The sequence below is a fragment of the Oncorhynchus mykiss genome, chromosome 15, assembly GCF_013265735.2.
Source record: "Oncorhynchus mykiss isolate Arlee chromosome 15, USDA_OmykA_1.1, whole genome shotgun sequence".
NCBI lineage: Eukaryota > Metazoa > Chordata > Actinopteri > Salmoniformes > Salmonidae > Oncorhynchus > Oncorhynchus mykiss.
This window is the reverse complement of record NC_048579.1, coordinates 36,144,278-36,272,573: the sequence shown is the minus strand read 5'-3', so window position 1 is coordinate 36,272,573 and position 128,296 is coordinate 36,144,278. Positions and strand designations below refer to the sequence as shown.

Here is a 128,296-nt window from a genome sequence, read left to right as displayed (position 1 = left end):
GAGTTTGAAGGTAAGCCTTGAAATACATCCACAGGTACACCTCCAATTGACTCAAATTATGTCTATTAGCCTATCAGAAGCTTCTAAAGCTACGACATCATTTTCTGGAATTTTCCAAGCTGTTTAAAGGCACAGTTAGTGTATGTAAACTTCTGACCCACTGAAATTGTGATACAGTGAGTTATAAGTTAAATAATCTGTTTGTAAAAAATTAGTTGTGCACAAAGTAGATGTCCTAACCGACTTGCCAAAACTATAGTTTGTTAACAAAAAATGGAGTGGTTGAAAAATGAGTTTTAATGACTCCAACCTAAGCAAACTTCCAACTTCAACTGTAGTTATGAGGCAAGGTTGATCTAGTTTGGACAACTAAATTCACAGTTCATCTTTACAAAAACATTATCTTTGATCGGGTAATACACATATTTATTTTACTAGGCAAGTCAGTTAAGAACAAATTCTTATTTTCAATGATGGCCTGTGGGTTAACTGCCCCTGAGGGCAGAACGACAGATTTGTCAGCTCGGGGGTTTGAACTTGCAACCTTCCAGTTACTAGTCCAACGCTCTAACCACTAGGCTACCCTGCCGCCCCAATGAAATATGAAAATTCTTCAAGTTACAATGTTTTTGTTAACTTTTAATAACATAACAAAAACAACATTCATTTTCATATTCCATATATCATTGTTACCACCGTTTTGGCTGATGAAATATATTGTCCCAAAGTTAATTTATGCCCTGTTACCATCCTGAGGTAGTTTCTCCATAGACCCACCATACATTCCAATCCTCCACACTGAGAGGACAAATTATTTGTTTGCTGCCTTAAGATTTACAATGGGCGTGAGGTGTCATAGAGATGTTTCTGTAGGACTGTGATCCACGGTAACATGACCCGAACAGGCCAGTCATGACACACCACATCAAGGCAGACTGCAAATAGGAACATCAATGTGAAATTAACCGTAGCATAAAACTGCTGACTGCGAATGCAAACTATGCCAGATAAATTCTACACATGCATTGAAATAAAAGGCATACATCAAAGCAATGCCTTAAGTATACAATTGACAAGGAAGCGTAAAGACAAACAAACTCAACTAAGGAATGAAGAAAAATCTGCACATTAACACCACGATTGCACCGACAGCATCATTGCATTATGGTACACCAGAAGTACATTCATTTCCAATGGGACGCTGCTTTTGCCTTGAAGCATTGCGTTGCAGAGTTAGTTGCAATGCGTTCTGTGTGGTGCAAACGTTGGATTTATCGGATGTATAAGTCAAACTGTATGCGTAGATGGCTTGACGGAAATGGAGGCAGAAGTTGAATGTTGAACTTTTGTTGTGCACATATCCAGATGACGCTGCGTAGCAAAAAAACTATTGGTGTGATCGAGGCATAAGGCCGCGCCCGTGATTCAGCACCGCTGAATGGACAGCGCCTCGGTACAGGCAGGTATAGTTGGAGCTCTGTGGGGTGTGGCTGAATGGACAGCGCCTCTGTCTGAAACGCAGCTCGAATTCGGCTTTGTTGTTGGTGCACAGTTAGACATTTTCTGAGCACACTTGAGTAGCTAGCCTACAATGCTTATATAAAAATCTTAACTAGCATGCAGATCTTTAGAAATTGTAAGATCAATTATAAATTGTCACTCATATGAAAAAGATTGCAGACCCCCTGCTATAGGCTATATGAACTCACACAGTGTACTATGACAGTGCAATTGTCTCGTGCGCCTCCCACCAAAGATTTTGCTATGTATTCAGAGAAATGTTCTTTACAATGTGTGCGCTCAGCTAATTGTTGTATTTGCCTGTGCATTATTTGCCAGGGAAGGGAAACATTCTGAGAATATTGAGGCTTTGCATCAACAAGGTATTTCTGAGAATATTGAAACACTGTATCGAGGAACGAGGCGGCTCTATTTAGCTAGAGGGCACTTGAAGCTCTCTGTCTCTTCTTCTCTCTATCCCTCTCTCGCTTTCTCGCTTTCTCCCTTTCTCTCCTCCCATCCTGCCTCAGGGAATACATGGATTGTGTAGTAGACCAATGCAATGTTATTGTTATGACTTTGTATTTGTTAGGTATGTGGTGCTCCCAGAAATCTGATCACCTTCACGGTTCAATAAAGCCGTCTGTAGCTCACCAAAAAAAATAAATCCAGCTCCATGTAAATCTTGTAAACCACCTTGTTGTAATTTTATAGCCAGGGGTTAATCTAAATGGTAATTGGGAGCTGGGTAGCCCTCCATTTTGGTGACCATTCGAAACCAAAAGCTGTTTTACTACTATTAAAATATACATTGTGATAGCTGTAAACCTAATTATTATTATTTTTGCGCCTTTTTGGTTTCATGTAGGCCTATTGGTATTCAAATTAACACCTGGAAAAAACGTGATTTTTGAGAGCATTTCCCCCAAAGTACGTGTCTTGTTTTTGGCTTAAAACAATTGTAGGCTATAACAAATGTGCATTGTCATGCAGTGGCAGAATGATAATTGAGATAATGCAAATAATGAATGATTACCTAGTTGGCCTAACTTTTTTAAAGTACTTTCTGTAGGCCTACATCATCATCCTCTGCCTGCATCCCTACCTGTAGCCTACCTGCCTCTGGTATAATGCATTTCCACCTCTCACTCTATCAGTCATGCTTGTCCATCTTTCTTAATTAAAATTAGATTCTATTAATCTTACTGTCCGAACGTCGTTAAATATTCCTAAATTATTTAGCTATAGTGTGGCTGTAGGGGTCTTTTTTATATCATGAGCATCAAGATGCTGAGTAGACAACCCAATAATATCAGACAGAGACAACTTGGCCCGGAAAAACATTTTTGCAGGGAAGTGGGGCTACACACAAAATAACTAAACCATTTTAAGTGAAATACATGCATTTAATTCTGTAATTGGTTACATTTTTACAATACATGCCTTTTCTTTTGTCAGCCTTCACAAAAACTTGGAAAATGTACAATTCTATGACCCCAACACTGAACAATTTGGGTTGCTCGAGTAAAATAGCCTCCTGTGTTGGCTAACATGTTGCAATATTACTTTTCTCAGAGCAGTTTTGTTGATACAGAATATTTCAATATGCTAAATTCAGCACAATGACAATCCAATCACTGCCATCTACACATTTAGGACTTCCACATTGACCAATGCAACGAATTGACATTGGAGGTGGAGGGTCTTTTTCTAATGTTATGACGGCTATGACGAGACAACTTCTTATGTTTATGGTTCTATAGTATATATGTAAATGTTCATGAACATCTCCAGCAGGTATAATTCAATCGTCATCCCCAAAGTCAACATTTACTTCGGCCACCTTTCCTTCCAGTTCTCTGCTGCCAATGACTGGAATGAATTGCAAAAATCACCGAAGCTGGAGTTTATATCTCCCTCTCTAACTTTAAGCATCAGCTGTCAGAGCAGCTTAACGATCACTGTACCTGTACACAGCCAATCTGTAAATAGCCCACCCCACTACCTCATCCCCATATTATTACTTACCCTCTTGCACCCCAGTATCAATGCTAAATTGTAATTATCCAGCCTCAATGGCCTGTTTATTGCTTTACCTCCCTACTCTTCTATATTTGCACACACTGTACATAGATCTTTCTATTGTGTTATTGACTGTATGTTTGTGTGTAACTCTTCTTTTTTACCTTTATTTAACTAGGCAAGTCAGTGAAGAACAAATTCTTATTCTCAATGACAGCCTAGGAACAGTGGGTTAACTGCCTTATTCAGGGGCAGAATGACAGGTTTTTACCTTGTCAGCTCAGGGATTCGATCTTGCAACCTTTCGGTTACTAGTCCAACGCTCTAACCACTAGACCACCTGCAGCCTGTGTTGGTATTTTTGTCGCACTGCTTTGCTCTATCTTGGCCAGGTCACAGTTGTAAATGAGAACTTGTTCTCAACTGGCCTCCCTGGTTAAATAAAGGTGATTTAAATTGTTTTATTATGTATGTGTTTCTTATTATGGTAGAGAAGTAATGGAGGATGTGGGAGGAATTACAGCAGTAGGGTAATAGTCTGAGTCAATGTGCTGATTGAAATATATATTTTTTTTATACAATACATTGTGGTCTCTGCCGAAAAGGCAGTAGCACTTACTGTGATGAAAGGGCTCTAGATTGATATTCAAGCAATGGTCACTTTTTGGATATGTATATCAAACCTGACCACATGCTGTCGGCCAAAGAAGGACAGTTTGTTCCAAATAAATATTCTGAATAAAAACACTTATTAAACATTTATTGCACAAACACATACTCATACATATTTACATTGACATTTTAGTCATGTAGCAGACACTATTATCCAGAGCAACATACTGTAGTGAGAGCATACATTTTCATCCTTCTTTTTTTTCCATTCTGGTCCACCATGAGAATTAAACCCACAACCCTGGCGTTGCAAGCGCCACGCTCTACCAACCGGGACTCACGGGACTCACGCACACACAGACACACACACACACACACACACTGTATACCATACAATCCGGTATTTAGTGGTTGAGTAAATGGCCATGATATTTTAGTGAGTGCTATTTCCTGAGCACCATTTTTTTCTCTCTTATTGGCTTTTCTCTAAATTTCCCCTGGGACACTGTCCCCTGGGTTTGGTTCCATGTCAGAGACACAGCAGCCATGATAGTTCATCAGGCTTCTGCTCCATTATTGGCACTGGTGCATCATATCCTCTTAGCAGTTATCCTCTTAGCCTGTGTACCAAATGACACCCTTTCCCTATACAGTGCACTAACCAGGGCTCATAGGCCCTGAAAATCTTTATGCTATTGGTCTGGAACAACCTGTTTTGACACCTTGTGATTTTACTGACTTACATTTAAAAAAAAAATGTTTTTGCTATTGACATCAAAATCATAAAACTGATTTTAAAAAATGTCGTAATTAGTGAAGGCAGTTTGACATGACAATGTTACAGAAGATAATGTCATTATCATAATGTTACGGTAGCACTGAATTATTTTACCTTACCCCTCCTCCCCCACCTACTCAGCAGACACAATCACCAGCTCACTAAGTGCCAAGTGACAGATTACTCTCTCACACACACTTTGGGAACATTCGAGCAAAGCACTTTTGTCAAGTCGTTGGGCATCTTTGGTCACCGCCTTCCAAAGTGTGTTGCATTATGGGATATAAATTGTCCAACATGATTTTTGTGAAGTTCAGGCAATCAAAGGTCATGAAGTTTTGACTGCTGTTCATTACAAGTTTCTGCAGTTGCTCTTCACTGACTTCATCCTACAGAAATCACCTGCATTGTGGGATGATCTTTTGTCAACCAATCAATATTTTTTGGGGGTTTGACTTGTTTGGTTATACAAATGAATGTGATGTTTGAGGCTCTCTCTCTCTCACTGATTGATTGTACAATGTACACACACATATATTTCAGTTTGTGAGTGCGTGATATGGGTTTGGAGAAGAAAACCCACCATTCTCTTTTCCACATTCATCATACCCACTCTCCACATAGACAAGGGAGGCGCTGCAATTGTTGAACCCCCCTCCCACACAAACACACCCACACCCGCTCTCAATTTCTTTTAACCATAGAAACTGATGTATTTTATACTGTCTCAGACCTACAGACATGGACCAAATCCCTCCTGAAAGTATCCCTTTTCCAGTCCTAAGGTTGAGAAGAGTAACAGTAACAGACATGTGAGAGTATTGTATCATTTTCAGCTCCTCATCAGACTATAGATTTTGGGTCCATTCTATTACTAATTCATGTTAAGGGTCGACCCTCCTTCTCCTTGCAGGAAACCTGATCTAGATCAATAGGAATGACCTTAGGCTGGTCTGGGCAATGTTCAGCAGCATGAACACAATCAAATCAAATACTTTTATTTGTTACATGTGCCGAATAAAACAGGTGTATACCTTACTTACTAACGGACTTGTATTTTTTTATACAATAAAAGGTAACTCAATAACAAGGCTATATAAACGGGGTACCGGTACCGAGTCAATGTGTGGGGGTATAGGTTAGTCAAGGTAATTTGTACATGTAGGTATGGGTAAACTATGACTATGTCTATGCATAGATCACAAACAGCGATTAGCAGCAGTGTCAGAATAAGCGGGGGGGAATGTCAACAGTCCAAGTGGCCATTTGATTAATTGTTCATCATGGCTTGGGGGTAGAAACTGTTAAGGAGCCTTTTGAAACTAGACTTGGCGCTCCGGTACCGCTTGACGTGCGGTAGCAGAGAGAACAGTCTATGACTTGGGTGACTGGAGTCTTAGACAATGTTTTGGGCCTTCCTCTGACACTGCCTAGTATATAGGTCCTGGATGGCAGGAAGCTTGGCCCCAGTGATGTACTAGGCCATACGCACTACCCTCTGTAGCGCCTTACGGACAGATGCCGAGCAGTTGCCATACAAGGCGGTGATGCAACCGGCCAGGATGCTCTCAATGGTGCAGGTGTAGAACTTTTTGAAGATCTGGGGACCATTGCCAAATATGTTCAGTCTCCTGAGCGGGAAAAGGTGTTGTCGTTCCCTCTTCACGACTGTCTCGATGTGTTTGGACCATGATAGTTTGTTGATGATGTGGACATGAAGGAACTTGAAACTCTCAACCTGCTCCACCACAGCCCTGACGATGTGAATGGGGGTGTGTTCAGCCTTCCTTTTCCTGTAGTCCACAATCATCTCCTTTGTCTTGCTCATGTTGAAAGAGCGGTTGTTGTCTCTGACCTCCCTACAGGCTGTTTCATCATTGTCGGTGATCAGGCCCACCACTGTTGTGTTGTCAGCAAACTCAATGATAGTGTTTGTGTCGTGCTTAGCCACACAATTGTGGGTGAACAGAGAGTACAGAAGGGTACTAAACTCGCACCCCTGGGGGGGCCCTGTGTTGAGGATCAATGTGGCAGATGTGTTGTTGCCCACCCTTTCCACCTGGGGGTGGCCCGTCAAGAAGTCCAGGTTCCAGTTGCAGAGGGAGGTGTTTAGTCCCAGAGTCCTTAGCTTAGTGATGAGCTTCGTGGAAGCTGTTGAACGCTGAGCTGTAGTCAATGAACAGCATTCTCATATAGATGTTTCTTTTGTCCAGGTGGGAAAGGGCAGTGTGGAGTGCGATTGCATCATTTGTGGATCTGTTGGGGCGGTATGCAAATTGGAGTGGGTCTAGGGTTTCTGGGATGATGGTGTTGATGTGAGCCATGACCAGCCTTTCAAAACACTTAATGGCCACCAATATGAGTGGTACGGGGTGTTAGTCATTTAGACAGGCTCCCCTCGCTTTCTTGGGCACAGGTACTATGGTGGTCTGCTTGAAACATGTAGTCTTTAGAGACTCGTCAGGGAGAAATCAAAAATGTCAGTGAAGACTCTTGCCAGTTGGTCTGCGCATGCTCTGAGTACATGTCCTGGTAATTAATTTGGCCCCGCGGCCTTGTGAATGTTGACCCATTTAAAGGTCTTGCTCACATCGGCTACGGAGAGCGTGATCACAAAGTCGTCCTGAACAGCTTGTGCTCTCATGCATACTTCAATGTTGCTTGCCTCAATGCGAGCATAAAAGGTATTTAGGTCGTCTGGTAGGCTCACGTCGCTGAGCAGCTTGCGACTGGGTTTCGCTTTGCAGTCTGTAATAGTTTGCAAGCCCTGCCACATCCGATGAGCATCAGAGCCGGTGTAGTAGGACTCAGTCTTAGTCCTGTATCGACGCTTTGCCTGTTTGATGGTTTGTCTGCGGCATAGCAGGATTTCTTATAAGCTTCCGGATTAGTGTCCTGCTCCTTGAAAGCAGCATCTCTAGCCGTTAGCTTGGTGCGGATGTTGCCTGTAATCCATGGCTTCTGGTTGGGATATGTACGTACAGGTCACTGTGGGGACGATGTCGTCAATGCACTTTTTGATGAAGCTGGTGAATGAGGTGGTATACTCCTCAATGCCATTTGATGAAACCCGGAACATATTCCAGTCTGTGCTAGCAAAACAGTCCTGTAGCTTAGAATCCACATCATCTGAGCACTTACGTATTCACGGGTACTTTCTGCTTTAATGTTTGCTTGTAAGCAGGAATCAAGGGGGTAGAATTATGGTCGCGACGTGAGCGGTGTGGTCAGCATGTTAGTGCCAGCATCAGTTTGTGGTGGTAAATAGATGGCTATAGCATGCTTGACATTGAAAGGTCATTTTCAATTGAGCCTACATCTGCAGCGTTTACCTTGATTACAATCTCTGCAAACTTTAAAGATGGAATCGGCAGTGTGGGAATCAGCGCCACTGTCTGCCTGACGGCCGTTGTTTTTGTTTGGTTGACAGAGCAGAGCTGGGGAATGTCTCGCTTCGTGGTAAAAACAATTGCAGTACACGTGCTGCTGTTCTATCGCACATGCAATAATGACAGAGGGCAAAAAGCCTAAAGCTTTATTTCGCAAGCTAATATAAGAAATAGATCAACAAACAAGGGGTATGTAATTGATGTATTTTATTGTGAGATGGGGAGTCATAAAAAAAACAAAAGCACAAACTATCACTATAAAAATGAATGTGGATTAAAACAGGGACATATAAAAAGAGGTTGTGGCCTTGACGTAGCAGACATACAAAATAACAAATTGGCACAAATAAAACAAAAAAGGTCAATATTATTTTGGCTTGGCAAAAGGACAGATTCATGGTTAAGGATCATCTGTCAATACAACAGCACACTCATGCTATTAGACATACAGTTAGTTCTCAAAGAGTTTCAGTAGCTTCATATTAAAGTGGGCAAAAGGTAAAAACTAACATGAGAATTAATGGATGCAGGAAGGTGACATGTTCCAATTTCCTGCTTGTGGGGTGTGTTGACAACTTGAGATAGCAGTACATTTTTATTTTTGTTCTAAAACATACTTCAAAATGCCAGACTTTTTTTATGTTCCAGCTTTGTTGTAGTCATTTTACCTTTCAAATGATTTTCATACTAAAATATATTATTGTATTAATACAAACTACAGTATTGTACACTACACTGTAATAAATAACCATAAAGAAATATAAAAAATAAGACACATAAATACAAAAGTTTTCTAGAACTAAACAAATAACCCATATCATTGGGAATGGTAATAATACCGACATTGCTGAAAACATACAGTACACACATTTAACATATACAAAAAAACATCAACAACAAAATAATACTGACAGGTAAAAAATATTGTCTGAATAACCATTCTGGTATCATATTTGCCTACTTTTGTTACCTGAAGAGAGAGAGAGAGTTTCACAAGTGTTAAACAAGTGCACTGGGACTGGACTGGGGAAAAGGATACATTTCAAGGCAGGAAATACTTCAAAATCATGTTTCATCATCCCGTTACAAGTCCTTTTTGCCATTGATTGCTCTGATTATAAAAGAGGCAGATTTTTTTCTCAAATATAGAATTCCGGTCTAAATTATAAGTCATGGTAATGCTATCTTCTACAACATCAGGACTAGTGGTAGTGAGCCAAAAACAGTAGATCAGCTGAAAGAGTTGACATGTTTGAGCTACTATCAAATCTGGGCCTTGAAACAACCTGACAACAGCTGCTAAGGAGAAATAGCAGTATGCAATGGCACTTTTGATATGCATGGTGTATTTAAAAAAAAAATAATTGTTTTGCATAAGGCTGGGAGTGGGAATAGGGTCCAGGGCTTAAGGGTCAAATGATCTCTACTTACTAGGCCTAGATCATGAATGTTCTTCTTTATTCTTCTGCTTGATCTGATTCAGTAATGATTTATTAAATGAACAAACAAACTAACAAAACAATTAGAACAATGTGTCATTGCAGACTTATGTACCTCCTTCCATACTCCCCTTGACGTCTTCTTCATCTATAAGGTAATAATCAACTACTGGAACATCATGGCTGAACTTCATCACCGTACAACAGTTTATCTTTAAGGCTCACAATCCATGTAAAACAAACAAAAGGTATGCTAACATTATCAGCTAACGTGCTGATGCTGTATGCTGTAGGTCTAGTGCGATAATACTGAAAGGTAGACAACACATAACTGTTAGAGCCATAAGTAAACCAAGCCACTTGTAGTGCACAGGATCTTTTTTCTCCCCTCCAACTTAATAAAATACAGATTTTTTTTGTTCATTGGCAATAAAAAGGTATAGAAATCTCTCCCAACTGTACAGCGTTTTAAAGGTTAAAATATGAATGATAACACTGATAAAAAGAAATGACCCAAGGTTGTTTTAGTAATAAAACATTATCCAAAACGTGTCGGTTCTAGCTTACAAAGTCCGTATGATGCATTTTTTGTCTTTAAACTTTGTTTTTGATTTTTACAAATACATTTTCTAACACTGAAAATGGTTTCTCCTTCTGTGGAATAAGTCACTAGTATTTTTTTCAGGCACACCTGGATTCATACACAGTAGTGAACTGAAATGCAGCATCCGTCAGAGCAACCCAAACGTTATCCCTTTCCTTTCCCCCAACGTCATGGGGAGAAAACAGATCCTTCCATTTCATAGAGGAAGAAACACAGGTCTGCTTCCTCCCTGTTTTATTTTGTTTATCTCCTTTTGCTCTGGTCGGTGTTTGGTTCTAGTCTTCTGAAACAGTGTTCCCGTTTGTTTCACCTTCATTCTCTTTCATGACCTCCCCTGATTCTTCCTTCTCCTCTGAGGTCACCGCTTCCTCTGTGTCCATTGTCTCCTCCTTCACCTCCTCCTGAGCCTGCTCTGACTGCTCCTCCTCCACTTCCTTCTCTCCTCCATGTTCCTCCTCTTTCTCACGGTTCTCCTTCACCTCCTCTTGCCTTGTATGTGCCTTTTCCCCTGTAACCTCCTTTTCTTCCTGCTCTTCCTTTACTTCAACCCCCACTAACCCCTCCTCTTCTTCTTCTTCTCCTTCCTCCTCTTCACCCCCTACCACTATTCTCTTCACTCCTTGCTCTTCCTCTTCTGCATTCTCTCCCCCCTCATGACCAGTGTCTTCCCCCTCCTCCTCTCTCTCCTCCTCCTCCTCCTCCTCTTCCCCTCCCTCATCTCCTATCCGTACCACTTGTATATCATCCATATCCAGAACGCTGTCCGGATCTCCCTCCACCGCCTCCCCTGCCACTGTCTCCATGTCCTCCTCATCACTCTCCTCCTCCTCCTCTCTGGTGCTGCTCCCTCGCTCGTCCGAGTCCAGGTGGGAGGGAGGGGAGGAGGTGGGCCTGCTGTCTGACTGCTCCGGCTGCTCCCCTCCCAGGCCCAACCCCACGGGGCTCTGAATCTCCAGCACTTCCTCCCCTACACCTCCCTGACCTCCCTGCGCCTCCTTCTTGCAATAGGAGTAGCGGTGGTTCATGTGCTGGGAGTAAGAGCCTGAGTGAGAGAAGCGCTTGCCACACTTGTCGCACTGGTAGGGTTTCTCTCCGGAGTGGAGACGCATGTGTTCTATCAAGTGGTGCTTGTGTTTGAAGGCCTTCCTGCAGATGCCACACTCGTGGGGTCTCTTGCCTGTAGCACGGGAGAAAATAAATATACAGTAAATAAAAAGATATCTCAGACAGAAATAGATAAATCATTCAGGGCAGGATTATTGTTGAGTGAAATCTTCTCCTGTCAAATTGTTTTAATTCCCCAGACAGTTGTGCTTGTGAAACGGTTTATACTATAGCGCCAAAGGTCGGTGAAATCTATATTATTTATCATCACGTATCCATGGGAAATATCTTAAAACAACACACAACAAAAGAGCAATCCGACCAGAAATGCTTCAGGGTTGAAGGCTGAACATTACACCAACGAGAGGAACGGGTAGTTCCAGGCTAAGTGAAGTCACTTGGATGTAAAACTGTGGTTCTACGCCAGGTATCAAAGTCATAAAGACAGAACGCCTCAGAGTGGGTTGACCTGTGCTTGGCCACAACACTACCCATGTTCTCATGTAAAATTACTAACAGAGCTCTTTTGCAACATCCCTCCAACATTTCATATGGGAAGGTAATGTCGTTGGCAGGGGGAACTTGGCGGCAAGCAATTCCCAGGCTTTACAGCGTGTGTGTGTTTGAAGGAGTCTGTGTATGTGTTTGTGTGTGTATTGGATAATAGCTACCCAATATTGTGTGTATGTGTATTGGAGGTGTCCTCCACCCTTCTGCAATACACAATAGTAGTCAGTCAGTGTGTGATTTCTGAAATTACCCCCTTCAGTTTCACTTTGCCTCATATTTCCCTGAGGTTTCCCTGGGGAGGTGCAGTAAGGATGATAATCAGTAGGTATGAAATGGAAGAAAACAGTCTGAAACAGGGAGGTACTATCTAAACTTTAACCAATAACAAACACTCGCGTTCACTTTCAGTTGCAAAGTGATTCACTACGTTGCACCCTAAAGAACATGACCCAGATTTGATTGCTCTAGTCCCCGACGTACCTGTGTGTTCGTATTTATGTCGGAGCAGAGAGCTGCTCTTCTGGAAGATCTTGTCACACAGGTCGCAGGCGTACAACCCACTCTCCGTCTTCCTCATCTTATTCCTGGAAGGGGTGGTGTCTGAGTCATTCTGCTCCTCCATGGTATACACGCCCTCTGAGCTTGTGTCCTGACGCTCCTCCTGAACAACAAATAGAAATACATGTGAATATACACTCGGCCATTTTATTAGGTACAACACCCCATTCATAAAAATGGTTCGCTCCTACAGACAGTGAGTCATGTGGCTGTGGCTTGCTATATAAAAGCAGGCTGACAGGGACTGCATTTCAAACTCAAAGTAGACAGCCCTCTGCACCTGTAATGATGTTTAATATCGTCACATTCCGAGTGTACCTTAAATGTCCCTTGCCAAGCGAGGGAGAATGATGATCGGAGCGGTAACGTCCTTGGTGTAAATCTGGAAGTTAAGCTTTAAAAACAACCAACCTAAAGCTATTAATGTACCTCCTAGTAAGCTAACATATTTTGCTAGCACTCCTGTCAGGTAGCTAGCTACAGTTACCCACAGCTGGCTAGCTAGTTTTATATTTTGGTAATTTATTCCAATACATTTCAGAATTCCCCAAAATATGTTTATGAATCTAGCTACGTTTTATAAGCCAATTTGCCAATGGTAAACTCCATGTCTATATATATTTTTTAGCAAGCTAGCTTCATACATTTTTTTGACATGCCGAAAATGCAGCATTGTTGATTAATTTGACACTTTGCGGCCACCAGAGTTTGACATGTGACTACAGTTTGCTACTTTTAATTGTGGGTTTGCTACATTGAATTGTGGGTCATATCAACCCCACAAGTGACCAAAGTTGTTCACTCGCTCCCTCGAGCTAAATCGAGGGGGCAAGGTAAGTGAATTGGACCTAAACTGAAGATGGCAATCAAACTGCATCCGGTTTCGATGGGGATTCCCTGGCGCAATAGCTGAGGGGGTAAAAATATTTTTGGGGGACTCCAGCCAGGCATTCAGTTACTGTTTGATTGAACATTTGAATGAGTAGAACGAGTGACCTAAGGAACTTTGAGCATGGTATGATCGTCGGTGCCAGCCGCAGGTTCCAGTATGTCACAACCGGCCAGCCTCCTGGGCATATCACGCACGACAGTGTCTAGGGTTAGCGAGAATGATGCGACAAACAAAAATCATCCAGTCAGCGGCAGTTATGTGGGAAAAAACAGCTTAATTATGAGAGGTCGAAGGAGAATGCCAAGAATCATGCAAGCTAACAGGCGGATAGCGGCACAGTAAAACAGCGGTGTGCAGAACGGCATCTCGGAACACAGAACTCGCCGGTTCTTGTCATGGATGGGCTATTGCAGCAGACGACCACACCGGATTCCACTCCTATCAGCTAAAAACAAGAAGAAGAGGCTCCAGTGGGCATGCGATCACCAACACTGGACTCCCAGTTTCTGATGCGTCATGATAAAAGCAGAAAAAGGATTTGGTGTAAGCAGCATGGCCCCATCCTGCCTATTGTCAACGTTACAGGCTGGTGACAGTTTTGTAATGGTGTGGGAAATGTTTTCCTGGTACACATTTGGTCCTTTGATTCTAACTGAGAATCCATGTCCCGAAGAATTCAGGCTGTTCTGAAGGCAAAGGGGGGTTCGACCTGGTACTAGATTGGTGTACCTAAGAAACTGAGTATATGTTATATAATGTATTGGAAAGACGTGATTATTATAACAGTCTGAGCTGATGTTCTGCCTCTCCTCCTTGGGATAGAAGGGAATAACATCAAATCAAATTTTATTGGTCACATACAATTGATTAGCAGATGTTGCGGGTGTAGCGAAATGCTTGTGCTTCTAGCGCCGACAGGGCAGTAATATCTAACAAATTGCACAACATATACCCAATACACAAAAAGCTAAGTAGGAATGAATTAAGACTATATACATACGGACGAGCGATGTCAGAGCGGAACAGACTAATATACCATAGAATAGTATAGAATACAGTATATACATATGAGATGAGTAATGCCAGATATGTAAACATTATTAAAGTGACTAGTGATCCATTCCTTAAAAAGCACTTCATGATGACAGAGGTGAGTGCTTCTGGGCATAGTCATTAAGTTCAGTTACCTTTGCCTTCTTGGGTACAGGAACATTGGTGGCCATCTTGAAACATGTGGGGACAGCAGACTGGGATAGGGAGAGATTAAATATGCCCGTATACACACCAGCCAGCTGGTCTGCGCATGCTCTGTGGACGCGGCTAGGGATGCCGTCTGGGCCGGCAGCCTTGCGAGGGTAAACACGGTTAAATGTTTTACTCACGTTGGCCACGGAGAAGGAGAGCCCACAGTCCATGGTAGCAGGTCGCGTCGGTGGCACTGTGTTATCCTCAAAGCGGGCGAAGAATGTGTTTAGCCTGTCCGGAAGCAAGACGTCGGTCTCGGCAACGTGGCTGGTTTTCCTAGATGTAGTCCGTGATAGTCTGTCATCCCTGCCACATACGTCTCGTGTCTGAGCCTTTGAATTGCAACTCCACTTCTTCTCTAAACTGCCGTTTAGCTTGTTTGATTGCCTTGCAGAGTGAATAAATACACTTCATATTCTGCCATATTACCAGTCACCTTGCTATGGTTAAATGCGGTGGTTCGCGCTTTCAGTTTCGTACGAACGCTACCATTTATGCACGGTTTCTGGTTAGGGTAAGTTTTAATAGTCTCCTCTACACTTCCTTATAAAATCAGTGTATGCGTCTAGATTATTTTCACAAGCTACCTGGAACATATCCCAGTCCAAGTGATCAAAACAATCCAGAAGCGTGGATTCTGATTAGTCAGACCAACGTCGAATAGTTCAAAGCACGAGTACTTCCTGTTTGAGTTTCTGCCAAAAGGACGGGAGGAGCAGGATGGAGTCGTGGTCAAATTTGCCAAAAGGAGGGCGGAGGAGGGCCTTGTAAGCATTATGTAAGTTTGAATAGGAATGGTTGAGTCTTAGCAGCGCGAGTAGTACAGTCGATATGTTGATAGAACTTCAGCAGCCTTGTCCTCAGATTTGCTTTGTTAAATCCCTAGTTACAATAAAGGCAGCCTCAGGATATGTGGTTTCCAGTTTGCATAAAGTCCAGTGAAGTTCTTTGAGGGCCGTCGAGGTAACGGCTTGAGGTGGGATATAAAGGGCCGTGGCGATGACGGAGGAGAATTCTGTTGGGAGATAATATGGTCGGCATTTAATTGTGAGGTATTCTAGGTCGGGTGAAGAAAAGGACTTAAACAGTTGCATCTCTAGGGGCGCTATTTCATTTTTGGATAAAAAACGTTCCCGTTTTAAGTGCGATATTTTGTCACGAAAAGATGCTCGACTATGCATATGCATATACAGTTTTGGAAAGAAAACACTCTGAAGTTTCAGAATCTGCAAAGATTTTGTCTGTAAGTGCCCCAGAACTCATTCTACAGGCGAAACCAAGATGATACGTCAAACAGGAAATGAGCAGAATTTCTGAAGCTCTGTTTTCTAATGTCTCCTTATATGGCTGTGAATGCGACAGGAATAAGCTTAGACCTTCTGCCGTTTCCCCAAGATGTCAGCAGCATTGTGACGTATTTGTAGGCATATCATTGGAAGATTGACCATAAGAGACCACATTTTCCAAGTGTCCGCCTGGTGTCCTGCGTCGAAACTGGTGCGCAAAGCCATGTGCAATTATTTTTCCATTTGATTGAGAGGGGGAACCATGCTTCCACGAACGATATATCATCGAAGAGATATGTGAAAAACACCTTGAGGATTGATTCTAAACAACGTTTGCCATGTTTTCAGTCGATATTATGGAGTTAATTTGGAAAAAAGTTCGCGTTTTGAGGACTGAATTTTCGTTTTTTTTTGGTAGCCAAATGTCATGTACAAAACGGAGCTATTTCTAATACACAAAGAATCTTTTTGGAAAAACTGAGCATCTGCTATCTAACTGAGAGTCTCCTCATTGAAAACATCTGAAGTTCTTCAAAGGTAAATGATTTTATTTGAAGGCTTTTATGTTTTTGTTGAAATGTTGCATGCTGGATGCTAACGCTAATGCTAACGCTAAATGCTAATGCTAAATGCTACGCTAGCTAGCTACTTTTACACAAATGATTGTTTTCCTATGGTTGAGAAGCATATTTTGAAAATCTGAGATGACAGTGTTGTTTACAAAAGGCTAAGCTTGAGAGATGGCATATTTATTTCATTTCATTTGCGATTTTCATGAATAGTTAACGTTGTGTTATGCTAATGAGCTTGCTGATAGATTTACACAATCCTGGATACAGGGTTTTTTTCATAGCTAAACGTGACGCAGAAAACGGAGCGATTTGTCCTAAACAAATAATCTTTCAGGAAAAACTGAACATTTGCTATCTGAGAGTATCCTCATTGAAAACATCTGAAGTTCTTCAAAGGTAAATGATTTTTTTGAATGCTTTTCTGTTTTTTTGTGTAAATGTTGCCAGCTGAATAGTAATGCTAAATGCTACGCTAAATGCTACGTTAGCCATCAATACTGTTACACAAATGCTTGTTTTGCAATGGTTGAGAAGCATATTTAGAAAATCTGAGATGACAGTGTTGTTAACAAAAGGCTAAGCTTGAGAGCTAGCATATTTATTTCATTTCATTTGCGATTTTCATGAATAGTTAACGTTGCATTATGGTAATGAGCTTGAGTCTGTATTCACGATCCCGGATCCGGGATGGGGAGATCAGAAAGGTTTAAGTTCCTGTATGTTTCTAGAATTACACCGTGAGTCATTAATCATGACACACCCCTCCGCCCTTCTGATATTTATTCCTGTATGAGCAATGTACTGAGAATCCTGCTGGCTTTACCGACTCCGACAGACTATCCAGAGAGAGCCATGTTTCCGTGAAACAAAGGATGTTACAGGCCCCAATGTCTCTCCGGAAAGAAATCCTTGCTCCATGCTCATCAACTTTGTTATCCAAAAACTGAACATTAGCGAGTAATATACTCAGAAGTGGTGGGTGATGTGCGCACCTCCTAAATCGAACCAGCAGGCTGCCTCGATTGCCTCTCCTCCGCCGGCGATGTTTTGGCTTGGCCTCTGGAATAAGTTCAATTGAACAAGTTCAACGCAGGTAGCCTAGTGTTTAGAGCATTGGGCCAGTAACCGAAAGGTTGCTGGATCGAATCCCCGAGCTGACAAGGCAACATATCTGTCATTCTGCCCCTGAACAAGGCAGTTAACCCACTGTTCCCTGGTAAGCTGTCATTGTAAATAAGAATTTGTTCTTAACCGACTTGCCTAGCTATATAAAAGGTTAAATAAAATTAAAAATTGCTCTGAGGAGAGTGAATAAAGGATTTGATACAGGGAAGTTGTAATGCCGGTAGTTCTGATGAGTTACCGCTGCTCTGATATCCAATAGTTATTCCCGGCTGTATGTAATAAAACTAAACATTTCCTGAGCTAAAAATGCAAAAAAATTGTAAGTAAAAAAAACTAAGTTTCCTAAGAGCTAGTCGCGATCCTGCCATCTCTGTTGGCGCCATCTTACTTATAGATATGTAATTTACGTGAATATACAGTACCAGTCAAAAGTTTGGACACACCTACTCATTCAAGGGTTTTGCTTTAATTTGACTATTTTCTACATTGTAGAATAATAGTGAAGACATCAAAACTATGAAATAACACATATGGAATCATGTAGTAACCAAAAAAAGAGTTAAACAAATAAAAATAGATATCTTTGAGATTCTTCAAAGTAGCCACCCTTTGCCTTGTTGACAGATTTTCACAGTGTTTGCATTCTCTCAACCAGCTTTAAAAAAACAACAACCTTTATTTAACTAGGCAAGTCAGTTAAGAACAAATTCTTGTTTAAAAACCTAAAGTTGCATTGCAAAAGTAGTTTGAAATGTTTTGGCAAAGTTTACAGGTAACTTTTGAGATATTTTGTAGTCACGTTGCACAAGTTGGAACTGGTGTTTTTCTGGATCAAACGCTCCAAATAAATGAACATTTTGGATATATATCGACGGAATTAATCGAACGAAAGGCCCATTTGTGATGTTAAGTGCCAACAAAAGAAGCTCAAAGGTAAGGCATGAATTATATTTTTATTTCTGCGTTTTGTGTCATGCCTGCAGGGTTGAAATATGCTTTTCTCTCTTTGTTTACGGAGGTGCTATCCTCAGATAATAGCATTGTTTGCTTTCGCCGAAAAGCCTTTTTGAAATCTGACATGTTGGCTGGATTCACAACAAGTGTAGCTTTAATTTGCTATCTTGCATGTGTGATTTAATGAAAGTTTGATTTTTATAGTAATTTATTTGAATTTGGCGCTCTGCAATTTCCCTTGCTTTTGGCCAGGTGGGATGCTAGCGTCCTACATATCCCAGTGAGGTTAAAACATGAAGGTCAGTCAATATGGAAAATGTTAAAGAACTTTTCAAGTTTCTTCAAGTGCAGTCGCAAAAACCATCAAGCGCTATGATGAAACTGGCTCTCATGAGGACCACCAAAGGAAAGGAAGACCCAGAGTTACCTCTGCTGTGGAGGATAAGTTCATTAGAGTTACCAGCCTCTGAAATTGCAGCCTAAATAAACGCTTCACAGAGTTCAAGTAACAGACACATCTCAACATCAAAAGTGTTCACAGGAGACTGCGTGAATCAGGCCTTCATGGTCAAATTTCTGCAAAGAAATCACTACTAAAGGACACCAATAAGAAAAATATATTTTCTTAGGCCAAGAAACACAAGCAATGGACATTAGACCAGTGGTGTCATGTATTGTCATGTTGTGTCTTTCTGTCCTTTCCTTTCACCCTGTCTCCCTCTGCTGGTCGTACTAGGTTACCGTTTCTGTCCCTCTTTCCCCCAGCTGTTCCTTGTCTTCTCTGACTACCTCATTCACCCCTTTTCCCACCTGTTCCCTTTTTCCCTCTGATTAGGTCCCTATATCTCTCTCTGTTTCTGCTCCTGTCTTTGTCGGATTCTTGTTTGTGTGTCTCATGCCTGAACCAGACTATCATCGTGTTTGCTGCAACCTTGTCCTGTCCTGTCGGAATCTACCTGTCCATCTGAGCCCACGTGTGTTCATCATTAAAGAAACTCTGTTTGTTAATTCGCTTTTGGGTCCTCACTCACGCACCTGACAGAAGAATCCGACCAAGAATGGACCCAGCGACTTCGGATCCTCTCCACTCAGCCGTCGAGATCCAGGGAGCGATGCTAGGCAGACACGAGCAGGAATTGTCTGCTGCTCGACATGCCGTTGAGACCCTGGCCACCCAAGTCTCCAACCTCACAGAACAGGTTCACCATCTCCGCCTCGATCCACCGGCCACTTCCAGGGCTTTCGAATCTCCGGAGCCCAGAATCAATAACCCGCCGTGTTACTCTGGGGAGCCCACTGAATGCCGCTCGTTCCTCACCCAGTGTGATATTGTGTTTTCTCTCCAGCCCAACACTTACGCCAGGAGCACTGCTCGTGTCGCCTACGTCATATCTCTCCTTACTGGACGGGCTCGTGAGTGGGGCACGGCAATCTGGGAGGCAAGGGCTGAGTGTACTAACCAGTATCAGGACTTTAAGGAGGAGATGATACGGGTTTTTGATCGATCTGTTTTTGGGGAGGAGGCTTCCAGGGCCCTGTCTTCCCTATGTCAAGGCAATCGATCCATAACAGACTACTCTATTGAGTTTCGCACTCTTGCTGCCTCCAGTGGCTGGAACGAGCCGGCTTTGCTCGCTCGTCTTCTGGAGGGTCTCCGCGCAGAGGTAAAGGATGAGATTCTCTCCCGGGAGGTTCCTTCCAGCGTGGATTCCTTGATTGAACTCGCTATTCGCATTGAGCGACGGGTTGATCTTCGTCACCGAGCTCGTGGAAAGGAGCTCGCGTTCTCCGTTGCCCCCCTCTCCGCATCACTACCATCTTCCTCTGCCGGCTCGGGAGCTGAGCCTATGCAGCTGGGAGGTATCCGCATCTCGACTAAGGAGAGGGAACGGAGAATCACCAACCGCCTCTGTCTCTATTGCGGTTCCGCTGGTCATTTTGTCACTTCATGTCCAGTAAAAGCCAGAGCTCATCAGTAAGCGGAGGGCTACTAGACCAATTAATAGAAGGATTATGACAAACTAGCCAGGGAGTTCCTGCAGTGCCTTGATAGACTCTGGGCGGAGGGCTGTTTTATGGACGAGACCTGGGCTCGGGAACATGACATTCCTCTCAGACAGTTAAGGGAGCCCACGGCCTTGTTCGCCTTGGATGGTAGTCCTCTCCCCAGGATTCAGCGTGAGACGCTACCTTTAACCCTCACTGTCTCTGGTAATCATAGCGAAACCATTTCTTTTTTAATTTTTCGTTCACCTTTTACACCTGTTGTTTTGGGCCATCCCTGGCTAGTTTGTCATAATCCTTCTATTAATTGGTCTAGTAATTCTATCCTCTCCTGGAACGTCTCTTGTCATGTGAAATGTTTAATGTCTGCTATCCCTCCTGTTTCCTCTGTCTCTTCTTCACAGGAGGAGCCTGGTGATTTGACAGGGGTGCCGGAGGAATATCACGATCTGCGCACGGTGTTCAGTCGGTCCAGGGCCACCTCTCTTCCTCCACACCGGTCGTATGATTGTAGTATTGATCTCCTTCCGGGAACCACTCCCCCCCGGGGTAGACTATACTCTCTGTCGGCTCCCGAACGTAAGGCTCTCGAGGATTATTTGTCTGTAGCTCTTGACGCCGGTACCATAGTCCCCTCCTCCTCTCCCGCCGGAGCGGGGTTTTTTTTTGTCAAGAAGAAGGACGGGTCTCTGCGCCCCTGCATAGATTATCGAGGGCTGAATGACATAACAGTGAAGAATCGTTATCCGCTTCCTCTTATGTCTTCAGCCTTCGAGATCCTGCAGGGAGCCAGGTTTTTCACTAAGTTGGACCTTCGTAACGCTTACCATCTCGTGCGCATCAGGGAGGGGGACGAGTGGAAGACGGCGTTTAACACTCCGTTAGGGCACTTTGAATACCGGGTTCTTCCTTTCGGCCTCGCTAACGCTCCAGCTGTCTTTCAGGCATTAGTCAATGATGTCCTGAGAGACATGCTGAACATCTTTGTTTTCGTTTACCTTGACGATATCCTGATTTTTTCACCGTCACTCCAGATTCATGTTCAGCACGTTCGACGTGTCCTCCAGCGCCTTTTAGAGAATTGTCTTTTTGTGAAGGCTGAGAAGTGCACTTTTCATGCCTCCTCCGTCACATTTCTCGGTTCTGTTATTTCCGCTGAAGGCATTAAGATGGATCCCGCTAAGGTCCAAGCTGTCATTGATTGGCCCGCCCCTAAGTCACGCGTCGAGCTGCAGCGCTTTCTCGGCTTCGCGAACTTCTATCGTCGTTTCATCCGTAATTTCGGTCAGGTGGCAGCTCCTCTCACAGCCCTTACTTCTGTCAAGACGTGCTTTAAGTGGTCCGTTTCCGCCCAGGGAGCTTTTGATCTCCTCAAGAATCGTTTTACATCCGCTCCTATCCTTGTTACACCTGACGTCTCTAGACAGTTCGTTGTCGAGGTTGACGCGTCAGAGGTGGGCGTGGGAGCCATTCTTTCTCAGCGCTCCCTCTCTGACGACAAGGTCCACCCATGCGCGTATTTTTCTCATCGCCTGTCGCCGTCGGAACGTAACTATGATGTGGGAAACCGCGAACTGCTCGCCATCCGGTTAGCCCTTAGCCCTAGGCTCCATCCGGTGGTTGGAGGGGGCGACCGTTCCTTTTGTCGTTTGGACTGACCATAGAAACCTTGAGTACATCCGTTCTGCCAAACGACTTAATGCGCGTCAGGCGCGTTGGGCGCTGTTTTTCGCTCGTTTCGAGTTCGTGATTTCTTATCGTCCGGGCTCTAAGAACACCAAGCCTGATGCTTTATCTCGTCTCTTCAGTTCTTCAGTAGCCTCCACTGACCCCGAGGGGATTCTCCCTGAGGGGCGTGTTGTCGGGTTGACTGTCTGGGGAATTGAGAGGCAGGTAAAGCAAGCGCTCACTCACACTCCGTCGCCGCGCGCTTGTCCTAGGAACCTTCTTTTCGTTCCCGTTCCTACTCGTCTGGCCGTTCTTCAGTGGGCTCACTCTGCCAAGTTAGCCGGCCACCCTGGCGTTCGGGGTACGCTTGCTTCCATTCGCCAGGGTTTTTGGTGGCCAACCCGGGAGCATGACACGCGTCGTTTCGTGGCTGCTTGTTCGGTCTGCGCGCAGACTAAGTCCGGTAACTCTCCTCCTGCCGGCCGTCTCAGGCCGCTTCCCATTCCCTCTCGACCGTGGTCTCACATCGCCTTAGATTTTGTCACCGGACTGCCTTCGTCAGCGGGGAAGACTGTTATTCTTACGGTTGTCGATAGGTTCTCTAAGGCGGCTCATTTCATTCCCCTTGCTAAGCTTCCTTCTGCTAAAGAGACGGCACAAATCATCATCGAGAATGTTTTCAGAATTCATGGCCTTCCGTCAGACGTCGTTTCGGACAGAGGTCCGCAATTCACGTCTCAATTTTGGAGGGAGTTTTGCCGTTTGATTGGGGCTTCCGTCAGTCTCTCTTCCGGCTTTCACCCCCAGTCTAACGGTCAAGCAGAACGGGCCAATCAGACTATTGGTCGCATCTTACGCAGTCTTTCTTTTCGCAACCCTGCGTCTTGGTCAGAACAGCTCCCCTGGGCAGAATACGCCTACAACTCGCTTCCTTCGTCTGCGACCGGGCTATCTCCTTTTCAGAGTAGCCTCGGGTACCAGCCTCCGCTGTTCTCATCTCAGTTCGCCGAGTCCAGCGTCCCCTCCGCTCAGGCTTTTGTCCAACGTTGCGAGCGCACCTGGAAGAGGGTCAGGTCTGCACTTTGCCGTTATAGGACGCAGACTGTGAGGGCTGCTAATAAGCGTAGAACTAAGAGTCCTAGATATTGTCGCGGTCAGAGAGTTTGGCTCTCCACTCAGAACCTTCCCCTTAAGACGGCTTCTCGCAAGTTGACCCCGCGGTTCATTGGTCCGTTCCGTATTTCTCGGGTCATTAATCCTGTCGCAGTTCGACTTCTTCTTCCGCGATACCTTCGTCGCGTCCACCCGGTCTTCCATGTCTCCTGTATCAAGCCCGTTCTTCGCGCCCCCGCTCGTCTCCCCCCCCCCCCCCCCCCATCCTTGTCGAGGGCGCACCCATCTACAGGGTCCGTAGGATTTTGGACATGCGTCCTCGGGGCCGTGGTCACCAGTACCTCGTAGATTGGGAGGGGTACGGTCCTGAGGAGAGGAGTTGGGTTCCCTCTCGGGACGTGCTGGACCGTGCGCTGATCGAGGATTTCCTCCGTTGCCGCCAGGTTTCCTCCTCGAGTGCGCCAGGAGGCGCTCGGTGAGTGGGGGGGTACTGTCATGTATTGTCATGTTGTGTCTTTCTGTCCTTTCCTTTCACCCTGTCTCCCTCTGCTGGTCGTACTAGGTTACCGTTTCTGTCCCTCTTTCCCCCAGCTGTTCCTTGTCTTCTCTGACTACCTCATTCACCCCTTTTCCCACCTGTTCCCTTTTTCCCTCTGATTAGGTCCCTATATCTCTCTCTGTTTCTGCTCCTGTCTTTGTCGGATTCTTGTTTGTGTGTCTCATGCCTGAACCAGACTGTCATCGTGTTTGCTGCAACCTTGTCCTGTCCTGTCGGAATCTACCTGTCCATCTGAGCCCACGTGTGTTCATCATTAAAGAAACTCTGTTTGTTAATTCGCTTTTGGGTCCTCACTCACGCACCTGACAAGTGGAAATCGGTTTCAACCGTAATGTCTCTGTGAGATGCAGAGTAGGTGTACGGATGATCTCTGCATGTGCAGTCCCCACTGTGAAGCATGGAGAAGGAGGTGTGATGGTGCTATGCTGGTGACACTGTCTGGGATTTATTTAGAATTAAAGGCACACTTAACCATCATGGCTACCATAGCATTCTGCAGCAATACGCCATCCCATCTGGTTTGCGTTTAGTGGGACTATCATTTGTTTTTCAACAGGACAATGACCCAACAAACCTCCCGGCTGTGTAAGGGCTATTTGACCAGGAAGGAGAGTGATGGAGTGCTCCATCAGATGACCCGGCCTCCACAATCACCCGACCTCAAACAAATTGAGATGGTTTGGGATGAGTTGGACCGCAGAGTGAAAGAAAAGCAGCCAATGCTCAGCATATGTGGGAACTCCTTCAAGACAGTTGGAAAAGCATTCCAGGTGAAGCAGGTTGAGAGAATGCAAAGAGTGAGCAAAGCTGTCATCAAGGCAAAGGGTGGCTACTTTGAATAATTTGTTTAACACTTTTTTGGTTACTACATGATTCCATATGTGTTATTTCACAGTTTTGATGTTTTCTCTATTATTCTACAATGTAGAAAATAGTAAGATAAAGAAAAACCCATGAATGAGTAGGTGTGTCCAAACCTTTAACTGGTACTGTATGTAATATAGTGTTTACTGTTTTTAAGTATCAATTCTAACAGTAATACAGCAATGTCTGATTAAAACAGCAAACAAAATGTGCAGGACAATAATAAAAAATAAGTGATATGGAGCTAAAATGAATTTATAACTGATTTAGTTTTAAGTAGTTCATTGGTGTGTCATTCTGTTTCCCAGGAAAAAGAGAGTATCAGGAAGGGATGGTGTAGGTAGGCTGACTAATACCACTTCCTGTTTATGGCTCTCAGGGAATCATAACCTCGCCATAACAATTTCACAGTTAATCTTTTACTGGCTGAGTGAAAAATACCATCATGATGACATCATCCCAACTTGGTGTGTTGGCCCTGAAAACCAGTCCTTACCCTCATCATGACTCATCAATGGTGAGTAAAAACTTTTCATGAGCATAGGCTACGGCTGAGTTGCAAATGGCACGGCATCCTATTCCCTTTTGACAAGGACCCATACAGCTCTGATCAAAATAGTGCACTATATAGGGAATAGGGTGCCATTTGGGACACAGTCAACAACTTTTGAGTATTCAGCAATGAGACACAGAGAGAAAGAGGAAGTGTGGCAGGCAGCAGCATCATTAAGGAACTGGTATATAATAGCTTTATGTACAGTTATGGGTTTTAACAAGGCATGCTCTATGCCAATCGACTTAATAGTTAAGCATAATGCAACAACAAGTCAATGGTGAGACAGGAGGCTGGGCGTTTAAACAGATTCCTACAGATCAATAGGTCTCTACAGTAAGTGCTGCCTCATGTCTTCTGGCTGCGTGACAGCAGCAGCAGCTCAGGTCTGTGCTCGGGGAGTGATGTCTCCCACACATCTATCCATCATTATGGATTCATTACATGTCCTGGCTCTGACTTTACCACTGTATTAGAGTTTGCTGGCAGAATTCAGCACTTTCTGTATAATGTAGAGTAATTTATTAGGCCATTTTCCTCTGTTGTATAGCATTGTCAAAACATTTTGACACTAACACTTTTAGTCATTTCACATTTTGAAATGTTTGGCAGTATACTCTAGCATGAATACCCACTTAATATCATTCTACTATTTCTCCCTACATCCCTGAGAAAGAAGGGAAGAGAGAGAGAGCACGAGAGAGAGAGTGAACAAGAAGAGAGGAGAGCTAGGTCTTCTCACTAGAGTCCTGTCCACCTTTCCCCCTCTCCTCCTCCTCCCAGCGCTGAAACAAAACAGTTCATCACAGGAGACAGACAGTGGTGCCAAAACACCACCGCCTCCACCCAGAGCTACAGGAGAGAAATTCATTCAGCTGGGAGAGTTCCCAGCTCGATAGGTGGAGCTTAACCTTCTCAGTATGGCTGAGCTGCAGTGGAACAGAGCCAAAATAATTGAAGCACTAAAGGGGCAATAGACTGAGTGTTGAGGCCTTGTTGTTTCACTCAAAACAAATAAGACACGGGTAGAATGAAAAATAGGAGGAATGATTACATCTCAGAACTTCCCATTCTTCCAGCACCTCCTCCCTCACTAAACCTGAGCCAAGTCAGGGGAGAGACTTAAGCAAGAGAACATGATTCTCAGTCATGCACCTGCAATACCGATCATGCTAGACTGTTTCCATATAACAGGGTCATTTTCTCGAACCGGCAAACACATTCAAATACATGTAGTTAAGGCCATACACACACAGCAGAGGATTTCCAATGCATCTGCAATGTATATGACCAAAATGTAATGTAAATGTAAACTGCTGCTTTCTCTTTAGGGGTCTAAGCTGGGTTACTGTAAAGAACTTTGTGACTGTTGCTGTGAAAAGAGCTAAACAAATATATTTAAATTACGGATTGATTGACGGATTGATTGATCCACTGATTTACAAACCTTGATGCCGTTGATCTGCAGTGTGGTCTTCTCCTGTGTCTCTGTCCCTGCAGGGCTGCTGGCTGTAGCTGTAGTGGTATAGGTGTAGGCCAACTGTGGGATGAGGATAGTCTGGTTGTTATTGGTGGTGAGCGCCCGGAGGCAGGGCACACCCGTGCTGCCCTGATCAGTGATGGCATAGATGGTCCCGCTGGGCAGCTGAGTGGTCATGATGCTGATGGGGTTGGCACTTTGTGGGCCGGCGGTGTAAAAGGACAAGGTTTGGCTAGTCATGTGGTGGCCTGCGGCGCCGGCAGAGAGCGGAAGTTCTTTCTTGGTTGTGCAAGTCTTCGTCAAGTTCAGGGGTTCGTCCTGATGGGAGTAAACAGTGGCTTGGTAAGAGGCCGCGGTGGCAGCGGTCTCCTCTCGGAGGGGCTTTGGTAGCGACAGGTCCAGGGGGACCTCCGTGCTGTCTGAGGAGGAGGGTTTGGCTGGGACGGCCCCCCCGGTGGTCAGGTTTAGTGGTGTAGGGGAGGCCGGGCAGGGCCCAGAGCCGTTAACCTCAGCCGGAGTGGCCTCAGCTGGGCTGGACTGCATCAGGGTGGGGCTCTCTGTGTTCTGCTCTGATCTTACTTTAGGGGACACAACAATGGCCCCATGACACTCAGACAAGGGCCCTTCTTCCTCAGACGGAGGGGTCGGGGCCCCTAGTGAGACCTGACCACTCTGCATCTTATCAAACCACTTCTTGACTACGTCGGCAGGCAGGCTGACCGAGTCGGAGATCTTGCTGAGCTCCTCCTTGGTGGGCTCAACATTTAAGGAGAAGTAGGCCTTGAGGAGGGACAGAAGGTTCTTGGGCTGATCCCCGAACCCCTCAGACAATAATGAATCGATGGCAGACTTTGATTTGTCCCCATTGATCCTGAGGCCCGAGGCTTTCTTACAGTGCTTGAGTGTGTGGAGAGCGTCCAGACCATTGGGGCACTCATTACAAAGCAGGCAGGTCTTAGTAGTCTCCTCTTCCATCTTCTCCTCTTTGCTCCTGGGGGGCCTGCTAACTGTCAGGTCCTCTGGGAGTTTCTGCTGGGTCTTGCTGGAGGGCTCTGTGGCAGCCTGGCCTGGTGTTGTAGCCAGGGTCGGGGGCTCCTTTTTCAGGTTCTGGGCAGTGAGCTGGGTCTGTGTCTGGCTGGGGTCCAGGCTGTAGTTGATGATGATCTTGGTGGCGTTGCCGTCCTGACCCATAATGGGCAGACTGATGGCTGAGATGAGCTGCTGGTGAGGAACACCTGTCGCCCCCATGCCAGTCCCCGCCGACTTAGCATTGTTCTCCAACATCTGTCTGATCATGTTACTGTCCACCGCCACCTTCCAAGATTAAGATGAAAATGGTTTGCGCATTGTTTAATAAGTCATTGTACAAATAGCAACAACAAGCACATTACAAGTATTTCATGAATTCAAAGTTGTATTTTGGTATTTTATTATGATAACCATTAACTGTTGCAAAAGCAGCAGCTACTCTTCCTGGGGTCCACACAAAACATGACATAATACAATACATTAATAGACATAGCTCAAGGACAAAACTACATCAATTTAAAAAAAGGCACACGTATCCTACATATCAATACATACACACAAACTATCTAGGTCAAATAGGGGAGAGGCGTTGTGCGGTGTTGCTTTATCTGTTTTTTTTTTTAAACCAGGTATGCTGCTCATTTGAGCAATATGAGATGGAACGGAGTTCAATGCAATGATTGGTCTATATAATACTGTACGCTTTCTTGAATTTGTTCTGCATTTGGGGACTGTGAAAAGACCCCTGGTGGCATGTCTGGTGGGATAAGTGTGTGTGTCAGGGCTGTGTGTAAGTTGACTATGCAAACCATTTGGGATTTTCAACACATTAATGTTTCCTATAAAAAGAAGAAGTGATGCAGTCTGTCTCTCATACAGTCAGTCTCTCCTGTACTTGAATTACAAATACATCACTAAATACAGAGTACTATTTTTAATCCGATATACAAATTCACAAATCACCTTCAAGACGTTCTGTAGGTCTGCCAGGTTGATGCTGATCGGAGAGACCAGGCCCATGGTGGGGAGCATCATCGCCTGCACCGCGCTCTGCAGTGGGGCAGCCGCACCCCCGTTGAACACCCCTCCTCCGTGACCGTTCACTCCTGTTGCCCCCGCTGCTGGAGACACTACCATGGGCTTGTACTCGTAGTCCATTGGCTCGCTCTTGATCTGGTTGAGGGGTAGCTGTTCCTGCAAGGGTTTGTCTCGGGTCTGGGTGCGTGTGGTGGAGGAGGGCGAGGCGGGCATGGCTGGGGATGGGCATTGGGAGGCCTTGGCGGGCAGGGGTCGGCCGTTGACTGCTGAGATCACGCCGATGCACTTCTTACTGCTGATGTGGGAGCTGTAGGAACCGGAGTGGGAGAAACGCTTCTTACAGTTGGAGCACTCGTATGGCTTCTCTCCTGTAGGGACAGACACATACACATACACGCACACACGCACACACACACACACACGACCTCCATTAGGAGCAGAAGTAAATGAATAAACCTCCCAGGGAAAAAGGGTCTAATGCATTTCAAAAATGCTTAAACGCTGAGGTAATGGCACCATTGGGAAATACTCTTTAATTGTTGGCCGGTGCGCCAACACAAACACAATTATATCACATCAGGACAGAGCACAATGCTCTGAAACTCAATCAAGGACACATAAATACACAGTTACTAAACATAAATATTTGTTTGACGGAAACAGAAACATCTGGGCGGATGGCGTGGCCAATAGTAACTAACTTCTACAATTACCCCGACGCTTTTCCACATTAAAGAATACACACGCACATACACAAACAAACACACACACACACACAGGGCTGCCATGGTGACTGAGGGGTCCACTCACCGCTGTGGATGCGTAGGTGCTCCTTCAGGTGATGCTTGTACTTAAATGCTTTTTCACATTCAGTGCACTTGAATTTTCGGTTGCCCCCCGACTGTGTCATGTGCCTCTGTCAGACAAAGGAAGAAAGGGGAGAGGGGATGGTCAGTCACACAAAAATTCACTTTGTACTAGTAAAAATGTATGCAAGAGTAACATTGGACAATGGCCAATCCAATCCTGGGAAATGAAAGGGTCAAAATTTCAACAAAAAAAAAAATGAAGTTATGAGGGAATACTGATCAACACCTACTTTCCCACTTCCTGGGTTTTGGACACAAATTTCACATCACATTACATTTTATCTACATAATCTTTATGCACGTAGTAGTTGACAAACAGCAGATATCTAGTGTTATGTTACCAGGTACCTGGTCTCTGCCAGCTTTGTGGGCACTCATGTGTCTCTCCAGCTGAGTGCGGTAGGCGAAGGTGTAGCTGCACTGGGAGCAGCTGAAGTTGTCCTCGCTCTTCTCGTGGCGCAGCTTGATGTGCTCCTTCAGGGACGTGTAGCGCTTGTAGCCGCGGGAGCAGTAGGGACAGGTGAGGAGCTGTGAGAACGCATCTGGAGTGCCTGGTGGGGGAGGAGAGCGAGAGGAAGGGAGCATGTAAGCGAGTGAGTGAGTGTGTGTGTGTGTGTGTGTGTGTGTGTGTGTGTGTGTAAGAGAAGGGGGAGTGTGTGTGAGTGAGTGAAAGAGAAGGGTGTGTGTGTGTAGTATGGAAAGGGGGCTAGTCTGTAGAGTAATCAGAGGGTCAATAGATAGTACGGGTCATTTGATTATGATGATTGATAGACACAGGAGCTCTGGACTGTTTTCTCTTTTAACCTATTTCACCAGGTACTAAGCGATCCTCTATTAAGACTCACAGTTTCCACACTAACTACGTGACTGATGCAACATACTCTCACTTGCATTCAAGCGAGCTGGATACTGTTGGTAATTCACTAATAACATAGTAGGTGTTGTAAATGTGCAATCAACGGCACTAGTATACACGAGTAATGTCTTTGAAATATTGGAAATCTAAGCCTATATCTTTCTCTAAAAAAACACCCACTGGTTTCAAATGAATGCCCAGACATCCAATAAAAGCCTGCTGGAGACACGGTAGAACACGGTGAGAAGACATAATGGACACCGGGCTCCAGTTCCCCAAGGTTGTTTCCTGCTCCAGTGTGTCCCACACAGGTAAAGTATTACCTGTTAACAGGTGATGTATTAAGCCTCCCTACTGGCCACACATAATGTCTCTCACACACACATTATCGCCCAGGTACCAGTGAATCATCACTGACACAGGTGTGAGACATTTGCTCAGGTGTTGCTGTTTTCAAACTCTCTGGGGATGACAGGTAACAGCCAAAAGCTCTTAGGCCATAAAAGCCCAGTCTGTGTCCATTCACAGCTGTGTGTGTGTGTGCGTGTGTGTGTGTGTTAATGTGGGGGGAGTTAACACCTTTAGAGGGAGATACAGAGGCCCGAACAACAAATCAAGGTGTTGCCTGGAGGCAAACCTGTAGGGGATGGGGGGGGGGGGGGGGGGGGGGGGGGTCAAGGTACAAAGTATTTTTTGTGGGATGTGTGCTACCCCTGCTCTGTGCTGAGCTTGACTCAGAGTGGAATCTATGGCTAATCAGTGACACTATTTAATGAAAACTGGTACTTTGAACCAGTACAAAGCAGAGGAGTGATGAAGTGAGGTATGTATGTTGTGTGTGTGTGAGAAAGGTGTGCAGGTGAGGTGTGTGTGTGTGTCTTTACCATTCTCGTCATGTCCGCTGGCCTCGGGCGTCCCCTGGCGGGGCTCGTCCTCAGGGGCTTCTGGGTAGATGATGGTCGTGTCTCCCTGCTGCAGTATCTCCTCCACCAGAGCATCTGTACTGCCGTCATCCTCCCCATCAGAACCACACTCCTCCCTCACTGAAACACAGGGACAGGCAACTATTTGGACAAGAACATGAGGAAAGGGACATCAAAGATCCTCTCCGTTGTTATAAAACATCACAATTGTAATACATTATAACTGTGACCTACAACTAGGTGAGTTAGTACATCTGATGTATCCCTAGAATCAACCAATCCCAATGCAATAGACTTCAAACATAAACGCCTCACTGCCTCCTCAAACTCCAGGCCGAGATCAACCTCCTCTCTGGATAAGAAAGAACAATCTGGCCACTGTGGGAACTAATATCCTAATACACCAGTAAATGAGATTCGTTATTAGGGAGCATATTCTCTCCTCCGCATCACATTTGCTGCCGTTGCGCCACTAATGAGGGCTAATTAAGGAGCTAAATAAGGCTGTAGGAAACAGCATAACTCGAGGACACATTTAGGAAGTGGAACGCTTCTGTCTCTCTGCTCGGCTTCGCTTCCTGAAGCACGTACACAACAGGGCGTGTCAGTAGTTAAAACAATAAAGAAATACACCTAGTTATTATCATTATTACTAACCCTTATTTTACCAGGTAGGTTGACAGAGTAGGAACACATTCTCTTTGACAGGAAGTGAGAGAGTATGATTATAAAACACCTAACGGCATTGTTTACCTCCCTAAAGAGGGAACTTTTATTTACTGAGCAGATGTATCAGTCTAGGGGAATTTAATTCTCCTGTTAGTTTCTTAAGTGTCAAAGTTTTTCCGAGCGTGTAAAGGGCTGTGATAGTGAGACCCAGCTGTGTTGCTGTGTCAGAGGGGAGCTTGTACGCTCCGTGACTCAGCCAGGCAGGCCCAGTAAATTCCAACAACCCTCTACTTAACAGGGCCCATCCCTTGGCTTGCTCTCTCCTAGCTCTCTCCTGTGCACTATAACAGCGATGAGACAAGGTGAGAAATGGTCGGTTCCACTACACGGAACACACATCCCAACGACACGGTACACACACACACAGTTACTGGTTACCATGGTTATTAAACACATTCAGCCGAACCTCCTCCATCCCGCCGCCTCACAGCAAAAAAGGAGAGGAAGGAGAGCAAGTGAAAGTGAGTGTGAAAAAAATCCAGTGGCCAACACAGTGTATGTAAGAAAGAGAACCAGAGAAAGAAAGCAAGAGATACAGAAGGAGAGAAAAAGAGAGATGTAATCACCAGGTGCTGAGAAAGACTGACTGCAGGATTATATCCATCCTCAATATAGGATGGAGGGGGAGAAACAGATGAGTGCCTCCCAACCCTCACATTAAGCCACAGCGTTACTTCCCATGGCCTCAATGGATCCCTCACTCTCTCTCTCAACCATTCAGAAATGTCTTCAGTTTTTCACCGTTGAGCTAGATTTGTAAGATTAAATGTTTCTTGCAGTTCAATGTTCTTTTAATAACATTAAGCAGCTAAATAAAAACCTATTTCAACAGTCACACATGTTGCTGTTTTCTGTATCTTCAGTCCACTACCCTGGCCTGAAGTTACCTGATCCCTGCCTCACTCAGGGTCTCAGAATGATGTAACAGCCTACATCTCCAACACACACACCAACCCGGGAGACTGAATGTAGAGTGTGTGTGTGAGATAGGGTTGCTCTGGCGGTCGGCACTGAGGTGTTACAGGTCTCTGGTTGTTACGGTTATGGCCCCATTCACCGTCTCAGACCTCTGCTACAGTAAATAAGAGCTGAAGGCCACAAGGGTCAAAGCCAGTCAGGCAGTCTATGAAAAGTCAGTTTATCAGCATGTTTCGACATGGCCAAACATGACACATGGACGTGAACTCACTGAAGCATGAGTGGAAAACTTGGACAGGTTCTGGAGTTATCTGACTAGACTCTAAAGAAGATTTATAAAAAATGTATTTTGTGATTGTCTGTGGCAGGGCTTGCAAACTATTACAGACTACAATGGAAACCCAGCCGCGAGCTTCCCAATGACGCGAGCCTACCAGACGAGCTAAAAGGCTTTTATGCTCACTTTGAGGCAAGCAACACTGAAGCATGCATGAGAGCACCAGCTGTTACGGATGACTGTGTGATCACGCTCTCCATAGTTGATGTGAGCAAGACCTTTAAACAGGTCAACATTCACAAGGCCCCGGGGCCAGACAGATTACCAGGACGTGTACTCAGAGCATGCGGGGACCAACTGGCAAGTGTCTTCACTGACATTTTCAACCTCTCCCTGACCGAGTCTTTATTACCTACATGTTTCAAAAAATAAATATATATTTTATATAAATAAAAAAATTATTTTATATAAATAAATATTTTCTTAACTCTATTTCTTGAACTGCATTGTTGGTTAAGGGCTTGTAAGTAAGCATTTCACGGTAAGGTCACCTGTTGTATTCGGCACATGTGACAAAACATTTGATTTGAGTCAGTATTAAAACATCCCCACCGCGGGGGAATTCTCATGTATGAATCTTCTGCCTACTCCTGCTTAATATAATGTTTGTGTCATCGTTGCCAATCAACTGCATTATACTTTAGAAACACTTCGACCAGTATAAATGCCCTTTGGCTAACTAACTAGCATACTAGCTAACCACTACTGCATCCAAAATAGGTATTTTGCAAAAATACAAAAAAAATATGATCTTAGCGACTGTTCAAGCAATAATCAAATCAACATTGTAAGCATATGAGAACCCCAAAAAGCGTATGAGAACCCTAAGCGTATGTTTATAAGTAATAACTATGTACATCTATGCCATGCTGTATGAGTGCAGATCGGGAACGGCAGCTGTTTTCCCCCATGGTGGCCGTTGTTCAGGGACTACTTGTTTATTACGTGAATAGCAACCTTGATCCTTGATATAAAACTCCTCTTTCCTTTTTGTGCTTAAATAAAGAGTTCAATTCTAGCTTACGCTAGAAGGCCAGAATCATCAGAACACCCACACACTATCTCTGTAACCTGATACCGAGGGGTCCCATGAGCCTAACTATACAAGACGACCACATCAGCATTTCCTGTCCTGGGTGAGCTGGACTCACCTTTGACCCCTACTTCCTGTGGCCGTGCATCCTGCCCCTACTAGGTGTCTTCTATCGGGGGAGGAGAGAGCCAGCATGTCTCTGAGATAAGCAGTGAGTGATAGACCCAGTCTGTTAAAATAATCTTGAAACAACAGGATGCAAGCCAGTGGGATCTGGGATGAATGTGAGGTTTATCTTATCTATGCTCGGGATGATTTACTTAACTTGAGTTCAGTATTATCAGAGAGTCAGTCCCTGAGTATCCACCACACAACTTTCCCAGTGTTCTCTCTCTCTCAATGTCGGTTTCCCTTTCCTTTCCTTCCATGGTGTCTTAACTTACTGACTGAGAGTATCATGACTTAAGCCCTACAGGAATTTATTATGTGCTCCCCTATGCCCATGACTCCTGCTGTAGCTATTATCCTGAGTTAGGGCATTCAAATGTTTTATTGAGACTCATCTTCAGGGGAAACGCATGGCCCATTGTAGACGAGCTATTAGGTGAACAGCAGTGACCAGACAGAAGGAATTTACTCAAACGAAATCATCATACCGTGTATCGACCGTATGACGTGAGCACATGCCATGCCTAATAACACGCTAATCTTACAGCGTGGAAAGAACTCTGTATATTTCCATAAGGCAGGTCAGTTAAACCTGGGTTTCATGAGATCATTGTATTAGTTCCCTCCACTGACTATATATTAGTGGCTACTTCCAAGTATTAAACCACACATTCTCCTTTCCTCTCCTCCCTACCCGTTCACTCTGAACTGAACAAGAGAAGAGAGAATACTGTCATTAATGAATCAGTAATGGAACAAATCCCACCTCAATACATTTTTTTCACCTCTCCTTGGTACATAGAATCATCCGGCCTCTTCATTGAGGTGGTGGGTAAAGGCAATGCTTTACTCCAAGGGCTGTGGCAGTACTACAGTGGATATTAGAACTAAATGAGTAATGACAGTGAGCAGGGGGCCAGTGATACCATATGATCAGGGGGAATGATTCAGGAAGAGAGGGGGAAAACGGAGGGAGGGAGCGAGGGGACTGCAGCAGAGTGAAAACCACGTCAAGGCTTTAATTTGAGCGAGCGCCACAAGCAGCCAGGGTAAGGGAAAAAGATGAGTGGGTGGCTGCAACTTTCAATGGTTACGCCGACCTGGAGTACCGACAACTGTTTTCCAGAGAGAAAAGCAATGGGGACAGAGAGAGAGAGAGAGAGGGAGGATGAGTGTGGAGGTGTGTTTGTTTTAAAAGGAAAAGGGCTGAGACTTGCGTTATGTTTCATCGGTTTATTCCCACAGAGCTGGCGTTTATTAGAGAGAGAGAGAGAGAAAAAGAGAAAGCGAGAGGGACGAGGAGAGAGAGTGGAGGACGAGCAGGGAAAGAGAGAGAGAGAGAATTAGGAGGGAGAAAGGAGGAAGGGAGAAGGAATGTGCCTGATCGGGCATGGATCTGGCCAGCAGCCAGCTTTCTAAAGCCTCGGCAATTTAAGTAGAACTCATGCTTTTGAAGTGTTTAATGTTCTCAGAGACCAATGGTATTCCTCCCCAACTTCCCCTTTAAGAGGGACGATGCAGATAGACAGGGGTGGATATGGCACAATAGTGATGTCAATGACAGCAGGATCTGTCTGCAGAGTAGGCTACAGTATGTCAGTCAGGTGTGAGACAGCTGTTGAGTGCTTGAAACTGTCTGCATCACAGGCAGTCCACAAAAATAAATGCTCAACTCTGTTCTGTATTGGCAGCTATGCTGATTACCAAACTCATCTATCTAGCCATGAAGAACATTCTGTCCTATAAGTCTGTTTACATACATAGTCACCATGATCTAAACACAACTCTGTCAGATCACACTGTGTCAAATAACCTGTCCCTTCCATGTCATCCACTAGCTAACATACTTAGTAAATGTCACCCACTGCACAATGCCATAGCTAAGACACTGGGTAAACTGAACCAGGTCCATACAATATAATTAACGATCCAAATCAAACAGCCCTGCAAATGACCTGTTACATTGCACGTACAATGCATTCAGAAAGTATTAATTTCGTTACAGCCTTACTCTAAAATTGCTTAAATAAAAAAAATGTCCTCAATCTACACACAATATCCCATTATGAACAATGCGAAAACGGGTTTTTAGAAATTGTATTAAAACATTTTTAGAAATGTATTGAAAAAAAATAGATCAAAAAATACCTTATTTACATAAGTATTCAGACCTTTTGCTATGAGACTCAAAATTGAGCTCAGGTGCATCCTGTTTCCATTGATCACCATTGAGATGTATCCACAGCTTGATTGGAGTCCATCTGTGGTAAATTCAATTGATTGGACATGATTTGGAAAGGCACACACCTGTCTATATAAGGTCCCACAGTTGACAGTGCATGTGAGAGCAAAAACCAAGCCATGAGGTCGATTTGTCCGTAGAGCTCCGAGACAGGATTGTGGCGAGGCACAGATCTGGGGAAGGGTACCAAAACATTTCTGCAGCATTGAAGGTCCCCAAGAACACAGTGGCCTCCATCATTCTTAAATGGAACAAGTTTGGAACAACCAAGACTCTTCCTAGAGGTGGCTACCTGGCCAAACTGAACAATAGGGGGAGAAGGGCCCTGGTCAGGGAGGTGACCAACTACCCAATGGTTACTTTGACAGAGCTCCAGAGTTCCTCTGTGGAGATGGTTGTCCTTCTGGAAGGTTCTCCCATCTCTGCAGCACTCCGGAAGCCACTCCTCAGTAAAAGGCACATGACAGCCCGCTTGGAGTTTGCCAAAAGGCACCTAAAGGACTCTCAGACCATGAGAAACAAGATTCTCTGGTCTGATGAAACCAAGATTAAACTCTTTGTGCTGAATGCCAAGTGTCACGTCTTTGGAAACATGGCACCAACCCTACGATGAAGCATCGTGGTGGCAGCATCATGCCTTGGGGATGTTTTTCAGTGGCAGGGACTGGGAGACTAGTCAGGATCGAGGGAAAGATGAACAAGCAAAGTACAGAGAGATCCTTGATGAAAACCTGCTTCAGAGCACTCAGGACCTCAGACTGGGGCAAAAGGTTCACCTTCCAACAGGACAACAACCCTAAGCACACAGCCAAGTCAATGCAGCAATGGCTTCGGGACAAGTCTCTGAAAGTCCTTGAGGGGCCCGGACTTGAACCCGAAAACTGAAAATAGCTGTGCAGCAACGATCCCCATCCAACATGACAGAGCTTGAGAGGATCTGCAGAGAAGAATGGAAGAAACTCCCAAAATACAGGTGTGCGAAGCTTGTGGTGTCATACCCCAAAATACTTGAGGCTGTAATCACTGCCAAAGGTTCTTCAACAAAGTATTGAGTAAAGGGGTTAAATACTTATGTAAATGTCATATTTCAGTTTTGTTTTCTTTATACATTTGCAAAAATGTTTTTGCTTTGGCATTATGAGGTATTGTGTGTAGATTGATGAGGGGAAAAAACGATTTCATCCATTTTAGAATAAGGCTGTCATTTTTTGGGGGAAATTGTCTAGGGGTCTGAATACTTTCTTGGGGACCAAACAATTCATTCCCATTCAAAATCCTATTTTCCCAAACCTAACCTTTAAGCGAACCTTAACCTTAACCCGAACCACAAATCCTAACACTAATTGTAACCCTAACCCTAAACCTACTGTAACCCCTAAGCCTAAAATAGCCTTTCTCCTTGTGGGGACAGGCGAAATGTCCCTACTTCTGAACTTCTGGTCCCCGTAAGGACAGTAAAAACAAAAACACACACACATACAGTGCCTTGCGAAAGTATTCGGCCCCCTTGAACTTTGCGACCTTTTGCCACATTTCAGGCTTCAAACATAAAGATATAAAACTGTATTTTTTTGTGAAGAATCAACAACAAGTGGGACACAATCATGAAGTGGAACGACATTTATTGGATATTTCAAACTTTTTTAACAAATCAAAAACTGAAAAATTGGGCGTGCAAAATTATTCAGCCCCCTTAAGTTAATACTTTGTAGCGCCACCTTTTGCTGCGATTACAGCTGTAAGTCGCTTGGGGTATGTCTCTATCAGTTTTGCACATCGAGAGACTGAAATTTTTCCCCATTCCTCCTTGCAAAACAGCTCGAGCTCAGTGAGGTTGGATGGAGAGCATTTGTGAACAGCAGTTTTCAGTTCTTTCCACAGATTCTCGATTGGATTCAGGTCTGGACTTTGACTTGGCCATTCTAACACCTGGATATGTTTATTTTTGAACCATTCCATTCTAGATTTTGCTTTATGTTTTGGATCATTGTCTTGTTGGAAGACAAATCTCCGTCCCAGTCTCAGGTCTTTTGCAGAATGGTCCTGTATTTGGCTCCATCCATCTTCCCATCAATTTTAACCATCTTCCCTGTCCCTGCTGAAGAAAAGCAGGCCCAAACCATGATGCTGCCACCACCATGTTTGACAGTGGGGATGGTGTGTTCAGGGTCATGAGCTGTGTTGCTTTTACGCCAAACATAACGTTTTGCATTGTTGCCAAAAAGTTCAATTTTGGTTTCATCTGACCAGAGCACCTTCTTCCACATGTTTGGTGTGTCTCCCAGGTGGCTTGTGGCAAACTTTAAACGACACTTTTATTGGATATCTTTAAGAAATGGCTTTCTTCTTGCCACTCTTCCATAAAGGCCAGATTTGTGCAATATACGACTGATTGTTGTCCTATGGACAGAGTCTCCCACCTCAGCTGTAGATCTCTGCAGTTCATCCAGAGTGATCATGGGCCTCTTGGCTGCATCTGTGATCAGTCTTCTCCTTGTATGAGCTGAAAGTTTAGAGGGACGGCCAGGTCTTGGTAGATTTGCAGTGGTCTGATACTCCTTCCATTTCAATATTATCGCTTGCACAGTGCTCCTTGGGATGTTTAAAGCTTGGGAAATCTTTTTGTATCCAAATCCGGCTTTAAACTTCTTCACAACAGTATCTCGGACCTGCCTGGTATGTTCCTTGTTCTTCATGATGCTCTCTGTGCTTTTAACGGACCTCTGAGACTATCACAGTGCAGGTGCATTTATACGGAGACTTGATTACACACAGGTGGATTGTATTTATCATCATTAGTCATTTAGGTCAACATTGGATCATTCAGAGATCCTCACTGAACTTCTGGAGAGAGTTTGCTGCACTGAAAGTAAAGGGGCTGAATAATTTTGCACGCCCAATTTTTCAGTTTTTGATTTGTTAAAAAAGTTTGAAATATCCAATAAATGTTGTTCCACTTCATGATTGTGTCCCACTTGTTGTTGATTCTTCACAAAAAAATACAGTTTTATATCTTTATGTTTGAAGCCTGAAATGTGGCAAAAGGTCGCAAAGTTCAAGGGGGTCGAATACTTTCGCAAGGCACTGTATATACACACCACGAGCTAATTCTCTATGCGAGATTGCCTTGGTACAGCTGTTGAAATGTTAACATCCTTTAATAACACCTCACATTGTTGTGTTTTGGGACGTGACGTCAGACTCGTCCCGTGGTGATGTCAATTTCACGTGTGTGTGTGTGTGTGTGTGTGTGTGTGTGTGTGTGTGTGTGTGTGTGTATATGTAGGTTTGTGCGTGTGTATATACTGTTTGTGTGAGTATGTGTGTAAGGTAAGCTTAGTTCAGTCACAGCGCGGTACAGCACTCCAATGCCCACTGGCAACATAAAGCTCTCACCATGGCAGGTCTATTTTGGAAAGCTGAAGGTCTCTACCCTTGTGGCATTGTCCTGTTTAAATACGAGGATTCCTGCAGCCTGTAGTACCCGTTTCATTTCACTGTATCACAGTTACACGGTAGGTAGAGCCCGGTCAAGGTACTAGGTATTCTTTACTGACATCACCTTTACTGAGTTCAGTACAAGGAAAAATCAGTAAATCGGTACATCAGTAAACGCTCAGCAAAAAGCACACAGAGAAACAGACACGGAGAGAGAGAGACGGAGATCTGTGTGCGTGCATGTCCCACTCTCTGTGTGTGTGTGTGTGTGTGTGTGTGAGACCATCACCTTCATCCCAGCGGTCTCCGTTGTGATCTTCACTGGGTACGTTGCTGTCACAGTCAGCCCCGTCTGCCAGACTCCCGTCCTCCTCCACGATGTGCAGCTTGTCCTCATCATCTGAATCTGAGCCTGGGGCCTTCACTACATTACTGTAGTTGGTTACTGCGGGCAGAGAGAGAGGAGAGGGCTTGGTCATTTCACTGTCTATCAACCGTTAATATGATAGAAATGAGACGTGATTTAAGACAATGAAGATGGAAGGTGCTGTATTGGATGAGAGAATGGTCCCCAGTAGGGATGCAAATTTTGGTCAATTTTGCTGCCAACTAACTGACCATCATTAACCGGTTACATTTTTTCCAAACAGTATAATGACGTGGCCAACAGAAAATACTATCAGAGATCTTCATTTAATGATGAGATGCTTATGTTTCTGCCTTAACACTGGGAGTCGTCTGAAGGCAGGAAACAAGCTTAGGCCCAAAATAAGCCCATAGAAACGCATTGGACATATTTTGGCGAGAGTGAAACCTCTCACTTCGCCTCTTCCTCTCTGATACATACAGTACATGCATACACGGACCGAACATTTTTCATGAAGAGCTTAATGGAAACATGCAACAATGGCAAGCCTACCGTCTTACAGGCAAAAGGCTATAGCCTATTATTGAACATGCAACTCCTGTAATGAAGCAGCTAATGAAGCGTTATTTTTTTCAAACATTTGCCAAAATGCAGTTTGCGGGGAAACACAGTTCTAAACAGAGCGCCTAATGCCGGCAGTTCCAAATGTGACAGAGATGAAAATCTATAAACCATAAGCATGACCGGTGGTCAAATGTATTTTCAGGTTGCTAACCGATTAACGGTTAACCATTAACATCCTTAGTCTCCAGTCTTGGAATATAGTCAATTATGCCTGCAGATTAGCCAAATCTAGACCGAAAATATGCAAACAAATCAAATGCAGGCTAAAGCCAAAGCACGTCATTACTAACAACCAAGGAAACAGAGCACTCCTGAATGGTATCTTCTCGACACAGGACGGCTTTTCTCAAACCACCTCTCTAAATTCCGTATTTTTCTCCTGGAGGTGCCCATAGCCAGCGACCTCCATTCCATTTCAGTGTTAGTTTACACAGTAGAAATGGAGATAAGGGAAGTGGCCTAAAGTCTAATTATCTGTGGCATGCTAAGGTATGTGCTAGCCTAGCCTAGCATCGCACACTGACATACTATTATACAGCAAGAGAACAGTGCACTCTGTGAAATGGTTATGTACGGCTTATGAATATGATATGTATGGGTTATAAATATGTAATGACGTGTTCAGACCCATAAGCGGATGTACAGTAAAGGGAAATATTCATATATTGAGACTCATGTGATTACTAATAGCCAATGGCCTATATAAATAGCCTATAGTCAACATAACCTAATCCAAGGCTGACTCCATATTAAACCTTGAACTCTCCCCTCCCCCATCCACGTGTACATCTTTACCTCTACATTATTACTGGCAGAGTGAGATGTGTAAGAGTCTATTTCTCTCTGTGTGTGTGTGTGTGTGTTTGTGTGTGTGTGTGTGTGTGTGCTACAGTTAGAGCGCTAAGAGAGCCTCAGTCTACAGAAGTGATTATTAGAGACATACATAACACTGATGCTCTACAGCAGGTGGGTGTGGTTGCTTGCGAGTGCGCTAGTTGTGCGCGGGTCAGCTGTTTGTTCACCCGCACCCGCCCACAATTGCTAATAATCTATCAGCAACTACCTGACTATATGTGATAAAGTGAAAATCTGAGGCCCGCACCTAACCCGCTAATATAGAAAATGCTCTATAAGCTACAGTCAATTTATATTTTTTTTACAGGAAAGGCAGTTTTTTTTGTTGTTGCCTGATTTAGATATGTTTCTGCTTATAATTTCTAACATTTAGATAGGCTATTTGTTAGTCAACTTGTCTATAATTAGATACATGCAGTTTCTCATCTTTCATAAAATGTTGCCCTAGAAGACTAAATAAACCCTTGCTCACCAGAATGTAATAAATCGATAGAATTGAATGCTTCAAAGTTGACAGCGGTAAAGGTATCTCTGTCATCTCTGCTTCTTACACAGAGCAAAGGTGTTAAGGGACCGGGAATAAAATGCAATAACAAAACAAACATGTGTTACGTGCAACATTTTCAAATGATGGATGTAAGGAAATAGAAAGTTGTGAAAACAAACCAACATGTTTCTGATTTCAGTTCGGCTTGGATGCATATTTTAAGTGGTTAAAATAATATCAGCTTTAATGATGCTGATATTGATGATGAAACCATGGATGGATGGCGGCATTTGCGCAAAACTGAAAGTGCGAACCACCGCATTTAACCATGAATAGAAGTCTGGAAATATGGCTGAATATAAACAGTGCAGTTATTCCCTCCTCAAGGCAATCAAACAAGCAAAATGCCGGTACAGGGACAAAGTAGAGTTGCAATTTAACGGCTCAGACGTGAGACTTATGTCTACAGGAAATCACAGACTACAAAAAGAAAACCAGCCACGTCATGGACACCGACGTCACACTTCCAGACAAACTAAACACCTTCTTTGCCCGCTTTGAGGATAATACAGTGCCACCGTCGCGGCCCACTACAAGGACAGTGCCCCCCCCCCCTTCTCTTCCGTGGCTGACGTGAGTAAAACATGTTAACCCTCGCAAGGCTGCTGGCCCAGACGACATCCCTAGCTGCGTCCTCAGAGCATGCACAGACCAGCTGGCTGGTGTGTTTACAGACATATTCAATCGCTCCCTATCCCAGTCTGTTGTCCCCACATACTTCAAGATGGCCACCTTTGTTCCTGTACCCAAGAAGGCAAAGATAATTTAAATAAATGACTACCGCCACGTAGCACTCACTTATGTCAACATGAAGTGCTTTGAGAGACTAGTCAAGGATCATATCACGGCCACCCTAAACCCACTTCAGTTTGCATACCGCCCCAACAGGTCCACAGACGATGAAATGCAATCGTCATCACACTGCACACTGCCCTATCCCTTCTGGACAAGAGGAATACCTATGTAAGAATGCTGTTTATTGACTACAGCTACTGGTCTCAACCCCGCCCTGTGCAATTGGGTCCTGGACTTTCTGAAGGGCCGCCCCCAGGTGGTGAAGGTAGCAAGCAACATCTCTACTTCGCTGACCCTAAACACTGGGGAGAGCTCATACTCCCTGTTCACCCACGACTGCGTGTCCATGCACGCCTCCAACTCAATCATCAAGTTTGCAGACGACACAACAGTAGTGGGCTTGATTACCAACAACGACGAGAAAGCCTACAGGGAGGAGGTGAGGGCACTCGGAGTGGAGAAGGTGATAAGTTTTATATTCCTCGGCGTACACATCAGAGAAACTGAAATGGTCCACCCACACAGACAGTGTTGTGAAAAAGGCAGAATAGCGCCTCTTCAACCTCAGGAGGCTGAAGAAATTTGGCTTGTCACCCAAAACCCTGACAAACTTTTACAGATGCACAATCGAGAGCATCCTGTCGGGCTGTATCACAGCCTGGTACGGCAACTGCACCGCCCTCAACCACAAGGCTCTCCAGAGGGTGGTGCGGTCTGCACAACGCATCACCGGGGGCAAACTACCTGCCCTCCATGACCCCTACAGCACCCGATGTAACAGGAAGGCCAAAAAGATCATCAAGGACAACAACCACCCGAGCCACTGTCTGCTCACACTGCAACCCTCCAGAAAGCGAGGTCTGTACAGGTGCATCAAAGCTGGGACTGAGACACTGACAAACAGCTTCTCTCTCAAGGCCATCAGGCTGCTAAACAGCGATCACTAACTCAGAGAGGCTGCTGCCTACATTGAGGCCCAATTACTGGCCACTTTAATAATAAATGGATCACTAGTCACTTTCAACAATGCCACTTTAATAATGTTTACATATCATACATTACTCATATCATATGTATATACTATATTTTATACGATCTATTGCACCTTGCCTATGCCACTCGGCCATCGCTCATCCATATATTTATATGTACATATTCTCATTCACCCCTTTAGATTTGTATGTACTAGGAAGTTGTTAGATTACTTGTTAGATATTACTGCACTGTTTCAAGGAGTAAATATTAAAGGTATGTGAGAGGTTATGTCCAGATTTCAGTTTCCATTAAACCGATCTGAACAGTAGGCTACAGTCCCCTTGACGTGCCATAGGCCTATTTGAAATCCCGGTCTTGTGACTGTTGAATTTGTATAGCACCTCACAATCATCACACATAACATTCTCTTTTACCACTTCACCAAAACATTCCCAAACATTACTTTTCTGTCCCTCCTTTGGTCAAAAATCTATTTCGCTGCTTTTCTCTGATTTAATTAAACTCCGACATTATCCCTTTTGCCTCCGTGGAAGAACTAACTTTTCTGCCTATTCCAAAAAGCTTTTGGTGCGCGTACGGTTAGGCCCTAAAGTTTAGGCTTATGCACTAATGCCAGATAGCCTAAAATAATAACAATAAAAAAAAGAATGATACATTTAGATTTATTAAGGTATTGTTTGTTCTTTATTCAACCGCCACACACCTGCCCTTCTTCCACACAATAGCTAATGACCCTTAATCCACCCGCACCTCAGATACAACCGCGGGGACTGCGGGTTATACGTCTACATGTGCATCACTAGTGTGCGTGCTATTGAGCTTCACAGTCATGGGAGTAATCATACTTCACACTGCCTCTCGTCTCTTTTCATTTCAACCTGTTTCTTCATCTCTCTCTCTCTCTCTCTCTCTCTCTCTCTCTCTCTCTCTCTCTCTCTCTCTCTCTCTCTCTCTCTCTCTCTCTCTCTCTCTCTCTCTCTCTCTCTCTCTCTCTCTCTCTCTCTCTCTCTCTCTCTCTCTCTCTCTCTCTCTCTATATATATATATATATATATATATATATATATATATATATATATATATATATATATATTCCACCTCTCTCTCTCTCTATTCCACCTGTGGTCACCCCCTCTCTCTCCCTCACTATCTCTCACTTTCTCTTTCCATCTCTTTTTCCCCAGCTCTCAGCACTGTGCCTCTCTCAGGCCAAATCAATTCTCCTCTGAGAGGCGCCCAGTCAGCAGTGGGCTCACGCTGCAGCGCCAAAACACAGATCACACACATCACACACACTACACAACCACCCCCACACACTCTCTCCCCAGCCCACACTCTCTGGCTTTATCGCCCACATTTACATTAAGCTGATTTGGTGGTTCTCTCTTTCCTAACCCCATTCCATCTCTCTCTGTCTCTCTCTCTCTCTCTCTTACTTCCCTTCTGGAGCATAGTGGTGGATGATGATAATGTGGAGATGCGGCAGCCTGTGGCTGGGGAATGATCTTCTGTAAGAATAGTTATGTAGAGCTGAGAATCAAGGGGGGGGGGGGGGGGGGGGGGGGGGTTCGTTTTCTGCATAGAGTACACATGGTTGATATTCACAGAGACTCCCCATAGGCACACACACAGCTCAGGAAGAGAGGGATGGAGGGAGGCCATTATATGGAGTGTGTTCCCAGGGTCAACACGGCTCTGCATCTGCAGAATTCCACAGCTACAGTATCATCAGGAGACTCATCTCTCTGTCTATCATCTCTCTGTTCTCCCTCTCTTTATCTCCCCAACCCCCACCCCCACACTCCTGTCAGGCTGAGTCAGGTGATGTATAGACCCTCTGGCTGGAGTAGTAGCCGCAGTGCTGAGTGACTCTTCAATCTGAAACAAGAGCCATACAGTCAGAGATATAGGTGCTAAAGTCAGCAATAAAAACACGTACAGGAGCATCACTGAGAGTGGATTTAGATGTGTCAGAGAAATGACAAATGGCAAGCCAGAGCCACCACAAAGTCGTTTGATGGATAGATAAAAGTGAAAGGGGTTGCTGGTAGTGAGGGGGAAAAAAATCCTCCGAAATGATAAATCCTCACTAGACACAGCCATGTTTGTTCGCGTCACCTCAGAACTGACAGAGTAAAAGGGTGGCGCTTAGCACTGACCATTAGCTGGATAGGGAGTGAATTCCTCTGGGCCACAATAGTGTGTTTCTAACAGCGGTAGGTAAGCAACACCTAGGGAAAACAAAGCAAGAACAGAGGTCCCTGTTCCTCCTCTCCTCTCCTCTCCTCTCTCCGTCAGCCTGACCTGTTTAGACAGCTGTGTTCATTAGCACTAGCACGCTAACAGACACCAACACACAACAGGACTCTATTGCAACTCATCTGAGGAGAGGAGAAACCTCTACCACCCTTTAACTTAGAACACCAAAGAAAATGTTTACATTCATCTTGGCACCCAGAACCAAATCGCCAAATACAGAACTAGTAGGAAATACGTTCCACTGAGAATAACTAGTTAGGCTATACAGATGATGTAAACCTAAGCCAAAAGTCAACCACATTTTCACAGCTTATCTGGGAAGACATCCAGTTCTCTGGTCCCAATGCATACATTGGTGTTTCTCACAAACTACCTAGTGCAGGAGGTGAAGAGGCCACCTAACATGGGTGTGTGAATGAAAGCCTGTTCTTTAAGAACAGAACAGAGCAGTCAGTAAAACTCTTGACTAGTCTCTAGACTGGTCTACCATTACACAACAGTCACATCCGCTCCTCTCTGGTTTAGTAGCCACCAGTCAGGTATCAGGCCAACCCTTTTAAATTGTGTGTCCCGAATAATGGCACACTATTCCCGGTGTGGTGCACAATACACCATACAGGGAATATGGACAGAGCTATATGGGCCCTGGCTAAAAGTAGTACACTGTAAAGGGGCTAGGGCAAGTCTGATCAAGCCTTTCTTCCCCGAATATCCTCGGCCTGCTCTGCTTTGTTTTGTGAAGTGCATATTTAAAACCTAGCCGATGGCAGCTCTGCCCAGCCAATGCCCACACCTACTGTCACCCACTGTACCATGCGCCTTTGGGACTCAGAAACCCTGTTTTGACACATGCCAAGCTGAGTCAATAAAAGCCTGTGAAACAGGAGCGGGGCGGGACAATCCTTTTGTGACCTAACCACCTCATTGGCCCCCTCACAAGCCCCTGTAACCTCCGTATACTAGGATCATTTCAACAGACTTAAAAATTCTGATCTGATGTTATGTCACAGATCTACCTTCTTAGCTCAGTGACGGACGTTCAATCGGAGTACCTACTGTACCTAGGACATTCTCTAGAGTGGATGTTGGGTGGGCACTGAATGGGGGTGAAACAGTGGTGGAACAACAGTTCTTATTGGAAAATACTGTGCAAGAAATGGAAACCAAGAGTAAAGGAAGTCTTTAGATGAATGCAACCTACAGCACAACACATACTGCACTATGGTGTCTGAACTATGCCTGGAATGTCCAACCAAAACACCTCCACAGTGTTTGGGCCTTAAAGAGACAGATCTGCGTGTGTGTGTGTGCGCTTTCTCCCTCTCGCTCTCTACAAAACGAATCACTTCCACTCGTTCAGGATCCTTTGCTGCAGTGTTTAGTTTGTGTGATTGGACAGGCTACATCCTGCTGGAGCAGCTTTCACACCACTTCTATATTTAACCCACTAGGCTACACTCTCCTCTCGCTGAAGTATACCATTTATACACACACACATACACACACTGAGGTACACCACTTATTTTAGAAAGGCCACGCAGCACAGCAACTCACAGAACAGCGCTGCCAGGCAGTCAACGGACGGTGAAAACACCACAGGCATCCCCCTCTGAAGAGAACAAACCAGCGCCGTCACAGTCTGCTGCAGAGCAAGGTACTTTGCTTTCCTCACGGAACCCACAAAAATGAAACAAACCAAACTAAAACAAAGCCGTGCCATTCAAAACCCAGTATGCAGACTCAAGGTGAGACGCCCTGTATTTGACTGAGGCAACGGTGCTGTTATTTAAAACAAAACCATGCACTCCAGATAGGACTAGACAGGAAGGTCACCTAAACGGTTAGTGACAAAACATTTTTTTATTAGTAAAAGGCACCTTCTCACCTCACTACAAAAAGACACATAGGTTTAACCAATATGAACCTTGATTTCCGACTTTCTCACGTTTGCTACAATAGCTGGGACGGCAGGTGGCCTAGTTGTTAGAGCGTTGGACTAGTAACCCGGAAGGTTGCAAATCCCCGAGCTGACAAGGTACAAATCTGTCGTTCTGCCCCTGAACAAGGCAGTTAACCCGCTGTTCCTAGGCTGTCATTGAAAATAAGAATTTGTTCTTAACTGACTTGTCTAGTTCAATAAAGGTAAAATAAATCAAACATTTGCTGAAGGAATGAGACTTGGAAGAGTGGCAATGCGAGACTAAACCAATGCAAATGCTTAGCTAGGTTCCAGGAATTGTGAATATGGCCATTAGAGGCTGGTGGGAGGAGTTATAGGAGGACTGGACTCATTGTCTTGGCTGGAAGGGAATCAATGGAACAGAGTCAAACACGTTGTTTTGATGTGTTTGATACCATTTCAGTCTAGACATTAAAATGAGCCCGTTGTCCTATAGCTCCTCTTACCAGCCTCCTCTGATGGCCATGTGTGATCAGTCACTTTATTGTGTGTGTATGTTTATTTATACAGCAATTATTATTCAACATGTCCTCACCTGGGATTTGAACTCAAAACCTTTTGGTTCACGGTATTCTGATCTTCCTGCTACGACGCCATATCAATAACACATTTTACCTGGATTCCTACACTTTGGACTTCAAAGTAAATCTCAGATTTGTGAAGAAAAAAAAAGTATATTTATCATATTGATTCAGGAGTAACATTGAAACAGAATCATATCCCCCACCAACATTAGACAACTATACACACACAAAAACTCAAATTGCTGAAATAAGTCAATGAAATCAATGATGAAAGAATAGTCAGATTAACTGATTAACTAAAATAGAAGTGCAGATGGCACTCTTTGCTAAGTGCAGAGATGTATTATAGGTAGTGAATCTGTAGGGGACTTATGAGCACAGGAGGTTGGTGGCACCTTAATTGGGGAGGACGGGTTTGTGGTAATGGCTGGAGCGGAATTAGTGGAATGGTATCAAATACATCAAACACATGGTTGACATGTGTTTGATGCCATTCCATTTGCACCGTCCTCCCCTCAGCAGCCTCCGCCGCTTCTAAACATTTTACAGACTTTGTGGCACAACAGAAAGTTCAGTCTAACACAAATTCAGAGATGTTGAGTTCAAATCCTAGGTGGGGTCATTTTAAAATATCAGGTCTATGTGATCACGTCAAATGTAATCATATTGATTAAAGATGTTTACAATATTTTATCTTGAACAGTGTATCACTTGCTTTTCAACGCCATGCCACTTTATTACATACCTAAACAAACAAAAAACATGTGAAATAGCTGTTTTCACATGTTGAGCTGAAATGTTCACGTCAAAAAACAGTTGTTCACTATGTTCACGTGTATTACATTTACAGTTCACATGTTAACATCACCTTTTTTCATTAGGAGAATAACATGTTCACCTCACATGTTACAAACTTTCACATGTGAAAATCTAACTCTGGAATTGCATTTTCACATGTGAAAAACATTCATATGTAAAAGTCGAATTTGCAGTTTTAAATGTGAAAAACATTCATATGTAAAAGTCGAATTTGCAGTTTTAAATGTGAAAAACATTCATATGTAAAAGTCGAATTTGCAGTTTTAAATGTGAAAAACATTCAAATGTTGTCAAGCATCGTTTCATATATTTCACAAAAAAAAAAAAAAAAAATATTTTGTCTCTCTGTGTTTTCATCATTTTGAATGTACATGGACGTACTGTATCCCACCGAAGAAAGCATCCGAGCGAGCAAAACAGCACCCCTCTGTCTCTATAAGTGTAGGACATCTATCTGATGCGGTCTGGTCATAAAGAGTATGACAGTGTTCCTGCCCGTAGCATTGAATGCATGGGAAGCCAGCATGCATTTGGCCTCCCTTGATAAAAAAGTATAAAATAATAGCCAATCGCCTCCCGGTATCGAACCAGGATCTGTATTGATGCAACTAGCCCTTAGACCACTGTGTCACTATAGATCCTGGTTCGATACTGGGCTGTGTCGCAGCCGGCTGCGTCCGGGAGACCCATGAGGCGGTGCACAATTGGCCCAGAATCCTCCGGGTTAGGGGAGGGTTTGGGCGGCCAGGATGTCCTTATCCTTAGCCTCTCCTGAGTATGTACGGGAGTTGCAGCGATGGGACAAGACTGTAACTACCAATTGGATATCACAAAATTGGGGAGAAAAAGGGGGTAAAATATATATATATATATATATATATATATATAAATATTATTATTTTTTTTTAAAGACCAATCAGCGTTGAGCTAAACTGAGTGAGCTCAACTGTCCTGGCACACCAAAAGAAAAGTGTCAAGGGAAGCAGATTTGGATTTGTGTTCACTCCTATCACAAAAAAATATGTCATCGAACAACTTGAATTGTTGCATTCCGTTGTGTTGTTGTCTTCCGGTGGCTAGCTAGCAGCGTTGGAAAAAGTACCCAATTGTCATACTTGAGTAAAAGTACAGATACCTTAATACCTTAAAGTAGGCCAGTAAAATAATACTTGAGTAAAAGTCAAAGTATTTGGTTTTAAATATACTTACGTATCAAGTAAAAGTATAAATCATTTAAGATTCCTGTTATTTAGCAAAGCAGACGGCACTATTGTATTGTTTAAAAATAAATGGATAGCCAGGGGTACACTCCAACACTCAGACATTATTTGCTAAATATGTTTTTTTGATGAAATGAAGGTGTGGTTGAATTTATTCTGCCACTGTGTCTTCTTATTGTCTCGGCCATAGGCATATTAAGGTAGGCCGTCATTGTAAAACAAGAACGTGTTCTTAACTGACTTGCCTAGTTGAATAAAGGTTATATAATACAAATGAAAAAATATCACGGTCGCAAGGCATATGAACTAACAGGTTGAAGAGCAAAACAATGCAATTATAGTTTTTTTTCTGGCTTGGCTTCCCCAGTGATTTTACCCACGCATTACTACTGCTATTGAGCCCAGAGGTTCTTAAACTTTTTGGGGCAGGAGACCCTTACTGTGTCATCAGGGACCCCCTCATAATGAGAACACAACTCGAGTGAGATAGAAATAGCATACAAGGAGTTTTACTATAACTTTGGCAGTGCATGACCGGACAAACCGGGCCAAAGTCTCGGGCCCTCTGAAGGAAATCTGTAATTCTAAACATTTTGTCATGGGGCAGAGAGATGTTCTGTTGTTGCAGATCATATCCTGCACTTCTAAAAAAAAAAATCATGAGGGAGAGAGAAAACGTATCCGTTTTAGAGCTTAAATTACAGTGCATTTATGTAAAAAATAAAAACATTTTGGGGGAATACACAAAGTAGTTGAAAAATGTATAATTGGTGGAGTACTGTGGATAGAAATGTCCCTGTGAGCCTCCCAAGCGCATGTTGTCCAGGGTTAAGAACATATATTGTAGATTAATAATATTATATTGAATAACACGCTCTAAACATGTTCCATGGATCCCTTGGCTAAAATGTGTTCAATCTGTTTTTTTACTTTTTTATCTGGCCGCGGACCACTGCAGTACCTCCGCGACCCCAGTTTGAGAACCCCTGACTTAGCATATTTTCAGCCTAACATTCACCCATTAACCCACTTCACCACAGAGAGGCTATCCCAGCCATATCAGAGCCCTCAACTCAGCAGAGATAGCCTGAGAGCAGTCATATCCAGCATCAGTTATCTTTCCATGACTACACAACACATAAAGAATCATACAAGTCTGAATCACTGTTCTAAGTTTAACATTAGCCCTAAAAAGGAGAAAAAACAACACCGTTGCCATAATAGTAACACCAAGGGGGTTTCAGCAGTGAATCATTCAAATCTAAGAAGCAGCAGAGGGCTCCTCATATTCATCAAGTGAGAAGACAAAAGATTTGTCATCTTAATGGTGCTAATCAGCTTTAGCATAGAAGCTAATGAGTCTCCCCACAGGTTACATGCTCCTACAGTATATCTTCAGGTAGAGTGTGTTGAGGCTGAGGGCTCTACACTGCACTACAGTGTCTTGCGAAAGTATTCACCCCCCTTGGCATTTTTCCTATTTTGTTGCCTTACATCCTGGAATTAAAATATATATTTTTTGGGGGGGGGGGGTTGTATCATTTGATTAACACAACATGCCTACCACTTTGAAGATGCAAAATATTTTATATTGTGAAATAAACAAGAAATAAGCGTGCATAACTATTCACACTACAAAGTCAATACTTTGTAGAGCCACCTTTTGCAGCAATTACAGTCTCTTGGGGTGTGTCTATAAGCTTGGCACATCTCGCCACTGGGATTTTTGCCCATTCTTCAAGGCAAAACTGCTCCAGCTCCTTCAAGTTGGATGGGTTCCGAAGGTGTAAAGCAAGCTTTAAGTTATACCACAGATTTTCAATTGGATTGAGGTCTGGGCTTTGACTAGACCACTCCAAGACATTTAAATGTTTCCCCTTAAACCACTCAAGTGTTGCTTTAGCAGTATGCTTAGGGTCATTGTCCTGCTGGAAGATGAATATCTGTCCCAGTCTCAAATCTCTGGATGACTGAAACAGGTTTCAACTCAAGAATGTGCCTGTATTTAGCACCATCCATCATTCCTTCAATTCTGACCAGTTTCTGCCGATGAAAAACATCTCCACAGCATGATGCTGCCACCGCCATGCTTCAATGTGGGGATGGTGTTCTCGGGGTGATGAGAGGTTTTGGGTTTGCGCCAGACATAGCGCTTTTCTTGATGGCCAAAAAGCATAATCTGACCAGAGTACCTTCTTCCACATGTTTGGGGAGTCTCCCACATGCCTTCTGGCAAACACCAAATGTGTTTGCTTATTTTTTCTTTAAGCAATGGCTTTTTTTTGGCCACTTTTCTGTAAAGCCCAGCTCTGTGGAGTGTACGGCTTAAAGTGGTCCTATGGACAGGTACTCCAATGTCCGCTGTGGAGCTTTGCAGCTCCTTCAGGGTTATCTTTGGTCTCTTTGTTGCCTCTCTGATTAATGCCCTTATTGCCTGGTCTGAGTTTTAGTGGGCAGCCCTCTCTTGGCAGGTTTGTTGTGGTGTCATATTCTTTCCGTTGGATGTTCAAAGTTTTGGATATTTTTTTATAACCCAACCCTGATCTGTACTTCTTCACAACTTTGTCCCTGACCTGTTTGGAGAGCTCATTGGTCTTCATGGTGCTGCTTGCTTAGTGGTGGTGCAGACTCTGGGGCCTTTAGGAACAGGTGTATATATACTGAGATCATGTGACACTTAGACTTTATTTAACTAATTATGTGACTTCTGAAGGTAATTGGTTGCACCAGATCTTATTTAGGAGATTAATAGCGGGTGAATACATACAGTGCCTTGCGAAAGTATTCGGCCCCCTTGAACTTTGCGACCTTTTGCCACATTTCAGGCTTCAAACATAAAGATATAAAACTGTATTTTTTTGTGAAGAATCAACAACAAGTAGGACACAATCATGAAGTGGAACGACATTTATTGGATATTTCAAACTTTTTTAACAAATCAAAAACTGAAAAATTGGGCGTGCAAAATTATTCAGCCCCCTTAAGTTAATACTTTGTAGCGCCACCTTTTGCTGTGATTACTGCTGTAAGTCGCTTGGGGTATGTCTCTATCAGTTTTGCACATCGAGAGACTGAAATGTTTTCCCATTCCTCCTTGCAAAACAGCTCGAGCTCAGTGAGGTTGGATGGAGAGCATTTGTGAACAGCAGTTTTCAGTTCTTTCCACAGATTCTCGATTGGATTTAGGTCTGGACTTTGACTTGGCCATTCTAACACCTGGATATGTTTATTTTTGAACCATTCCATTGTAGATGTTGCTTTATGTTTTGGATCATTGTCTTGTTGGAAGACAAATCTCCGTCCCAGTCTCAGGTCTTTTGCAGACTCCATCAGGTTTTCTTCCAGAATGGTCCTGTATTTGGCTCCATCCATCTTCCCATTAATTTTAACCATCTTCCCTGTCCCTGCTGAAGAAAAGCAGGCCCAAACCATGATGCTGCCACCACCATGTTTGACAGTGGGTATGGTGTGTTCAGGGTGATGAGCTGTTGTTGTTGTCCTATGGACAGAGTCTCCCACTTCAGCTGTAGATCTCTGCAGTTCATCCAGAGTGATCATGGGCTTCTTGGCTGCATCTCTGATCAGTCTTCTCCTTGTATGAGCTGAAAGTTTAGAGGGACGGCCAGGTCTTGGTAGATTTGCAGTGGTCTGATACTCCTTCCATTTCAATATTATCGCTTGCACAGTGCTCCTTGGGATGTTTAAAGCTTGGGAAATATTTTTGTATCCAAATCCGGCTTTAAACTTCTTCCCAACAGTATCGCGGACCTGCCTGGTGTGTTCCTTGTTCTTCATGATGCTCTCTGCGCTTTTAATGGACCTCTGAGACTATCACAGTGCAGGTGCATTTATACGGAGACTTGATTACACACAGGTGGATTGTATTTATCATCATTAGTCATTTAGGTCAACATTGGATCATTCAGAGATCCTCACTGAACTTCTGGAGAGAGTTTGCTGCACTGAAAGTAAAGGGGCTGAATAATTTTGCACGCCCAATCTTTCAGTTTTTGATTTGTTAAAAAAGTTTGAAATATCCAATAAATGTCGTTCCACTTCATGATTGTGTCCCACTTGTTGTTGATTCTTCACAAAAAAATACAGTTTTATATCTTTATGTTTGAAGCCTGAAATGTGGCAAAAGGTCGCAAAGTTCAAGGGGGCCGAATACTTTCGCAAGGCACTGTATATGTTTTTTCATTTCACTTCATCAATTTGCGTATGTCCATTACACGAAATCCAAATACAATTACAGGTTGTAATGCAACAAAATAGGAAAAAAGCAAAGGGGGATGAATACTTTTGCAAGGCACTGTACATCAGGGAGGGTGGTTAATGGAGATAATTCTTCTTCCACCATTTTAATGTTGTCAACTGAGTATGACTTCCAAATTCCTTGCCTGATTTCTCCTATAGTGACCCTGTTCTAGTCATGTCCAACCAGGTCCTCAGAGGGATCAGCCAATCTTAAAAAAGAAAATAGACTACTTCAAACCAGAGAATGGCACTGCCCATGCTGTCACAGACGCTATAACGGTACAGATACAAAGATGAATGCTCTATCCATATCTCTATGGGAGAAAGGCTTTTCAATAGGGCTGTGACGATACCAGTATTGCAATATTTCTTCCATGGCATAATTGAGAACACGAAGCAGACAAACTTTTTTGGTCCTTTAAAAAACTAGCTGTATGTAAAATAGTGTGCCATAGCTTGGAAAAGAAATCAATACGACACTGGATGACAACATAATGATGTTTGTTTCCAACACTGGGGCTGTTAAATCTGCTTCGTGCCACGATACCAACGAGTATCGCGATACTGGTATCGTCCTGGCCCTACTTTTCAATAACTCCAGGAAATGAATGGCCTCTCACTGAAGAAAGAATCCTTGTTGTTTAGGTTAGGAATACAAAAACATTACAGAACATGAGAAAACTGTTTGATAAAGTGTTTAAGTTTAACCTGAAATACCTGAAGAAGACATAGCATAGGCCTAATTCTCATACAAGAAAAGCTGTAGACTATTAGTACCTGGAGATAAAACCTTTAAACCACATAGGCCTACCCAATGAACATTAAGATGAGCCACAGCCACACATAGACAATCTTTGTCCTCAGCCTAGTAGTGTTTGCCTGGCTCTCCAGAGCTCTTCTAAATAAGGCCAGGTAGACCGGTGTAAGTGACGTTAGCTGGGCTACTCCACCACTCAGAGCTCAGACACGTTCCTCAGAAATGCCCCTGCCTGCCAAGGTGTTTACACTCACACGCTACCTGTTTACGTTAGAGGTGAGACAACCCCATCCACAGCAATAACAGCGTACCTTAATAAGTTGCTCACCTCGTAAGGGAATGGAATGAGCAGTGTGTGGCTGGGTGGTGGGCAAACTCTTGTGTGCATGTGTGTGTATACGTTTGTGTACTTCTAGGACAATGCTGGACAAATGTGTGTGTACTGTACATCGTGCTACGCGGACTGGAGAATGTGTGCGTATGGCAGTGCGTTATGCTACACAGGAAGGGAAAGTGTGTGTGTGCGCACTGTGGCCTACATGAAGCTGTTAAAAGGCATGCCTGGTATGCAAAAAGCCCTCCGTCACTATCAGAAGTAGATGGAGCACACTGTGTCACATGACCTCAACAAGGACAAGCTTCAAGGGAGTGGACAGTCATATGCATACGCAGACACACACACACACACCTATAGGCCAACCTAGTCACATAGCCCAACACTTTACATTTGAATATGAGTATTTGCAACATCCCTTACCCCACGCACACACACACACACACACACACACACACACACACACACACACACACACACACACACACACACACACAACACACACACACACACACACACACACACACACACACACACACACACACACACACACACACACACACACACACACACACACACACACACACACACACACACACGTCTAGCTCCGAACACTAAGCAGGTCCATACCGAGACCTGATGTTATCGTTCCATTGTTTTATCGGTTGTACTGGGTGGAGTCTGGCTGTTTTTTTATAGCCCGTCTATATAAAGCCAAGGTGGCTGTGAGTGTTCTAGCAGGGCAGTGAGATGTAGAGGAGAGGAAACATCTGGTGTAGCCTCTGGGAGGTACAGTACCTGCACCTTCGCTCCAGCAACCTCTCACTGCCTTGGTCTGCTTCACTTCTCTCACCACCTCCCTTTATTTATCTTGCTCCAGAACGCTTGTTCTCTTTTCTACCTTTCATACCTCTCCAGCTGGTACAGGTTTTGTTTCGTCAGCCAATTTGAGAGAAACCTGATGGCTCCAGTTACTAAAAAACACACCACAACAACAACACCAGCAACACAGCAATCCAAATATTGTGATAGCAATATTACTATCACACACCTGGATAAACAACTCTTCCTCTCCTGGGGGACCAGTTTAACTGTAACACCTCTAGGGGGAAAGATTTAACTGTAACACCGTACAGATCCACATACACTGAAAAAGCAGTTAAATGCATAGGCCTAGCTACTTTACGCCTTCAAACCCTCGGGGGTGACAGAATGTGTTGTCCAGTGTCCCTCTCCACTGGCAGATGACAGACAGACAGACAGACGGACAGACGGACAGACGGACGGACAGACGGACGGACGCAGTGAGTGAACACCAATGTAAAAGAAAATCTGTGAACTTCTCTTAATTTTCCCTTACACTTGGTTACTTTTCTCTGACATTTTCCCCCCTAACTGAGACTTGATGCGAGAGAGAGGACAGAGGAGGTTGTCGCTGGGAGGCTAATATTAGAGCAGCTTCCTGGGGCTTTCCAGGCATGTACTGATGTGGCATTGATTGTCTGAACAAACACACACACCATTGGGCACACGGCATCACCATCACCTAGAATCAGATCAGCTGTTTCAATCGCTGCTCTGCTCTCACCACTTTGAATAGCCTAGCTAGCTAATCATCATGAAAGGACAGCAACAACAACAAAAAAGTAGTCTCCATCGTCCATCCATACACTGTCCATATACTATTTCTGTAGCCTAATAAATGGCTAAAGTGTGAAGCCATTGGACATCAAGCGAGAAGTACGTAGGGCAGGTGGTGTGATACTACCGAGCCATGGTAACAAACAGTAGAGTGCATGTGCACGCAAACACACGTCTATTGCCATTCTCTTTTACCTCAACAGCAACCTGTCAAGTCAATGTCCTCCTGCTAATGTAACACAACAGGTTCACAGGTGATGTGGTAAGAGTAGGCAGTACAGTACTAGACTACTAGAAGGCACTGTGGTTCTCTGCAATCCATGCATTCCCAGTCAGCAGAGCAGTCACACACTTCACATACCTGCCAGATGTAGGAAAATCCAGTGAAAAGGCATGGACACACATATAGGCATGGACACACATATGCAGATGTATGCACACACACACAGTCTTGTACAGCTAACCTTGTGGGGACACACAATTCAGTCCCATTCAAAATCCTATTTTTCCTAACCCCTAACCATAGCCTATACTCTTACCCTTACCCTAACCTTATTACTAACCCTAACCTTAACCCAAAAACCTAACCCTAAATCTAATCCAAGCTCCTGACCCTAAAACTAACTAAACTCCCTAGAAATAGCATTTGCTTCCCAGCTGGTCAAATTTTTGTTTGTTTACAGTTCTTATGGGGAACACACACACACACACACACACACACACACACACACACATGGCAATAACAGTTTATTTCCTCAGAGTTTACACACACACACAAACTTAGACACACACATGGCAATAACAGTTTATTTCCTCAGAGTTTACACACACACACACACACACACACACACCCCACTGTCGTTTACTTAATATATAAAATCACTTCCATATCACAGAACCGAGCCCCCCTACCACCCTCGCATGTATCCCCCTCTCTCTTCTTTACCCTGTGGATCTGGCTACAGGTGGAGAATAAAGAGGGGACGGAGAGATTTTTTTTAAATGATGAGAGGGAAGGGGGGAGGAGGCAGCTATGCGACAGTGGCGGGAGGAGGGAGAATCCGCCAAGAAACTGCTAATGACTTGCAAAGACAAAGCTGGCCTGTCAGATACAATGCTCATCTGTGCCTGGAACTGCCCGAGGGAGGCAGTGTCACAAACGGTCAGAGTCTGTGACTCCCTGCCAAGCAGAGCAGGGAGGGAGGGAGGGAGGGACTATAATATACTATGACATTTGAAATGTCTCTATTCTTTTGAAACTTTAGTAAGTGTAATGTTTACTGTTCATTCTGATTAGAGAGAGAGAGAGAGAGAGAGAGAGAGAGAGAACAAGAAAAATGACTGTAAGAACAGAAGAAAAAAGAACTAGAAGAAATCGAGTCAGTGAGCGAGACTTGACACTACAAACTATCACCCTCAGACACTTAAGGAAATCATGAATGTATGCATGAATATGGAGGCTTAAACACCCTGACCTAGTGAGATACACATGGCGGAGGCTTAATAAATGGTATATATATTACTCTTACAGAATTTCCACATGGGCGAGGATATTGGAAATTTAATCGAAGCCTACTGGATGATAACTTGTTTTTAACTAGGACAGAAGAATTTCTGACTTTTTCAGACATAACATAGGTACAGCCGATCCCTTTATTGTATGGGACACTTAAAATGTGCCTTTAGAAGCAATGCAATTCAGTACTCATCTGTAAAACAAAAGCAATTTAGGTCAAAAGAGTCCATGTTAACAAAGGAAACTGAAGGACAGTAAAAATAGATGGCAATAAAAACTGTACCATAGAGGCACAGAATAAGTTAGAGGATAAATAAAGGAAGGAACTTATTCAAGAAAGATCCAGTGTAAAACATTATAAAAAATAAAGCTAACTGGATGGAATATGGGGAGAAATGCACCAAATTATCTTTCAATCTTCAACACAGAAATGCAAAAAAAAATGTTTTATTGAAACTTGTTACCAATTATGAAGTCACTCATGATTCACTGAACGATATTTGGAAAAAGGAAGTAAAATACTTTAAGAAAATGTTTTCGTTTGTCTCCCCCATCTCCACTAACTGAAGCTAACTGTATGGATTTTTTTCCTATTAATAATGTAAAATTAACATCTATACAGAAAGACTCATGTGAAGGATAGATTACAGAGGAGGAACTTATTGATGCAATTAAAGCCTTTAAGTCCGGGAAAACTCCAGGGCGGGATGGCTTACCAGTGGAAGTATAACAAACCTTTTTGAATACAGAAAAGTATGCGAACCCATTGGAATGACCTAGATTTCTGCATAAATTGGTCATCAAATTTGATCTGATCTTCATCTAAGTCACAACAATGGACAAACATCGTGTGCTTAAACTAATAACACATTGTATTGTTCATGTGTATATTGAATATATAATTTACACATTCACAGTGTACTGTAGGTTGGAAAAAGTATGTGAACCCCTAGGCTAATGACTTCTCCAAAAGCTAATTGGAGTCAGGAGTCAGCTAACCTGGAGTCCAATCAATGAGAAGAGATTGGAGATGTTGGTTAGAGCTGCCTTGCCCTATAAAAACACTCACAAAATTTGAGTGTACTATTCAAAAGAAGCATCGCCTGATGTGAACCATGCCTCAAAGAGAAGAGATCTCAGAAGACCTAAGTTTAAGAATTGTTGACTTGCTTGAAGCTGGAAAGGGTTACAAAGGTATCTCTAAAAGCCTTGATGTTCATCAGTCCACGGTAAGACAAATTGTCTATAAATGGAGAAAGTTCAGCACTGTTGCTACTATCCCTAGGAGTGGCCAACCTGCAAAGATGACTGCAAGAGCACAGTCAGCTAAAGACATACAGAATTCACTGGAACATGCTAACATCTATGTTGACTAGTCTATGATATGTAAAACACTAAACAAAAATGGTGTTAATGGGAGGACATCACAGAAGAAGCCACTGCTGTCCAATAAAAACATTGCTACATGTCTGAAGTTTGCAAAAGTGCATCTGGATGTTCCACAGCGCTACTGGCAAAATATTCTGTGGACAAATGAAACTACAGTTGAGTTGTTTTGGAAGGAACACAAAACACTACGTGAGGAGAAAAAAAGGCACAGCACACCAACCATAAAACCTCATCCCAACTGTAAAGTATGATGGAGGGAGCATCATGGTTTGGGGCTGCTTTGCTGCCTCAGGGCCTGGACAGCTTGCTATCATAGACGGAAAAATGAATTCCCAAGTTTATCAAGACATTTTGCAGGAGAATGTGAGGCAATCTGTCCGCCAAATGAAGCTCAACAGAAGTTAGGTGATGCAACAGGACAACGACCCAAAACACAGAAGTAAATCAACAACAGAAGAAAATACGCCTTCTGGAGTGGCCCAGTCAGAGTCCTGAACTTAACCCGATTGAGATGCTGTGGCATGACCTCAAGAGAGCAGTTCACACCAGACATCCCAAGAATATTGCTGAACTGAAACAGTTTTGTAAAGAGGAATGGTCCAAAATTCCTTGTGACCGTTGTGCAGGTCTGATCCGCAACTATAGAACATGTTTGGTTGAGGTTATTGCTGCCAAAGGAGGGTCAACCAGTTGGGGTTCACATAATTTTCCCACCATGCACTGTGAATGTTTAAAAGGTGTGTTCAATAAAGACATGAAAACGTATATTTCTTGTGTGTGTTATTAATTTAAGCAAACTGTGTTTTGTCTATTGTTGTGACCTAGTGGAAGATCAGATCAAATTGTATGACCAATTTATGCAGAAATCCAGGTATTTCCAAAGGGTTCACATAATTTTTCCTATAGATTATCGGACACGCAACAAGATCTGATTTCATTATTACTGAAACAGGATCCAAGAGGTGTATATATAAAGATCCAGTCCATTAAAAAAATTGGAGGCCTCTTACACTTCAGTGTTGTGATGCAAAAATTCAAGCTAAATGCTTGATGCATAGAATTAAAAAGGTTTTGTCAGATATTTATCCAGGTTTTTTACATGGACGATACATTGGAGATCATATAAGATCATCTCCAAAATAGAGTTATTTTTTTATACAAGCCTCAAAGTTGGTTGCAATTTCAGTTTAATCCACCTGAAAAAACAGATAATATACTAACTCAAATATACTAACCATCACTCCTGTGTTCCAATGTCACGTTGTGTTAGCTAATCCAAGTTTATAATTTTAAAAGGCCAACTGATCATTAGAAAACCCTTTTGCAATTGTTAGCACAGCTTAAAACTGTTGTCCTGATTAAAGAAGCAATAAAAGTGGCCTTATTTAGAATATTTGAGTATCTGGAGTATCAGCATTTGAGGGTTCGATTACAGGCTCAAAATGGCCAGAAACAAAGACCTTTCTTCTGAAACTCGTCAGTCTATTCTTGTTCTGAGAAATGAAGGCTATTCCATGTGAGAAATTGACAAGAAACTGAAGATCTCATACAACGCTGTGTACTATTCCCTTCATTGAACAGCACAAACTGGCTCTAACCAGAATAGAAAGAGGAGTGGAAGGCCACGGTGCCCAACTGAGCAAAAGGACAAGTACTTTAGAGTATCTAGTTTGAGAAACAGATGCCTCACAAGTGCTCAACTGGCAGCTTCATTAAATAGTACCCGCAAAACACCAGTTTCAACATCAATAGTGAAGAGGCGACTCCGGGATGCTGGCCGAAGATGGCTAGGCGAACCGAACTAGTGTGCTCGCATACTCCCTTGAAAGACCTGAAAAACGAGACAATTTTTGAGATGCCGTAGCCAGTATTCACTTCCTCAAAATAGTCTGAATTATTCTAAGTTTGGCGGGTCATGTTTCAGAGGACGCATGACTCGACCTTCGCCTCTCCGCAGCCCGTTGGGATGAGACAAGATCGCAATTGTATATCACGAAATTGAGGTGAAAAAGGGGGTAAAATGCACAATATATATATATATAATAATAATAATAATAATATATGCACAAACTCTTATGAACTGTTTCGGCTGGGAAGCATGCGGACGACTTTAGACTGAGAGAAGACGATGTGATAAGGAGATATAGCTTACTGAAAGTGCACCCAGAGTTCCAGGCAGTAGTCCATGTAACCCTGTCTCTGTCTGTCTCGACAGGGGTTGAGGTAAATGCGGCAGACACATTTCGGGTGAATGCATTCAGTTGTGCAACTGGCATCTCCTTCACCTTTCCTCTTCTCTGTGGTTCCCTGGTCCCCAGTTAAAGGTCAGGTGTTGATGCGGTGGCAAAGTAGTAGTCAGAAGGCCTGACAGATGCCTTGCTGAGCAGAGCCCCAGAGGCAGGTCAAAACCACCACACACAGGCTGCTCACACACATACATGCACGCACACACTCACAACTGGACACTCACACACACACTGAAACAGGAGGAAACGTTGAAATAACGAAACAGAAGTGACTTTTTGTTTGTCTGCAAAATTGTATTTCTACAACCCTTGCAACCTGCACGTTAGAATTATGATCAGCACACCTATAAAACCCAGACAACCAGGATTCATGTAGACAGCCTAGCTTGACTAATTCGGACACCTACACAAATGGCATATATAAACCTTTTTTATTTATATCTGAGAAAATGCTTTGTCAAATTTCTAAGGACATTTGAGAAATCTCCCCTTCTCTCGGTTCTAGAATGTCAGCCGTCGCAGATGACCCTCCGATGACCTCACTTCCTGGTTACAAACCCTGCCTACCCCCTTCACAATACTACAAGCTGTGCTGCTGTTCTCATGTGACATTAGTCACTTGTTACTAGGCAGAGCTGTAAGAAAGGGTTAACGCCATCAACTTTAATCAACAAAGAGTCCTTCTGTCAACCCTACCATATCCCACACAGACCCCCACAACTCCCTACCACTCTGCCCCTCACTGGGCTTTCAAGCAGGGTTAAGCACCCCCAGGCCCTAGCACCCGCCTATCCTTCAGCCCAACCCCGATCATTAGAGCAGTCAGCCAGCACAGCTAAGACCATTGCACTGCTCCTAAATGACCAAGACAACCATCACTTAAACCCTCCGTCGGCCGGCTGGGGAAATCCATCTTGTTAAACCAGGTGAGGGGGGGATGGTAGGAGAAAGTGAAGACAAGGTTGACTTGAAAAAGCTTTTCCCTGATGACACCTTCAATCACTGTGCTGTTCTGTGCTGGGAGTGACTGACAAACTCTATGGGTGTCTACTATAGGATCTTACTTTGAGCCAGTTTTCTACAACAGGGAAATAATCCTGCAGCAACAGGAAATGTGAATAATTATGTGCATTATAATTAATGGACATTTTTGTAGTAGTTGATATATTTTCCTAATTACAAAGTAGAAATTACAAACTTCAGAAGGCTTTGTAAACCTCAAATACACTACAAGATTAAAATGTCATGCATTGCAGGAAGGTTCTCCTGCAACAGGGTGATTAAATTAAGCTCCTACATCTGTACAGAAGACTAACACACACATTAACCCCATAATTTCTTAACATTAGAATGACGAATGAAAAATAAGAAATCGTACCTCAAAGAAAAACGGTCTTATATTAGCCTACAGTGCATTTCGGAAAGTATTCAGACCCCTTATCTTGTTCCACATTTTGTTACGTAACAGCCTTACTATAAAATGTATTAAAAATCATTTTTTTCCTCATCAATATACACACAATAGCCCATAATAACAATGCAAAAAAACGTTTTTTAGAAATGTATAAAAAAAATACAACTGAAATATCGCATTTACATAAGTAATCAGGCCCTTTACTCAGTACTTTGTTGAAGCACCTTTGGCAGCAATTACAGCCTCAAGTCTTCTTGGGTATGGAGCGACAAGCCTGGCACACCTATATTTGGGGAGTTTCTCCTATTCTGCTCTGCAGATCCTCTCAAGCTCTGTCAGGTTAGATGGGGAGCGTCACTGCACAGCTATTTTCAGGTACCTCCAGAGATGTTCGATCGGGTTCAAGTCCGTGCTCTGGTTGGGCCACTCAAGGACATTCAGAGTTTTGTCCCGAAACTTGAGTTTTCTTGACTGTATGCTTAGGGTCGTTGTCCTGTTGGAAGGTGAACCTTTCATCAAGGATCTCTCTGTACTTTGCTCCGTTCATATTTCCCTCAATCCTGACTTGTCTCCCAGTCGCTGCCACTGAAAAACATCCCCACAGCATGCATGATGCTGCCACCACGATGCTTCACCGTAGGGATGGTGCCAGGTTTCCTCCAGACGTGACGCTTGGCATTCAGGCCAAAGAGTTCAATCTTGTTTTCATCAGACCAGAGAATCTTGTTTCTCATGGTCTAAGAGCCTTTAGGGCAAACTCCAAGCGGGCTGTCATATGCCTTTTACTGAGGAGTGGCTCCCGTCTGGCCACTCTACCATAAAGGCCTGGTTGGTGGAGTGCTGCAGAGATAGTTGTTCTTCTGGAAGGTTCTCCCATCTCCACAGAGGAACTCTGGAGCTCTGTCAAAGTGACCAACAGGTTCTTGGTCACATCCCAGACCAAGGCCCATCTCCCCAGACTGGCCAGGCAGCCAGCTCTAGGAAGAGACTTGGTTGTTCCAAACTTCTTCCATTTAAGAATGATAGAGGCCACGGTGTTCTTGGGACCTTCAATGCTGCAGACATTTTTGGTACCCTTCCCCAGATCTGTGCCTCGACACAATCCTGTCTCAGAGCTCTACGGACAATTCCTTTGACCTCATGGCTTGGTTTTTGCTCTGACATGCACTGTCAACTGTGGGACCTTATCTATTTTTAATTGAACCTTTATTTAACTAGGCAAGTCGGTTAAGAACAAATTCTTATTTACAATGACGGCCTACCGGGGAACAGTGGGTTAACTTCCTTGTTCAGGAACAGAACATCAGTTTTTTTATCTTGTCAGCTAGGGGATTTGATCCAGCAACCTTTCGGTTACTGGCAGAACTCTCAAACCACTAGGCTACCTGCCACCCCATAAACAGGTGTGCCTTTCCAAATCATGTGCAATCAATTGAATTAACACAGTTAGACTCTAATCAAGTTGTAGAAACATCTCAAGGGTAATCAATGGAAACAGGATCCACCTGAGCTCACGTTTGAGTCTTATAGCAAAGGGGCTGAATACTTAGGTAAATCCGTTTTTCATTTTTAATACATTTGCAAAATTTAAAAAAAAACTGTTTTCACTTTGTCATTATGGGGTTTTGTGTGTAGATTGATGAGGAATATTTTTTTGTAATCAATTTTAGAGTAAGGTGTCAAGTATATTCCTCTCTGTTCCCGTGCCTCAGCCGGCTCGTCAGGTTCCCGTGTGTCAGGTTTCGGCCCACTCCTCTGGTCAGCATCCTGCGGCTGGAGCCGCGCGTCAGCGAAGGGTTTACTGTCACGTATACTCCCTCTCTGGCGTTTGAGGTCACCGGGCTGCTCATTATTACGCACAACTGTCACCATCGTTACGCGTCCCAGCGCCTCATCAGACTCACCAGGACTCCATCACCTGCCACCTTCCCTATATATGCCACCCCCTTTGGTTCTTTCCCTAGGCATTGTTGTTTCTGTTCCAGTGTTCATGTCGGTACACTTCCTGTGTGTTTTGTTGTTAATGTTAATTTATTTATTAAATACACTCCCTGAACTTGCTTCCCAACTCCCAGTGTACACATTACATAAGGCTGTGACATACTTTTTTGGGGGAAAAATTCAAGGTACCTGAATACTTTCCAAATGCACTGTAAATGCCCCTTCCCTGGACTGGTGCTGATGTGAACAACAGAGTCAAATAGCTGTCTTAGCAGGTAAGCTCTGTCGTCAGTTATTGACGTATTAACAGCCTTCTTTTGTCTGTTACACACCAGAAGTGCTGCACTACACAGTGGAGATGGAGGTAGGTGTGTGTGTGTGTGTGTGTGTGTGTGTGTGTGTGTGTGTGTGTGTGTGTGTGTGTGTGTGGAGCTGGAGGGGGGGTCATTACCACTGGCAGAGGGACCATTAGCTTTCTGTGGCAGAAATCGAAGAGAGCATCAACACTCTCTGGGGGCAGTCAATAGTCACAGATCTCTCATTCCCTCTCCCTCCCTCCCTCCCTCCCTGACTGCCTGCCTGCCTCTGACCCAGCCAGTACTAATAAGAGCATAGCCCTGCTCTATCTAGGCCTCACACATCTGATATAACCTGACACAAACACAGAAAGGTCAAGGATACGAACTATGAATACTTATCTTGCTTCAATTTCTCCATATCTGTCCTACAGGAGTTCAGTATGGTGGCTGCACAGGGACAAACATAGCACTGACTGTGTGAACTGAACTTCCCTGGCTGGGGGAATTCCATGAGGCAATGTGACCGTGAACAGTGGCCTTCCTGTTTACCACTTATGATGCTCTCATCGACCAATAGAAAGAGGAAATAAAGAATGTTCTATGCAGAGTGAAGGATGAGCAGCTACTAGACTGGTCATGCCAATGTGAGTTTGACTAGAAGTGATGGGAGTCTAGGGATTTTGTGTTACTTTGTGGCTGTGCTATCTAGTGACTACACCTCACTCCTGCCTGCTGGAAGGCCAAAACATTTTCTGGTTTGGGATTTTTGTTTGCTTCTTCAAAGATCTATAAGTGTTGCCACTGCTGGGTGTGAGTGTGATGCTCGTGTGTGTGTTTTGTCAGCCAGATCAGCGATCACACTCAGGCTTTTAATAAACCCAGCGGACGGGAGTGGCCGGCCGCGAGGTGTGCTGAAAGGCCATGGTGGTGTGATGGATGGCAGGCCTAGCACCGATCCTCCTTACTGTAAACACTTGCTTTTTGGTCTTCATTTAAGGTCAGGGTTAGGCATGAGGTTAGCAGTGTGGTTAAGGTTAGGGTTAAGGAAGGTTAGGTTTAAAATCACATTTGAAGATGATCAATTGTATAAATAGGCGTGGTTTATGACTTTGTGGCTGTGGGAACTAGTGACGAACCTGCTGTAGGGGTTTGACAGCCAGGATTGGGAAGCCTAAGATGTGAGACTACCTTAAACATCTAAAGTTGAACAACCATTTCAGTAACAGGTGCAATAAGTCCAAATAACAGATTGAAATAGTTTAGAAAAATGTATGTTATTTATATTTGAGTAGCATAGGATTAAGGAATCAATGTACGTGCGAAAACATAGATATTGAAACAAACTATTCTAAAAATAAACCTGCAATAAAGCATGCTGGGAAATATGATAATGATGGGTGTGGTTTTGGTTCAACCCTGGTAATTAACACAAGCTCTGGAATTATTTTACACCATAGAGTGTTCAATTTAACTCTTGAATCAACACTAGATATGTATGTAAAATCAATACTAGTCAACACTGGCCAGTTTACTGTGTGTTATGAAAGGGATACATCTATAGGCTTCCATACATTTCAGGAACCTTTAATCATTCTTAAGAACCGTAGATGCTATGTCAAGAACCCCACACTTAACTCAAAGATTATTTATTTGGCAAGTTCTTCAAGAAACCTTAAGAGTGAGGAAGAACCATTTAAGAACTTGAAATTTTTTTCGGAGTAGGCAGACAGGCAACGAGATACGAGTATGTTTTGGTGTGATGACTAACCTCATGGTTATTCATTCCTCCGTGTCTACAGGTGTCTTTGGGGGGAAGTAACGAGTGGCGAGGATAATAGGAAACCTAACACACTATTAGACAACGTGACCTGCAAGAAAACAAAACTGAAAGACGTAAGAGACACGCCGGGCAGGAGAAGGAGAAGTGTAATCAGAACCTCTAGTGGCTTCCTGAGGTGAGGAGGGAGAGAAAATGACAAATTAAGACAGCAACAAGAGTCACATTAAGAACCGGGTACATTTTAGGTACATTTTAGATAGATTGCCTCTGAAAGGATCAATTGAAGTGGAAGTGGGGATTTGGGAATTTGGCTGTCATCATGTCAACTCACAGACCCAAGATATTGGTACAAAAAAAACAGTAGGCTGGCCTATCATATGAACACAACCACATTTTTCCCAGTCTGCTAAGCGGTCACACTACATTCCCCTTCAGGATGTAGTGATAGAGGCTGTAGGGGCCTAGTTGGCAGTGGGCAACGGCTTGGGACTGGGACAAGAAGTGGTCATAGCAGAAGGACGATTAGAAGGGATCACAGAGCTGACACCATACTTCCACAACCTGAGTGTTAGGATGCCAGGTCCAAAACTACTATGGCTTCGTCCTAAATGGCACCTTATTCCCTTTATAGTGCAATACGTTTGACCAGGGTTCATAAGAAATAGGGAATAGGGTGCCATTTGGGATGTACTGTAGCCTAAGTCTCTAGGTCCGGCTCAGCTACGGAGGGCAGTGACAATAATTATGGACCTGACTGTATATTATTTATGTATGAACCAGAATAATTCCCATCTTTCACTGTAACGTGAAATGGCCACGGTCAATGTTAATCATGTACTGTATGTAAACAAGAAGTGAAGAGGTGCGTGTCGATTACCTAACGTTGTTAACTCAAGCAAGCGTTTCTTCACTTAGTCCCGAGACTAGCTAATGAGCTGAAGTGGTCCATGTTAATGAAATGGTGCCTTGACATAACATTAGTGTGCTAAACACATAGGCTACCGTAGGCCTTTACACGTGCAAGGTCAAGGTACTGTACCGCTGATTGAAACGCCATGACACACACGCACAAGGACACTAACATACAGACACAAAGGCACGCACACCACACACACACTAACACAAGTACACTAACACAAGTACACTAACACAAGTACACACACACACACACGCACACACACACACTGAGTGGTGCTGCAATACATTTTTCCTACAGGGGAGGGCAGGGTGCACAACGGGGCGTCACAGTAACTCATCCTCCTATTATTGTCACATAAAAATGCTGCCGCCCATGAGCCATGTCACCATCCACAGCTAGTCAGCCGCCCCTGTTCCGCTCACTCCATTTTCAGTCTGTACAGCACTTTTACTAGCCAGCCACATCCACCAGTCATCCCGAGCTCACTGCTACAGTGAATATAGACCTGGCTAGCGGATACCATACAGTACTGTATACACAGCCTGTTACCTTATAGACCAAGTCCCTGGCCTATACTGTACCTTTACAAGGCCCCAGCTGTAGTGTGGTGTTCCAAAGATACACTACATTGTGCGGATATGGACAGTAACTATGGTGCTTATTCACCCCTGCTCAGGTCTGTAATCTTCCTATAAGCTATAGTTATTTGTTTTCTACTGTGTTATTGACTTGTTAATTGTTTACTCCATGTGTAACTCTGTGTTGTCTGCTCATACTGCTATGCTTTATCTTGGCCAGGTCGCAGTTGCAAATGAGAACTTGTTCTCAACTAGCCTACCTGGTTAAATAAAGGTGAAATAAAAAAATAAAATAAAAAATAGCTATAGAGTCTAGCTAGAGTTCACAGTGGTTGATGCTTTTTAAGTGTGTCTAGTGTGCTTCGTTCACTACAGTTTGTGGACATGCCTCTATACGCAAGAGTGGAGGCTGTTTCCTTGGGCAAGGATAAATCTGGCCCTTATCCTTGCCCAGGGCTATAGTCTAGCTCTATAACTATAGCCATGGACGTGCACACTAAAACTCTTGGCTTAGAGCTAAAACATAGCCTAGCTATAGCGTAGACCCAGTAATTGCACCTGTCAGCAGATCTCAGGCCTGTATTTATGGTGCTGGTGATGGAGGCTTTGTTTTATGAATTGTTGGGATCAAACTTGTAACTGTAACTCTTCTGGCTGTACTGGTTATTATAGACACTGTCAGCGATGTGTTGTCTATACTATTAAGTGTGTGTGTGTGTGTGTGTGTGCCAAGTGACCAGGCTCCACTCGACCTTGTTTCCCTACTTAATATATTAAAAACACTCCATCCCTTTAAGTGTTCAGGACTGTCTCACCCAGCAACACACCAGCCTCTGTACCAGTCAGCCATATCATCTTAAACAAACAAACAGACACTGAAAAAAAGGTTCCACTTTGTCACTGATGCAGAGGACCGCTTTAACCGTGAAGCGATCATGTTACTAATGTGGCAGATGGCTACCTGCTCTCTCTCTCTCGCACACACACACACACACACACACACACACACACACACACACACACACACACACACACACACACACACACACACACACACACACACACACAGTTATGTAGCCATACAGAACAAAGATCAACACAGTAACATAAAATGCTCAAAATGACTGAAGGTGAAAGGTTATGTATGACACAATGTCATCCTCTTTAAACTGACAATCAGGTTGTTACAGAATCAATCTTGTCTTCAAATAAGCCGTAGGATCAAAGCCCGAACACAGCCTGCCTGTTTGTGATGGCCACACATCTGCAATGTTGCTGTAACACCGGTAGGATTCTGTTTAGGGTTCCAACAAAGGGGCATTTAGGTGCGTAGATGTTTTACTTCACCTTTATTTAACCAGGTAGGCTAGTTCAGAACAAGTTCTCATTTACAACCGTGACCTGGCCAAGATAAGGAAAAAGCAGTTCGACACATACAACAACACAGAGTTACACATGGAATAAACAAACATACAGTCAATAATACAGTAGAAACAAGTCTATATACAGTGTGTGCAAATGAGGTAGGATAAGGGAGGTACGGCAATAAACAGGCCATGGTGGCGAAGTAATTACAAAATAGCAATTAAACACTGGAGTGAATAGATGTGCAGAAGATGAATGTGCAAGTGGAGATACTGGGGTGCAAAGGAGCAAGATAAATAAATAAATACAGTATGGGCATGAGGTAGTTGGATGGTGTCACGACTTCCACCGAAGGTAGTTTCTCTCCCTGTTCGGGCGGCGCTCGGAGTCGCCAGCCTACTAGCCATCACCGATCCTTTTCTCCTTTTCTGTTTGTTTTGTCTTTGGTTTTTTCACACCTGGTTTCATTAGCCTTCATTTATGTGTGTTTAATTAACCCTGTTGCCTGTCTAGGTTTGTGCGGGATTATTTATTGTGATGTTGCTCGTTTAGGTTGTGCCCATTTTGCTTCACGTATTTATACTGAGTGTGTATACATTTAGGAGCTTTGTTTGTTCCTCCTTTCGTGAGTAACGGGTTTATCTGTTGTCGAGGGCGTTTGATTTTGATATTGTACCTTACCTGTATGTTGGTGGACTTGCCCATTAAAATTACGCATCTCGGACATCTCTGCTCTCCTGCGCCTGACTCCTTCACCTACCTCTAAACGCAATCTTGTCACAGATTGGCTATGTACAGGTGCAGTGATCTGTGAGCTGCCCTGACAGCTGGTGCTTAAAGCTAGTGAGGGAGACATGAGTCTCCAGCTTCAGTGATTTTTGCAGTTCGTTCCTGTCATTGGCAGTAGAGAACTGGAAGGAAAGGAGGCCAAAGGAAGAATTGGCTTTGGGGGTGACCAGTGAGATATACCTGCTGGAACGCGTGCTACAGGTGGGTGCTGCTATGGTGACCAGTGAGCTGAGATAAGGCGGTGCTTTACCTAGCAGAGACTTGTAGATGACCTGGAGCCAGTGGGTTTGCCGACGAGTATGAAGCGAGGGCCAGCCAACGAGAGCGTACAGGTCGCAGTGGTGGGTAGTATATGGGGCTTTGGTGACAAAACGGATGGCACTGTGATAGACTGCATCCAATTTGTTGAGTAGAGTGTTGGAAGCTATTTTGTAAATGACATCGCCGAAGTCTAGGATCGGTATGATGGTCAGTTTTACGAGGGTATGTTTGGCAGCATGAGTAAAGGATGTTTTGTTGCGAAATAGGAAGCTGATTCTAGATTTAATTTGGATTGGAGATACTTAATGTGAGTCTGGAAGGAGAGTTTACAGTCCAACCAGACACCTAGGTATTTGTAGTTGTCAGAACCGTTGTCAGAACCGTCCAGAGTAGTGATGCTGGATGCCACGGAAGGAGAGTTGTAATGGCATTGAAGCTCGTCTGGAGGTTATTTAACACAGTGTCCAAAGAAGGGCCAGAAGTATGCAGAATGGTGTCGTCTGCGTAGAGGAGGATCAGAGAATCACCAGCAGCAAGAGCGACATCATTGATGTATACAGAGAAGAGAGTTGGCCCGAGAATTGAACCCTGTGGCACCCCCATAGAGACTGCCATAGGTCCGGACAACAAGCCCTCCGATTTGACACATTGAACTCTATCAGAGAAGAAGTTGGTGAACCAGGTGAGGCAATCATTTGAGAAATCAAGGCTGTTGAGTCTGCCGATAAAAATGTAGTGATTGACAGAGTCGAAAGCCTTGGTCAGGTTGATGAATACGTCTGCACAGTAACATCTCTTATCGATGGAGGTTATGATATTGTTTAGGACCTTGAGCGTGGCTGAGGTGCACCCATGACCAGCTCTGAAACCAGATTGCATAGCGGAGAAGGTACGGTGGGATTCGAAATGGTCGGTGATCTGTTTGTTAACTTGGCTTTCGAAGACCTTAGAAAGGCAGGGTAGGATGGATTTAGGTCTGTAGCAGTTTGGGTCTAGAGTGTCTCCCCCTTTGAAGAAGGGGGATGACCGCGGCAGCTTTCCAATCTTTGGGGATCTCAGACGATACGAAAGAGAGTTTGAACAGGCTAGTAATAGGGGTTGCAACAACTTCGGCAGATAATTTTAGAATGAGAGGGTCCAGATAGTCTAGCCCGGCTGATTTGTAGGGGTCCAGATTTTGCAGCTCTTTCAGAACATCAGCCATCTGGATTTGGGTGAAGGGGAAATCGGGGATGCTTGGGCGAGTTGCTGTGGGGGGTGCAGGGCTGTTGACCAGGGTGGGGTTAGCCAGGTGGAAAGCATGGCCAGCCGTCGAAAAATGCTTATTGAAATTCTCAATTATTGTGGATTTATCAGTGGAGACAGTGTTTCCTAGCCTCAGTGCAGTGGGCAGGTGGGAGAAGGTGCTCTTATTCTCCATGGACTTTACAGTGTCCCAGAACTTTTTGGAGTTTGTGCTACAGGATACAAATTTCTGCTTGAAAAGGCTAGCCTTAGCTTTCCTAACTGCCTGTGTATATTGGGTCCTAACTTCCCTGAAAAGTTGCATATCACGGGGGCTATTCGATGCTAATACAGAACGCCACAGGATGTTTTTGTGCTGGTCAAGGGCTCTCTGGAGAGAACCAAGGGCTATATCTGTTCCTGGTTCTACATTTTTTGAATGGGGCATGCTTATTTAAGATGGTGAGGAAGGTACTTTTAAAGAATAACCAGGCATCCTCTACAGACGGGATGGGGTCAATATCCTTCCAGGATACCCGGGCCAGGTCGATTGGAAAGGCCTGCTCGCTGAAGTGTTTTAGGGAATGTTTGACAGTGATGAGAGGTGGTCGTTTGACCGCCGACCCATTACGGATGCAGGCAATGAGGCAGTGATCGCTGAGATCTTTGTTGAAAACAGCAGAGGTGTATTATGAGGGTGTCCGTGTTTACGGATTTGGGGTTGTACCTGGTGGGTTCATTGATAATTTGTGTGAGGTAACGTTAGGATCTAGTACAGTCTAGGGATCTATTGAGGTAGATAGATATATTTACTCCTTTTCCATCCACTGTTTGTTTGTTTGCATTTGGTCACTGGATTGTGTATCTCAGCTCTCGGTGTGTGTGTGTGTGTGCACCCATGCGTGTGTGTTCCATTGTGGAACATTAAAAGGTGTGTGCTACCCCTATAATGGTATAGGCCTACTCCCTGGTGGGTTTTAACAGGGCACAAATCCAAAGTAAGCCCCCAAATAATCTTGCTACTCTACTGCCAGGAGAGGAAACGAGAGAGGGATTATGGAAAGCATTTACCTTTATACTTTCTGCTCACTTTAATGGCCTCTCTCTCTCGATAAATATCTAATCCAGTGGGTCCCAAACTTTTTATAGTCCCGTATCCCTTCAAACATTCAACCTCCAGCTGCGTACCCCCTCTAGCACCAGGGTCAGCGCACTCTCAAATGTTATTTTTTTTTTACAAAATTGTTAGCCTGCCACACACACATAACATTTATTAAACATAAGAATGAGTGTGAGTTTTTGTCACAACCCGGCTCGTGGGAAGTGACAAAGAGCTCATTATAGGACCAGGGCACAAATAATAATATAATAATAATAAATAATTTAGCTCTTTATTTAACCATCTTACATATAAAACCTTAATTGTAAATTGTGAATAACTCACCACAGGTTAATGAGAAGGGTGTGCTTGAAAGGATGCACATAACTCTGCAATGTTGGGTTATATTGGAGAGAGTCTCAGTCTTAAATCATTTTCCACACACAGTATGTGCCTGTATTTAGTTTGCATGCTAGTGATGGGCGAGAATCCACTCTCATATAGGTATTTGGTTGCAAAGGGCATCAGTGTCTTAACAGCGCGATTTGCCAAGGCAGGATACTCTGAGCGCAGCCCAATCCAGAAATCTGGCAGTGGATTCTGATAAAATGTAATTTTCACAGAACCGCTTGTTGTAATTTCGATGAGGCTCTCTTGTTCAGATATCAGTAAGTGGACTGGAGGCAGGGCATGAAAAGGATAATGAATCCAGGCTGGTGTAATTGCGCACCGAACTCACTCAGGTGCTTCGCTATATCACATTTGACATTGTCCATAAGCTTGAGTTCATTTGCACACAAAAAATCATACAATGATGGAAAGACCTGTGTGTTGTCCTTGTTAATGCAGACAGAGAAGAGCTCCAACGTTTTAATCATAGCCACAATTTTGTCCTACACATTGAATATAGTTGCAGGGAGTCCCTTTAATCCCAGATTCAGATCATTCAGGTGAAAAAAAAACATCACCCATATAGGCCGGTCGTGTGAGAAACTCGTCATCATGCAAGCCGTCAGACAAGTGAAAATGATGGTCAGTAAAGAACTTTAAGCTCGTCTCTCAATTTTTAAAAAGTGTCAATACTTTGCCCCTTGATAACCAGCGCACTTCTGTATGTCCGGCGCCGACAGAGATGGCCGCTTCGCTTCGTGTTCCAGGGAAACTATGCAGTATTTTGTTTTTTTTACGTGTTATTTCTTACATTGGTACCCCAGGTAGTCTTAGGTTTCATTACATACAGTCGGGAAGAACTACTGAACATAAGAGCAACGTCAACTGACCATCAGTACGACCAAGAATATGACTTTCCCGAGGCGGATCCTGTGTTCTGCCTTCCACCCAGGACAACGGAATGGATCCCAGCCTGCGATCCAAAACAACGATGTCGTAAAAAAAGCAAACGAAGCGGTCTTCTGGTCAGGCTCCGGAGACGGGCACATTGCGCGCCACTCCCTAGCATACTACTACCAATGTCTCTTGACAACAAGGTTGATGAAATCCGAGCAAGGGTAGCATTCCAGAGAGACATCAGAGACTAACGTTCTTTGCTTCACGGAAACATGGCTCACTCGAGAGACGCTAACGGAATCGGTGCAGCCAGCTGGTTTCTTCACGCATCGCGCCGACAGAAACAAACATCTTTCTGGTAAGAAGAGGGGCGGGGGCGTATGCCTTATGATTAACGAGACGTGGTGTGATCACAACAACATACAGGAACTCAAGTCCTTCTGTTCACCTGACTTAGAATTCCTCAAAATCAAATCTCGACCGCATTATCTACCAAGGGAATTCTCTCCGATTATAATCACAGCCGTATATATTCCCCCCCAAGCAGACACATCGATGGTCCTGAACAAACTTTATTTGACTCTTTGCAAACTGGAAACCACATATCCTAAGGCTGCATTCATGTAGCTGGGGATTTTAACAAGGCTAATCTGAAAACAAGACTCCCTAAATTGTATCAGCATATCGATTGCGCAACCAGGGCTGGCAAAACCTTGGATCATTGCTATTCTAACTTCCGCGATGCATATAAGGCCCTCCCCCGCCCTCCTTTCGGAAAAGCTGACCACGACTCCATTTTGTTGCTCCCTGCCTACAGACAGAAACTAAAAACAAGAAGCTCCCGTGCTCAGGTCTGTTCAACGCTGGTCCGACCAATCTGATTCCACGCTTCAACACTGCTTCGGTCACGTGGACTGGGATATGTTCCGCATTGCTTCCAACAACAACATTGACGAATACGCTGATTCGGTGAGCGAGTTCATTAGAAAGTGCATTGACGATGGCGTTCCCATAGCAACGGTTAAAAACATTCCCAAAACAGAAACCGTGGATTGATGGCAGCATTCGCGTGAAACTGAAAGCGCGAACGACTGCTTTTAACCAGGGAAAGGTGACCGGAAACATGACCGAATACAAACAGTGTAGCTATTCCCTCCGCAAGGCAATTAAACTAGCTAAGCGTCAGTATAGAGACAAAGTAGAGTCACAATTCAACGGCTCAGACACAAGAGGTATGTGGCAGGGTCTACAGTCAGCCGCGTCCTCAGAGCATGCGCAGACCAGCTGGCTGGTGTGTTTACGGACATATTCAATCAATCCTTATCCCAGTCTGCTGTTCCCACATGCTTCAAGAGGGCCACCATTGTCCCTGTTCCCAAGGAAGACAAGGTAACTGAGCTAAATGACTACCGCCCCGTAGCACTCACTTCCGTCATCATGAAGTGCTTTAAGAGACTAGTCAAGGACCATATCACCTCCACCCTACCTGACACCCTAGACCCACTCCAATTTGCTTACCGCCCAAATAGGTCCGCAGACGATGCAATCTCAACTACACTGCACACTGCCCTAACCAATCTGGACAAGAGGAATACCTATGTGAGAATGCTGTTCATCGACTACAGCTCAGCATTTAACACCATAGTACCCTCCAAACTCGTCATCAAGCTCGAGACCCTGGGCCTCAACCCCACTCTGTGCAACTGGGTACTGGACTTCCTGATGGGCCGCCCCCAGGTGGTGAGGGTAGGTAATAACATCTCCACCCCGCTGATCTTCAACACTGGGGCCCCACAAGGGTGCGTTTTGAGCCCTCTCCTGTACTCCCTGTTCACCCACGACTGTGTGGCCATGCACGCCTCCAACTCAATCATCAAGTTTGTGGACGACACTACAGTGGTAGGCTTGATTACCAACAACGACGAGACGGCCTACAGGGAGGAGGTGAGGGCACTCGGAGTGTGGTGTCAGGAAAATAACCTCACACTCAACGTCAACAAAACAAAGGAGATGATTGTGGACTTCAGGAAACAGCAGAGGGAGCACCCCCTATCCACACTGATGGGACTAGTGGAGACGGTAGTAATTTTTAAGTTCCTTGGCGTACACATCACGGACAAACTGAATTGGTCCACCCACACAGACAGCGTCGTGAAGAAGGCGCAGTAGCGCCTCTTCAACCTCAGGAGGCTGAAGAAATTTGGCTTGTCACCAAAAGCACTCACAAACTTCTACAGATGCACAATCGAGAGCATCCTGGCGGGCTGTATCACCGCCTGGTACGGCAACTGCTCCGCCCACAACCGTAAGGCTCTCCAGAGGGTAGTGAGGTCTGCACAATGCATCACCGGGGGCAAACTACCTGCCCTCCAGGACACCTACACCACCCGATGTCACAGGAAGGCCATAAAGATCATCAACGACAACAACCACCCGAGCCACTGCCTGTTCACCCCGCTATCATCCAGAAGGCGAGGTCAGTACAGGTGCATCAAAGCAGGGACCGAGAGACTGAAAAACAGCTTCTATCTCAAGGTCACCAGACTGTTAAACATCCACCACTAACATTGAGTGGCTGCTGCCAACACACTGACTCAACTCCAGCCACTTTAATAATGGGAATTGATGGAAATTGATGTAAAATATATCACTAGCCACTTTAAACAATGCTACTTAATATAATGTTTACATACCCGACATTACTCATCGTATATGTATATACTGTACTCTATATCATCTACTGCATCTTTATGTAATACATGTATCACTAGCCACTTTAAAACTATGCCACTGTTTACATACCCTACATTACTCATCTCATATATATATATATACTGTACTCGATACCATCTACTGCATCTTGCCTATGCCGTTCTGTACCATCACTCATTCATATATCTTTATGTACATATTCTTTATCCCTTAACACTTGTGTGTATAAGGTAGTAGTTTTGGAATTGTTAGGTTAGATTACTCGTTGGTTATTAATGCATTGTTGGAACTAGAAGCACAAGCATTTCGCTACACTCGCATTAACATCTGCTAACCATGTGTATGTGACAAATAAATTATTTGATTTGTATGTTGTAAAAGCATTACATGGTCGCTGCCCATATCATTGCATAGTGTAGAAAATACACGAGAGTTCAGGGGCCTTACTTTAACAACGTTAACCATTTTCACTGTCGTGTCCAAAACCTCTTTCAAACTGTCAGGCATTCCCTTGGCAGCAAGAGCCACTCGGTGGATGCTGCAGTGTACCCAAGTGGCGTGGGGAGCCACTGCTTGCAGGTACGTCACTACTCCACTATGTCTCCCTGTCATGGCTTTTGCGCCATCTAACCTGAGCAGCAGCTACGTTAGTGGAATAACGGTTAATATGATTGGATGTTAATTATTTGTCTAGGCTACCTGTATTTGACATTGTTGTTATTTGGTGAATCACATTTTTATTTGGCATACCCCCGACAGCATTGGGAATTCCTGATCAAGTCAATGGCACAACTGAATGCATTCAACCAAAATGTATCTTCCGCATTTAACCTAACCCCTCAGAGAGAGAGAGAGAGAGGAGAGAGGAGAGAGAGAGAGAGAGAGAGATAAAGACTTAAAGAGTGAAAGAGGATGGATATCACCCTGACAGCATCAGCGTAGCTAGCAGTGAGCCCACAGGAAGTGCTGATTCGATTTACCTCGAATTCCAGTAGCCAGAGGAACTTGCTCTGGGAGATATGCTGGCTATGCACTTTTATCTAAATTCATCTACATTTTTCTTGACCTTTTCTGTTCTTTTCTCCCACCTCTGTCCTTCTCTCTTTCTCTTTATGTCTCTGTTTAGCAGTCCCATGGCCCACTAAACTCTGGAGGAGAAAGTTAGGTAGAGGCTGATCTGATGTCATCTGGTAGGCCCTATTTGTAATATGCAGCCTGGGGCTAGGGCTGACTATGGAAGCCTTTTGGTTTGACAGGCCACGAGACACAGACAGGGGTGCCATGCCGATTGAAACAGTTTGTCCATTTGTAAGCCGAATATACACCATATTGCTTATTGTATTCATTGGCCTAATTAATTCAAAGATGTCATATTTGGCCATCAGTGCCTGCCCAGAAAAAGTAGGTGCATGATGCCATGTGCATATGCCAAGTCATGCAAAGTGTATGTTGGTATGGAAGTTGGGAGGTGGGAGGAGGTTGCCTGGCTCTCTCCAACCATAACAAACTCTGTCCATCTAACACCAGTGTCCACCAGTATACGGCCCGCCCGAACCAATATGATTATTATTTCATCATCCTCCCTTCTCCACACCCCCCCCCACCCCCTCCACCCCTCTCCACTCCACACCTATCAATAATGTACTTCGCTGTGTGCATTTTCCTGTCTATTGGAGAGAGGTACAGCAACAACTGGCAAAGGCAATTCTCATGCTGTTTTAATGGATATGAATAAATAAAGGATGATGTCTCAGAGACCGACAGATCCGACAGTAGTATTTATCTTCCCCAACACACACACACACACACACACAGGATGGATGGGAGAATAGAACCGAACATGGTTTAATGGTACATCAGACTGAAGCAGAGAAATGACTCTTTTGGCTAGCCCCCCCCCCCCCCCCCCCCCCGATGTATAGGCATATGTGTAAAAGGTGGTCACTTTCTAAATGTAAAGGAAACTTTTTCAACTTCCCCAAAACTTCACAAATGAAAGTTATTACGTGGGTAAAGAAGGCTGTGTGACGCCATTTCCAAAGAAACCATGGCCAAACACGAACATTACAAGAGAATGCCCTCCTAGAAAAAGGAGAGACCGAGAGAGGGTGCTTGTTGTCACTGGGTCTATACTTGTTCGCCTCCACAAGCCTTTGTCTTTGATCCACCTTGGGAAGAAGTAAAAAGAGCTCCACATGGAAGGGGAAAGAAAAAAGGAAGAAAAATAACAGAAAAAGGAAAGAAAAACAAAGTGAAATACCTCTGTTCCACTCCCAAGGTGTCTTTCTGTCAGTTTCGGAAGGTGGGGGGGGGGGGGGGGGGGGGTGTGGGAAGGGTGGTTCTGTAGAACACTGCACAGAGTAGCTTAGTCAGCTAAGTCAATAGCTACACCTCAGAACCCATTGCGGGCAGAGAAAGCAGAATGGTCTGCAACATCTCTGGCGACAGAGTAACCTCACCTCTGTCTTTTCATGTAATGGCTGCCAACTGCTTCTGCTGCCCAACAGACCAGGGCTATCAAAAGACTGTTAGCTGAACTAAAGCATAGCTAAGTCTTCAGGTCTCAGGCATGGTCAGGCCTACTCATCAAGCTAGCATGTTACATTACAGTAAGACTACTGTATACATCCTACCTCTGTTTAATTAAGGAAGATATATAAACTATAATTTTTGGGAAGCTCGTTTTAACATATGGCACTTCAAAGGGGTGAGAGTATTTGAGAACTCATGGGACCGGTGTCAAAAGACAAGGTGTCACACATCTGTCATAGCATCTTATTTAGAGTGAGAGGTGAGGATAAGGTGTTTAGAGGGGGGGGGGGGGGGCTAACAACTAGTTAGCGCTCTCTGCTCTCCCTATACATGCCCCCTATTCTATCTATCTATCTATCTATCCACTCCTCTAGTCCTCTTTAACCTAACTTGACTCTTGCTCTCTGTTGCCTGAGGTACGTAGAGTCAGTGGTTCTCTCCAGTTGGGCTCCCCACCCTCTATCTCTCCTTCCCTCTTAAGGCGTGTGCATGCTTCCTAGCCAAAACAGTTTGGAAGAGTTTGTGCATATATTATGACAACATTTTGTGACGTTTTTCTTTGTTTTGGACTTCGGTAAGGGTTTTCTCGGTTGTTCGGTCACACAAACATTTTTCCGAAGTCTACGCCTCTTCATTGGTGATTGGTCAACAGTAGGGATTTTTCACTAAAGTCTTTGTCATTCAACAAGAGATGACTTGTTTTAATGCACATTTTTCATTGAGAAATACTGCACCAAACATCTTAGTTAGATGTAAAGTTGCTGTATGGGATCTCCTCGGCAAAAACATCAAAATGAATGACAGATTTCTTGAGTTATCTTTTTAGGAAGTGTATACTGGCTATGGCATCTAAAAATGGACAAACATTACTATTGCCACTTTTTTCACGTTTTTCAAGCGAAGACCTTTTCAGGGAGTATTAGAGCACACTTGTTCGGTTCGCCTAGCTGACTTCGGCTTGCCGCCAGCTGAACTGAAGTATGGTGACGCCTTTACCCTCTGTCTCTCTCCCCTTCTTCTCTCCAGAGCACTCCTCCGCCCCATACAGCAGTTTATTTAGCTTCCCTGTTTACACTCCACAGCAGCCGGACATGCTTCTCCCTCTTTGGGAATGACTGACTGGGCCCTCTCTCTCTCAGTTCACTTCCTCTACGAACCTCTGCTGAGGATTTCTGTCAGACACACCAACCCACACACAGCTTTTACACCAATGAATGCTTAGCAATTAACCGAAATGTACGCTTTTTTTTTTAAGCTACTAATTGACCAACATTGGATAAATTATTTGAATTCCATTTTGTTCTTTTTTTTCTGTGAGCTCAATGCGCACATTGCCGTTTCTCTAGAGATCAAATCAGATCAAGCCCGAACTGTGTGATGTAGTAGGGAGTTGTAGTTTCCAACAGGACAAAATTTTACATAGTTTAGCACAGAAATTATGGTAATTAAATACAATGACCATAATCGATTGCACGCCTCATTTACGCTTGCTATGTTAGGTTAGTGTGGTGGTGGTGCAGACACAGAGATCGAGAGAAGAATGCACGTTCGAGAGAGATACGAGTAGTTGCTTCGTGAGGTATCTCTACCAGACAATAGATGATCTAAATGCTTGACAGATGGTATTCAGCAGTCATAAAAGTATGCCTTATTTACTTGTAAGAACTACTAAAATAGTGGTTTTGTCAGACAGCATAGGCAGCAGCTCTATAGAGATGAGATGATGACTTGGAATTGAATAATAAAGTAATCAAATAAACTCAATTTACACAACAACTAATCAAAACACAAAACAGACGAGCTGCACACTTTATAAAAAAATAACATCTAAAGCAGAATCTCCCATGTCTTACGTGACAAAGGCCACTGTATTTCTCAGTGCCGTGAGGCTAAACAGTACAGACATAGTGGGGATGGTACAGCTGTCTACCTGTCACTCAGGCTTGGCCCAGGTTAATGGGAGCCGACACACTGGCTAAACTGGCCCGCTAGGACGTTCTGAGCATTTAAACCAAGCTCTTTACCAATCGTCCTCAGACTGACTGACTGGCTGGCTTCCTCTCTAGCCTCCAGGAGAATGCTGTCTGGCTGTCTGCACATCTAATGAATGCTGAGTCACAACCCAGTTAGCACATTTGGTTCTTTGGACATTGTGGGAACGTACGTTTTTTAAGGTTGCAGGGAGGTTCTGATTATGTTATAATGTGGTTCCCTGAAATGTTTCCTGGGATGTTTTGTTAACTTTCTTAGAACAGAAATTATAGGTTATTTGAAGGTAATGAAATAATGTTTTGTTATTACAATACATTTAATAACACTGCTACTAGCTTAGTTTATCTGTTTTGAACTCCAAGCACAGGTACGACACATGGAAATTCATTCTATTAATCATGCAAACACATTTCTGTTTTATTGTGGCATCAGTGAGATTCAAACCTATGATCGTATGTTCTCTATCCATGGAATTAGTCCACTGCTTCACCAGGATGGAGCTAGCACACTATGTTTTTTTTACTCATACAAAGTTGTCATTTTAGTCTATTCAAATAGACCCCATTTCAGGAAACAAGCACTCATTAAGATCAAGTGTGGCCAATTAGTGGGCATGGCCAACACACCTGAACACACTTAACAAGATCGAGTGAGAGCTTTGTTGAAGCAGAGAACGGAATGTATATGTTTTTAAATAACATTCTTAGAACATTCTTTGAACTAGTGTTTTCTTGTGGTGTTTATGAAAGGTTGTCTTAATGTGTTCTGATAACATGACTTTAAATAAAACCATAAGGAAACCTGCATAAAATGTTATGCTGAAGTACTGAAATTCCCACAGAATGTTGTTTCTTAACGTTCCCTGAACATTCTAAGAACATTACTTTACATTGGACCATGAGGAAATGCTATGCTGAAGTCCCACAAAAGAAACATATGGCGTTGTGCGCTAGCTGGGTATCCTGCACCATTCCCAGAACATTGTGGGAAGGTTGTATGCAAATAACCTTTTGGACAGCCATGCTCTCACCAAGCTCTAAGAAACATATGGTTCTCAGAAAGTTATGTGCAAGCTGGGACAGATGTTCATTAAACAGGACTTTGATTTACTGAGCTGTAGGTCCAGAATCCTCACTGCTACAATGCCTACTTTTACTCCAGGACTCTAGGGTTAACTCTCACTATAACTAACCTCTCTAGTCATCACACCAAGCTCTCAACATTGGTGTGGAAGTAGCCTAAGTGTATTGGTATTCAGTTCCACAGTCAAGGCAGGGTCACGCCTATCACACAGATGAGCCACAGACAGAGAACTGCTCTGTCTTCTAGTGTAGTGTGACTGGGGAGGGGGGTGAGGAGCTAGAGACAACTCCTAATCTGGGAGAAGGGGAAGGAGCTTGTGCTGCTATCTCCTGCATAGCTGGGCTGTATCAGGGATGATCATCACAGTAGGCCTGTGTTAAGGCTAGCAGAAAATCCCGTCTTTGAGTGGTACACAAGGGAGTACTTCTGCCTCCTTAGCCTCAATTTCCATGCTTCTCCTCCTCGCAAAGCAAGTCTGCCTATGTGTGATGAAGTTCTCTCAAAGCAAAGATATTTTGGAAGTACAAGACCGCAACGTCAGTCAAGCCTCAACACACCAGATATTGTACAGAAAACTCCCCAACTGGGAAGACCCATTTATACCAAGTTACAGAGGCAAACCCAGGAGAAACCTAGGTTCCCAGGGCAGTATTAAAAGGTATAGCCTAGGCCTCCTACTCATTGTTCCCCCATGCCCCTCCAGTTGCCAACCAGGCTGTTGTACTGAGTATTGTGTCCCTGACGGGGCTACACCATTCCTCCATTATACACTGTCACAGTGTCCTATAGCCTAGCACTCCACAGCCAGAGCAAGAGCCAGGCATGACCAAAGCACTGGGTGTGTGAGCAGGAGAGGAGAGACATCTGGTAGGGATTTGAGATTGGGCAAGATGACCAGTGACCCTGTCCTGCACCCTCTGCTCTACAGAGAGAGAGAAGGGGGGGGGGGGTTAATCTGGTTTACACTGAAAGAAGATACCACGAGGGTGTCAACTTTCAAGTCAGCCAAACACAGTGCAAACTATTCAAAAGTTGTAGGCCTATACACCGCCAGCAGCTAATTATGAATAGGATTTAACCTATAGGCCCACAGTACATCATGATCATTGCATTTACAGCAAATGCCTTAAATCACTGTGTCTGGGCAGGGCTGGTCTGGTCGGGTGTCCCTCTATTCTAGTTAAATGGGAAAGCAAAATCTCCATGTTTGCCACAGCCCCGTGAATCCGACTGAACCATGTGAGTTGAGGCTGTGGGAACACCCAATGAAAAGTCTCAGCACACACCCTTATATAGAGACACAGGCTGGAGAGAGGGAGAGAGTGGGGAGGAAGAGAGAGAGGGGGAGTGAGAAAGAAGGAAAGAAGGAAAGAAGGAAAGAAAGAAAGAAAGGAGTATTTGGTACAGAGAAGAGTAAAGAGTAAGAGGACTAGGGCCTTTGAGCACAGATGTAAACATGTTTTTGAGCCCCTCTTCAGAGACAGAGAGCAGTGCATCACTCCTCCTCGTAAAAGGACCAGTACCATCTCCACTGGGAACCCTGGTTGCTGCATGAGCTCAGAGATGACCGTTTAATCAATAATGCCAGGTTGCCATGGCAACCTTGCTATCCTGTTGCTGGTTCCTGGTATCTGATGATTGCACTCCCCGTTAGCTGCACCTGCCTCCCATCTCTCCCTGTCTCATCCACACCTTATCCATCAACCCATTGGCTTTGTCTTCATCTCAAATGGTACCCTCTTCCCTATATTGTGCCATGGTCAAACAAAGTACATCCCATGGGCTTTGTCACACAGGAAACCTCACTTAGTAATCAGCACACTAGATACATATAAAGCAAAATTATATTCAACAATACCGAGAGAGAGATGACTGTAAGAACAGAAAAATAACACAACGAGAAAGAATAGAGGTTCTGATCCAGACAAAAATACAGTAAGGGCTGTAATACCCAGACACACCCTCTCTGCTATGGATAATAAACACAGAGCTGATAGATATCATATCTCCCTCAGAGAGTGATGTCATTCTACCTGGAGAGTGCTCAGTGCTTAGCATCATATTTCTGCCCCCCCGCCCCCCACCCCTCTCACTCCTTCCCTCCTCCGCCCTCTCCCGTACAGGCTGGTGTTAAACGTGTGGAGGATAGCACCTCCTGCTTTTTTCATTAATGGAGAGCTCATTAATCTAGGGTGATAACGAGGACATGTGTCAGTGAGATGATTAAACCTCCTCTGCTTTGCAAATAGGCACCCTTGGGGATAAACAAGCTAGGGACAGACTCAGGCAAAAGGTTTGACTCACACACACACAGATAGCAAATACTCACACATCAACAAACAAATATGCACGTAAGCACACACACACACACACACACACGGTGTGCATCTCTTGGGACACACATTGCCTATCTGGAGGACATCTGGGTGTTGTGATACTACATGTGTATGTACTTACACACACTCACTACCTCCACCTAACACTACGTCTCTCACCAGCCTAAAATCTTTTACCAAAATCAAATTGTGTTTGTCACAAGCGCCGAATACAACAGGTGTAGTAGATCTTACCGTGAAATACTTACTCACAACCCCTAACCAACAATGCAGTTTTAAGAAGAATAAGGAGTTAAGAAAATATTTACAAAAGTTTTTAAAAAGTAAGACAATAAAATAACAATAACGAAGCTATATATACAGGAGGTACGGGTACCGAGTCAATGCGTGAGGATACAGGTTAGTCGAGGTAATTAAGGCAATATGTACATGTAGTTAGGGGTAAAGTGACTCTGCATGGATAATAAACAGTGAGTAGCAGCAGTGTAAAAAAAAGGGGGGAGGGTCAATGCAAATAGTCCGGGTAGCCTTTAAATGAACTGTTCAGCAGTCTTATGGCTTGGGGGTAGACGTTGCTAAGGAGCCTTTTGGACTTGATGCTCCAGTACCGCTTGCCGTGCGGTAGCAGAGAGAATAGTCTATGACTAGGGTGGCCTTCTTCTGACACCTCCTGGTATAGAGGTCCTGGATGGCAGGAAGCTTGGCCCCAGTGATGTACTTGGCCGTACACTCTACCCTCTGTAACGCCTTGCGGTCGGATGCCGAGTAGTTGCCATACCAGTCGGTGATGCAACCAGGATGCTCTCGATGGTACAGCTGTAGACGTTTTTGAGGATCTGAGGACCCATGCCAAATCTTTTCAGTCTCCTGAGGGGGAATAGGCATTGTCGTGCCCTCTTAACAACTGTCTTGGTGTATTTGGTCCATGATAGTTTGTTGGTGATGTGGGCACCAAGGAACTTGAAGCTCTCGACCTGCTCCACTACAGCCCAGTCGATGAGAATAGGGGCGTGCTCAGCTCTCCTTTTCCTGTAGTCCACGATCATCTCCTTTATCTTGGCCATGTTGAGCCAGAGGTTGTTATCCTGGCACCACACTGTCAGGTCTCTGACCTCCTCCCTATAGGATGTCACAACACACACTACCAAAAAAAAGAAAAGACACACATCTTCCCTGATTGATCTGTCTTTCCTCACAACGTCCCTGTCTATAGCAAGATGAGGGGGCAAGAGGATGGAGGTGCAGTAGAGAGGAAGGGCCTACAGCAGAGCTGGGTGAGTAGATAGGAGAAATGAGGGAAAGGGCAAGTGGGTAGGTCTAGGACACTCACTGGGAGGAAGCAGGACTTACAAACACATCTCTGGAGGTTATTTTCTCTATTTTCAACAGGATGTAGGGATGATGATTCACAGGCATTATTCAGGAGTAACCAGACCAAACCAAACCAACACTGGGCTCCCGAGTGGCGCAGCGTTCTAAGGCACTGCATCTCAGTGCTAGAGGTGTGTCTACAGACATCTTGGTTTGATTCCAGGCTGTATCACAACCGGCCGTGATTGGGAGTCCCATAGGGTGGCGTACAATTGGCCCAGCGTTGTCCGGGTTTGGCTGGTGTAGACTGTCATTGTAAATAAGTATTTATTCTTAACTGACTTGCCTTGTTAAATAAAGGTGATCTTTTTTTTTTTTATTGTCTCCCTCCACTGCATCCTTTACACACTTGGATGATTCTCATAAAACCAGTTTTAACCATGGCAGCAGCATTTTGAGTTATAAAACCATTATGCATCTGCAACAATCAACTATGATTCTGAAGACTAAGACGCCTAGTTAATGGCACAGTGTCTTATTTATTTGTATTACATTTTCGCCTGAATTTTGCACATTCAATTCTCTGGTTTTTTATACAATTTATACAAAAAAACGTAACTTATTCAAATAAAATAAGCTTTTGTTTGTCCATAAATCCTTCAGAACATCAGCTATCTGGATTTGGGTGAAGGAGAAATGGAGAGGCTTGGGCAAGTTGCTGTGGGGGGTGCAGAGCTGTTGACCAGAGTAGGGGTGGCCAGGTGGAAAGCATGGCCAGCCGTAGAAAGATGGATATAGGTCTGTAGCAGTTTGGGTCTAGAGTGTCTCCCCCTTTGAAGAAGGGGGATGACCGCGGCAGCATTCCAATCTTTGGGGATCTCAGACGATACGAAAGAGTTTGAACAGGCTAGTAATAGGGGTTGCAACAACTTCGGCAGATCATTTTAGAAAGAGCGGGTCCAGATAGTCTAGCCCGGCTGATTTGTAGGGGTCCAGATTTTGCAGCTCTTTCAGAACATCAGCTATCTGGATTTGGGTGAAGGAGAAATGGGGGATGCTTGGGCAAGTTGCTGTGGGGGTGCAGGGCTGTTGACTGGGGTGGGGGTAGCCAGGTGGAAAGCATGACCAGCCGTTGAAAATGCTTATTGAAATTCTCAATTATTGTGGATTTATTGGTGGTGACAGTGTTTCCTAGCCTCAGTGCAGTGGGCAGGTGAGAGGAGGTGCTCTTATTCTACATGGACTTTACAGTGTCCCAGAACTTTTTGGAGTTTGTGCTGCAGGAAGCAAATTTCTGTTTGAAAAATCTAGCCTGTGTATATTGGTTCCTAACTTCCCTGAAAAGTTGCATATTGCGGGGGCTATTACATTCTAATGCAGTACGCCACAGGATGTTTTTGTGCTGGTCAAGGGCAGTTAGGTCTGGAGTGAACCACGGGCTATATCTGTTCCTGGTTCTATTTTTTTTGAATGGGGCATGCTTATTTAAGATTGTGAGGGGAGCAATTTTAAAGAATAACCAGGCATATTCTACTGACGGAAGATACCAGGGCCAGGTCGATTAGAAAGGCCTGCTTTCTGAAGTGTTTTAGGGAGCGTTTGATAGTGATGAGGGGTTGTTGTTTGACCGCCAACCCATTACGGACGCAAGCAATGAGGCAGTGATTGCTGAGATCCTGGTTGAAGACAGCAGAGGTGTATTTGGAGGGCAGGTTGGTTAGGATGATATCTATGAGGGTGCCTGTGTTTACGGATTTGGGATTGTACCTGGTAGGTTCATTGATAATTTGTGTGAGATTGATGGCATAAAGCTTAGATTGTAGGATGGCCGAGGGTATTAAGCATGTCCCAGTTTAGGTCACCTAACAGCACGAACTCTGAAGATAGATTGGGGGAAATCAATTCACATCTGGTGTCCATGGCCCAGCTGGGGGCAGAAGGTGGTCTATAGCAAGCTGCAACAGTGAGAGACTTGTTTCTGGAAAGGTGTATTTTTAAAAGTAGAAGCTCAAATTGTTTGGGTACAGACCTGGGTAGTAAGACAGAACTCTGTAGGTTGCAGTAGATTGCAACTCTGCCCCCTTTGGCAGTTCTATCTTGTCGGAAAATGTTATAGTTAGGGATGGAAATGTCAGGGTTCTTGGTGGCCTTCCTAAGCCAGGATTCAGACAAATGCATAATATCTGATCAATAAACAATATAAATACTATGAAATAGAGATATCCAGATCCTAATCTTAATGATCCAAGTGTAATTATGGTGGAAAATGTATTTCTTTTTTTTGTCAGTTTTATGAGAATCACCCACCTAGGCTAACCACAGCCTCCTCAACTAAACAGCTGGGACTTGTAGTGAAACCTCTGAAACCTCTGGTTCTGTTTGTGGGCTGAGCAGGAGGTCATGCTTAGTGCCTACTACTGTCTGTCTAAGCATCATGAGGATATTTTCTGTCCCGACAGACAGACTAGTCACGCTCTTGTTGTGTTTTCTAAAGTAGGGGCCCTGTGATGCTGTAATTATCACCCATGCATGAAGGAGGGAAGGGAGGTGTGTGTGTTTGTGTGGTTGCTAGCGTGTGTGTGTGTATACCCGTGAAGGGGGTAAGGGGCAGACTTGCAGAGATCATTCCCTACATGAGGGCTTCGCGATCCATCAGTAATCATTTAGTCGAACACACACATTAAATCCAATCTGTCTGCCTTCCGCCACCTAATCCCCTTTCCACGGACAGACAGAGACCGTAATCCTCCTTATCTATATTTTAATAGCAAGCTAGGCCCCCACCACTTGCCTATATCATGATGTATGCTTTATTGGTATGTTAATCTGGCTGTTCATCACACAACCCCATTTAAAGCAGGCTTTAATATGCATCTCTAGGGGATTAGATTAGCAATCCAGGGATAGGACTATAGGATAGGAGCATGATTATGATTTGGCTCAATGGACTCATCATCTACAACAGCATCTACAATTGGGGCACATATACATAATCTTACATTATTCTAATCGTACAAGAGACGGGCATTAGGAGATCCTCCTCCCCCAGTTAACGCAAAAGGAAACACTTCATTTTGAGAACTTGTTACTGTTACGGCTACCTTAAAAAGTATCCTTGTTTTCAGATGTTTAATCGGACCTTCCTATATATAGGATAGAAATACAGCTTTGTGGAAATGATTGAATTACAACTCATTCCATGCCTGCAGATGGAATCAAAGCCTACTGTCTGTAGGCAAGATTCCTTCTGTTCTAATTCCGTGTTTCCTGACAGAGAGGATACAGTAAGACTACTTCAGTTGTGACTCTACAACTGCGTCCCCCTGTCTAGACGTTCTGTCCCCACGCGCCAGCCAGAGTGAAGAGATTCCTTTTGATCTAATAGATTTATTAGACAGACATTCGATTAGGAAGCCACTGCTTTAAATTAGCTAGCCAGGGGGAGGAAACAGGGGCTGCTTAACTCAGGGAATTAAGGCCTAAGTGGAGAGTCAGTGCCCTCTATGCTTTACCTTGCCATAGCCTTTACCATGTTAAGACATTTCCATTTGGGGGAAATAACATCACATAAGAATTTCTATTGCCAGATTCAAAGAAAAATGTCCTCTTCCTGAGTCGTAGATAGATCACTCTGAATCTGATCAAGCAAAGCATTCTATTATTTCAAGTATGGTGGTATTTTACATGAGTGGATCATGCAAAACAATGTAACAGTGCCCACAAAGTATGTATATGCATTCCAGAGAGACAGGTGGGGGACAAAATACATGCCCATGTTATTGAGTGGCAAAGCAGCCGTGGTCCAAATATATATTAGTAACAGCCCCCCCCCCCCCCCCCCCCCCCATGTGAAACGCTTCTCTGTGACTCTTTTTAAGGTTTACTGCCTGGGCTGGATGGGAGGGGGGCAAAAGGCATGAGGCCTCAGAAAGAAACTCACAGGTTAGCATTCAGGTGGAGGTCAGGTATGCATTAGCAAACTAACAAACACGCACAAATGCAGGCACACACACACATGCACATACACACACACAGCCTTAGACCCATGCAGAGAACACTAGGATTCTCATGGGGTAATCTCATGGGTGCATCTCCCTCCTTACCTTCCTTTCCTAACCTTGTTCACACAACAGCTGCAGCACCATCACCAACGGGAAGTGAGCTTCCACTGACCCTGACCCACCTCTCAGCCCTGTTAGCTACAAGGAGTTTCGAGGTAGAAAGGATCAGCTTGCACAAATCCTAAACATTATACCGGGGGGGAACGTAAAACTGACCCAAGACCAGAAGCTAATTTAGTTGACACTCACCAGAGATACATTTATCAGTTAATGGTACAGGGCAGATGGGTGAGGGCACCTTGCCACGAGACGTGCTACATCCTGGCACTAGAACAAGGAAGGCACAGTCACACACTGTTTACTGGTTGAATGAAGCTTCTTTATCCTCCAGACTTCTGCAGTGAAGGGGGGCAGTTAGGATAGCTGCCAGAATAAGGACCGGGTCATTTGTATTCAAGGCAGGTTGGTGTTTGGGAAACATTGGATGCCAGTGGCACACAATCAAAAGGAGAAAGCGTGAAGATTTGACTTGATACAGCATTGGGTGACAGGGTTAATAGACAATTTTCTATCAATCAAACGAGTACCAACTTTGAATGACTCCTCCAAATGACCCAACCACCTTAAGTCAGCCTAAGTCAGGTCTATCTAAGACAGAAGGGAAAATCACTTCAACAATGCGTGCATTGAGACTCTGGGATTACAGGTGGCAGCTCTATACATTCTGCAGTGTGAGGAGTCAGACCTCCTTTATTAACCTGTGTCTGCTGCTATTTGGGAAAAAAAATGCCCTCTCATTCCTGCAGTACCCCTTAATTTACACAACTAAAATTGTAATACTTTTGTTATCACAAAAGTTATTTTCTTCTGCTTAGTTCACAAGGGTTATAAAACTAGCCTATACGCGCAGCACAGCTATTCCTCCCAACTAAAGGCTTTTATGCTGTTCCCAGTCTGGGGTGCCCACTCCAAACAAGACACCTTAAATAGGCTGCTGCCTTCCACAGGTGCTGGGGTTGCTGACTTTAGCTGATCAGGACCAGACCAAGGTTACATTCTAAATGGCACCCTATTCCCTATATAGTGTACTACTGTTAATAAGGGCCCATAAGATGCTAATCAAAACTTGTTCCATTCAAATCAAATTTTATTGGTCACATGCACATATTTAGCAGATGCTATTACAGGTGTAGAGAAATGCTTGTGTTCCTAGCTACAACAGTGCAATAGTATCTAACAATTTACAACAATACACACAAATCTAAAGGTAAAATAATGGAATTAAGAAATATTAGGATGAGCAATGTCGGAATAGAAGTAGAATACAGTATATACATATGGAATGAGTAAATCAGTACGTAAACATTATTAAAGTGACCAGTTGGGCAGCCCGAACCACCCTCTGGAGAGCCCTACGGTTGCGGGGTGTGCAGTTGCGGTACCAGGCGGTGATACAGCCCAACAGGATGCTCTCAATGGTGCATCTGTAAATGTTTGTGAGGGTCTTAGGGGTCAAGTCAAATTTCTTCAGCCTCCTGAGGTTAAAGAGGCACTGTTGCACCTTTTTCATCACACTGTCTGTGTTGGTGGACCATTTAAGATTGTCAGTGATGTGTATGCTGAGGAACTTGAAGCTTTTCTCCTTCTGCACTGCGGTCCAGTGAATATGGATGTGGATGGGGGCGTGCTCCCTCTGTTGTCTCCTGAAGTCCACAATTAGCTCCTTTGTTTTGTTGATGTTGAGTGAGAGGTTATTTTCCAGGCACCACTCCGCCAGGGACCTCACCTCCTCCATGTAGGTTGTCTCATCATTTTTGGTAATTAGGCCTGCTACTCTTGTGTTGTCTGAAAACTTGATGATTGAGTTGGAGGTGTGCAAGACCACACAGTCCTGGGTGAACAGAGAGTACAGGAGGGGGCTGAGCACGCACCTTTGTGGGGCCCCTGTGTTGAGGATCAATGTAGTGGAGGTGTTGTTTCCTACCTTCACCACCTGGGGGAAGCCCATCAGGAAGTCCAGTTGCACAGGGCGGGGTTCAGACCCAGTGCCCCGAGCTTAATGATGAATGTGGAGGGTACTATGGTGTTGAAGGCTGAGCTGTAGTCAATGAACAGCATTCTTACATACTGTAGGTATTCCAGATGGGATAGGGCAGTTTTCAGTGTGCAGTGCAATGACAATGGCATCATCTGTGGAACTGTTGGGGCGGTATGAAAATTGAAGTGGGTCTAGGGTGTCAGGTGAGGTGGAGGTGATATGATCCTTTACTAGCCTCTTAAAGCACTTCACGATGACAGAAGTGAGTGCTACAGGGCGATAGTCATTTAGTTCAGTTACCTTTGCTTTCTTGGGTACAGGAACAGTGGTGGACATTTTGAAGCAATGGGGACAGCAGACTGGGATAGGGAGAGATTGAATATGTCCATAAACACTCAGCCAGCTAGTCTCCGCATGCTCTGAGGACGCAGCTAGGGATGCCGTCTGGGCCGGCAGTCTTGCAAAGTTTAAAACGCTTGAATGTCTTACTCATGTCTGCCACGGAGAATGAGAGTCCACAGACCTCGGGAGCGGGCCACGTCGGTGACACTGTGTGTCAAAGCCAGCAAAGAAGGTGGCTGGTTTTCCCTTTGTAAACCGTGATTGTCTGGAGTCCCTGCCACATAAATCTTGTGTCTGAGCCGTTGAATTGAGACTCCACTTTATCTCTATACTGACGTTTTGCCTGTTTGATTGCCTTACAGAGGGCATAAACTGCACTGTTTGTATTCAACCATATTCCAGGCACCTTGCCGTGGTTAAATGCGGTGGTTCGTACTTTTATGGCGCAAATGCTGCCATCTATCCACGGATTTTGGTTTGGGTAGGTTTTAATAGTCACAGTGGGAACAACATCCCCTATACACTTCCTGATGAACTCAGTCAATGTGTCAGTGAACACGTCAATGTTATTCTCAGAGGCAACCCAGAACATATCCCAGTCCATGTGATCAAAACAATCTTAAAGCACGGATTCTGATTGGTCAGACCAGCGTTGAATAAACCTTAGCACTGGATAGGCCTATGGAATAGGGTGCCATTTGGGAAACATCCCCAGGCCAGGAAGACTGTTGTTTTGACAGAGATAAAGCCCTTTCAGGGTTGTATCCTGAGCTGCAATCTCACAGACTTCCTGGTTGTGTTCATAGGGTGATGATTCAGAGAAGTGATTGGCTGAAGTGGCTGAAGACAGACTAAAGACTTGAAGTAGCCTAGGGTATAAACACATGTTCTTGCATTATAGTTTTCATTTCATTAATGTTAATTAATACTCTTCCATTTAGATGTATTTATGGGGTTCAGTTCTTTGGGGAACAGGTTCATTATTGTGGGAGATTATTAAAGTGTGCATTAAATGTAATTCCTTTCTGACCACTTCATTTTCTTGTAGAGCACTGGGCAATTAACATTGTTCGGAAGCTCTTAGATTCGTAATGACAGCAAAAGATAACTGAATGACAATACTTTACGTCTTTCTTTCTACCAACTTCCTCTTTGTGTGTTCACTAAGTGGTGCCCTTTTCATTTACATTTTTTTTTGGGGGGACTAATTTGATGTGGCATGAAAGAGTAGGCTATAGCTGAAACGTTTTATGGGTAGTTGGTAGAAAAGGGAGGGGAAGCATTGAACAAATACATCTGAGAAGGGCAGGCACTTCATTCAAACTGACAGAAGATATTAAGAAGCTCACGTTGCTCTCAGTGATCAGCAGCATATCCTTCTGCAGGAGGACTGAGGAACTGCCTGACCATGAGATGAGCCACACCCTGCTTGGTCTAGGCTAGCTCCACTGCCAGACGAAACGTAAAATCTCTTTCCCCATCGCTCTTTCTCTCCCTCCTTCCCACTCTCTCATACTTTTGTTAGGTGTTATTTATGAGTGCTGTAGTGAGTTTCTGGTGCCTGCAGCACCTGCTCATGTTGGAGTAGGATAACCCAGGTAGTTGCCAGAGAGAGGAGGAAGAGAGAGAGAAAGGAGGAAGAGAGAGAGCGAGAAAGACCGAGAGAAAGAGATAAGAGAGATGGAGAAAGACAGACACACACAGACAGAAAGATGGGGAAAGAGAGTAAGAGAGCAAGATGGGAAAAGAAAGAGAGAGAAATTTGGAAAGAGAGCGATCGAGAGATGGGGACAGAGAGAGGTAGTGCAACATCGGGCATGTGATGTTAACTCAGTGCTGCGCAGCTAACAGATGAGACACCTAATGATGCCTGGTTGTAACATGTACGATAAGAATCGGGAAGCAAGTACAGGGAGTGAATTTAATAAATAAATTAAACATGCAACAAAACAAGAAACGCGAGTAGCGTACAGACATGAAACACAGGAACAGAAACAATAACGCCTCGGGAAAGAACCTAAGGGAGTGACAGATATAAGGGAGGTAGTGGTTAGAGCGTTGGGACAGTAACCGAAAGGTTGCTGGATCGAATCCCCGAGCTGACAAGGTAAAAGTCTGTCATTCTGCCCCTGAGCAAGGCAGTTAACCCACTGTTCCCGGGCGCCGAAGACGATTAAGGCAGCCCCTCGCACCTCTCTGATTCAGAAGGGTTGGGTTAAATGCAGAAGACACATTTCAGTTGAAGGCATTCCGTTGTACAACTGACTAGGTATATCCCCCTTTCCTAATCAGGAAGGTGATGGGAGTCCAGGTGAGTCTCATGAAGTGCAGATGCGCGTAACGACGGTGGCAGGCGTGCGTAGATCAACAGCAGGAAACAACTAACCAACACACAAACAAACACCCAAAGACTACAAGCACTAAATAAATGGTGTCATATGACTCTAAACATGATCAATTAGAACCCACAGTTCATTGGCTCTCCCTCTGTCTAAATGGGACAGGAGGCTGGGTGCCAGTCTGTCAGAATAATGAGCACGAACAGGATGATATATCTATGAGTAAGAGGAGGACAGATGTGGTACTGTCTGGCTACATGGCTGACCTCGTTTTTACTCCTATTCTCAGTCCACCCCAACTCTGTGGGTGAAACGTGTGTAGCGAGGCTGAGGCCATGGTGTGTTTTGATAGCCAACACCTGAACGATAGATACAAAAAAAAAAATCAACCCCTACAAAAATGTCCATTAATATAATACACATAATTGCTGCATAATTGCTGCAGGATTAAATAAAGATCCTACATCTGTACTGGTTCATATAGGGTTCTCTGTTCCCGGAGTTGGCAGAGAGAGTTGGAGGGGTTGGAGCGTGGACAGACTAGGTGTACTTTGCTCTAGTCTCGAGTCAATGACATAAGGTGAGTATTAGGTCGGTAATTAGACACACCAAAACCTGATCAAATTAAGGACCGTAAGCAAATGAGACGATACAGCCTCTGATCAACAGGCATCGTGGTGAATGAAGCTTATAATGCTGTTTCTAGACCAAACTCATTCATCAACCGGTCTGCATCCCAAATGACACCCTATTCCCTATATATTGCACTACTTGTGACCAGGGTTCATAGGGCTCAAAAGTAGTGCACTATATAGTGAATAGGGTGCTATTTGGGACACAGACCAGAGAAATGTGTGTATCCAGAGCCATCCTAATGATATGAAAATGTTGACAGAGACGAAAATGGCCCCTGTGATGTCCCTGTCCCCAGGATACAGTGAGTGACTAACACAGGGCCACACAGTCACACTGTGATAGGTAGCTAGCCAGCCTACAGCTTTAACAGAAACCCTGAGTCACCTTGTTTTGTAACTCAGGCAGAGAGGAGAGGAGAGGAGTGGAGAGGAGAGAGGTTGGCTGCTACGCTGAATGTCAGAGTCTGTAAACATCACAACACACTGGACTAATGAGTGAGTGAGTGAGTGAGTGAGTGAGTGAGTGAGTGAGCGGCTGTGCCGGCCCGGCCTGGCCCTGCCAGTGCGATAGAGATATAGTGGGTGAATAGTATTTTTCAGCAGAGCTCAATGCTAGGTGTAGTCAGTGTGTGAGACAAGACTGCTCTCACATTCTGTCATTAAAGCTTCCTCCCAAATGGCACCCTATGCCTATTAAAGTGCACTATGGGCCACTATAGGCCCTGGTCAAAAGTAGTACCTAAATAGAGATTGTTGCCATTTGGGAATCCCATGATCAATCAGTCTGCTTCAGGAAGAGAAAAGCAACAAACAGTTTTGTTATATTTCAGTCTTCTGTGATGTATATAAAGTGTAATATTGGGATGCAAACTCAACATTGAATACATGTCAACTCTACATCTGACATGGTACAGGTGTGTTATTTTCTGTAAGCCCATAACCATGTGTGTGAGGTGTATACTTTTGTTTCAAAGTAGATTTGTTTAAGACTACCAAGAAACACTCCGTGTGACCCTGATTTAGCCCACTGCAGTAAAGGTTAATGATATAGTAACTTAAACAAATGTGATGCAGGTACACAACTTTATGATCTCTGCATACATACCAGCCGCCATATTGTTTCAACAGTTGTGCATTGTCAGGTTTTGAGGGGGAAAAAAATGGTAGTGAATTGTCAGGTTAAATGTGAGGAACAAAGATTCCACTGATGAGTTTGTGGCCCAAACACAAGCTGGCATGAAGAGGGCTGGCGGCCCAGCGCCTGCTGCCTGCCTATTGTTAACACAGGCCTTTCATTAACCGCTCCACTGGGGAACAGGGGAGGAGAGGAGGAGGGAGGAGAAGCTGAGGCAATACATAGTGAGGAGGGAGGGAGGGAGGAGAATGGGAGAGGAGGAGGGAAAGAGAGAGAGGGAAGAGAGGCTGAAGCAAAAGACACTGAGGAACAGGGGATAAGAGGGAGGACAGGAGGGGAGGGTAGAGTAGAGGGAGGAAAGGGGAGGTTGAAGCTACAGACAGTAGTGTCAACACCCAACAGGACTAGCCCAGCCTAAAGATCAGCCACCAAACACATTATTAAAAAAGACACATAAACCAAGCCCAAGCTGCTCACAATGAATAACCCCCAAAGGATGGCAATTTAGAGCTGCCATCTCCCCCAGGTATAGGCTATACACAACGGTACACTATAATTTCAGCTCCCACCTGGCGTGGGATGTTCCCCAATGATATAAGGGGGGGCCTGAGTGAAAAAGTTTGGGAAACACTGGTCTGCGGAACAGGCTTCATTTGGTTTTGGACTATCATTTCAACTCCCACCTGTTTCTATGTAATATGGAACAGGTAGGAGGAAAGATAGAACAAAAGGGAGGGAGGGAGGGAGGGAGGGAGGGAGGGAGGGAGGGAGGGAGGGAGGGGCAGACACTTAATATGTTTTTGGACTGTAATTTCAACTCCCATCTGTCTCAATATCCAGGTAGAGAGGGAGAGAGAGAGGGAAGAGTAGACATTGAATTTATTTCCCTTAGAAGCGATACATGACAAATCCTGAGGCCTGTGGGCTGGGTGAGGTCATCTTACCAACATACCTGTCTGGCATGTCAGAGTGGAGGAGGGGAGGAGGAAATGTCATTGGACAAATCAATGCATTTTTTTCAGTCGCTGATGGACAAAAATAGGAAAATAGGCCTATATGAATCACTCAATAGAGTGATAGCAGGGAGCTTGACAATATCTCATTGCTTCCTTCAAGGTCCCATTCTCAGTCCCCTGAGTGGATCTGAACCACTGAGGAAGGCTCCTGACCTGATCTAGCTACAAGGAGCTATCCTATTCTATTCTGGAGCCCAGTCTCCCTCTCGATCCTTCTGAGCCCCCCCCCCCCGGCATGTTTTTGTTCAGTTCAGTGGACCTGACGCCTCGCTGCATAGCCTACTCCCCTTGATACACACACACACACAGCTCCCCCTCCCCCTCACTGTCCCACCAACCCCCAACTGAATAACTACACAATATTTATTTCCTTTCAACAACAGTGTTGACACTCCGTTGCTTATTCCTCCTCATTCATTATGTCAGCCTTGGCCCCCGCATAGCCCCCCGGCACCCCCAGCCCTGGCAGCCCAGGCACGCAGCTCCGTCGTGGGCCCTATACGGGTTATAGAAAGGGGGACTCCTGCCTGCAGCTGGAGCACATTATAGGACTCATCCTCAGTTTTAACACACTAAATACGTGGCTTAGACGACACGCAGGAAAAACAAAACACAAAATGACACAGTCAGAAAACATCGGCAGTAGACACAAACAAGCCTTCAGCAAAAAAGTGTGCATGACACAGACAAATAGCCTAAACACATTCTCAAAACAAAAGAGGGGTGCGCATATGCCCCCCCAAAAATGCACACGCAAACGCAAGAACCTGAGCATTGCGTGTCGTGAGACTGAGGAAGATTGTGATGAATTCTCAGAGTGTTCCACAGATTCCTCTGTCAGTCTTGGGTTCTCTGGGAAGAGAATGGGTCATATGCAAATGGCCATGCCCAGTACAGATAGAAGTTTCCCACAAGCAGAGTGTGAAAAGGCCTTTCCCTCCCCACGCCAGCCCCACTCAATGGGCCTTTTCTTCTTCCACTGAAAGTGTATGAAGTAGAGCAGGCAGACTGCAAAGGTAACTAGGCTCTTTCTCCTCAGGCTTTCTCCAACCAAAGCCTTAACACACAATGGTTCATTTAAGCATTCATCCACATACAACCCCAATAAAGCACATTCAAACACAGTTAAGGGGGTTAGTGAAACTGACTTGGGTTTTAAAACTGCTTTTCTAAGGCAAGAGAAAGCACCTTTTTATAGGGTAATGCAATGCCTCTATAGGAGCTTGCTAATCATTAAGCTCCCTCAACAACAGTGGGAAAGGGTTTGAGTGCGGTACCTCAGATTATGGGCACAAACAGAATTGTCGGCTGGGAAATCATTGAACTGTGTGACATGGTGAATTGAATGGTGTAAATTAGAATTTCGTATCATACATTTTAAAAAGCCAAGCCTGGAGATACATAAAAGTGACAAGCAATAACAAAGAAACAGGTTATTCAAGACAGAACCTCAGAAGTCTATAAAGACAATACCTAGGCTATAGTTTGCCTCACTAACCTAAATGAATCCTCTCCATTCCGTTCCATAAGAAACACTCACACTATTCGAATGTAAAAGGAGCTGTCATGTTTGACAGAGTGAGTGAGTGTCCACCTTTCTTCCCACTGGCTCTCGTCTCCAGCAGCACCTCAGTGTCACTCTGCCAGCTCTCACAGCCCCTCTCCCCCCTTATCCTTCTCCCTTGTCCCTCTTCCTCCCCACCAAACTCCACAGGACTGAAGGGCTGTACTGGTCAGGGGGATGGAGGGAGACATGAGAGGGATTGAGGGAGTAGGGACAAGGGTTTTTACCCCTCAGGATCCTTTTATTGAAAGGACTTAAACACAAACGCAATTGGACATGCTGGAAAGGAACCCAACAATGGCACAGGGGGGGAAAGTGAAGTCATAGTGGAGGCACGCATGGGTGCCTAGGTCAGGGGGCAATCAACAGCACCCCTGGCTACTGTGTCTCCCCCTGGAATAAAGGACTGGTGGAGGGGGGGGGGGGGGGTGATGAGAAGAGGGGGCGGGGGATTTTCCTCTCACTTGGCACTTTCATATGCAGCAGAGGAAGTTGCTCCAAAGCAAAATAACTGATAAATGAAAATTTCCTCTCCTGCTAAACTCCACTCACCAGGGGTAGTAGACCTTTTAAATGTTAACAGCTGGCTTTTAAAACACTAAAGCAGCATGCCGGCCCACAGAACACCACCCCTCTCCCCCTGAAGCCTTTGGAATGGCCAAAACATCTTATTTTCTTAAGAGTGTTAGCTTAACCACAGTGTTTCTTTATTGTTCTCACAACTTTACAGCGTGTGGTTACATTCAATATTATTTAGGGTGAAAAATGAGTCCAGCACACTAATTATACTTTTGACAGCCAAATAAACATCCTCTGTTACATCATACAGCTTTACAGTAGCCAAAACTAGACCCACAGACCCATTCTTCTTCTGTAGCATTGAGACAAAAACTTCCAAAACTGTTTTGTACTGTATGTGTGTGTGTTACAGAGAGACAGACAGACACAGCAAGAGAGAGAGAGACAGAGACTGCAAGAGAGAGAGACAGAGCAAGAGAGAGAGACTCCTTTGATAAATTCAAAGAAATAGAAATCCAACCTGTGTACAAAACATTAGGAGCAATATTGAGCTGCACCCCCTTTTCCCCTCAGAAGAGCCTCAATTAATCAGGGCATGGACTCTACAAGGTGTTGAAAGCGTTCCACTGGGATGTTGGCCCATGTTGACTCCAATGCTTCCCGCAGTTGTGTCAAGTTGGCTGTATGTCCTTTGGGTGGTAGACCATTATTGAAACACACGAGGAACTGCTGAGTGTGAAAAACCAGCAGTGCTGCAGTTCTTGACACATTCAAACCGGTGCGCTGGCACTTACTACCATACCCCGTTAAAAATCCTTCGTTAACCCGTCTCCTCCCCTTCATCTACACTGATTGAAGTGGATTTAACAAGTGACACCAATAAGGGATCATGGCATTCACCTGGTCAGTCTAGGTCTTGGATGTTTTGTATACTTAGTTCCTTTGAAATGTAGGCCCAATACCCTCCACTCATCTACAAATACGGGCCAAGAGTGTTAAGGTTAATACCGTGCCGCATTCCTCTTTTCACAAATTTGAAGTGTTAAATTGCCATTCCAGGAAATGGTCACTGCTATTCCTGACGGGAGCTAGACTTGGACGGGATAGGAGAAGTGACAAAGGAAGCCAGTGGAAACACTAGTATCCCACAGATTGCAAACACCTGTCGTCCTGCCAGCTGGCCGGCTGTTAGCGCCTCCATGTTTACAGCTGTGACAGGAGCTCACCTTGGTCTTAGCCTGCTCTGCCAGACCCAGGAAGACAACCAACACAGGACAGGGGAGGGCCAGACAACTAAGTACCTTTTGGCTTCAGTAACCAACAGTAACCTGCCCCTAAAAGGCTTTTAACCTGATGACAAACATAACACCCCCGACAAATATGAGGTATTGGATCAACCCAGGTTCTCTCTGTCTCTCATTGTAGTGGTACAGTATATTGAGCTCTTCCACCCAGCAGGTTGATGCACCCATATCACATGATTAAAACATCACTATGGTCTCCTGAACTTTATGTTCGATCCCCCCCTCTTGATGTATTATATTGTAGTCTATGTATTTGAAAACATAGAACATTTCAAATGGACAACATGAACACAAAGAATATGGAATAAAACAGATCTCAATTTATTTCTGAAATGAACATCAGATGGACAAAGTTTACAGTGACAAAATGTCGTAAATGTAGCCTAGGCTATAAATAATGTAGGCCTACCATGACTGAGGTGCAAATGCGCTAGAACAGGTCCGTTATCAGGTGTGTACCTTACAGAATGCACAACATGAACCGTCGTCAATCAAGAGCTGACATGATATGGACCGGTGACCAACACCTTTTCAGCCAAAAAAGCAATAAGGAGCACACGAAATATGTCCATGTCATACAATCAATGACAGTAAGCGACAACAAACAAGGAGAGTAAGCACAACAAGCGACTCCAAGAGAAAAATCACAGCAAATTCACTCATGATGACAGCATGCAGCGCCTACAGACACGGTTGCCTTTTCTACCTGCACAAGTTGCCATTTGTTGCGGCGCACCGCACAGGGACCGCTCTCCGCTGCTTTGGAAAGGGAAGATAGAGAAGGAATCGTCTCACGGGAATCTAACAGCGTATTCAGTCCCCAGAAATCAGACTGCTGGTTTGTTTTTATGTTTTGACAGAGGGGTGTTTACAAAGACCAAAATACCCGTTTTCCGGATCAGGTAAACATGTTCTCAGTTCCTGCAAGCTGTGCTGGGTGGCTCGACCACTTGCGATGCTGTGCCGGTGACTGTTCTCACGAGGCTGAAAGTAGACTACGCATGTCGTCAGCTAGCCTACAGGAGAAAAACCCATATGCCTCCAAACAGCCTACAACACAAGCGTTATTCCTATGTGTGAAAAACTACCACCTCCGATGTTGAAACAAAAGTCACAAGTCCCTTAACTAAATAAAATGAGAACACACGAGACTAATAAAACGCACAAGGCAAAGACAAGCAACCCGAAGATCATGATCTTTGCAAGTCAAATAGGGTTTAACATGATTTCCAGATAAAAGCCTTCCACTATTAAATTGATTAAATTACTGGCGAGAAAGAAAAAAAATAACTATTCAGAGAAACGCACTGGCTACCCGGACGACCCTACAATGCAGCCTTTTAACCACACACACAAAAGCACAAACAAAAACAAAATAACAATTATTTAAGTATAGAAACTCAGGATGAACAGATTGGCTCCAACTTCAAGTTTCGCTCCCACGCCACCAAACCTTGAGTGTGTAAAATCAGAATTCCCAGCGCAGGACTGTGGATGTAAACCCACACTCCTTATATAGGCTGTGCCTTGTTTATATAGGCTGTGCCTTGTTTACACAAACAGCGCTTGATATATTCTTCCCATTCTCTGAAACGTTACCCAACAATGCATGCTACAGAAACAACGTTTTTCGTTCGAAGTTCATTTGCATTTATTAATTATAGCTACTTTACCTTGTTCTGCATATTGTCTACTTATCTTAGCAATAACTTTTCGAATGATTTGTAAATGCACACTTGCATTGTGAAAACCAATTGAATTGTGAAAACGCGTGCATCGCGCCTACACATCTTTTACAAATAAAAGTAGTGAGAAAATAGATGTGTAGTCTACATAAACATAACATCATGCATTTGAATATAATATGAAGCAGCAGAACAGCACAATTTCCACAGTAAAAACATTTCCTAAAGCCCGAGCCCTCAATGTAGCAACAGTGTCTTGTCATGGCTCGCGCTACCTGCCACGGTACGACAAAGAGAAAAGCGACAGAAACAGTTATTTTTTCTCGAACGTGCATTGAAGGAATTAACCTTATACACATATTCACTCATTTCAGAACATCAATCTATATTCCATATTGATGGAAAAAATACCGCAGTCCGCAAAAACAATCAGGTAACATTATTTTCCCAGACACGGGTTTCAAAAAGCTACCCAAAGGCGAGAGACGGTGAAACAAGCTATCAAGTTGAAAACTAAAAAAAAAATTGAAAAGTGAATTTAAATAGAATTTAAAAGGGACTGAACGGGAAACAAAAGCCAAAAGCGAGTGAAGTGACGGGATTAGGTGCGTATAACGGTCCAGGGTGGTGCACTCAACCGCTAGGCGGAGGGAGAGTCGCGAGACAGGTATAACGGTACGCCACATAGGGCTATAATGGTGCGCTTACTTGCTACTTTCCAGCACTTTGACCCACTAAAACCGGGACTCCGGAGGTACTAAAGTCTTCGGAGAATAGAGAATTCGATAGAACACATTATAGTCCACTTCACCACACGAAAAGAAGGGACATTGAAGTAGTTTTACATACCGTTATTCCTCCTCGGATTTGCCTGCTTTCTGCGCTTACACCTGGGGCCATCCGCCATGATCCTTTCGCTGTGTCTAAATGCTGCTGGAGAGTCACCTCCTCTCTCTCCCCCACTCCCCCCGCTTCACCTCCCCTCCCTGCACCTGGTTTACGACACTCTGCTTTACGACATTACCTTCCACCTCCCAAACCCTAGGGTGCGTCCTATGGTATCCGGGATCCTTGGGACGTCCCTATCCCAATTAAGTTTACAGTTAAAGGGGTTAAGGTAAGGGTTAAGGTTAGGTACGGGTTATGGTTAGGGTAAGGGTTAAGGACCCAAACCATAGGACCAAGAAACCTAAACTCCTACTCCATGTTTTCTTTCTGCCTGTGATCATTGCACTTTTCAACATGCTTATATAAAAAAAAAATATATATATAAACTCTTCTGAGATTCTGGTAGGGTTGGGGCCATGTCATTATGGAAGCTTAAAAGTAATTGACCAAGACTCTAGTGAGTCTTATGGTTAAAAAAAATCCTTAGTAGAGCTTATGTTTTAATTTAGGTTCATTATGACAGTGACACAGCTGGTACATGTAGTGGTGGGTGGAGCTTAACAGCTTGCACCTGTTACATCACTCCTCTGTGGGTGTTGTTTTTGGTCGCATGGACTGAGTAAGGCTATAACATGGAGCAAGATGAATCAATCCAAAAAACATTTTAAAATGCAAAAGACTTACAAATAAATATATATATTTTTACATAGAATTGTTGTAATTTTTTGAACAAAAATAATAATATAAATGAAGAATATTTCAGAGGTTTTTCACCAAAATTGGAATACATTTGCTTAGGATACCATCAAATGTATGATGCATCTAAACAAGCTTTTCTCTCCACAAATCTCATACCTTACTCTCTGGGAGAAGACAGGGCACGTGTAGGATGAAGGAATGCGATGTGATTGTTCCGAGACTGCAGAGAGGGAGAGAGAGAGAAAGAGAGAGAGAGAGGGTCATGAGACCATCAGCCAGCCAGCCAGCCCAGCGGTGATTCAATCCTCCTGCCTCCTACCTAAAGAAAGGCCTGGCTGTTCTCCTGCTGCACCAGGGTTCACTGCAGCACTGGGGACAACAGGGCCCACACCTGGTTTCAAATACTATTCAAAATCACCTCAACTACTTTATCTATGCTTGATTGAGTTTGCCTGGCTAGTTCCAAAACTGCAAATCCCTCCTATCTTGCACTCTATGGGCAGACTAGAACAAATGCTCAAAGTATTTTGAAATATGTTGAATAGTGTTTGAACCCAGGTGTGGTGTACGGGAGGAAGACAGGGCCATGCCAAAACAATCTGCAGGTCCAACTGTGTCTCATCAGACCTGACCCTCCACAGTCTCACAATGGCAACCATTTGGGATGCAACATGTGGGTGATAAGAGTTGTGTGACTGTGCACCACTTTTGATCAGAGCCCTAAAGGCCCTGGTCAAAAGCTCTAGTCAAAAGTAGTGCATTAGATAGGGAATAGGGCAGGGGTTCCCAAACACTTTTGGACCCGCGTCCCCATTTTTAAAAAAAATAAAAAATCTAACCCCTGTATGACTTCGAAAGTATTCAGACCCATTGACGTTTTTCCACATTTTGTTACGTTACAGACTTATTCTAAAATGGATTAAATCGTTTATTCCCCCTCATTAATCTACACATAATGACAAAGCAAAAACAGGTTTTTTGAAATTTTTGAGAATGAAACCCCCCCCCCCCCAAATATCACATTTACATAAGAATTCAGACCCTTTACACAGTATTTTGTTGAAGCACCTTTGGCAGCGATTACAGCCTTGAGTGTTCTTGGGTATGGCTCTACAAGCTTGGCACACCTGTATTTGGAGAGTTTCTCCCATTCTTCTCCGCAGATCCTCTCAAGCTCTGTCAGGTTGGATGGGGAGAGTCGCTGCTCAGCTATTTTCAGGTCTCTCCAGCGATGTTAAGTCAGGTTCAAGTCCGGGCTCTGGCTGGGCCAGAGGACATTCAGACACTTGTCCCGAAGCCACTCCGGAGAGTCCTTTAGGTGCCTTTTAGCATATTCCAAGCAAGCTTTCATGTGCCTTTTACTCAGGAGTGATTTCCGTCTCACCACTCTACCATAAAGACCTGATTGGTGGAGTGCTGCAGAGATAGTTTTCCTTCTGGAAGGTTCTCTCATCTCCACAGTGGAACTCTAGAGCACTGTTAGAGTGACCATCGGGTTCTTGGTCACATCCCTGACCAAAGCTCTTCTCCCCCGATTCCTCAGTTTGGCCAGGCGGCCAGCTCTAGGAAGTCGGAGGTTCCAAACTTCTGTGCCTCGACACAATCCTGTCTCGGAGCTCTACGGATAATTCCTTCGATCTCATTGCTTGGTTTTTGTTCTGACATTTACTGTCAACTGTGGGACCTTATATAGACAGGTGTGTGCCTTTCCAACTCATGTCCAATCAATCAATTTTACCAGAGGTGGACTCCAATCACATTGTAGAAACATCTCAAGGATGATCAATGGAAACAGAATGGACCTGAGCTCAATTTCAAGTCTCATAGCAAAGGGTCTGAATACTTATGTAAATATAGTATTTCTGTTTGTAAAATTTTTTAAAGAAAATTGTAAGAAACATTTTTTGCTTTGTCATTATTGGGTATTGTGTGTAGATTGATAAGAGAGAAAAAAATTACATCCATTTTAGAATAAGGCTGTAACATAACAAAATGTGGAAAAAGTCAAGGTGTCTGAATACTTTCCGAATGCACTGTAGCGGAATAAAATACATTTCTAATGCCCACACTAATCTGCATTGAGCGGTTCACAAAGAAACAGGTCCTCTTACAGTATATGCTTCATTTAGAGTATTTTAAAATATTGTATTTAACTAGGCAAGTCAGTTTAGAACAAATTCTTATTTACAATGACGGTTTACCGGGTAACAGTGGATTAACGGCTTTTGTCAGGGGCAGAACGACATGTTTTTAACTTATCAGCTCGGGGATTCGATCCAGCAACCTTTCGGTTACTGGCCCAACGCTCTAAACACTAGGCTACCTGCCACCCCAATTTACAGTGGGTCAAAAAAGTATTTAGTCAGCCACCAATTGTGCAAGTTCTCCCACTTAACAAGATGATAGAGGCCTGTAATTTTCATAATAGGTACACTTAAACTATGACAGACAAAATCAGAAAAAAAATCCAGAAAATCACATTCTAGGATTTTTAATGAATTTATTAGCAAATTATGGTGGAAAATAAGTATTTGGTCAATAACAAAAGTTTATCTCAATACTTTGTTATATACCCTTTGTTGGCAATGACAGAGGTCAAACGTTTTCTGTAAGTCTCACAAGGTTTTCACACACTGTTGCTGGTATTTTGGCCCATTCCTCCATGCAGATCTCCTCTAGAGTAGTGATGTTTTGGGGCTCTTGCTGGGCAACACAGACTTTCAACTCCCTCCAAAGATTTTCTATGGGGTTGAGATCTGGAGACTGGCTAGGCCACTCCAGGACCTTGAAATGCTTCTTACAAAGCCACTCCTTCATTGCCCGGGCGGTGTGTTTGGGATCATTGTCATGCTGAAAGACCCAGCCACGTTTTATCTTCAATGCCCTTGCTGATGGAAGGAGGTTTTCACTCAAAATCTCACGATACATGGCCCCATTCATTCTTTCCTTTACACGGACGGATCAGTCGTCCTGGTCCCTTTGCAGAAAAACAGCCCCAAAGCATGATGTTTCCACCCCCATGCTTCACAGTAGGTATGGTGTTCTTTGGATGCAACTCAGCATTCTTTGTCCTCCAAACACGACGAGTTGAGTTTTTACCAAAAAGTACTATTTTGGTTTCATCTGACCATATGACAGTCTCCCAATCTTCTTCTGGATCATCCAAATGCTCTCAAGCAAACTTCAGACGGGCCTGGACATGTACTGGCTTAAACAGGGGGACACGTCTGGCACTGCAGGATTTGAGTCCCTGGCGGCGTAGTGTGTTACTGATGGTAGGCTTTTTTACTTTGGTCCCAGCTCTCTGCAGGTCATTCACTAGGTCCCCCCGTGTGGTTCTGGGATTTTTGCTCACCGTTCTTGTGATCATTTTGACCCCACGGGGTGAGATCTTGCGTGGAGCCCCAGATCGAGGGAGATTATCAATGATCTTGTATGTCTTCCATTTCCTAATAATTGCTACCTCAGTTGATATCTTCAAACCAAGCTGCTTATTTATTGCAGATTCAGTCTTCCCAGCCTGATGCAGGTCTACAATTTTGTTTCTGGTGTCCTTTGACAGCTCTTTGGTCTTGGCCAATGTGGAGTTTGGAGTGTGGAGTTGGAATAGTCGCTCACCTCCCTCTCTCATCCGGTGGATGATTGAAGACCGCCCTGAACAGAGCCATGAACCTCTCGTAGGAACTCAGCTCTCCCTCTCCACTCTCCCAGACAACTGTAGCCCACTCCAACGCCCTCCCGGTCAGCAGGGAAATGACTGTGGCCACCTTGGCGCTCTCAGTGATGGGGGCTCCTGTCTGACGGCCGAAATAGAGGGAGCACTGGGGTAGGAAGCCATGGCATTTGGATGGCGTCCCGTCATACTTGTCCGGGAGGTACAGTCGCCTCCCTGGGCAGATTGCTGGTTAGGTTGGGGGACTGGCTTGCTGGGACGACTCGTGGTAGTTGGAGGAGAATCCTCTCGGGTGGAGGATTCGGAGGACCTCACCCATAGCCGCACTCAGTTGCGCTAGCTGATTGTGTTGTTGGCGGGGTAAGGGTCCCTGTTCTCCGACCATCTGGGAGATGTCTTTCTCTTCTGCTGCTTCCATAGTCTGTGAGGCATTATTCTGTAATGTATAAGCTGGGAGTCAGGAAGCAGGTGTAGAAGGTGAGTTTAATCATTATAAAACGCAGATAAACAAAACAGGAGTAGCGTACTAAACTAGACCAAACCAATACAGCCTGATGACTGAGGCTACTGAGGGCTAAATAAATGGAGAGTAATCAAGGTGATGATGAGGTCAAAGTGTGCATAATAATGGGGATCAGGTGTGTGTAATGATGGTGCCAGGACTGGTGGTTATTAGACCGGTGATGTCGAGCGCTGGAAAGGGGGGTAGAAGAGGCATTTGAATTTAATTGAATTCAATTATATTTCCTTTCATTCAAATTGCAATTCTGTATCCTGTTTACCACTTAAATTCAAATTAAATTCAAGAATTGAATTGGAATTGATGAGGCATTCTCAATTCAATTCTGAATTGAGCACAATCCTGCTTGCTAAGGTCAAAATGAAATTCTTCTTGAGGTCCCATGGTAGGCAGGCAATTATAGGTCACACACAGGAGCAACTGTTGCTGTCATGTACTGTCATGTTGTGTCTTGTTTCTGTCCTTTCCCTTCACCCTGTCTCCCTCTGCTGGTCGTTGTTAGGTTACCTTTTCTCCCCCTCTTTCCCCCAGCTGTGCCTTGTCTCCTCCTAACTACCTCGTCACCCCTTTTCCCACCTGTTCCCTTTTTCCCTCTGATTAGTCCTCTATATCTCTCTCTGTTTCTGCTCCTGTCTTTGTTGGATTCTTGTTTGTGTTGTTCATGCCTGAACCAGACTATCGTCATGTTTGCTGCAACCTTGTCCTGTCCTGTCGGAACCTGCCGGTCCATCTGAGCCTACGTTTTGTTTTGTTATTAAAGAAGCTCAGTTTACGTTAATTCGCTTTTGGGTCCTCATTCACGCACCGTAATAGAAGAATCCGACCAAGAATGAACCCAGCGACTTCGGATCCTCTCCACTCAGCCGTCGAGATCCAGGGAGCGATGCTAGGCAGACACAAGCAGGAATTGTCTGCTGCTCGACATGCCGTTGAGACCCTGGCCACCCAAGTCTCCAACCTCACAGAACAGGTTCACCATCTCCGCCTCGATCCACCGGCCACTTCCAGGGCTTTCGAATCTCCGGAGCCCAGAATCAATAACCCGCCGTGTTACTCTGGGGAGCCCACTGAATGCCGCTCGTTCCTCACCCAGTGTGATATTGTGTTTTCTCTCCAGCCCAACACTTACTCCAGGAGCACTGCTCGTGTCGCCTACGTCATATCTCTCCTTACTGGACGGGCTCGTGAGTGGGGCACGGCAATCTGGGAGGCAAGGGCTGAGTGTACTAACCAGTATCAGGACTTTAAGGAGGAGATGATACGGGTTTTTGATCGATCTGTTTTTGGGGAGGAGGCTTCCAGGGCCCTGTCTTCCCTATGTCAGGGTAATCGATCCATAACAGACTACTCTATTGAGTTTCGCACTCTTGCTGCCTCCAGTGGCTGGAACGAGCCGGCTTTGCTCGCTCGTTTTCTGGAGGGTCTCCGCGCAGAGGTAAAGGATGAGATTCTCTCCCGGGAGGTTCCTTCCAGCGTGGATTCCTTGATTGAACTCGCTATTCGCATTGAGCGACGGGTTGATCTTCGTCACCGAGCTCGTGGAAAGGAGCTCGCGTTCTCCGTTGCCCCCCTCTCCGCATCACTACCATCTTCCTCTGCCGGCTCGGGTGCTGAGCCTATGCAGCTGGGAGGTATCCGCATCTCGACTAAGGAGAGGGAACGGAGAATCACCAACCGCCTCTGTCTCTATTGCGGTTCTGCTGGTCATTTTGTCACTTCATGTCCAGTAAAAGCCAGAGCTCATCAGTAAGCGGAGGGCTACTGGTGAGCGCTACTACTCCTGTCTCTCCTTCAAGATCCTGCACTACCTTGTCGGTCCATCTACGCTGGACCGGTTCGTCAGCTTCCTGCAGTGCCTTAATAGACTCTGGGGCGGAGGGCTGTTTTATGGACGAGACCTGGGCTCGGGAACATGACATTCCTCTCAGACAGTTAAGGGAGTCCACGGCCTTGTTCGCCCTGGATGGTAGTCCTCTCCCCAGGATTCAGCGTGAGACGCTACCTTTAACCCTCACTGTTTCTGGTAATCATAGCGAAACCATTTCTTTTTTAATTTTTCGTTCACCTTTTACACCTGTTGTTTTGGGCCATCCCTGGCTAGTTTGTCATAATCCTTCCATTAATTGGTCTAGTAATTCTATCCTCTCCTGGAACGTCTCTTGTCATGTGAAATGTTTAATGTCTGCTATCCCTCCTGTTTCCTCTGTCTCTTCTTCACAGGAGGAGCCTGGTGATTTGACAGGGGTGCCGGAGTAATATCACGATCTGCGCACGGTGTTCAGTCGGTCCAGGGCCACCTCTCTTCCTCCACACCGGTCGTATGATTGTAGTATTGATCTCCTTCCGGGAACCACTCCCCCCCGGGGTAGACTATACTCTCTGTCGGCTCCCGAACGTAAGGCTCTCGAAGATTATTTGTCTGTAGCTCTTGCCGCCGGTACCATAGTCCCCTCCTCCTCTCCCGCCGGAGCGGGGTTTTTTTTTGTTAAGAAGAAGGACGGGTCCCTGCGCCCCTGCATAGATTATCGAGGGCTGAATGACATAACAGTGAAGAATCGTTATCCGCTTCCTCTTATGTCTTCAGCCTTCGAGATCCTGCAGGGAGCCAGGTTTTTCACTAAGTTGGACCTTCGTAACGCTTACCATCTCGTGCGCATCAGGGAGGGGGACGAGTGGAAGACGGCGTTTAACACTCCGTTAGGGCACTTTGAATACCGGGTTCTTCCTTTCGGCCTCGCTAACGCTCCAGCTGTCTTTCAGGCATTAGTCAATGATGTCCTGAGAGACATGCTGAACATCTTTGTTTTCGTTTACCTTGACGATATCCTGATTTTTTCACCGTCACTCCAGATTCATGTTCAGCACGTTCGACGTGTCCTCCAGCGCCTTTTAGAGAATTGTCTTTTTGTGAAGGCTGAGAAGTGCTCTTTTCATGCCTCCTCCGTCACATATCTCGGTTCTGTTATTTCCGCTGAAGGCATTAAGATGGATCCCGCTAAGGTCCAAGCTGTCATTGATTGGCCCGTCCCTAAGTCACGCGTCGAGTTGCAGCGCTTTCTCGGCTTCACGAACTTCTATCGTCGTTTCATCTGTAATTTCGGTCAGGTGGCAGCCCCTCTCACAGCCCTTACTTCTGTCAAGACGTGCTTTAAGTGGTCCGTTTCCGCCCAGGGAGCTTTTGATCTCCTCAAGAATCGTTTTACATCCGCACCTATCCTTGTTACACCTGACGTCTCTAGACAGTTCATTGTCGAGGTTGACGCGTCAGAGGTGGGCGTGGGAGCCATTCTTTCTCAGCGCTCCTTCTCTGACGACAAGGTCCACCCTTGCGCGTATTTTTCTCATCGCCTGTCGCCGTCGGAACGTAACTATGATGTGGGAAACCGCGAACTGCTCGCCATCCGCTTAGCCCTAGGCGAATGGCGACAGTGGTTGGAGGGGGCGACCGTTCCTTTTGTCGTTTGGACTGACCATAGGAACCTTGAGTACATCCGTTCTGCCAAACGACTTAATGCGCGTCAGGCGCGCTGGGCGCTGTTTTTCGCTCGTTTCGAGTTCGTGATTTCTTATCGTCCGGGCTCTAAGAACACCAAGCCTGATGCTTTATCTCGTCTCTTCAGTTCTTCAGTAGCCTCCACTGACCCCGAGGGGATTCTCCCTGAGGGGCGTGTTGTCGGGTTGACTGTCTGGGGAATTGAGAGGCAGGTAAAGCAAGCACTCACTCAAACTCCGTCGCCGCGCGCTTGTCCCAGGAACCTTCTTTTCGTTCCCGTTCCTACTCGTCTGGCCGTTCTTCAGTGGGCTCACTCTGCCAAGTTAGCCGGCCACCCTGGCGTTCGGGGTACGCTTGCTTCCATTCGCCAGCGCTTTTGGTGGCCCACCCGGGAGCATGACACGCGTCGCTTCGTGGCTGCTTGTTCGGTCTGCGCGCAGACTAAGTCCGGTAACTCTCCTCCTGCCGGCCGTCTCAGGCCGCTTCCCATTCCCTCTCGACCGTGGTCTCACATCGCCTTAGATTTTGTCACCGGACTGCCTTCGTCAGCGGGGAAGACTGTTATTCTTACGGTTGTCGACAGGTTCTCTAAGGCGGCTCATTTTATTCCCCTTGCTAAGCTTCCTTCTGCTAAAGAGACGGCACAAATCATCATCGAGAATGTTTTCAGAATTCATGGCCTTCCGTCAGACGTCGTTTCGGACAGAGGTCCGCAATTCACGTCTCAATTTTGGAGGGAGTTTTGCCGTTTGATTGGGGCTTCCGTCAGTCTCTCTTCCGGCTTTCACCCCCAGTCTAACGGTCAAGCAGAACGGGCCAATCAGACTATTGGTCGCATCTTACGCAGTCTTTCTTTTCGCAACCCTGCGTCTTGGTCAGAACAGCTCCCCTGGGCAGAATACGCCCACAACTCGCTTCCTTCGTCTGCGACCGGACTATCTCCTTTTCAGAGTAGCCTCGGGTACCAGCCTCCGCTGTTTTCATCTCAGTTCGCCGAGTCCAGCGTCCCCTCCGCTCAGGCTTTTGTCCAACGTTGCGAGCGCACCTGGAAGAGGGTCAGGTCTGCACTTTGCCGTTATAGGGCGCAGACTGTGAGGGCTGCTAATAAGCGTAGAACTAAGAGTCCTAGATATTGTCGCGGTCAGAGAGTTTGGCTCTCCACTCAGAACCTTCCCCTTAAGACCACTTCTCGCAAGTTGACCCCGCGGTTCATTGGTCCGTTCCGTATTTCTCGGATCATTAATCCTGTCGCAGTTCGACTTCTTCTTCCGCGATATCTTCGTCGCGTCCACCCGGTCTTCCATGTCTCCTGTGTCAAGCCCGTTCTTCGCGCCCCCGCTCGTCTTCCCCCCCCCCCCCATCCTTGTCGAGGGCGCACCCATCTACAGGGTCCGTAGGATTTTGGACATGCGTCCTCGGGGCCGTGGTCATCAGTACCTAGTAGATTGGGAGGGGTACGGTCCTGAGGAGAGGAGTTGGGTTCCCTCTCGGGACGTGCTGGACCGTGCGCTGATCGATGATTTCCTCCGTTGCCGCCAGGTTTCCTCCTCGAGTGCGCCAGGAGGCGCTCGGTGAGTGGGGGGGTACTGTCATGTACTGTAATGTTGTGTCTTGTTTCTGTCCTTTCCCTTCACCCTGTCTCCCTCTGCTGGTCGTTGTTAGGTTACCTTTTCTCCCCCTCTTTCCCCCAGCTGTGCCTTGTCTCCTCCTAACTACCTCGTCACCCCTTTTCCCACCTGTTCCCTTTTTCCCTCTGATTAGTCCTCTATATCTCTCTCTGTTTCTGCTCCTGTCTTTGTCGGATTCTTGTTTGTGTTGTTCATGCCTGAACCAGACTATCGTCATGTTTGCTGCAACCTTGTCCTGTCCTGTCGGAACCTGCCGGTCCATCTGAGCCTACATTTTGTTTTGTTATTAAAGAAGCTCAGTTTACGTTAATTCGCTTTTGGGTCCTCATTCACGCACCGTAATAGTTGCTGTTTGGCCAAGCTATTCTTCTACCTACAGACTATAGGGTTTATTGTACACAGACTTGAGGCATTCCTTTTGTGTGGAGAGAGAAAGCTTGGCATTCATTATGTCTACGTAGTATATTTGAGCCAAGAGCCAAAAGGTAAAAAAAAAAACGACATTTCAGCTTTTAAACATAAGACAGATTTTACACTCAGATTGTTTTACAGCAAATATATTTTACCTGTTCAGCTTGTAACTAACCACACATCTATTATCATGTTACCTATATCATTCACTGTTTGGTCAAACACCTCTTGAAGAGTCACCTCTCACTTGCATTGATTAATTAGAAAACTAGAGATAAACTGACTGTTTATGTGACTGCAGGCTGAATAATTCAGCAGAGTGGTCGGTCGGTCGGTCCACAGTGAACGGCCATGCGGTGGGGCCTCGGTTGTCCTGACAGGGAATACTAGTTTTAGCATACCCAATGAGTCCCTCCTAACCTGTTTCAGTTTCCCACGGTAGTCAACCCGCCATGCCATGTTGGATAGGGGATGGAGGAGGTGAGAGAAGAGCGGTTTCACCCACGCCCCATCCTCCCTCCCTCCATCTCTGCTGAAAAAAGGCCCAGAAACAGTCTACATCAGCAAAGATCAATGATGAGGCGTTTAGCTAAACCACGTTCTGTTCCTGTTCATACCCTGCTCGTGCAATACAAAGACGACTGACTGGAAAAAGAGATGGTTGTTATCCAATGGAAACTCTCTCAAATCTTTCCCATTTTCCTTGGATTATGCCACTGTTAGCGTGAAGTCATTTTTTAAACGAAACGTCTGTGGAAAACAAAGAATAATAATAATATGACTACCAATAATGAAACGGTCTGAAGAGAGGGAGAGTGCTCTCTGGTGTGTTTAAAAGCAACTCGAATAAAACAGGTCAATTTATTTTCTTTGGCAGAAGTATTAGGATAAATTCATATACTGGGGGATGAAGACTGATGGTTATGCTATTATATACAGAGACCCTTCAAGTTGACCCTACAGCTAGAGTAAGATGGTTCAAAGAAGTCAATTACAATGCATGGACTTCATTTATAAAAAAATTGGCACCAAGGACCAAAAGCAATATTGTAGCTATTAATACAGATATTGAAAGATACAGCATTCTCATGAATCTAAAATTCACGAACATCCTCCCAACACGGAATAACCTACTACAGATGTTCTTAAAGCAGCACAATTCACAGAAATAATGGTATCAGCAATAAAAGAGGATATTGTCTTTAACTAACTAACCCCATCCCAGGAAGTGAGAGAAATTAAAGGATGACTAGAGCTGCTTGCGATGGCTCCTGTCGAGAGACACAGGCAGGGGATGGGGGAGAGGAGGCAGTGAGAGGGGAGGAGAGGATCATCATGAAAGGATCATGCTTCTCCCTTAAAATTAGTATTGATCCTCTTATGGCTGGGGTCGTTTAGGAGTTTTATGCTAACAGCGGTGTGGTGCAGTGGAGCTCCTACCGGCCTAGCCAGAGCAGGAGGCAGGAGACAGGAACCTAGCTAGCAGCCTGCCGGTGGGCCTGGGGTTCTGTGGAGGAGGGCTCTGCACTCTATTTTCTATATAGTGCACTACTTTTGACCAGGGCCCTGGACAAAAGTAGTGCACTATATAGGCAATATGGTGCCATTTTGGGATAGACCTGTAGTAGAGGGCTCTGGAGCAGAACAAGAGACCTGGTGTGGGATTGGGTTGCAGAGAGGGGCCCAGTCTGTGCCTGGACCCCACCAAGCCATCTGGGCTGTCAGTTAAGAGCATCAGCTTTGCTGGGGAGGGACTGAGAGCGAGAGAGAGCGAGAGAGAGAGATGAGGGGGAGGGAAAGGAATAGATGGAGCTAAAATGAGAAAGGGGTAGTGTTGGCACACTTCAAGATAATAGATAGAGGGAGGGAGTGAGCGAGAAATAGACACTGAAAGGAAAATAGAAACAGTTCAGGTTGAGACAGTGACAAACAGGGATGCGTGATAAGAAGGAAAGCAAGAGTAGAGGAACAGAGAGCAAAGAAGAGAGAAACAGAAAGCATAAAAAGAGAGCAGAGAGAGAGAATAACACACCATTGGTTCTAAAACAAAGAGAGGCCAGCAGCAGTGAGCAGTCAAAGTGTGGCGGTGATAGAGAGAGAGACACCAGAGCCTAAACAGGCTAATCTCTCCCAGGAGAGCACAGCTAAATGTGAGGCCCAGGCCTTCCTCCACACATCCCTTACATCACCACACCAGACTCAGAGTTGTGGTGATAGATGATAACAAACTAGAAGAGAGTGTACTGCACACCCCCAGCTGCCCGGGTGGGGCAAAGATGGTTATTGATCATAATAGAGAGATCCATTACCAATAATAGGCCAGACAAACTCATTTTCAAGACTTCACTAATATCATCAACAATTGTATTGAAATCAATGAGGGGATTCGATTAATCTGGCACGGGCGCCCCGGTAGACGTGTTTTGCACCGGGTGAAAGTTGATTGCATTCGTTTTTTTGGCGAAGTCGGAACGCAACAAACAAAAGCGATGTAATTAAGCTTGTGGAGTAATGAGTAGGATTCTGATTTTCAATACAAATGCTTTATCTGCCTTCAATGAAAACTATTATAAAAATTAAAACAAATATGTTATGGAAAATAGTTATGTTTCTGGACGACGCACATTGCTGCCATGTTGACAACATGACTGAGTGGCGCAGACCACTGTTTGATTCGAAAAGTGCGCTCCTCCCTCACCACTTTTGCCCGTTCACGTTTCAGGCCATAGACTGGTGCCCCAGGGTTCAGCATAATCGAATCGGCCCGATGGAACTGGGACCACGGTGACAAGAAAAATGGGGGCTCTCTTCCTACAAACGTCTCTGGCCTTAATAACACATACGGATTTGAGGGTCAAATTATCACTCAAATGAAAGCTAGCCCCTGTCGCTATTTAGAAATCAATGTGAGAATATGATATACTGAAGTTAACCAGTAGAACAAGTCTTACAGAAGGAAATACAACACTTTTCTACTGGTTAATTCCGGCGAATTCAAAACGTCAGTCAAAATAATGTTTACAACAATGACATATATTTCGTACTACTTTAACCATGGAGTGAGTAAAGAAAATGCTAGTAAATACAATTTAACCACCAGGGGCTCTAGACTAGAGCTTCCATAGTGACTATGTCCCTACTAATAAGCAATAATAGTTACTACTACCAAAATACAAATGTATATTACTGGATAGTTTGTCATAAACAAACAATAAATGACACAAATAAACAAATCATATTGCCACATTTTTCTCATACATACTCTTGCAAATGTTTCTCATCCATACTCTCCGACCCGAGTCTCACAGGTCAAACCCAACCCTTGGGAAGGGACATTCCAGAACAAATACCATAACTATTGAACACAACACACACACCCACACACACACACACAAAGACCCTGCAAACCCAACAATGTTTGAGGACCAGATTTCAATCTTAGTCCGTTTCCCTCCTAAACGCCAGGTCATTCTGAACTCACTTCCTGCCTGCTATGACCTAATTTTATTTATTGTCACATACACCAAATAGGTGCAGTGAAATGTGTTGTTTTTAAAGGGTCAGCAATAGTAGTACTAGAGCAAATGAGGGTTAAGTGCCTTGCTCAAGGGTACATCGACAGATTTTTCACCTTGTGGCCTCAGGTATTTGAACAAGCGACCTTTCGGTTACTGGCCCAATGCTCTAACCGCTTGGCTACCTTCCTTTCTGTCCTATGGATTTTTCTCCTCACCAGGAAATATTTGACTGACACAAACAATCCGAGTCGGGACAGGGGGAAAGATCCAGGGCATTCACACATTGTTGTGAAGTAATGCAGGACAGCACTGGTCATCTGAGTGTACCACCTTCTATTAATTTGGGAATCACATTCAAATGGCCTCATATTTTTCTCTCTGTATAAGATGAGACCTGAAAAGGTTTTGGATAAGGGACCAGTATCACCCAACTAGACACACACACACACACATGCACACATGCAAGCGCGTGCACACACACACACACACACACACACACACACACTTAAATAAACAAACACAAACTCACTCATATGAATTTACACTGACTGTGTCATTAGCTGAGGGACTGAGGTCTTCTAACCTCAGGGTGAATACAGTAACGTCTGTCAGCCCAACTATCCAAGATACATACTTACCTTGGCCGCTCAGTACAGTGCTCTCTCACTCGCTCTGTGACAGTGTGTGGTACATGCGTGTGTGTCGTGAATGGAGACTTTGGAGCTTTCGATCATGGCAAGGAAAGCATACGTGTGTTTGTGTGCATACATATGTGTGTGTGTATGCATGTGTGTACGTGTGCCTCACACGCTGAGCCCCAGACAATCTTTCCTTCCTCAGTCTTCCCCCTGTTGTGATTGTCAAAAGAGACAGCCGTCCCCTGGATACCACTGTTTTAAATTTATACTGTGTTTATTGGAGCGCCTGTTGTATTTTACTGCTCATTTGTTTCTGTTCCTGGAACGGCCACCCTTACGTTTTGCAAAGACGTCAAGCTCAGTATATCAAGGTGTTATTGTTGGAGGCATCTTCTCACATTTTAAAATCGCTCTGCGATGAAATAATACCTGTGGGGTGAGATGTAGTGAGAAGGAAATTATTACTCAGGTGTTACAGGCAGAAGGAAGGATATTTTCCCAGACCACTCTTCTCTTTCTCCTTACTTTAATATTGATCTGCCGTGCTGAATGAGAGTCTTCCAAAATGGCGTATCTGACTGCAGCTCCATTCTTTTCTGTTGTGGCGATGGGGAAAGGGTCTTCCACAATGGTTTTACGGTCAGTTACCATGGTATAAGCATGTATGACCACACAAAACAACCAAATGTATGATTATGATGAGTAGAATAAAACAACATCCCCTGACAATTTCAAATCTGTTCCTGTGCCACAAGAGTAAGACATTTCAAATCCGTTCCCGTGCCTTCATTGCATGTTTACTCTATATGCTGTTGTAACGGAGGTAGTGTGCCGAGTCATAAAGTATGTGTTCATCTTAGATGACCACGGGCATAACTGCATGTGAATGACTGCAGTTTCCCTCCATTTAACCTCCCCCTTATAAGTCCCAGTTGCCAAACTCCAACAGACCTTCTCTGGTCTTCTCCTCTGTAAAGTAACTTTAGGTTTCATTAAAAGGGAGGATTGCCTGGGCTCCTCGCCTTACCATTATGACTTTAGAACTGGCAATTTCACATCTCAAAGTCCACGCGTCCGCTACAGGGTCCAAACCCTTGACTAAGACTGAGCCCGACCACCCACACCTTTACAAGCACCGACCGGCGAGGTGCTGAAAGGGTTACGGGACCGCCGGGGAGTATGGGTAGTAAGGGAAACCCAAAGCCACAGTTTAAATTCCAGAACAGGAAACGACTGTAATAACACAACATTGTCAAAGGGCTAGCTGGAAATAAACATCCTACAATGATATTCTCGTTTGTTATTCATAATAAAGATGGTAAACGGGGGAAAAATAGAAGTTCAGCAGTGCATGAATTCTATAATTGGTGCCTAATCTGGCCTCTCCCAATAACTCATGGATTGGTTGACAGGAAGTGGGATAGAAACCTTCTACAGCACTAAATTATTTTTTTTATGTTTCAAAATGATCACTTACAGTTTGTAATAAGTTGTGTGAAACACTCACTCAACACAGACCTGCACCTAAAGAGTAAAACCATGACCACCAACTGAGTATACGTGCACTCCGTGGAGTAACGCAAGCCATACACCAAAAGTCTCTCCATTACGGCACACTGAAAATGTCAAAAGTTGAGAAGAGTCAAGTGTTTCATTTTAATGTTTTACAGCTCTGGAGAGTGCGATCGAGGGAGGGCATACTGCCTTGCCTTGATCGCTGGGAGGAGAAATAGAGGTGCAGAGAGAGGGACAGAAAGAGGCGGGGGGGGACAGAATCTAATTTTGTTCATCCCTCCAGGTCCCAGATGTTTGAGCCTCTCGGCCATAGAAATATAATTTCTAGAATGGACATCCCCATTCGAGTCAATATGCTGTTTCCTTCAGTACCTCTAGATCTGTTATTGAACATGGCCCCACGGAAAATATCTAATGCTCAACCCACCTTAACAGCATGGCTTGGATAGGACAAAACTGTCCATAGATAGAATATGTTTGAAACACACCAATGAGGTGTGTTATACACTCTCCTCATTTCCATAAGGTTGCATATGAGTTTACCTAAGAAATCCCTATAATAAGGGGGAAATGTATTCCGCACCATTGGCATAAAGGTGAACTTGAAATAACACCATCACAGGAGCATGAGTTTCAACTTGACAGTGGACACATACATACATAATTAACCTAAAAATACATATTTAATCTCAAAGCATTTCATCTCCAAACATCAAAACCCCCTCACTACACTGACATAATGAGCATGGTACTGGAGCCTAAATTATTTGTATTTGTGGTAAGAGAGAATTGGCATGGGAATCTTTGCAAGATCATCCTCTACCTGCATAAAGCTGCAAAAAAATTGCTATGAAAAGTAACTCCTTGTTTTGGTTTTGGGTCAAATTAAATGATATGAATGGCTGATTGCATCAAATCAAATCAAATTTGATTTGTCATATACACATGGTTAGCAGATGTTAATGCGAATGTAGCAAAATGCTTGTGCTTCTAGTTCCGACCATGCAGTAATATCTAACAAGTAATCTAACAATTGAACAACTACTACCTTATACACACAAGTGTAAAATAATGAATAAGAATATGTACATAAAAATATATGAGTAAGCGATGGCTGAACGGCATAGGCAAGATGCAGTAAGTGGTATAGAGTACAGTATATACACTGCTCAAAAAAATAAAGGGAACACTTAAACAACACAATGTAACTCCAAGTCAATCACACTTCTGTGAAATCAAACTGTCCACTTAGGAAGCAACACTGATTGACAATACATTTCACATGCTGTTGTGCAAATGGAATAGACAACAGGTGGAAATTATAGGCAATTAGCAAGACACCCCCAATAAAGGAGTGGTTCTGCAGGTGGTGACCACAGACCACTTCTCAGTTCCTATGCTTCCTGGCTGATGTTTTGGTCACTTTTGAATGCTGGCGGTGCTTTCACTCTAGTGGTAGCATGAGACGGAGTCTACAACCCACACAAGTGGCTCAGGTAGTGCAGCTCATCCAGGATGGAACATCAATGCGAGCTGTGGCAAGAAGGTTTGCTGTGTCTGTCAGCGTAGTGTCCAGAGCATGGAGGCGCTACCAGGCCAGTACATCAGGAGACGTGGAGGAGGCCGTAGGAGGGCAACAACCCAGCAGCAGGACCGCTACCTCCACCTTTGTGCAAGGAGGAGCAGGAGGAGCACTGCCAGAGCCCTGAAAAATGACCTCCAGCAGGCCACAAATGTGCATGTGTCTGCTCAAACGGTCAGAAACAGACTCCATGAGGGTGGTATGAGGGCCCGACGTCCACAGGTGGGGGTTGTGCTTACAGCCCAACACCGTGCAGGACGTTTGGCATTTGCCAGAGAACACCAAGATTGGCAAATTCGCCACTGGCGCCCTGTGCTCTTCACAGATGAAAGCAGGTTCACACTGAGCACATGTGACAGACGTGACAGAGTCTGGAGACGCCGTGGAGAATGTTCTGCTGCCTGCAACATCCTCCAGCATGACCAGTTTGGCGGTGGGTCAGTCATGGTGTGGGGTGGCATTTCTTTGGGGGGCCACACAGCCCTCCATGTGCTCGCCAGAGGTAGCCTGACTACCATTAGGTACCGAGATGAGATCCTCAGACCCCTTGTGAGACCATATGCTGGTGCGGTTGGCCCTGGGTTCCTCCTAATGCAAGACAATGCTGGACCTCATGTGGCTGGAGTGTGTCAGCAGTTCCTGCAAGAAGAAGACATTGATGCTATGGACTGGCCCACCCGTTCCCCAGACCTGAATCCAATTGAGCACATCTGGGACATCATATCTCGCTCCATGCACCACAGACTGTCCAGGAGTTGGCGGATGCTTTAGTCCAGGTCTGGGAGGAGATCCCTCAGGAGACCATCCGCCACCTCATCAGGAGCATGCCCAGGCGTTGTAGCGAGGTCATACAGGCACGTGGAGGCCACACACACTACTGAGTCTCATTTTGATTTGTTTTAAGGACATTACATCAAAGTTGGATCAGCCTGTAGTGTGGTTTTCCACTTTAATTTTGAGTGTGACTCCAAATCCAGACCTCCATGGGTTGATAAATTTGATTTCCATTGATAATTGTTGTGTGATTTTGTTGTCAGCACATTCAACTATGTAAAGAAAAAAGTATTTAATAAGAATATTTCATTCATTCAGATCTAGGATGTGTTATTTTAGTGTTCCCTTTATTTTTTTGAGCAGTGTACATATGAGATGAGAAATGTAGGGTATGTAAACATTATATAAGGTGGCACTGTTTAAGGTGACTAGTGATACATTTATTACAACAATTTTTTATTATTAAAGTGGCGAGAGATGAGTCAGTATGTTGGCAGCAGGCACTCAATGTTAGTGATGGCTGTTTAACAGTCTGATGGCCTTGAGATAGAAGCTGTTTTTCAGTCTTTCGGTACCCGCTTTGATGCACCTGTACTGACCTCACCTTCTGGAGGATAGCGTGTTGAACAGGCAGTGGCTCGGGTGGTTGTTGTCCTTGATGATCTTTATGGCCTTCCTGTGACATCGGGTGGTGTAGGTGTCCTGGAGGGCAGGTAGTTTGCACCCGGTGATGCGTTGTGCAGACCTCACTACCCTCTGGAGAGCCTTACGGTTGTGGGTGGTGCAGTTGCCGTATCAGGCGGTGATACAGCCCGACAAGATGCTCTCCATTGTGAACCTGTAAAAGTTTGTGAGTTTGTGTTTTTGGTGACAAGCCGGACTTCTTCAGTCTCGTGAGGTTTAAGAGGCGCTGTTGCGCCTTCTTCACCACGCTGTCTGTGTGGGTGGACCATTTCAGTTTGTCCGTGGTGTACGCCGAGGAACTTAAAACTTACTACCCTCTCCACTACTATCCCGTCGATGTGGATAGTGGGCTGCTCCCTCTGCTGTTTCCTGAAGTCCACGATCATCTCCTTTGTTTTGTTGTTATTGAGTGTGAGGTTATTTTCCTGACACCACATTCCGAGGGCCCTCACCTCCTCCCTGTAGGCTGTCTCGTCGTTGTTGATAATCAAGCCTACCACTGTAGTGTCGTCTGCAAACTTGATGATTGAGTTGGAGGCGTACATGGCCACAAAGTCATGGGTGAACAGGGAGTACAGGAGAGAGCTGAGAACGCACCCTTGTGGGGCCCCAGTGTTGAGGATCTGCAGGGTGGAGATGTTGTTACCTACCCTCAGCACCTGGTGGCGGCCCGTCAGGAAGTCCAGTACCCAGTTGCACAGGGTGGGGTCGAGATCCAGGGTCTCGAGCTTAATGACGAGTTTGGAGGGTATTATGGTGTTAAATGCTGAGCTGTAGTCTATGAACAGCATTCTTACATAGGTATTCCTCTTGTCCAGATGGGTTAGGGCAGTGTGCAGTGTGATTGCGATAGCGTTGTCTTTGGACCTATTGGGGCGGTAAGCAAATTGGAGTGGGTCTAGGGTGTCAGGTAGGGTGGCGGTGATATGGTCCTTGACTAGTCTCTCAAAGCACTTCATGATGACGGAAGTGAGTGCTACGAGGCGATGGTAACTGAGCTAAATTACTTTCACTTTCTTGGGAACAGGAACAATGGTGGCCCCCTTGAAGCATGTGGGAACAGCAGACTGGGATAAGGATTGATTGAATATGTCCGTAAACACACCAGCCAGCTGGTCTGCGCATGCTCTGACGTGGCTGGAGATGCCGTCTGGGCCGGCAGCCTTGCGAGGGTTAACACATTTAAATGTTTTACTCACCTTGGCTGCAGTGAAGGAGATCCCGCAGGTTTTGGTAGCCGGCACTGTGTTGTCCTCAAAGTGAGCAAAGAAGTTGTTTAGTTTGTCTGGGAGCAAGACATTGTGGTCCGTGACGGGGCTGGTTTTCCTTTTGTAGTCCGTGATTGACTGTAGACCCTGCCACATACCTCTCGTGTCTGAGCCGTTGAATTGTGACTCTACTTTGTCTCTATACTGACAATTAGCTTGTTTGATTGCCTTGCAGAGGGAATAGCTACACTGTTTGTATTCGGTCATGTTTCCGGTCACCTTGCCCTGATTAAAAGCAGTGGTTCCTGCTTTCAGTTTTGCGCGAATGCTGCCATCAATCCACGGTTTCTGGTTGACGAATGTTTGAATAGACGCTGAGGGTACAACATCACAGATGCACTTGCTAATGAACTCCCTCACCGAATCAGCGTATTCATCAATGTTATTGTCCGACGCTATGCGGAACATATCCCAGTCCACGTGATCAAAGCAATCTTGAAAGGTGGAATCAGATTGTTCGGACCAGCATTGAACAGACCTGAGCATGGGCGCTTCCTGTTTTAGTTTCTGTCTATAGGCTGGGACTATCAAAAAAGGGATGGTGCCAGAAACTGCATTCAGCATAAGTAGCAGGACTGCCGTTGTTGTGAGAAACACACCAGATTGGAGAGAGAAAGAGTATTGGTAAGATGAAGAGAGTGGTACATTGCCAGATGGTGCCCTATCAGTCAGATAGGCATGTACAGTGCCCCCTAAAAGTATTCAGACCTCTTGACTTTTTCCACATTTTGTTATGTTACAGCCTTATTCTAAAATTGATTGCATTTTTATTTTTCCTCGTCAATCTACACACAATACCCCATAATGACAAAGCAAAAACAGGTTAAGACATTTTAGCAAATATATTTTTATAAGTATTCAGACCCTTTATTCAGTACTTTGTTGAAGCACCTTTGGCAGCGATTACAGCCTCGAGTCTTCCTGGATATGACACTTCAAGCTTCGCACACCTGTATTTGGGGAGTTTCCCCCGTTATTCTCTGCAGATCCTCTCAAGCTCTCAGGTTGGATGGGGAGTGTTGCTGCAAAGCTATTTTCAGGTGTCTCCAGAGATGTTATCGGGTTCAAGTCTGGACTCTGGCTGGGCCACCCAAGGACATTCAGAGACTTGTCCCGAAGCTACTTGTCTAGGCTGTGTGCTTAGGGTTGTTGTCCTGTTGGAAGGTGAACCTTTACCCAGTCTGAGTGCTCTGGAGCAGGTTTTCATTAAGGATCTCTCTGTACTTTGCTTCGTTCATCTTTGCCTCAATCCTGATTAGTCTCCCAGTTCCTGCTGCTGAAAAACATCCCCACGGCATGATGCTGCCATCACTATGCTTCACCGTAGGGATGGTGCCAGGTTTCCTCCAGACGTGATGCTTGGCATTCAGGCCAAAGAGTTCAATCTTGGTTTCATCAGATGAGAGAATCTTGTTTCTCATGGTCTGAGAGTCTTTAGGTGCCTTTTGGCAAACTCCAATTGGGCTGTCATGTGCATTTTACTGAGGAGTGGCCTCCGTCTGTCCACTCTTCAAAAAGGCCTCATTGGTGGAGTGCTGCACAGATGGTTGTCCTTCTGGAAGGTTCTTCCATCTCCACAGAGAAACTCTAGAGCACTGTTAGAGTGACCATTGGGTTCTTGGTCACCTCCCTGACCAAGGCCCTTCTCCCCCGATTCCTAAGTTTGGCCTGGCGGAAAGCTCTAGGAAGTCTTGGTGGTTCCATACTTCTTCCATTTAAGAATGATGGAGGCCACTGTGTTCTTGGGGACCTTCAATGCTGCTGAAATGTTTTGATACCCTTCCCCAGATCTGTGCCTCTATGGACAATTCCTTCGACCTCATGGCTTGGTCTTTGCTCTGACATGCACTGTCAACTTTGGGACCTTATATAAACAAGCGTGTGCCTTTCCAAATAATGTCCAATCAATTGAAATTACCACAGGTGGAC

At 44.6% G+C, this 128,296-nt stretch overlaps 1 protein-coding gene across 2 annotated transcripts; it reads right to left on the bottom strand.

Annotated features, from left to right (window-relative positions):
* Positions 1–8,491: 8,491 nt before the first annotated feature.
* LOC110490024 (zinc finger E-box-binding homeobox 1) lies at positions 8,492–106,067 on the bottom strand. 2 transcript variants are annotated; one of them, XM_021563110.2, is made up of 9 exons: positions 105,926–106,067; positions 40,701–40,856; positions 31,508–31,666; positions 30,116–30,318; positions 29,709–29,814; positions 28,824–29,266; positions 26,799–28,145; positions 12,439–12,619; positions 8,492–11,521 (listed from the first exon to the last, which is right to left on the bottom strand). In XM_021563110.2, exons 1-9 carry the CDS (start codon positions 105,981–105,983, stop codon positions 10,620–10,622), a joined length of 3,555 nt encoding a protein of 1,184 aa, XP_021418785.2. In that variant the 5' UTR covers positions 105,984–106,067; the 3' UTR covers positions 8,492–10,619. The 2 variants fall into 2 exon arrangements, with proteins under 2 accessions (XP_021418785.2, XP_036800206.1); XM_036944311.1 differs by lacking the exon at positions 105,926–106,067 and adding an exon at positions 104,098–105,470.
* Positions 106,068–128,296: the final 22,229 nt, after the last annotated feature.

Bases quoted from the DNA above. Each gene is read 5' to 3' on its own strand.
- LOC110490024 (XM_021563110.2), bottom strand. From the start codon at position 105,983: ATGGCGGATGGCCCCAGGTGTAAGCGCAGAAAGCAGGCAAATCCGAGG. The intron at 40,857-105,925 runs GTATGTAAAACT...CTCTGCCCGCAG, and splicing joins AAATCCGAGGAGGAATAACG to TAACCAACTACAGTAATGTA. The intron at 11,522-12,438 runs GTACGTCGGGGA...CCCGTGCTACAG, and splicing joins ACATAAATACGAACACACAG to GCAAGAGACCCCACGAGTGT.